At 44.3% G+C, this 144,179-nt stretch overlaps 1 protein-coding gene and 1 long non-coding RNA gene across 3 annotated transcripts; one reads left to right on the plus strand and one right to left on the minus strand.

The window, feature by feature from the left end:
- Positions 1–12,263: 12,263 nt before the first annotated feature.
- On the minus strand, positions 12,264–30,122 carry LOC113898574. 2 transcript variants are annotated; one of them, XR_003512682.1, is made up of 4 exons: positions 29,485–30,122; positions 27,745–27,829; positions 14,750–14,867; positions 12,264–13,282 (listed from the first exon to the last, which is right to left on the minus strand). It is a non-coding gene; the product is annotated as an uncharacterized LOC113898574 (long non-coding RNA). The 2 variants fall into 2 exon arrangements; XR_003512681.1 differs by having other exon boundaries at positions 12,264–14,867.
- PPP1R14C (protein phosphatase 1 regulatory inhibitor subunit 14C) lies at positions 28,051–119,262 on the plus strand. The gene is made up of 4 exons (XM_027551836.1): positions 28,051–28,920; positions 91,693–91,776; positions 93,368–93,400; positions 117,663–119,262. Exons 1-4 carry the CDS (start codon positions 28,606–28,608, stop codon positions 117,735–117,737), a joined length of 507 nt encoding a protein of 168 aa, XP_027407637.1. The 5' UTR covers positions 28,051–28,605; the 3' UTR covers positions 117,738–119,262.
- The last annotated feature ends 24,917 nt before the right edge of the window (positions 119,263–144,179 follow it).

Here is a 144,179-nt window from a genome sequence, read left to right on the forward strand (position 1 = left end):
TCAACTCTTCACATGAGGTGGCCAAAGTACTGGAGTTTCAGCTTGAGCATCATTCCTTCCAAGGAAATCCCAGGGCTGATCTCCTTCAGAATAGACTGGTTGGATCTCCTTGCAGTCCAAGGGACTCTCAAGAGTCTTCTCCAATACCACACTTCAAAAGCATCAATTCTTCAGCGCTTAGCCTTCTTCACAGTCCAACTCTCACATCCATACATGACCACTGGAAAAACCATAGCCTTGACTAGATGAACCTTTGTTGCCAAAGTAATGTCTCTGCTTTTGAATATGCTGTCTAGGTTGGTCATAACTTTCCTTCCAAGGAGTAAGCGTCTTTTAATTTCATGGCTGCTGTCACCATCTGTAGTGATTTTGGAGCCCCCCAAAATAAAGTCTGACACTGTTTCTACTGTTTCCCCATCTATTTCTCATGAAGTGATGGGACCAGTTGCCATGATCTTCATTTTCTGAATGTTGAGCTTTAAGCCAACTTTTTCACTTTCCACTTTCACTTTTATCAAGAGGCTTTTTAGTTTCTCTTCACTTTCTGCCCTAAGGGTGGTGTCATCTGCATATCTGAGGTTATTGATATTTCTCCCGGCAATCTTGATTCCAGCTTGTGTTTCTTCCAGTCCAGGGTTTCTCATGATGTACTCTGCATAGAAGTTAAATAAGCAGGGTGACAATATACAGCCTTGACGGACTCCTTTTCCTATTTGGAACCAGTCTGTTGTTCCATGTCCAGTTCTAACTGTTGCTTCCTGACCTGCACACAAGTTTCTCAAGAGGCAGATCAGGTGGTCTGATATTCCCATCTCTTTCAGAATTTTCCACAGTTTATTGTACAGAGCCCCATTCCTTTGCCACCTCTTCTGGGAAGCCTTCCTTCAGTTATCTTCATTCAGCACTCCCATAATCCCTTGCCCACAGACACTCATGGTTCACTTATTTATGTCTATTTCTCTCTCTAAAGGATAAGTTCCCTGAGTGCTGAGACCATATATATATAGATATAGATATAGATAGTCTTTAGATCTCCTCTGCAAGCAGTGGGCACAGTATACACACACACACAATCTTTGGGTTACACTTCTTGATTGCAATTAAGAGAAAGGAAAGTTTCCTTGAATGCCTTGCACTTAACAAGAGATAACAGTGTTACCCCTCCTCACTTAGGCCACCACAGTTTAGGATTCCCAGTTCCTGTGTGGGAGTGACTTTGTTAACATCAAAACACTTTCCTTCATCCTCTATCCGCATTCATTTCTCTGAGATGGATGCTACCACTTCTCATCTGTGTCATGTTAGCAAATTGTCCCTTTGGTCTTTATATTAGAACCGATTTTCCCTGGGTTTCAATTATTTCTTAGCTTTGATTTGTTGATTAGGAGCAGCCTTTCATCCTGGTGGCACTTTTCAAGCATGCGGTAATATATGTTGCAGGGAGTTGCAAGGCAAGAGAAGAATAGCATTCCTGCTGCTCTCCCTCCCTGCAGGTCTCCACCTTTCAGCGTTTTGTGAAGCTGGTGGTCCTCTTCTCTCGGGGGCGGGCAGCAAGTTGAAAGGAAAGTGGAGTTCAGTCACTTCTGCCACAAGTATTTCTGGGTCAAATGCGGGACAGATTTGAAAGTTGAACACAATTGGATTTTCTGAGGATTTCAGCCAAGAATGTATTTGTGTTTGTCGTCTTCTTACAAATACATGCATTTTCCCAGACATGGCGGTGATTTTCCAACATGGCCTCCAGCAATCCTCACCTTCTGGAGTCACGCTTTTGTCTTGTTTCCTCCCAAACGAACTAGGGGAGCAGTTCTGCAAATAATGGGCTATTGCAAAAGGGGTGGGTGTGATTAGAAGCTAAATCATAACAGTGTGGCTTCTACCACACTCTTGCCAGGCACCAGCACTGGCAGGAGATGTGAGTGAACCATCTTGGAACAGATGCTCCCGCCCCAGCCAAGCCTTTGGACGACTATAGCCCCAACTTCAGCTCATGAGAGACTGGAGCTGGGTCAGCCCAGCCAAGCAGCTCCCCAGATTCTGACCTGCAGAATCCATGTGAGATGATAAACGTTTATGTTTGTGTTAAGCTGCCAAGTCTGGCGCTAACTGCTTGTGCAGCCACAAACAATATACATGGTACACGAAGTTGCATTTTCTAGGCTCTTTGAGAGTCTATTGCCTTTTCAGTTCTAATAATATTTTTGGCACTACAGAGAGTCTGGTTCTGTGATTGAAATTAAAAGTCAGTGTAGAAAGGAAAATGGAAAGATCATCATGGTTTGGTCAAATGCTCAGCATAACGAGATCACCTCAGTTCCCTCCTTCGGTTGTGCCTGGACCCTTGGAACGGTCCCAAGACAAGCTCCGCTCACCTGTCCCTCCCCAAGCTCCTCTGCTCCCTGCTCTTGGCCCCCCCACCCCCACGGTGCACTATCACTGCCATGAGGACACAGAGGCACCCACCAACCCCGCGGGCAACCTGGACGTCCACGTGCCTTCCATCTGCCAGCATCCCAACTGCTCTGATGAGGATGCTGTGACTTTGAACTTCGTGAAATGTTTTCTTCATCGACCCCAGAAGAGGAGACAGCCTGCTGAGACACAGATGCAAGTGCAAAACCAACAGAGGCCAGGTCTTCTTTTGGTGACTGGAAGAAAGAGCCAAAGGCAGTGAAGTCTGCCTTTCACTGGGCAGGAGAACATGAGTCATTCGTGACTTCGACAGAATGAACCAGTCCCAGAGCCAGACGGACCCCTTTACCTGAATGAGCAGGTAAAATCACCAACAGTAACTTGCACAAAATGGGATCTCATCTTCCCATATGACAGTTATCTCTTTGTCAAGGGGACCTGGAGACAGCTGCAGCAGGAGTCCAGTCATGGACTGGTGTGCTCTAGTCTTGAAAAAGATGGACTTGCCCGCTCCTGTTTCAGAAGGGGCCTCTGGCCATCGGGGGCTGTCTGTACCACCAGCCTGAAACACGGAGCACTTCTCTCCTCCTCCCCACCGTCCTCTCTCTGCCCTCCCCTTTCTCTGCCGTCCTCCACCGCAGCACACTTATAAAGTCCACCTTTTCCATTCCAGGTAGTGTGTTTAGGGCGCTTTATTATCTAATGCAATTCTGCAGTGCTTTACAGGCCACGAGTATGGAAAACGTCGTATAAAATTCTGTAGGAATGCATCTTGTTACTTAACAAAGACCATAACCGAAGCAAATATATATATTAAGTGTGTACATGCTTTCCTGTAAAATGTTTAAGAACACAAGTCATCTCCAACTTAAATATCTGTGGTGGATCCATATAATTTAGAGAGAAATGCAAGTTAAAAGCTCCATGGTTAATGTATTCAGTGTTCAAAACCATACCTAGTCATTTAGGCATGAAAATATACTTCATCTACTTTGATTACATCTGCAAGACCCTGTAGCTGCCAAATTTTCAGTTGGCTTCCTGTCTCATGGATAGAGTTTTTGAAAGATATTCTCAATAATTCCTCCTTTAGGGACACACACAGCACCTGCCACTGCCCACCTCAGATCACTTAGGGTTTTGCTCACACTACGAACAGGTCAGACGTGGCTAAGTGCCCACGACAGTGACCTTGGTGGTCCGACACACTCCTGATAATTTAACTGAGCCCCCAGCCTAAGGGAGGACAGGTGATTCTGGTCCTTTGCAGCCTCCTTAGACGTCCAGGCCTTTCCTGAAGATCATGGTCAACTCCAAGCCTGTCTATAGGGGCAGGGTCAGCTGTCTGCCCCTCAAGCTCCTGACTTCTCTTTCCTGCTTGCCCAGGGCTGGTCAGTTCAGACCAGCTCCAGGTGACCGAGCACATTCTGGGACAGAATGGTGTCTGCCTTTTCCTATTCACAGTGTCAACCAGGTGCTCCACACAGTCCCCTTCCCCACCCCCACCCCGCCCAAACCCAACAAGAGCTATCGTGTTACCGAAGCTTCCTGGGAACGTGTAATTCATCAAACAGAAACCCACAGTGAGAAGTATGAACAAATTCTACAAGTGTTTGCTCCCCTGGGGGCAGTCAGGGCAAAAAAGCACTTTGTGCTTCCTGTCTCTGGGAGACTCTGGGGGCCGCCCAGCCAGCTGCCCCTAAATCACAGTCATGAGTCACATGTGCAAAGTCTGGAGAGGAGCACTGTTCTCCAGGAGGACTGTTGGTCCATCAGTGGCCAGGCTGGGCAGCTCTGCAGCAGTGGGCTTGTCACATGGTCTCCCTCCTGTGGTCCTCTCTCCTCTGCCACATCCTCTCCAGTTTCCTCATTCTGTCCTCTCACCAGCCCTGTTCCTATGACCACACCCTTCTTACCACCAGCCCCCCACTACCCAGGCCAGCGGGCTTCATCCAAGGTCAATCTCCCCTAGCCTGTTAAGACCCCAAGCTTCACCTCCTCACTTTCTCCAGGCTGGTACCTTGATAGAGTCTTCACTGCTGATGCCCCAGTTAGAGACCTCAGCACCTTCCAGAGCCTTCTCTGCTCTTGAGGGAGCACACACACATCCTACAGTGCTCTGTGCACATGAATATAACACACAAGCCTTCGGTACCCAGAGGTGACTGTCTGGGGAGAAAGTGCAACCTTAAGGAGGGAACATGGTCATGGGGAGGATGTGGGAACCATCTCTAGGGGCCGGATGGTAACCCTCCAATGAGACGAAGCTAGTATCCTTCAGCCCACAGCTAAACAGGGCTCACAGACAGCTTTTGTTTTGCTTATGCAATTTTCTAAAATTCTTATTTAGTTGTCATGCATGCTAAGTTACTTCAGTCATGTCCAGCTCTTTGTGATGCTATGGACTAGAGCCTGCCAGGCTCCTCTGTCCATGGGATTCTCCAGGCAAGAATACTGGAGTGGGTTGCCATGCCTTCCTCCAGGGGATCTTCCTGACCCAGGGGTGAAACCAGTGTTTCTTAAGTCTCCTGCATTGGCAGCTGGGTTCTTTGCCACTAATAGCACCTGAGAAGCCCATTTAGTTATCAACATTGTACAATTAGGAGAATTCACATGAAAAACTGTATTTCTGGAGTCTTTTGAAAACTTGAAGATGTAGCCATGTGGGATCTACATGGCCACCCATGTAGATTTAGGGGAACTAAAGACTGTACCAGAATTTATTTATTTATTTGGCTGTGCCAGGTCTTAGTGGTCACACATGGGATTTTGATCTCATGCAAGATCTTCAGTTGCCACCTGTGAACTCTCAGTTGTGGCCTGTGGGATCTAGTTCCCTGACCCTGAATCAAACCCAAGCCCCGTGCATTGGGAACTTGGAGTCTTAGCCACTGGACTGCCAGGGAAATTCCTGTGCCTGAATTTAACATGCCACTGGGGCTGCTGTACTCCTTTCCTGGGGCCCTGATGGCTTCAGGCTGGGGAAGGTCTTAGTTCCCCAGGGGAAGGGCGAGGGGCCACCAGCCCGCTGGGTAACCAGTGCCAGGTGGGGATTTGGAGGAATTCAGAGTCAGGATTCTGTGCTCAGTACCTGCACGTCTGGAATCAAAAGCGGGTAAGTGACAAACTTGCACCTGAATAAACATGGTTTCTCAATGACGCTGATGTCAACACTTCTAACTAACTCAGAGGCTGTGTCACTCAGGAAGTTCCTCAGAGGTCAAGGAAAATCAGTTTTGGGGAGGCCCCGGGGAGGGGAAGGGTGGAGGTTGCTGGCTTCAGGGACAAGTGACCTGTAGTCACATAGGGTCTGTGCTTGGTTTAATGCTCTGCTGATGTTATCTTAAATTAATGATGTTTTGAACAAGGGTGCCATAGTTTCATTTGCACTAAGAATCTGCCAGCAGTACAGGAGACCTGTTCAGTCCCTGGATCAGGAAGATCCCATGGAGAAGGGAATGATAACCCATGCCAGTATTCTTGCCTGGAGAATTCAATGGATGGAGGAACCTGGTGGGCTATAGTCCGTGGGATTGCAAAGAGTCAGATATGACTGAGCGACTGACACTTTCACTATCAAGCAATTTCCCCCAGTTATGTAGCCAGTCCTAGCAGAGCTTAACCAACCCAGGACCACCTATCTCACCAAAGAGATATTTTTCACATGAGATGCTTTTTAAAAATTTTTATTATTCTTTGACCACCCTGCTCTGGTATGCAGGATTTTTGTTCCCCAATCAGGGATCGAACCCATGCTTCCTGCAGTGGAACTCAGAGTCTTAACCATTGGACCACCAGGGAATTCCCCAGATAAGAAGCTGTAAAGAGACTTGAAGTGTTGATGGATGCCCCTGGGGCTCTGGTGCTCTGAGCAGAGAGTGATTTCATATGTGAACTGTGCCATCAGTGAAATTAGAGAATCCAGTCAATAGACGATGGTGCTTCCAAGAGAGTGCGGGAACAACTTAACACACTGTTAAGTGACCAGAAGGCTGCTGCTGTCTCAGGGGTCGAAGGTAACATCTTTTCTGCTTTAAGAAATTTTGCAGATCGTTGGATGGGTGGACCTGAGTCAGCTGGGCTACATGTGGAGTTGCGGTGTTGTCACAGCCTTCAAGTAAATGTAAATGTTTTGGAAACCTCTGGAAAGTAATCTGCTCAGGGTTGCTACTTTCCTTCCAAAGGAGTGCACATAAATACCTGGCTGCCACAACATTAACTTAGACAAATGCTTTCAGGATTTAAACCCCCGCAATGGAGTATTTCAGCAAGTGTATTAGAGTCTTTTGCTAAAATCCTAGCTCATACATGGTGCTGTGCTCAGTTAGTTGGGTCTGACTCTTTGTGACCCTGTGGACTGTAGCCCTCCAGGCTCCTCTGTCTGTGGAATATTCCAGGCAAGAATACTGGAGTGGATTGCCATTTCCTCTTCCAGAGAATCTTCCCGACCCAGAGATTGAACCCATACATCTTGAGTTTCCTGCACTGGCAGGCGGATTCTTTACCACTGTGCTACCTGGGAAGCTCATATGTGGACCTTATAGTAATTGAAAGATGAAATGAGGAAATTCTTTGGTAGTCCAATGATTGGGACTCTGTGCTTCCACTGCAGGGAACTTAGGCTTGATCCCTATTTGGGGAACTGAGATCCTGGAAGCTGCATGGTTCAGCAAAAAAAAAAAAAAAAGGGAATTGGTATACTGTTATGGGTTGAATTGTGTCCTCCGCAAAGCAAATGTTGAAGTCCTAAGCCCCAGTACCTCAGAATGTGACATTGTTTAGAAATAGGGTCAATGTTGATGTAATTAGTTAAGATGAGATCACACTGGAGTTGGTGGAAGCTTAATCTAATATGACCAGTGTCCTTGTAAGAAGAGGGAAGGACGCATAGACACCCAGGTGAGACAGCCACATCTCGATGATCAAGGCTGAGGTGAAACACTACAGCTGCTGGATGGTGAGTGTCAAGGTTTGGCGGCCACCGCAGTAGGGCATGGGGCTCTGAAGGCTCCTTCTTTCCAGCTCGTTGAGGGCCCTTGATTTTGGACTTCACCTCTGAAAGTGTGAGAGAACACACTTCTGTTGTTTCAAGACACCCAGGTTGTGGTAGCCAGCCAGCAGCCCTAGGAAACTAACCTGAAATATATAGGTCTTCCTCAAATATATCTTTTTTCTTTTTGGGTAAATCCAATTCTTTGTAGATCTCTAGATTTATGATTTAAAAGAAAAAGGCACTCCATATTTTTTTATATCTAGATCACACTTAAAGCTCCCCAAATGTTGGCCTCATTAGTACACTTCAGTATTTTTAATGTGTGCAGTAGTGCTTAGTGATCTAAATAAAATCCCTTATGATTATACAGTGGAAGTGAGAAATAGATTTAAGGGACTAGATCTGATAGACAGAGTGCCTGATGAACTATGGACTGAGGTTTGTGACATTGTACAGGAGATAGGGATCAAGACCATCCCCATGGAAAAGAAATGCATAAAAGCAAAATGGCTGTCTGGGGAGGCCTTACAAATAGCTGTGAAAAGAAGAGAAGTGAAAAGCAAAGGAGAAAAGGAAAGATATAAGCATCTGAATGCAGAGTTCCGAAGAATAGCAAGAAGAGATAAGAAAACCTTCCTCAGCGATCAATGTAAAGAAATAGAGGAAAACAACAGAATGGGAAAGACTAGAGATCTCTTCAAGAAAATTAGAGATACCAAGGGAACATTTCATGCAAAGATGGGCTCGATAAAGGACACAAATGGTATGGACCTAACAGAAGCAGAAGATAATAAGAAGTGGCAAGAATACACAGAAGAACGGTACAAAGAAGATCTTCATGACTAAGATAATCATGATGGTGTGATCACTCACCTAGAGCCAGACATCCTGGAATGTGAAGTCAAGTGGGCCTTAGAAAGCATCGCTATGAACAAAGCTAGTGGAGGTGATAGAATTCCAGTTGAGCTCTTTCAAATCCTGAAAGATGATGCTGTGAAAGTGTTGCACTCAATATGCCAGCAAATTTGGAAAACTCAGCAGTGGCCACAGGACTGGAAAAGGTCAGTTTTCATTCCAATCCCAAAGAAAGGCAATGCCAAAGAATGCTCAAACTACCACACAATTGCACTCATCTCACACGCTAGTAAAGTAATGCTCAAAATTCTCCAAGCCAGGCTTCAGCAATATGTGAACCGTGAACTTCCAGATGTTCAAGCTGGTTTTAGAAAAGGCAGAGGAACCAGAGATCCAATTGCCAACATCCGCTGGATCATGGAAAATGCAAGAGAGTTCCAGAAAAACATCTATTTCTGCTTTATTGACTATGCCAAAGCCTTTGACTGTGTGGATCACAATAAACTGTGGAAAATTCTTCAAGAGATGGGAATAACAGACCACCTGACCTGCCTCTTGAGAAACCTGTATGCAGGTCAGGAAGCAACAGTTAGAACTGGACATGGAACAACAGACTGCTTCCAAATACGAAAAGGAGTACGTCAAAGCTGTATACTGTCACCCTGCTTATTTAACTTCTATGCAGAGTACATCATGAGAAACACTGGGCTGGAAGAAGCACAAGCTAGAATCAAGATTGCCGGGAGAAATATCAATAACCTCACATATGCAGATGACACCACTCTTAGGGCAGACAGTGAAGAGGAACTAAAAAGCCTCTTGATGAAAGTGAAAGAGGAGAGTGAAAAAGTTGGCTTAAAGCTCAACATTCAGAAAATGAAGATCATGGCATCTGGTCCCATCACTTCATGGGAAATAGATGGGGAAACAGTGTCAGACTTTATTTTTGGGGGCTCCAAAATCACTGCAGATGATGACTGCAGCCATGAAATTAAAAGACACTTACTCCGTGAAAGGAAAGTTATGACCAACCTAGATAGCATATTCACAAGCAGAGACATTACTTTGTCAACAAAGGTCTGTCTACTCAAGGCTATGGTTTTTCCAGTAGTCATGTATGGATGAGAGTTGGACTGTGAAGAAGGCTGAGCGCCGAAGAATTGATGCTTTTGAACTGTGGTGTTGGAGAAGACTCTTGAGAGTCCCTTGGACTGCAAGGAGATCCAACCAGTCCATTCTGAAGGAGATCAGCCCTGAGTGTTCTTTGGAAGGAATGATGCTAAAGCTGAAACTCCAGTACTTTGGCCACCTCATGCGAAGAGTTGACTCATTGGAAAAGACTGATGCTGGGAGGGATTGGGGGCAGGAGGAGAAGGGGAAGACAGAGGATGAGATGGCTGGATGGCATCACCAACTCAATGGACGTGAGTTTGAGTGAACTCCGGGAGTTGGTGACGGACAGGGAGGCCTGGCGTGCTGTGATTCATGGGGTTGCAAAGAGTCGGACACGACTGAGCGACTGAACCGAACTGAACTGAACTGTAGTGCTTAGTACTACAATACTATTAACAAGAGGTGATTCTAGTCTATGAGTATTACATTAGCAAGAGTAGCCTTCATGAATGAGGTGTAACTACTCTAGTGAATATGCAGGAGTCCTCGCATGTGATCACAAGCAGGGGCACTTTTGTCTCTCGTTGTCCTGAAGTTTCTCTCGAGGCTTAGTCCTATCCTTTCAGGCTGAAAGAACTAGATTTTCTGGTTATTTGCAGTTTTCTTCTGGTCACTTTCAGGGCCAACCTAAAAATGAATATGCTTGGGTTGGTATGGTATTAAATCTTGAACCTTCTCTAAAACTTCTTTCCTGTTCATCCATCCAGGATTAATACGTGAGCACAGGGTGAACTTCTGGAGTGATGGAGCCAGTACACTTTTGGAGCGTTTGCAATAACACTTAGCTGTTCTAATGAACACATGCTGTGCTACTCATCCAGAAGCAGGTGCGTAAGCAAAGTGTGCGGCTCATGGGCCAGATGGAAATAAGTGACGCATAAAATCCATGCATGATATTTGTTTCCCAGAAAAGTGATGCATCAACTAAAGTTTTCCTGAATCGCTTTAAGACATCATTTAATGCCAATAAAAGGTCTGCTAACTAGCTACATCCTGGGACATGTCCTGGGGGTGATCTAATGAGTCTGTAAATAGTCTGTAAACAAACATGATCCATGTATAATCTTAGCGTGAATGAGCCACACTAGCAAAACTCCCTCATTCCCGTTCTAATTTCTCACGTGCACTCAGAAAATTTACTAAAACCTCCAGGAGGTTTGGCCAAAGGAAGTTACGAGTCTTGACCCTGCAAACAAAACCATTGCTGCTGTCATCTTGCTTGTTTGCTTAAAATTTAATCTCATTTATGGTCATTCAAACCATAGCCAGGGGAAATGTGGCATCTGGAAAGATAGCTATTTAAGGAAACAAAGAGTTCAGCTTTTAAAATAGGCCATAGGAATGTATGTGCAATCACTAACTTTCCCTCTTAGGAAGGCAAACCAGCACTGTAGGTGTCTCCCAATGAATACACTATGATCGACACCTTGGCCATAGGATGTTAATATCTGAAAGGATTGTCTATGCCTGCCTGACTCTGGGGAGAGAGTTGAGTAAGTGAGAGCTCTTTGGGTCTGAATAGCAGTTTCATGGAGGAGGATGTGCAGTGCTGGAGTCTCAGGTTTGGAGGAACATGAGTGAGCTATGACCCGGAAGAGCTTTCCCAGCAGTGACTCAGCGGTGCTTCTTCATCTCAAAATGATGCCCAGACACAGTACTCACATTCAGTGGCTCCTTCATAAACATTTACTGGAGGAGGAACTCCTAGTGAGAGGCTGCATTGTGTAGATGGGGCTACACTGGCTAGCTCTGCCCCTTATTTCCTGTGTGGTTTTGACAAGTTACTTAGCCTCTCTGTGTTTCCATTGCCTCATCTGCAAAATGATGAGTTGTTGTGAGGATTAAACAGTGGTTCAGCTGATAGAAAATCTACCTGCGATGCAGGATACCTGAGTTCAAATCCCTGGGTAGGATCTATCCCATGGATAAGTGAATGGCTACCCACTCCAGTGTTATTGCCTGGAAAATTCCATGGGTCTAGGAGCCTGGTGGACTGCAGTCCATGGAGTTGCAAAAAGCTGGACACGACTGCGAGACTAACATTTTCACTTTTTTTTCTTGAGATGTAAAAGAAACAATTATGATAGTAATTGGCATTTAGCAGTGTTATATAAGGGTTGCTGTTGTTATTACAGTAGAAGTATTAATATCCTCCTTGAATGCTGACTTTCAGAATGTCGAAGTGGTTCTCCATATTTCATAAGCTCATTAGAAGAGTATAGAAGAGTTATAGCTTATCGAGATGATATTTTCATGTCCAAATAGCATTTGATATTTAAATATCTTGAAGTTTTTTTAAATTAACATATGCAGTCGAGTACTTATTCATTAAATTTACTGCTTGCCAAATTCCATGCTAGGTACTAAAGAAACTAAGCAGATACTGCAAGTTAATATGTTAGTCGCTCAGTTGTGTCTGACTCTTTGTGACCCCATGGACTGTAGCCCGCCAGGCTCCTCCATCCATGGGCTTCTCCAGGCATGAATACTGGAGTGGGTAGCCATTCCAGGGAAACTGAATGGTAAACTAAGTCATTCTTTGTTTTTCTTCTAAGTTTTTATCATCTAAATCCTATTGGTTAAAAAACATTGTTTTTTTTTTTTGTCCAGTCTCACAAATTTTCTGAAACCACTTTGACTTTGTATCTTAAATATTTACACTTTCATAAACTAGTCCTCACAGGACCCTTTTGCAGCCTTCTTTGGCTTACTAACAAAGCTTCCATTAAAGAAGAAATCAACTGACGTTCAGTGTATTTGTATAAGAATAATTTCATTTTTTTAAATAGATTAGATTTATTTGAAACAGACATTTGAAAAAAGTTCTAAGTGCATTATTTTGACTTGTTTATTTTTCCCCCATAGAGTGAAAAACAGAAGGTGTCTCAACATAGCAGGAGAGTGGGTGATTGAGGGTGCCGAGGCTGTGACCCCTGGGAGGTGCCTCCAGCAGGGCTGGCAGTAGCTGACACAAGCTGTCACTCCCTCTTCTGGGTTCATGAATGCCATGTACCTAATGGCATTCTTCTTTGTAGAGTCTGGATGCCACCTCACAGCCCAGCTCCAAGCAGAGCACTAAGTAACTCCCCCAGGACACAAGGAGTCTTCATTTGAGGTGAGACTTGTTTTCACCCCAAGTCTGCAGGAGACTGTGGTTAGCAGTCAGGTACATGCTTACCTTTAAAGGCTCCGTATCAGTACCTAGTGCTGGGGTAACTCAGTATTACAATCTGGGTGGCTTAAACAATAGAAACACATTGTCTCCCATTTCTGGAGGCTCCAAGTCCAACACTGGAGATGAGGCAAGGCTGTGCGCTCTCCAAAGGCTCTGGGTGAAGATCCTTCCTTGCTTCTTCTAGCTTCTGATGGTCCTGGCAATCCTTGGCTTGTAGGGGCAACCCTGTGATTGTCACCTCACATGGCGTTCTCTGGGCGTCTGCACTCTGTCTTCCTCCAGACACGGTGTGTCTGTATGTCTGTGTGGCCGTGTCTCTTTTCCTCTTGGAAGGACAGCAATCATATTAGATTAGGCGCCCACCTACTTCAGTATGACCTCACCCATTACATCTACAGTGATCATATTTGCAAATTCAGCCACACTTGTGGAGCTGCTGCTTCCAGAGTGTGGGGAGGTGTGGGTTTAGCACCCAGGACATTGTGGGTGCCTGTGGGCTCTGTGGCAAGATTGTCAGGTGAGGCAATAGGCTCGTGGTTCTAAGAAGGACTTGAATTTAGTGGGCAGGAGCACTATTCAATCTGGTATGGGCTCTTTGTCTTCTGTCTTCATCACACAGCTGGCTTTTCCCCAGCGGTAGTTGCTGGCTTGGTCTTGGAGGGTAACAAAGAGCGCTGGCATGGGAGAGAGGGCGCACAAGTGATGGGCAAAGGCCATGAGAGGCTCTGTCTGCGGCAAAGGGTAGTGATGGTGGATGAGATGCTTGGAGCATCTGGGAGAGGTGGGGCCTGCACACTAGGAAGAAGGACGCATTTCACCTACTCGCAGCTTGGTTCACAGCTGGATCAACCCACAACTGCCGACTGCCCTGCTTACCATCCCTCCTCCACTGCCCCCTCCCCACCCCGCGTCCCCTGTGTGGGGTCTGGCTTGTTCCTCTCCCAGCCTGACTGATTGTACAGGACCAACTAGGGGATAGGGACTTCCCTGGCAGTCCAGTGGTTGAGACTCTGCCCTTCCACTGCACAGGTTTGATTCCTAGTCGGGGAACTAAGGTCCTGCCTACTGTGGGGTCAAAAAAAAAATGGGGCATACAGCACAGTTGGTAAGTTAGATTCTGACCCTGTTTCCTGAAAAGTCTCCACATTTCTTGGTTTAGCAGAATCTTGAATTTACTAGAAGTTTTATTTTCTAAAATGTCAGCCACACTCACAGTCGCAGTTCTGCAATATCTATGGTGACAGATACAGTCGTACCTGGAGGCTTATCTTCACTCATTACGCTCTGCAGCATTTCTGGGCTTCTCTGTACAGAACCTCTTTCTAAGGGTTCAGACAGCCAAAGGGCATCTGTGGAATTTTTAATAATTCTCTCTCTCTGTGGGTTGAGCAGTTGGGGCAGAGAAGGTTAATGCCACTTATTACTTATTCTACAGCTTATTGCCTTGCAGCGTAAACTAAGGACATTATGCACACTCACTTCTTGCCTCATTTTCTGGGCAGTAGCATTGTTGTGGCACCATGTTATAATTTTGCTTGTTTTTCAAACATAACGCATGCAACATAGTAACATAGATTTTTCTGTTATCTTAAACATAAAAGCTGGAAAGAAATACCATTCTCTGCTTTTTTCAACATATTATGTTTCCTAGGATCATCATAATTCTCTGCACAAGGTTCTGACAGACCATTCTCTTCTGGTTAAAATAAAAAATTTTTTCCAGTTAGGTAATTAGATTTCTTGGTGACATGATCAATTTACATATTTATGTAACTTTACAATTATGTCTGATCCTTTTATTATTCCACAACTGAGATGTTTTTGTCTGTCCATAAAGATCCATTCTTTTTATATTTCAAAACAATTGCCAAGTCACATCACCAGTTTCAAACTGTACCGTGAAACTCATACTGTGACTGAATAGTCATTTCTATAGAAATCGACGTATTTGATTAAGCACTTATGGAGGATTGAGGCTGCGGCTCCTGAGGTCTTTGTGGAGCAAAGCCAGAGAGAGTAAACAAGAGTGAGAAAGAACAGAATAAGGCTGAGAACAGAGGACAGAGTCTGGGGAGTCATGAAGCTTGTCCCCAGGTGGTCCTGGGCCGTGGCCCCCCACCCTTGCTGCACAGTGGACTCACCTGGGAACTTTCAGCACTGATGCCCAGGCCTGACCCCCAGAGACATTGACTTCATTGATATGAGGTGGACCAGCATCAGATTTTCATCCCACGTGTCAGGGAACCGGAAACTGCACACCTGGTGGATGCCATATATAATTGCCAATTGATTTCAGAGCATCTCAGTTCTCGAAGTAGAGAAGGGGAAAGGAAAAACTTCCTTCCTCACTTAAAAATAAAACTTGACTACTCCAAATCTGGAACCAGACTAGAGATCTCTGTGAGGAGTGGGTTTATGGTCCCTTGAACTCTGCTTGTGCTCCAAGGCTCTCTCACAATGACCCTGGCTCCACCAAGCCAAGCTCCAAAGGAAGGAAAGGGGATGCTCCATGCCTATAACTCCCTGGCTCAGTCCTAGGCTCACAGCCTGGCCCTCAAGGGCCTGTGCAGAACTGAGGAGGCTGGGACTTCTGGGTAAGGTCTTACTAATGACCAAACTGGAAGGTAAAAGATAAGATCACAGTTCCACTACCCAAAAAGTGAAAGGTTGTTGTTGAATCACACGAATACACCGGGATTCTTGGCCCCCGGAGGAGAAGAATTCAATCCGGGGCCAGAGACGAGGCTTGATCGCTCAGAGCTTTTGTGTAATAAAGTTTTATTAAAGTATAAAGGAGATAGAGAAAGCTTCTGACATAGGCATCAGAAGGGGGCAGAAAGAGTACCCGCTTGCTAGTGTTAACAATGAAGTTATATACTCTCCAGTGAATCCAAAGAATGTCTGGAGGTTGTAAAGACCTCATCAGACCTACTCCCATAATTTACATTTTAAGATAACAGAATTAGCCAGAAGGTTTAATCCAAAGACTGTCCTTAATCCAGAGTCTGTCCTCAGGCAAGATACATTACTGTTATATAATCCTAAGGAATGTGGAGAAAGAAAAAAAGTTTGTCCTTTCTTCCTCCTTGAGAATTCCAGACCCCTCTCTCTTTGGGGACCCCTAGACTCCCTATCAACCTGCCTAGGAAATGACTCTATCAAAAGCCTCAGGGTGGAAGGCAGGGTCTCTAGCAGCTTGGTTTCTTTCTCTTTCAAATGAGTGGAACTGTCAATCTTGAAGGTAGGTTATCTGCAGGGTTGGGGGCAGGTACTTAATGAGATAGCATTTATAATATAGCATCTGACACATCATTGGGTATCAGTGATGGGGAGCTTTGGGGATTATAAGATTCAAACTATTATAAACCTGTGACACCTGCTTCAGGTAAGACTAGCTTGGGACCTGCTAACCTGGTTGTGGGTTCACTTCCCTCTTCAGTTCAGTTCAGTTCAGCTTAGTCACTTAGTCATGTCCAGCTCTTTGCGACCCCATGGACTATAGCAGGCCACGCTTCCCTGTCCATCACCAATTCCTGGGCCTTGCTCAAACTCAGGTCCATCGACTCAATGATGCCATGCAGCAATCTCACCTTCTGTTGTCCCCTTCTCCTCCTGCCCTCAATCTTTCCCAGCATCAGGGTCTTTTCCAATAAGTCAGTTCTTTGCATCAGGTGGCCAAAGGATTGGAGTTTCATCTTCAGCATCAGTCCTTCCAATGAATATTCAGGGCTGATTTCTTTTAGGATGGACTAGTTTGATCTCCTTGTGGTCCAAAGGACTCTCAAGAGTGTTCTCCAACACCACAGTTCAAAAGCATCAAGTCTTCGGTGCTCAGCTTTATTTATGGTCCAACTCTCACATCCATACATGACTACTTGAAACACCATAGCCTTGACTAGATGGACCTTTGTTGACAAAGTGATGTCTCTGCTTTTTAATATGCTATCTAGTTTGGTCATAATTTTCCTCCCAAGGAGTAAGCATCTTTTAATTTCATGGCTGCAATCACCATCTGCAGTGATTTTGGAGCCCAGAAAAATAAAATCAGCCACTGTTTCCACTGTTTCCCCATCTATTTGCCACAAAGTGATGGAGCCAGATGCCATGATCTTAGTTTTCTGAATGCTGAGCTTTAAGGCAACTTTTTTACTCTCCTCTTTCACTTTCATCAAGAGGCCCTTTAGTTCTTCTTCACTTTCTGCCATAAGGGTGGTGTCATCTGCATATCTGAGGTTATTGATATTTCTCCCAGCAATCTTGATTCCAGCTTGTGCTTCTTCCAGCCCAGGGTTTCTCATAATGTACTCTGCATAGAAGTTAAATAAGCAGGGTGACAATATACAGCCTTGATGGACTCTTTTCCTATTTGGAACCAGTCTGTTTTTCCATGTCCAGTTCTAACTGTTGCTTCCTGACCTGCATACAGGTTTCTCAAGAGGCAGGTCAGGTGGTCTGGTATTCCCATCTCGTTCAGAATTTTCCACAGTTGATTGTGATGCACATAGTCAAAGGCTTTGGCATAGATATACCCAGCCCCTTTGCCTTGTGCTGGAGCCCACTGTAATGCAACGCAACACACAGTACAACACGACACAACGCAGTGAAGCCAACAGTCCTCAGAGACATACAGGAATAAGAGGCGGATTTTTTCTTTTTTCTTTTGTTATTTTTAAAACATAATTTTATGAGTACATTTATTTATTTGTTTTTTACCATGCTGGGCCTTCGTTGTGGCTCAGGCTTTCTCTAGTTGCAGTGAGTGGGGACAACTCTTCTTCGGGGTGTGTGGGCTTTCATTGTGGTGGTTTCTCTTGTTGCAGAGCACAGGCTTTAAGGCACAAAGGCTTTGGAAGTTGTGGGTCCCGGGCTCTAGAACACAGGCTCAGTAGCTGTGGCACACGGGCTTGGTTGCCCAGAGGCATGTGGGATCTTCCTGGATCAAGGATGGAACCCACGTCTCCTGGATTAGCAGGCAGATCCTTTACCACTGAGCCAGCAGGGAAGCCTGGGATGTGGATTTCTAAAGGAAGGAGTCTTGTGCCATCCTCCATAGCACATGGTGGGCAGAGTGCAGAGGCTACACAAGCTTCTCAGAAGGTGAAGCTTCTGGGTCACTAGAATCAGCCCTGTTCTAACAGAGATTTCCAGAGGAGGAAGTGAAGACCAGCACCTCATTCTCCCAAGCTGGAGGGCAATGCCCCATTATTATTGCTATTGATATTATTACAGCTATTAGAGTTGGTAAGTCACTCATCATGACAACATGGGACCTGTGGCACAGGGATTTTCAGAGGGTTGTTCCTGAGCTGGTGCCAGTGGTTGGTCTGGTCTGTTTCTGGGTCATGGAAAGATAAGCACAGAATGTGAGAGTAGACGTTTGAAAAATTTTAGAGACAACCGATGTTGCCAGGGGACCAGTGGTACAGACAGGGGTCAGACAGCAGGGTTTGGAGCAGTCTGAGCGCTGTGACACTTGTTTGGTGAGTCGAAGACGACACTGGCTGCAGATTAGCTGTGCACGTGTATATTGTCACCCTGCTTATTTAACTTCTATGCAGAGTACATCATGAGAAATGCTGGGCTGGAAGAAGCACAAGCTGGAATCAAGATTGCCAGAAGAAATGTCAATAAACTCAGATATGCAGATGACACCACCCTTATGGCAGAAAGTGAAGAGGAACTCAAAAGCCTCTTGATGAAGGTGAAAGAGGAAAGTGAAAAAGTTGGCTTAAAGCTCAACACTCAGAAAACGAAGATCATGGCATCTGGTCCCATCACTTCATGGGAAATAGATGGGGAAACAGTGGAAACAGCGTCAGACTTTATTTTTCTGGGCTCCAAAATCACGGCAGATGGTGACTGCAGCCATGAAATTAAAAGACGCTTACTCCTTGGAAGGAAAGTTATGACCAACCTAGATAGCATATTCAAAAGCAGAGACATTACTTTGCCAACAAAGGTCCATCTAGTCAAGGCTATGGTTTTTCCAGTGATCGTGTATGGATGTGAGAGTTGGACTGTGAAGAAGGCTGAGTGCCAAAGAATTGATGCTTTTGAAGTGTGGTGTTGGAGAAGACTCTTGAGAGTCCCTTGGACTGCAAGGAGATCCAACCAGTCCATTCTGAAGGAGATCAGCCCTGGGTGTTCTTTGGAAGGAATGATGCTGAAGCTGAAACTCCAGTACTTTGGCCACCTCATGCGAAGAGTTGACTCATTGGAAAGGACTCTGATGCTGGGAGGGATTGGGGGCAGGAGGAGAAGGGGACGACAGAGGATGAGATGGCTGGATGACATCACTGACTCAATGGATGTGAGTCTGAGTGAACTCCAGTAGTTGGTGATGGACAGGGAGGCCTGGCGTGCTGCAATTCATGGGGTCGCAAAGAGTCGGACACGACTGAGCGACTGAACTGAACTGTGGAACCATGCCTTGGTCCATGATGACCTGGTCCTTTACCACACACAGATGGCCTGAGGTGGTAGCCTTTGGAATCATTTCTCATTTTGCAGATGGAAAAACAACTGCTCAGCCCACGGCAAAGTCAGGTGAGAGGAGAACTGGAGTCATCATCGGACTTCACACCTGATTCCTCAGCCACTGTCTCATAACAGCCTCAAACCAACATGGTGTTGAAAAGCTGAAACTAAATACTGAAAGGGGGTTAGAGCTCCAGCTGGTGTGTGGGCCCTGGGGAGAACAGAGAGACAGTTATTTCTTTTGTTTACTATGGAAACATAGTAAAAACCCTGGAGCATCTCTGTAGAGGGGAGAAGTGTGATTTCCTGTGATTTTAAAAGAACAACCACCACCAGATTGAGCCTATACTGAGGAGAGATGGGAGAGACCTGTATTTCTGTATATTTGTATTGGAGAGCCAAGGAGGGGGGAAATAGCATATAGCCAGAAGTGGAGATTAGTTTCACTCATTCCCTATTTTGGGGCACCTAACATGTGGTAAGCACACTGTTCTTGGTGCTGAGAATATAAACTCCAATTAGCCACCTCTCCTCTTTCAGAGTTTACAATCTAGTGGGAGGGACAGATGACTTAACAGACACCTTCTGCTGACAGTGAGAAGCCTAGTGCTACTACTGTTTTGAAAAATGAAAGTGAAGTCGCTCAGTCATATCCGACTCTTTGTGACTCCATGGACTGTAGCCTGCCAGGCTCCTCCATCCATGGGATTCTCCAGGCAAGAATGCTGGAGTGGGTTGCCATTTCCTTCCCCAACTACTGTTTCAGGAAGTGGAAAAAGTGAACAGTGGAGTCCCTGCCCTCATGAAATTTACATTTCCAGTGGGAGAGTGAGTCAGTTAACAAGTACAGATGTACTTTTCAAGAAGTCATACAAATAAGAAGGAGAAAAGAAAGTGATTAAGGAGTGAGAGGATGCAAAGAGGAGGCCTGTTGAGGAGGTGACCTTGGAGCAGAGACATGATCACAAAAAGGCTTGATGGGTGATGTGACAGATGGTGGCCAATGAGCAGACATGAGAGCAACACCGAGCTGAGACCAAGGACATCTTGAAGAGCTTAGTCCAGGAAGTGAGACCTGAGATGATCCTGGAGGGGGTGAGGGGTCAGCCTGGCACCACGGGGAGCTCAGTAGGGGTGTATAGGCACAGGTAAAAGTTGCTGGTGAGTGTTCTGTATTTGGGAATCCACGTTCAGTGAGATGTTGGGCAGAGTGAGGTATGTATGTGTATGTGTTGGGATGCGGCATGTTTGAACAGATGCTGGAGCAAAAAGCAAGGGCCAGAGCAAGAAAAGCCTGTGTGCAATGCAAGGTTGTTCATACTTTAGCCTGAAAGAAATGGGGGATATGGAGGGATTTTTTAAGCATAGGATCTTGATCAGATTTGCTTTCATAAATCTCTCTGTGGGAGCAGTATAGAGAACATATGGAAGGCAGGTCATGAAGACAAAGTAGGAGAACACAGGAAACATCCAGGGGAGAGTGTGAGGACCAGAGGAGGAGGCAGATCTTAGATCCAGACAAACACGGGACCATAACGATGCGCTTATTGATTGGACAAGGTGGACAAGAGAATGAGGGAGACGGTTCTCAAGTTTCTAGATTAAACAAAGAAGTGAATGGTGCTAAGTAGTCTTGGCAAAAGGAAACTAGGAAAAGGAAGTAGGTCCTAGGAAGTCGATGATGTTGTTTAGAATTTGTTAATTTGAGGTGACTTCAAGGCATGTAGGTGAAGGCGCCAACTGAGTAAGCAGTGGCTATGTGTATTTGCCTCCACTTATTGGAACTTGTCGATGGGAATGCTGAGTCTGCTGTGTCATGACTGGAGCAGGTTCCCTGTGGAGATGTTTCCCACCGTTCTGTCCACATCCCTGGAGTCAGGACATGCTTACGGCCGTAATTTCTCTGCGACATTATTGGCACTATTGTGAGTTCTCTCTGCGGTGTTCAGGATCCCTTCACACCTAACAGCAGGCACTGTTCTAGGTGCTTTTTCTCCAGGTGCCCATTCTCCCTCAGAACAACCTGGGAAACAAGAGCTGCTGATCCTTTTATGGATGGACAAATGGAGGCACAGCGAGGTTAAGTAACTTGCCAAGGTCACACAGTGCCTAAGCGGCAGAAGTGAGGTGGAGTCGCTCAGTCGTTTCAGACTCTTTGTTACCCCATAGACTGTAGCCTGCCAGGCTTCTCTGTCCATGGGATTTTCCAGGCAAGAGTTCTGGAGTGGGTTGCCATTGCCTTCTCCACAAGCGGCAGAGGTCAGATTCAATCCAGGCACTTGGGATATGGGCTTTGTGCTGGGTTTGTTGTTGTTGTTGTTGTTCGGTCACTAAGTCACGTCCCCCGCGTGGACTGCAGCACGCCAGGCTCCGCTACCTAGTTCTATCCTCCAGTTCTCCACTATCGCCCCGAGTTTGCTCAAATTTGTGTCCACTGAGTGGATGATGCTCTTTAACCATCTCATCCTTTGCCTTCAATCTTTCCCAGCATCCTATTGTTGCCCTGAGGCTGGAGACTCTACCAATCCCTGATGGCCTTCTGTCTTTACCCTCCAGGGACTCCCCCATTTCCTGAGGGAGTGTGGAGGTTCAGCAAAGGCCCATGCTCTTGTTCAGAACATTCCTTTTTAGTTCTTTTGCAGCACTTCCAGGAGGATCACACTCAAGTTCTGTGTCAGTCATTTGGGGTCAAAATTGTTGACCAGAACACTTCATTTAATAGTGACAGAAAGAGAGCACTGGAGAAATGAACCATGCTGGAGTGTGCCAGGATTGACGCTCATAGGTATGGTTCTGGCTGACAGCAGCTCTTTTCCAATTCTGGGTTGCAACCCTTTAGTAGGTTGGGAAATCTGTTTAGGAGATTGTGAGCAGCAGTCTTTAAAAATAATAGAACAGAATAGAATAGGATGTGTCAGAGTGTATTACATGTAATATGGGTAAGTTATGTGTGTAGACGTATATTTAGGTCATGCCAGAAATGTATTTCTTATTGTCGTTTGTGGTAAAAAAATGTTTGAATGAACTGAGTTAGAGTAGCTTTTACTGTGCTAACCATCCATGACCAAAACAACATTCACTGTACTGTTTTGCTCTCAAATGAATTGTGATCAATATATATTTGTGTTGTTGTTACTTAGTTGCTAATTCAAGTCCGACTGTTTGTGACCCCATAGATTGCAGCCCACTGGGGTCCTCTGTCCATGGGATTTCCCAGGTTCTTTACCACCGAACCACCAGGGAAGCCCCCTGTATCTGTGTACTTTAACAGTATACATACTCGCATAGTGCATGGGCACTAAAGCTGATGTACCTGCAGATCTAAAGCTTGGACCAGGATTCTGCTGGAGATTGTTCATCTGGAGAGGCTGTGACAGGTGGATGGTAGGTTGTCAAAGTAGAAGATTCATTAGGGGACAAAGTCACCTTGAGTGAGAGTATGAATGAATAAAGAAGCAGAGGGAAGAACCCTGGAGAACTGCTTACCTTGAAGGTGGAGGTGTAGGAAGAGGAGTTCACCAGAATCACTGTGATGGGCTTCCCCGGGGGCACGAGTGGTAAAGAAAGTGAAAGTGAAAGTCGCTCAGTCGTGTCTGACTCTTTGAGACCCCAAGGACTACACAGTCCATGGAGTTCTCCAGGCCAGAATACTGGAGTGGGTAGCCTTTCCCTTCTCCAGGCGATCTTCGCAACCCAGGGATTGAACCCAGGTCTCCCGAATGGCAGGTGGACTTTTTACCAGCTGAGCCACCAGGGAAGCCCCGTGGTCAAGAACCTACCTGTGATGTAAGAGACAAAGAGACACGGGTTTGATTCCTGGGTCTGGAAGATCCCCTGGAGGAGGGCATGGCAACCCACTCCAGTATTCTTGTCAGGAGAGTCCCAGGAACAGAGGAACCTGGTCACAAAGAGTTGGACATGACTGAAGCAACTTAGCATGCACGGATGCACGGTGATGGAATAGACAGAGGTGGGAGCAAAGCAGGAGGATGTTGGCCAGGAGAGATTCAAGATTGTCAAGTGTGGCAGGAGCTCAAAGTAGAGAAGAACTGAAAAAGCACAGACTGAATTGAGCGACATGGAGACCTTGCTTGGCAACGGTGGCAGTCACACTGCAGAGGGCCGAGTGTGAGCGAAGACAGTGATGCTGGGAAATGGACAACTCTTCCAGAACACTGGACAGGTAAAGAGGGAGGGCAGGAGGCCATTGGCTGGAGAGGGGAGAATCGGCTTCTCTCAAGAGTTTAGTCTCACAGAAAAAGACAAAATATTTGATAAGTGAGGCTTACAGGAAGCCACAGGGATACTTGATCTTTGTTAGAAGGGATGCAATGAAGCTATGGGTTTCTCCCCCTGGTTTTCATCAACTCTGAACTGTCACATAAGAATTTCTGTTAATTGCTAAGACAAAGAACTGTGACAGTGACTGTTGTTGATTCTGGTTATTTATGCAAATAGTGGCTAAGTTCATTTAGGAATTATGATTTCAAATTGTAGTACCTAATACAATCAAATGCCCAGAATTAGGAAAGGAAAAAAAAAGTCAGTAGGGGAAGGGGAGATGAAGTAGTAGCCAAAAGGAAACTACACTTATATAGGTTAACAATATCACTTCCCTTACTCCATAAAGAATAATGAAATAATGGATTATATTCTGAAAACTAAAAATACTGTGAACAGTTGATAGAATCCCAAGGAACAGATGATATTTTCTCTACTTTTATAATGAAAAACAGACTTATTAAGTTACTTTTTGTTTGTCTTTTTGCTTTATCGCATCTTTGAGAGAAATCAGGGGCAGGCATCATATCACAGACCTGTATGAGTCAAGATAAGATTCTCTGTTGAGGTCTGTAGTTTTAGGGGCTGTAATTATCACAGTCTCAAGGTCGATTCCCAAGTATTGCATAATTATTGCGACAATTAGCCTTTAAAAAATAAGGAAATTGGGTCTAAGTATGAACATTTGTATTTCAGTCCTTCTTTCCTCCAAGAATGAAGAAAGCCCTGGGACCCTTGATTTTCACCCTTTTCTAACAATCTTTAGCTAGGATTTTTCCAGTAGTCATGTATGGATGTGAGATTTGGATTATAAAGAAAGCTGAGCGCCAAAGAGTTGGTGCTTTTGAACTGTGGTTTGGAGAAGACTCTTGAGAGTCCCTTGGGCTGAGAGGAGACCCAACCAGTCACTCCTAAAGGAAATCAGTCCTGAATGTTCATTGGAAGGACTGATGCTGAAGCTGAAGCTCCAATACTTTGGCTACCTGATGCAAAGAACTGACTCATTTGAAAAGACCCTGATGCTGGGAAAGATTGAGGGCAGGAGGAGAAGGGGACAGCAGAGGATGAGATGGTTGGATGGCCTCACTGACTTGATGCACATGAGTTTGAGTAAGCTCCCAGGGAGTTGGTGATGAACAAGGAGGCCTGACGTGCTGTGGTCCTTGGGGTCACAAAGAGTCGGACACGACTGAGAGACTGAACTGAACTGATTAATTGTTTTTGATTAACCGCCATTAAAAAATTATTTACATTAGAAAAGAAAGGGTTTGCCCTGAACAAATTTATGCATAAGTCTTGTAGATAATGAATTTAAATATTCATCTGTGTAAATGGTTTCTGGCCTGGAAATGATTCCCTTGCTCCCAAATACTTTGTCTTCAGTATTTGAAATCTGCAAAAAATAGTAATTCTATGATCCATCAAGATTTGAACATTGAGTTTTGATTATTCAAACATGGAGAGTTGTGTGTGTGTGTGTGTATTTGTGGTGGGAATGGGGCTGTGCAGTTCACCTTGAATGTAAATTATATCCTGGGGACTTCTCTGGAAGTCCAATGGTTAAGACTCCCAGCTCTCAATGCAGGGGATACAGATTCGATCCCTAGGCAGGGAATTAAGATCCCGCATGGCCCACAGTGTGGAAAAACAACAACAAAAAGATGTCCATGGTATATTCTTAAGTTAAAAAAAAAAAAAGGTAAATTATGTTCTGGGTAGAGCTATAGGATTTATAGAAAGAGGAGACTATTGTTTAGTTCAACTTATAATTCCAAGTCAAGGTGACTCATTTGGGCATCTGAAGGTCAGTGTACCTCTGGAAGGAGGCTGACTCCTCCCTGGCTATTTTTCTACAAGTTAGGATGAGAAAACTCTAAATTTCTTCTTAAATGTCTCTTAGTACTTGTCACTTTTGAAGTCATGAAAGTGAAAGCTGAATTTTAAGCATAAAGGAAAAAGCATCTTATACAGTGAGAAAAAACTGGCACAAGAAATTCTCAGAAAGAACTTAGCGAATTTTTATAAATCCTTTGAAGTTATTCTCGAATGACTGAATTCATTGTCCAAAGACTCAAAATAAGGAGTTGGAATTTCCCACTCTTTGCCACACTCCTGATCCCAGGCATAGTTTTCAAAATAAATGGGAATAGCCAGGCCCCAGTGCCAGAATGAGGCTGAGGTTTTATATAGTTTCTCCGTCATGAAGTACAATTTTAGCTGTTTTTGTTTTGAACGAAATTCTCTTGGTTAGTCCAGTTGGTTAAAGCTGGTGCTCGCTAACTTGAATAAGTGCCAGATGTCTAGCGGGAGACAAGCTTAGTCTCTCTCTGGGTTGGGGGGAGAGTCTTGTTGATCACTGCCTACCCTCCTCTGCCTCCTCAGCCTGGCTGACAAAGCTCCTTTTTGTTGATGTGCTTGCCCTCTTGGTTATGAGCACAGGGTTTAAAATGATCTACCCCCTAAGGCAGGTGGGGGTGGAGGTCATGGGGAGAATTCTCAACAGTCTCTAGGAGCAAGTCAGGGTAGCTTTGTCTCCCTTCTCCATGAGTAGCTGGGTAGGAAACCTACCACCTTAAGGACAGTTGGCCTCTTCCAGGGGGCAGGGATTTTAGCCTCAACCCCTTCTAATTATGAGAAGGGTCCAAGACCTAGGGACTTTCCAGGTGGCACAGTGGTAAAGAATCCCCCTGCCAATGCAGGAGAAGCAGGAGATGTAGTTTCAATCCTTGGGTTGGAAAGATCCCCTGGAAGGGGAAATAGCAACCCACTCTAATATTCTTGACCAGATAATCCCATGGACAGAGGAGCCTGGCAGACTAGTCCATGAGGTCACAGAGTTGGACAGAACTGAAGCGACTGAGCATGCATGCATCAAGACCTATACCAGTCACCTTTTTTTCCCACACAATCCCCACTAGATCTTTCTTTTCATTCTGCAAGGCCAGACATGTCCCAGTGTTGAACATCAGGCATGGAATGCTTTAGGAAAATCCCTTCACAGTCATGTTCCGGCTGGAAAACCCCAAACGAAAGAATAAAGCAGACACAAACCTGGGTAGAGGAAACCACGGAACCAGAGGCAAAGCCAGAAGAGTCAGTACAAAGCTCTGGCCACTTTTATTTCCAGTGTCTTTAAGTCTTTATAGCTGTGAGTCTAAGGGCCTAGCTAGAATCCTCTCCATTGAAGAAAGGGTTCAGAGGAAATTGACTTGATTCTTTATCTCTGAGAAACTCGGGTAGTTGCTAGTAACCTTTGCTGCTGTGCTGTCCAACTCTTTGTGGCCCAATGGACTGTCCACCAGGCTCCTCTATCCATGAGATTTTTCAGGCAAGAATACTTGAGTGGGTTGCCATTTCCTTCTCCAGAGGATCTCCCCAGCCCAGGGATTGAACCCAAGTTTCCTTTGTCTCCTGCATTGGCAGCCAGATTCTTTACCACTGAGCCACCTTGAGAAGTGCCCAGTAGCATTTAAAAGAATTTTGTACAAGCAACTTACTTGTGTTTGAGTATCTTTATGATTTTTTTCAATGGTCTGAACAGAAATGTATTGTTATGTACCAATACCACATAAATATACGTCTCCCAATAATTTTATACACATACACACGCAGTTTTCTGCTTATAACTTCTGCTCCATCTCCTTGCCCTAAACCTTATAAGAAACTCATTCATTTATAACTTTTCCTGGATGTATAGGTTGGTCATAAGTTTCCTTCCTGACCAACCTAGACAGCATATTAAAAAGCAGAGACATTACTTTGTTAACAAAGGTCCGTCTAGTCAAGGCTATGGTTTTTTCCTGTGGTCATGCATGGATGTGAGAGTTGGACTTAAAGAATGCTGAGCGCAGAAGAATTGATGCTTTTGAACTGTGATGTTGGAGAAGACTCTTGAGAGTCCCTTGGACTGCAAGGAGATCCAACCAGTCCATCCTAAAGGAGATCAGTCCTGGGTGTTCATTGGAAGGACTGATGTTGAAGCTGAAACTCCAGTACTTTGGCCACCTGATGTGAAGATCTGACTCTTTTGAAAAGACACTGATGCTGGGAAAGATTGAGGGCAGGAGGAGAAGGGGATGACAGAGGATGAGATGGTTGGATGGTATCACCGGCTCAATGGACATGGGTTTGGGTGGACTCCGGGAGCTGGTGATGGACAGGGAGGCCTGGTGTGTTGCGGTTCATGGGGTCGCAAAGAGTCGGACATGACTGAGCGACTGAACTGAACTGGCTGTGTAAAGTTTTAAAAGTAGTCTCTGCCGTTATTTTCCTAGCTAAAAGGAGGTTGTCTGGCAATGGTATTGAGAGAGGAAAGGCGGGCCATGCAGGGAATACTACAATACCAGAAATGGAAGACCGGGAACCAGCAGGAACTCACAGAGAAAGATTTGCGTTCCCAGTCTCTTGCCCAAGAGACAGCGAGTCTTCCGACCTTTAGATATAAAGATACCTTCATGCTCTGCCTATGAAGAAACAAGACACGGTGTAAGAGGAGAAAAACTGGTCTGGAGAGTATTTTTCAAGCGCGGGATTGCCTCATGGCACAAACATCGCCTAGTCAATTTTCTCACAAACCGAGGGAGAAAGCTGCATGAATAGGGATGGGTGTTTGGAGCGGTGGGGTGGGGCCAGGAAGGGAGGAGACATGTCCCCGCCCTCCCAGGAGGCGGGAGGGAGAGGAAAAACCTTTGCCAGGGACCTGCGGCTCCGTCCCTTCCCGCGTCGCCTGCCCCCCCGGCGGTCGCCAGTCCCCCGGTAGCGCTGGCCAAGGCCGCGGGCGACGGTGGGTTTCCTGCGCTTCGGGACGGCGGGAGAAGAGCAATCCTTGTGTCCCGGAAGACAGAGCACGGTCATCCGCGCAGAGGACCATCCCTGGCAGCAGACCCTCGCCAGTCCTCCCGGTGTCCACACCCCGGCGCCCGCGTCGTCTGCGCGCCCACATTCGCTCCGCCGCGCGCAGCTCCCACGCCCCTGGCTGCTGCCTACCAGGCGAGGGATCCGCCTCCCCGGTTGGACCGAGAGGGTCCTCGGCGGCGTCTTTAAGGCTGCGTCCCCGCCCCTGCCTCCTCCCCACCCTCCCCCGCCCGCGCTCCTCCAGACCTCCCCGGAGCTGGCGGCTGCGAGGAGCAGGTGCCGGCGAAGCCCTCGCATGCCGCTGCCCGGCCCGAGGTGGTAGCGGCGCCCGGCGCTCCGCCTGCCCTCCTCCGGGCCGCACTTCGGCTCCTACGCGCGCGGGGACATGTCGGTGGCGACGGGCAGCAGCGAGGCGGCCGGCGGGGCCGCGGGCAGCGGTGCGCGGGTTTTCTTCCAGAGTCCCCGGGGCGGTGCCAGCGGCAGCCCGGGCTCGAGCAGCGGCTCGGGCTCCTCCCGGGAGGACTCGGCGCCCGTGGCCACCGCGGCTCCCGCCGGGCACGTTCAGCAGCAGCAGCAGCAGCAACAGCGGCGCCACCAGCAGGGAAAAGTGACGGTAAAATACGATCGCAAGGAGCTTCGGAAACGGCTCGTGCTGGAGGAGTGGATCGTGGAGCAGCTGGGACAGCTGTATGGCTGCGAGGTACCTGGGCGCGGGGTCGGGAGGGTCGCGGGGCGGGGGGCAGGCTCGCGCACCTGGTTGTGCTAACACAGGAATTCTCCAGGGCTCCGGCTCCCAGCTGCGCGCCGCCCTGGTTCCTGGGGACCGAGGGCTGGGAGCGAGACGCGGCGCGTTCTCTCCCCAGGGTGCCCTCAGGTGCCAGGGCTTACCCTGCTTAGATTCAGCTGCCTGGTGCCCAGAGAGCTGGGGGCCCCGTGATGATTGTGCGTAGGTCGGGTCTTGCTCAGCGCACTGCCTTTCTCCCAACCCCGGGCTCTCCTCGGCTTCAGGGGCAGCTTCCCAAAGTGGGGCTCGGAGGGGCTCACCCAGCTGCGCCCAAGAACAGGACTCCTTGCTAGGATCCTGGCAACACCGAGTTTTGTGGAAAGGGAGCAGGGAAGAGACTGAAAGCCGCTTCACCGAGAGGAGAGGTTCTGGGGATCCCAGAGGCCCCCTGCGTTCTTGAAATAATATCACAAAACCATAAGCTGAATGCTTTCCCTGTTCCAGCCAGCCCCGACGCGTGTCCCCACGATTTGTCCTTACCTTACCAAAGCTGCACGCGTTGAGCTTTGTTGAAGCAGGTTTCTTTCTTCCTACCCAGTTTCAGTTACTCCCGTTGATGGGCGCAGAATGAGAGCCTTGGGCAACCTGGAAGGGTGCGGGGTGGAGGAAGGGAGCCTGCGGGTGTGCTGGGAATTCCCCAGCTCCCCCTCCGCCGCTTCATTTACTTCCCACAGTTCAGGGGCAAAGCCTGTACGCAAGTCTGCCGCGTAAGGAGAAATGGTTGATGTATTTTTGGAGAAATATTAAGAACAAACTGTAACAAAACTGTGCTTACCGAAAAATGACCTAAGCTAAAATGCTCCCCCAGGAGTCTTCTTAATGGCAGTAATTATAAATGAAGTATTCTACTTCTCTTAAGGGAGTGGAGTTTGGAAAGGGTGGAAGGATGAAGAGGGTTAATAATTAAGGATATGGCTTCTGAGTTAAAGCTGGGTTTGCGTTTATCCGGCTGTTACCCTCTTCAACAAAAATGAAAGCCAGATGAACCCACTGGCTTTTCCTCTGGTTTGGATTTCACACATTTTATGGCCTATTGTGAATACCTATTTTCCTTAATATTCTCATCGAGCGAGGAAACAGCGTTCTCATTACGGACTCCTGATGAATGATTATGATATAATGAGGCTTGACTATATGACTAATGGGCTTGTAAAAATATATTGTTCCTCCAGCCCAGCTCTTATAAAAGCATTTTAATTGCGTAAATAAAAACTGGCCCAAATCCAAAGTGTTTATGGTGTTTTTTAAATAGAAAGTTGGCAAAACTCTTTAAAGAAACAATATATTTTATTTCGACAGGATTGCTGTGGGGGTGGATGGAAGACTCAGTCTTGCCTCTGTAGAATCCAATTAGTTTTCATTTATTTCATAGTAGTCTTTATGCTCCCTTTTGGGTTTAGAGAAGATTTGGGTTAATAGAGAAACTACTGTTGAAATTAACCATGCTTTAGTAATGCTCCTTTTATGGCAGACCAATTACATATAGCTTGGGTAAGAGTTCCAGCCTCTTAGCAAGGTTGGTAAATCATGTATTTTCAAAATTCTTCTGAGTAACTGGTAAAAAAAAAATGGAAGATTGAATGCTCATTGTATTAAACATGTAGATTAGGTACCTGTTTTAAAGGGTAAATATGACCTTGAATCTTTCCCTTGTGCTTCTCACATTTCAGACCTCCACATATAGCGAACAGCTAAAGATCTGAGAGGTTTTGTGGTAAAATGACACAAGGTGCTCCATGCTGCCGGCTTGTTATTAAAGTGTGGCAGGCATTTCTATTCATTTGCTTGTTCTGTCTTGTTAGGTTGAAGAGCTATAAGTCATGTTGGCAATTTATAAATACTATGCTGATGCTACACCTTCACTGAATAATAAAAAGCCTGTGGACTAATAAGTAGCCATATAAAGGACTGTCTTCTTCCATCTCTTTCTCCACTAGTAGGGCTCTATTTTTAGCTTCAGCTCTCTGGTCTGATAGCCTCTCCTCACTGATAGTTTCAAGTATTTCAGCCTCTGGTGTGTAAATTGAGAAGGACCTAGCTGGTTTGTAGCTCTGAATCTCCTGAATATGAAGGTTAGTAAATGTTCAAATGGTGTGTGTGTGAAATTGACATGGAAAGCCAACTTGCCAGACTTCAGCTCGGCCAGAGGCTTGAGCTGTCTGCCAGGTTGGGTGCCTTCTAGATGAACACATAAGTAATTTCAGAAAAACTTGTATCAGTCAGGTCAGCAGTTAGATGATCTGTCCTTTTCAGAATAGGAAATAGTGGTCTTTTAGAGTGCCATAAAGTGTGATATTTTAAATTAGAAAGGAGTGAGGATAAAGAAATACACAGAATAACTTCCCGGCTATGGTTTTATCTAGAAGTTTGCAGTGGCCACTCAGTTTTGTATAGAGAATAACACAAAGAGAATTTATGGAGGACTTGTATTAGGTCCCAGGTGTTTTTCTAGGCCCTCTGTGTGCACTGATTCATTAGTCTTTACAACAACACATATGAACAGGGTGCTGTTATCCTCTCATCTTATAGATGAGGAAACTGGGAGACACAGCAAAATTAAAAGGCTTTCCCAAGCTCCGTAGCTGGTGGATGGCACTGGGTGGATGGCATGGACTCTGAGTCCGTGTTCTAACCACCAAACCTGCTTCTAACTCTGCAGTGTCCTGTGTAAGAAAACAGACAGAGGCCTCACAGCATGTGTCTGAATATTTAAAAGTCATGAATCAAGCTATTGAGTGTCTCTTTAAAATGTGTTCTACCCTCTTACCTTGACAACTGTTACATTCATAATGACCCAGAAAGGGAGGTTTGAACCGTGAATTCCCAGATCTCCCAGAGCTCAGAACTGATCAAAAGAACCTTGCCCTGGCCCAGGGCCTGCTTCCTTTGGCTGTTTACCTGTGATACCATCCTACCTGGTGAAGGGCATTGTGTCCACTTGCACGTCCAGTCTGTCCACACCCTCCGCCACCCCCTAACCGTGCCTCTGGCTCCAACCAAGGAAGCCAGACCTGGAAAGAGCTGGTTCATGCCTTGGAAGTGTCTGCGTATTTGATCAGGGGATGCTGGGGACTTGAAGTGTAGCCTAAAACCAGATGGAGACTTACCGGTCCTGGATGGGTAAGTCCACCTGGTACTCTGCAGGAAAATGCCTGTGGCAGGAGTAGCCCAGGGCTGTGACCCCTCTTACACAGTCTAAGCATAGTATCATTGAACAGCACAGCCTTTTGGATATAAACATAAATGTCTTTATAGATTCTAAAATGATTATGTTTATAGTTGTTTTCCATTTCATCTACTTGTACAGGTAGTTACATTTTCACCTAGGAATTTGATTATCCTGGAACTGCAAGGTTAACTCTGCATCAACATGTAAGGATTTCTGTTTTAAGACATTTTCATATCTCTCCCAAACCCTGATGGTTTTAAAGAGCATTTGATATCTGGCATAATGTCTACTTTGATAAGTATTGCAAGAGGACTTACTTGGTAAGTCATGTCAATTTTTCTCATCTTGCCCAGCATCAAGATAACATCAGTACTTCTAGTACAATTTGATTTACTTTGGAAATAAAAGCCCGTCGTTAATCTCGGATTACTGAAACCCCCACAGCAGCCTAGGCATAAACAGACTTGTACACGGGGGGCATCCCCTGGTGATCCTGACTGTCCATTCAGAAGGACTTTTCTTTTCCAGCATCAGTCTGCATTTTTTAAAAACTTATTTTTTTTTTTTTAATTGAAGGATAAAGGCTTTACAGAATTTTGTTGTTTTCTGTCAAACCTCAACATGTCTGTGTTTTAAAAAGTGGTTTCTGGCACATTACACTTTTTCATCTTCCCTTATTCCCTACCATCTTCATTCTGTAAATCAGTGGTTCTCAAAAATATTTTGATTGTGGCCCTAGAAAGAAATTCCCTTGCTTCCTGATACCTACACTGACACATGGATGGATGCAGAGATTCACAAAGACCAGTTAATGTTACCATGTACGCAAAAGAAAAATTACCAAGTCAATATAAAATGCATGCATGCGTGCCAAGTTGCTTCAGTCGTGTCTGACTCTTTGCGGCCCCATGGACTATAGCCTGCCAGGCTCCTCTGTCCATGGGACTCTCCAAGCAAGAGTACTAGACTGGGTTGCCATGCCCTCTTCCAGGGGATCTACCTGACCTAGGAATCGAACCCACATCTCTTAAGTCTCCTGCATTGGCAGGTAGGTTCTTTACCACTAGCACCATCTGGGAAGCCCCTAATACAAAATATGACTTTATTAATATTTAAATACAATATTCTATTTAATTTACCAGAATTTCTGGCTGTGACTCTCTAAATTAATTTCATCACACATTTGGGGGTTGTGACCTGCCATTAAAAATGTACTACTCCAGAAAGGGAAACATTTAAACATATTTAACAGACAAAGCTAAAATTTATTAAGTACTTTCTGTAACAGGTATGGTTCATGTAATCCTAGTAACAACCTCTGATAGTCCCATTTCGTAATCTTAGTAACAACCTCTGATATTCCCATTTAATGGATGTGGAAACTGAGGCTCAGAGAAGTCTAGAAGATGCCTGAGGCCCCTCAGCTGGGACACAGCAGAGCACGGCTGTGTCCAGAAAGCCAGACGTACCCTAACCACTGCTTCCTGAGATGGGACAGTACCTGACACTCTCTGTGAACCCCTGTAGGTTGCCTGCTCTCGGATGCAGCTGTGGTAATTTTTGGGTTGACTGATGTTGCATGTAGAGGGACACAGGTGTCGGTGGGTTTGTTCCTGGATCAGGCCTCTTCTTTTCAGTTCAGGTCCTTACTTTGTTCTCAACTCCCACTCTACAACATCAAATTAGCCTGCTTTGCTGGAAGGTAGAAACTGCTGTCTAGAAGATGGTTTGCGGATAATGTTCAGTTCAGTTCAGTTCAGTTCTCAGTCGTGTCCGACTCTTTGTGACCCCATGAATCGCAGCACGCCAGGCAGATAATGTGGTGAATCCCTATTTATGTAGCTATTTGAGAATGAATTGGATTTTCAACAAAACTGCTTAAAACAGATACCAAGGAGGAAGAGGGGATGGGATGAATTGGGAGATTGGGATTGACAAATATACCCTACTATGAAGTGGGTTGCCATTCCCTTCTCCAGGGGATCTTCCTGACCCAGGGGTCAAACCCGGGTCTCCCGTGTTGCAGGCAGATTCTTTACTGTCTGAGCCACCAGGGGAGCCCCTAACGTATAAAATAGACAACTAATGAGAACCTACTGTATAGCACGGGGAACTCTACTCAGTGCTCTGTGATCACCTAAATGGGAAGGAAATCCAAGGACAGGGGATATATGTATCCATGTAACTGGTTTCACTTTGCTGTGTAGCAGAAACTAACACAGCACTATAACACAACTATACTCCAACTAAAAAAAAAAAAGAGCTGCTTAAAGAAAACACCATAAACTCAGTCTGTAAAATATTATGGAATAAATTAAACACGTTTAAAATTCTATGAATAAAAGAATTCGAAATTGCCAAAGGCTGAAAAGAAAACTGTGCTTAACAAGTTCCCTTTGGAATAATGGTTAGGGAAATCTGACGTGGAGGCAGTGGGTAAAAGAATAAATGCTTTGAAGTGAGGTGAGCCTGAAAGCTACATTGGTCCCTGCACTGAGTAGTGCTGAGATGGGGCAACTTCCTTATTAATTTCTGAGCCCCACTTTCCCCTGTGTTTAAGGGAATCATCCTGGCCACTTGGCGGGGTCGTTTGGAGATCTGAATGGGTCAGACCATGGAGCTGGAACTTAGTTGGTGTAGTTTGAACCACGCATGCGTGCGTGCTCGGTCAGTCAGTTGTGTCTGACTCTCTGTGACCCCATGGACTGTAGCTCACCAGGCTCCTCTGTCCATGGGATTTTCCAGGCAAGAATACTGGGGTGAGTTGCCATTTCCTCTTCCAGGGGATCTTCCTGCTGCGTCTCCTCCATTGGAAGATGGACTCTTTACTACTGAGCCTCCTGGGAAGCCCCAGTTGGAACCATAACTAGCCATTAACTGTTGGTCATTCTCTATGATACAGGAGGGCAGAAGCGAGGAAGAAAATGAAGTCTTCACATCTAGTTGGTGGTAGAGTTTGGAGATGGATATGGGGTCAGAGGTGTTGGTGTGTCTTTGAACTTGAACATGAGCAAATATCATCCCCTTCCCTGTTTTTTCTAGCACCTTCCTTATTCTGGAAGTCCTTGTGAATTTTCATTTATGGGGAGAGAAGTTGCTGTTGTTCAGTCACTCAGTTGTGTTCGACTCTTTGCGACCCTATGGACTGCAGCATGCCAGGATCCTCTGTCCTCCACTGTCTCTCTGAGTTTGCTAAATTCATGTCCATTAAGTCGGTGATGCTACCTAGCCACCTCATCCTCTGCTGCCCCTGTCTCCCTTTGTCTTCAGTCTTTCCCATCTTCAGGGTCTTTGGCATCAACAGTTTGAAGGCATGGTTGATTTTAATTTTCTTCGTCTGTGTCCCTAGTAGGGCTCAAACATGAAGCACTAATGTGAATGAATGAAAAAGAATCGACCTTCAGAAAACTTTTGAAAAGTCATTGTTGTTTTAGTCCTGGATTATTTAGCGATGCTCCTTTATCATACTTCTGGCTATGGAAAAATACTAATCTAGGGTTTTGTTAAACAGTCATCCATATCAAACTCTTGCATCTTTACTGTTTGATTTCAACATTTTTGGATATACACCTACCTTCATTGACTTATTTGCTTGAAATAGGAACTTAAAGACTGCAAATAGCTGCAGCTAATTGATTTTTAAGCTTAGATTGAGAGAATTCTTTTGAAAATTGAACTTCTTCCTCCAGGGTCCTGTTCACTCTTTTCCTTTGCTTCTACTGTGTCCCTCACCACACTAACCTACCTGCTCTTCTCATCTCTGGCAACTGTTTGCTTCCAGTATCTTCTGTTTTTCTCCCACCATTGAAACAAGCTGGCTTCCTAGGGTACCCTTGCTCACCTCACAGCCGTCCTCTTTCTAGATGGAGAGCACAGTGGAGTCTGTTTCATTTTCCATGTGGTCTGCACACCATGTGCATGATTGCGTTTTGTAGTCCACTCTCCTGTCTCTTGTCTCCTGCACTTGGCTATTTCACACATTCACCTGGCTTTGCAAGGTACATTTCTTGTTACCTGAACTGCCCCTCGCAGCCTCCCGTGTTCAAGCCAGGCTAACTGCCCTCCCAAGCAGGCTCTTAACTACTCTCCTCTCTGGGCTGCTTTTTCAGCCTCCCCTTTTCACTCCAGCACACACACAAGTTGCAGTGTTTCTTTTTGTTACCAACAACCCCTACCACAAAAATGCTTTCCTTTTTCAATCCTGTACTTCCTTTGATGGTGGCCCTATCTTCTCCTTCCCTTACTGTTTTTCCAGATCTTTCTCCTCCATGACACCACTGTTTATCCATCACCATCTGATGTCAGCTTCTGCCACAGTTTCCCTGAGGATCTCTTTGCTTCTCAATCCAGTGGGTTTGTTTGGGTCTCTATTTCCTTGACCTTCTGAGGCCTTCGGTGCCCTTCTGCATTTCCTTGGGAACCCCTTTGCTCTAAGCAGATCTCTCCTGCGTTTCATCCTAATCACTAGTGACGCTTCCAGCCTCCTCTCTGCATTTTCTTCCTCTGCCTTCCTCTTCAGTGATGTCACACCAGGTCTGTCTTTGGGTCCCTACTCTATTCTCTCTATTTTTCTTCCCACTGCTACATCCTCTTTCTGGGTGATATGAATATTCCTGTGGTTTCAGTCACTGTTCACATACTGACAACTCTTCAATCTCCATTGTTAGCCCTGATCTGTTTTCGGAGTACCAGACATATTCAGATGCCTGGTGGGAGCCTCACCTTCAGCTGCTCTGAAGCTGAGTTTGTTGTCATCCTCTGCAAACCCGCCCTCTTCCTCAGTTGCCTCTGGATGGTGGGCACACTGTCGGCAGGTGTCCCAGCCAAAATCATACTGGCTCCCTTCTCTGACCTCTCCCTGTGGGTCACACCCAGCAGTCAGGAGACCTTGTTGATGCCTGCTCCTTCGAGCCCTGGAGTCTGACTGCGTGGCTTCTCACTGCCACCACTTTAGTCCAGCACCTTACAATGTCTCACCTGTATTATAGCACGAGACACTTTGGTCTCTTGTCACTCAAATTCCTGCTACTACGAGTATTAGTACTACTATGATCCCTCTACTAGTGCTGCTGGTATTACTACTTCTGCTACTCAAATAGCTCTCAGTCAAGGGCCAGGTGACGTATGCATTTTATCTCCAACAGCTGATCCTGGCAGTAACTTTATGGGGTGGGATGTATTATCTTCATTGCTTCGCATTATAGAGGAAGAAACTGAGGTCAGAGAAGTTGCTCCTTGTCCCAGTCCAAGGTCACGGTGACTCCCAAAGTCATATGGCCTCCATGCTGCCGTTGCTCCCATCAGCTGCTTGTCTCAAGTTCTTACTGCACACCGGATCCTTGCTGAGCTGGAGTTCAGTCCTTGCAGTAACTCGGGAAGGGAGGTCGAGAGACTGCAGTACAGAGATCTTGAGCCACAGGTCTCAGTCAGAGGCAATATCGTCTCAGGTAGGGAGGCTGGAGCAAAGCCCTGTCTCCAGTTCCTGGGATGGGGTCTTCTCCTCTGATCCCTCACCTCCAGCTCTCCCTCCCCACGGGAGTTTCAGAGCCCCATCCATGTGGCTAGAGTGTTTCCAAAATCCCAACCTGATCTAGTCACCCCCACAGCCTTTGGGGTACAGCTTAAGATAAAGCTCAGGGGTCCCCTCTCTGGTCCCATCTCTTGTCCCCACCCCACCCCTGCTTCTTCAACCAAGATCCCAGTGCAGGTGAGGTGGGAACCCCATCCCACTTGCTTTCTCCCTCTGCCAGGGTCACCTGTCTCTTCCTCCTCTTCCTCACCTGTCTACCTCTTACCTGTTCTCTTCCAGGAAGCCTCTGTGACAGGTGCTGTCCCTGGCAAGCTGGCCAACAGGCCTTTGCTGGCTTGTGCCTACCCGTATCTCAGCACCTTTCTGTAATCCTGTCCCCTGGCCTTGCTGCCAGCTTCGTAAGGGTGGACTCTTGTGGTCCCTGCAGCCTGGGTGGCCTCTTCATCCTGTCTGCACTCAGGGGTCCAGGACCTGGCTGTCAGGAGAGTGATGCACAAACTGGCCCTGTAGACCAGTTGGCAGCATCTTCTGGTGCCGTGCATTTCAAAAGTACATAGCCCAAATTAAGTGCATTAATGTAGTATGACTCTGCCTGTATTAAAAACCTGCTCTTCTTGGGACTTCCCTGGTGGTCCAGTTATTAAGACTCCTCGCTTCCACTGCAGGGGGCTCGGGTTCAATCCCTGGTCAGAGAACTCAGATCCCACATACAGCATGCAGCATGGCCAAAAAAAGAAAAAAAAAAACTTCTCTTCTATCATTGATGAAATTTTGATTCTTTTTCATGGTTATGAATTATATTCATGTAGGTTTTTGTTTTTTTTTTTCCTGGAAAATTCCCTGGGCAGAGGAGCCTGGCAGGCTACAGTCCATGGGGCCACAAAGAGTTGGACATGACTGAGCAACCCAGCACACAGTTTTTTGAAACTGTGAATTAAAAGAGTATCATGATGGAAAAAGGCATTAATGCCCGGGTCATAAAAGTCTTCAAAGGGAGTAATCACACATTACTGCCATTCTTCTCTGTAATTTTAATTTTTTATTATGTACAATAATATTACTTTGTTTGCACAGTAATTGTTCACTTCTTTGGGAGTGGAGATGCTTGCTGTACTGGGAAGAAGTGAGGGCTTTTCCAGCGGCAGATAACATTCAGAGCGACAGGCTCACACATGTCTTGATGGAACAAGGAATGAAAGCCAGGATTCCTGCCTCTGCTTAAAAGTTCAGGCCAATAAATTTTCACCAGGTTTTTCTTAGTCAGCACTGGCATTTTGGAAATCTGTTCCACTGCGTAAAAGCTGAGAAAAAAGGAGACCAGAGTGTGATTTGGTCTCTAAAGCATCACTTTATGGTTGAGGATAAAATGATCACAGAAGGATTTTTCCTTTTTGAAAGAATCCTTGGGGCAAACTGTGGAAAGACTTGTGGAGGGCAAGAATATTCATTTATTCATTCATTCCAACAGATATTTGCATAGGTGGGGAAAGAGGAATAGGACGCCATCATCCATTTAAATTAGGTAAGAGAGAAAGAGAAGGTAAAGGAACCCTATGCATTATAGGAGGAGAATGGAGGCATCCACATAATTGGAAGTCCTTTGATGGCAACAACTGTCTCCTGTTTGCAGTTGAATACGTGTTTTCAATACATTTCTTTACTGTCTTTTCATACTGCTTATGGGGTTCTTGAGGCAAGAACACTGAAATGGTTGCCATTCCCTTTTCCAGGGGACCACATTTTGTCAGAAGTCTCCACCCATCCATCTTGGGTGGCCCTGCACAGCATGGCTCATAGCTTCCTTGTTACACAAGGCTGTGATCCATGTGATAATTTTGATTAGTTTCTGTGATTGTGGTTTTCATTCTGGAGGCTGTAGAATTATAGTTCTTGCTTCTTCTGTCTGTCATAAGGGTGGTGTCATCTGCATATCTGAGATTATTGATATTTCTCCTGGCAGTCTTGATTCCAGCTTGTGCTTCATCCAGCCTGGCATTTCCCATGATGTACTCTGCATATAAGTTAAATAAGCAGGGTGACAATATACAGCCTTGACATACTCCTTTCCCAATTTTGAACCAGTTTTCTGCCACCCTTATGGCAGAAAGTGAAGAGAAACTAAAGAGCTTCTTGATGAAGGTAAAAGAGGAGAGTGAAAAAGCTGGCTTAAAACACAACATTTAAAAAGCCAAGATCATGGCACCAGGTCCCATCACTTCATGGCAAATAGATGGGGAAACAATGTAAACAGTGGCAGACTATTTTCTTGGGCTCCAAAATCACTGCACATGGTGACTGCAGCCATGAAATTAAAAGCCACTTGCCCTTTGGAAGGAAAGCTATGACAAACCTAGACAGCATATTAAAAAGCAGAGACACTACTTTGCTGACAAAGGTCTGTCTAGTCAAAGCTATGGTTTTTCCAGTAATCATGTATAGATGTTAGAGCTGGACCATAAAGAAGGCTGAGGCCTGAAGAATTGATGCTTTTGAACTGAGGGGTTGGAGAAGACTCTCGAGAGTCCCTTGGACTGAAAGAAGATCCAACCAGTCAATCCTGAATACTCATTGGAAGGACTGATGCTGAAGCTAAAGCTCTAATACTTTGACCACCTGATACAAAGAGCCGACTCATTGGAAAAGACCCTGATGATGGGAAAGATTCAGGGCAGGAGGAGAAGGGGACAACAGAGGATGAGATGGTTGGATGGCATCACTGCCTTAATGGACATGAGAGCAAACTCTGGGAGATAGTGAAAGACAGGGAAGCCTGACGTGATGCAGTTCATGGGATCACAGAGTCAGACACGACTTAACAACTGAACAACAGCAACAAATTTACTGCCTAGTGGTTGTGTCCTTCTTCCTTTACTGTAAGACTGTTTTCAGGAAGATTATCTTAAATTCATTGACATTACAATGTAAATGATTAAAAACATGTTATCTTTCATTTTAATAGGAAGTAAAGTCGTAAGTAAGAGAAAGTCATCATTTAATAACTGAACTTCAGGAATGAATAAACAGGGCAGGCTCTATCATTTACGGGCTGTGGGACCTTGTTGCAGTCTATGAAATCTATGACTCAAAATATGTTTCTAATATGATGTTGTGGGAATGACCTGGCCTCTATTCTAGTGGGTGGCCCGCTTACCAGCCAGACGACCTTGGCGACCTATCATATTCATGATAGGCTTTTGTTTTCAGGTTTTCTTTCCTCATCTTAAAAAAAGGGGGAGGAAGCCTAGGGCTTCCTTGACTGATCTTTCAGTTCAGTTCAGTTCAGTTCAGTTCAGTTGCTCAGTCATGTCCGACTCTTTGCGACCCCATGAATTGCAGCACACCAGGCCTCCCCGTCCATCACAAACTCCCGGATTTCACTCAGACTCACGTCCATCGAGTCGGTGATGCTATCCAGCCATCTCATCCTCTGTTGTCCCCTTCTCCTCCTGCCCCCAATCCCTCCCAGCATCAGAGTATTTTCCAATGAGTCAACTCTTCACATGAGGTGGCCAAAGAACTGGAGTTTCAGCTTTAGCATCATTCCTTCCAAAGAACACCCAAGACTGATCTCCTTTAGAATGGACTGGTTGGATCTCCTTGCAGTCCAAGGGACTCTCAAGAGTCTTCTCCAACACCACAGTTCAAAAGCATCAATTCTTCGGTGCTCAGCTTTCTTCACAGTCCAACTCTCACATCCATACATGACCACTGGAAAAACCATAGCCTTGACTAGATGGACCTTTGTTGGCAAAGTAATGTCTCTGCTTTTTAATATGCTATCTAGGTTGGTCATAATCTTTAGAGGTTCTATAATAAATCCAGATGTGCACTGGAGAAAAGGAGATTTATTAAAGGGAGGGTGATGCTGGAAGCAGTAATAGAGGGGCTTTCCTTTCAAGGCAAACCTGAGACAATTAGACTAGTTCACCCAAAGATCATCTGATTTCCATAGTCATTTCAGTAGCTAAAGTGAGTGTCTCCACCCTTCCCTTGCATAATCTCTTGTGTGATGTCACTTGGATGGAAAGATCAAATTGAGAAGGCTTTAAAAAAAAGAAAAACCCTCTTTCCCCCTCCAGTACTTTCCCCCTACCATTGACTTCCATGTTGAATTTGAAATCTAACGGTGCAGATACTCAGAGCTACTCTTATCTGCCTATTTTTTTTTTTGCATTTAATTGGGCTAACCTTTAAGAAGAGCTGGCATATCTGACTTAAGGCTTTTAGGCATATACTTTTTAATATTGGCTGTTAGGGACTTTTCCAGTTCTAATTATTTGTCCTTTATCTTGGCAGCTCATAATTAACTAATGGTGGTATTTATTTTAACTTGAGGATTTGTGTTGAGATATAAAATGAGCATTCGAGAGAGGAAAGTGTGGCAGATTTAGGAAATAAATTTTTAAAAAGGCGAGGAGCATAAATTAGCCTAAATAAGAGGCTGAAGAAATCTGTACTCAACAAATTAATTTTCACTGGGGAATTTATTCCTGGAATGTCACTTTATAGTTAGATTTAGAACTAACATGACAGGATAGAAAAATGAAATTAAGGTTTTTCATAGACAGTTCTGGTAGAAAGTGGAGAGCAGAACTGATTGCTCCTTATAATATTGGTTTATTTTGTTTTATGATAGAATCCATAAAGCCCCATCAGATAATCCCATTCAATCCATGCAAAAGCTCTGTGATGTAAGTAGTCATCTTATTTCTAAATGTGAAAATTGAGTCTCAGAGGGGCTTAGTAACATGCCCAAGTTTAAATTGCCAGTAAGAAGAACAAGACTCAGAAGCAGTTCTTGGAAACCGTGAACATTACTTTCACCTTCACCCCGTGGTCATTTCCATGTACTCTAGCATTTTTGACCAATACATCAGGCAAAACTTTTCTGCCAAATTTATTTTATATATTTTCAAATATTCTGCATCTTAGCTGAACAATTTATAGCATTCTGTTATTTTTCAGATGAATCATTTACCGGATTCAGCTGTTTCTTTTGAAAAATTCAAATCCATTAGTTTTCAAGTATATATCACAGTTAAGTGTATTACTTCTTTCGTTTTGCCAGGTTTGCACGAGTAGTTAGTATTGGGGTTCTTATGTTCTCCATTTATCCACTCAAATGGAGTTTTGAAGTAAAAAGTTGGAAACTCACTTTAAATAAACCATAGGATACAGAGTAGGTATTTTACCCTTCATATTTGAAAATTCCAAATATTATCTTTGATGTGAAGTAAAGAAATAATGCTTCTTCCAAACAAAATGTGAAAAATCCTAAATAATATCTTTTGCTTCTGCTAAGGAATATTTTTGTCCTGAGCTGCTGTGGTCAACCATCTGTTAATATCTTTTATGTTTTCTTTGTCAGTAGTATTACTTACAGAGCTGCTTTATTCATTTCTGCAAATATTAATTGAATCGAGTCTGTTTCAAGGCAAGCAGGTAAGGTGTTGCATTTTCAGACTGGTAAAGATGGCTTTCCTGTTCTCATGAGCTAATATTGCACATAACAGTTCTAATTAGTCAACTGGTTTTTCTCCTGTTTGTGATGGGGTGTGGCAGCTCTTTACCAAGTCAAAAGAAAATGAGTCATTGATTGGGTGTTAAAACATGATTATGCTTGCTATAATGATAACACTATAAATATTACAACTAAAAAAAATAACATGTACTATCTCTGGTAGACAAGTGTCTTTTGTTAAGCTAAAATATTCCATTTCTTCATCAAACCCAGATGGTTCCATATTTAGTAATCTTATGCCAGAAGCAGTTTTTATATGGATGGATGTTTAGATAATGAAAGTGTGTGTGTGTGTGTGTGTGTGTGTGCAGGTGTGTGTGTGTGTGTGTATCTAGGTAAACAGACCATCACCCAAACTAGCCTGAGACTTTAAAAGTATTTAGTTGACAGTCACGTCTCAAACTTCTAGACTATTCTCACGTTAAACTTCAGAGAGGGATAGTAGGATGCCTTTAATACGTGGAAGAGCTGTCAGTTGAGTTTACTCATTATTCTAAAGAGGAACTAGTTTATTTATCCTTGACACTGTACTATAAATTGCCTTGCTTAAAGCAATTTAGAGTAGTCAAGGAGGGCAAAGAATGAGATACGGAGAACATACAAAGCATGCAAAGTGCAATACAAATTCTCAAGCCAACCGTTATGAGTAAGACTCTATCGTACTCAGCTGCCTCTACGGTACCAGCTTGAGTTCTGAGCAGCCCTGGTGGGCGTGAGTGTGAGTAAGCAATACTCTTACCTCCTTTCAGGAGCCTCCATCCTGCTGCTCAAGGAGGGACTTACTTCTTCATTTTCAGCCTTTCCTTCAAAAGTGACAGAGCTGGACACTGAAAATCTGCGCATTTCATGGTATGGAAATGAAGCCTCAGTTAAGTGCCAGACACGCATACACAGAAGACTCTCCCTGTTGCTTCCTCTCTTTGCCCAGATCTAAGGTCCCCTGGACTGTGAAGAAGGCTGAGCGCCAAAGAATTGATGCCTTTGAACTGTGGTGTTGGAGAAGACTCTTGAGAATCCCTTGGACTGCAAGGAGATTAAACCTAAACTCAATCCTAAAGGAAATCAACCCTGAATATTCACTGGAAGGACTGATGCTAAAGCTCCAATATGTCGGCCACCTGATGTGAAGAGTCAAGTCTTTGGAAAAGACCCTGATGCTGGGAAAGCTTGAAGGCAGGAGGAGAAGGGGATGACAGAGGATGAGATGGTTGAATGGCATCACTGACTCGATGGACATGAGTCTGAGCATACTCTGGGAGATGGTGAAGGACAGGGAAGCCTGGCGTGCTGCAGTCCATGGGGTCGCAAAGAGTCAGATATGACAATGACTGAACTGGGCTGAACTCCATATACTCTGCAACCAGTTTTACCTATTAGCAACATCGTAAATTAGTATGGTACATTTGTTACAATTAATGAACCAATATCAATACATTATTTTAACTAGAATTCATACTTTATTCAGTTTCCTTAGTCTTTATACAGAGCCTTCTTTTCTGTTCCAGAATTCACCCAAGATACCACGTGACATCTAGTTGTCATGTCTCCTTAGATTCCTCTTGGCTATGGTAGTTTCTCAGGTGCTTCTCGTTTTTCATAACTTTGACAGTTGTGTGAGGTTCTGTTAGGTATTTTGTAGAACGCCCCTCAAATGGGACTTGTGTGATGTTTTTCTTATAATTAGACTGGGATTGTGAGTTTGGGGGAGGAAAATCGCAGAGGTGAAGGGTAGTTCTCATCACATCCTGTCAAGGGACTTCTTATCAACGGGACTTATCACTGTTGATGTTGATCTTGATCACCTGGCTGGCATAGTGTCTGCCAGGTTCTGTCACACCTAAGGAGGGGGGACTTGTGCTCCAACTCCTTGTATTTCTACATAAGTTAAATGGAATTCTTCTGTGTGGGACATTCATCTCCTTTCTCCCACTTGTTTATTTAGCCAATAATTTATTTAAATATATGTGGCCAGTACTTTGGCCACGTCATGCGAAGAGTTGACTCATTGGAAAAGACTCTGATGCTGGGAGGGATTGGGGGCAGGAGGAGAAGGGGACAACAGAGGATGAGATGGCTGGATGGCATCACCGACTCGATGGACGTGAGTCTGAGTGAACTCTGGGAGTTGGTGATGGACAGGGAGGCCTGGCGTGCTGCGATTCATGGGGTCGCAAAGAGTCGGACATGACTAAGCGACTGATCTGATCTGATCTGATGTGGGCTGTGCGTATTTATTATGTACTTTGGGTTAAAATTCATTTCTTCTGTATTTATTTTATTGCCTGAATTGTTCCAACTTTGGAAGCTGTTTCAATTGGCTCCTTTGTTTGTATGTTTGACATACTCCCATAATTGTATGTGTGCACGTGTGTTTGTGTGTGTTTAATACTTCTTTACTCTCTGGTTCTACAAGATATTCCAAGTTCATCTTGCGTATTTTTTGCCCTAGACATAGAATCAGCCATTTCTACAAGGAGATTTAGTTCTTTTTGTAGAAGAATGTTATTAGAAACCAAGACATGGATGTTAGGTGTGGCTACTGGGGTCATTGTTTCTAGGGTCTGTCAGCTGTCAGAGTGAAGAAAGGGATGTGTGCCTAACTATGGTATATACATATATCTGTAAATATTTCTACAGGTAACCAACCATCACTCTCTATATTAAGCCAAACATGAGTTCAAGGTGATGTCTCCCACTCTAATCCATTACCATGTGCCTTATTCTAGCCTCTTTCTCTTGCTCATCTGTAAATTTTTATTCCATCGATGAGAAACTTGAGGTTCCCACAACTTGCCATCCATTCACTTAATTGTGCCATTGTGGGGTACATATACAGCAGTTATCAGAATTGTAACCCATACCCCTGTGGGAAATAGCTTTATCAACTGGAGTGCAGTGTTTGTGCACAGTTCACTTTGCATTTAGTGTTATAGACTCTGCTCGTTTCCAGGTACTTAGGTCAGCACCTCCTCCCCATACCTCTTCCAGTGAGGTTGTTTCATACATTTGCAATATAGTTAGATTGATTTTGCCATATTCTGCATTCCATTTTGGGATTGCCCTAACTCTTAAGTGATTATATATTTTATTATTATTATTTTGGCCACAGCATGCAACTTGCGGGATCTTAGTTCCCTGACCAGGGATTGAACTTGTGCTTCCTGCAGTGGAAGCATGGAGTTCTAACCACTGGACAATCAAAGAATTCCCTTAAAAATTTTTCTTGAAACCTGCACATACTAAATTGTCCTTTGTGCTGTAAAGTACTTTGTGTTTTGACAAATACATGATGTCATGTATTCACCCTTACAGTATCCTATAGAATGGCTTCATAGTGCTGAAAAATCTCCTGTAATTTAGTCATTCAACCTTTCCTACTTCCCCCGGAGCTCCTGACAACCACTGATGTTTTCACCATTGCCACAGTTTTGTCTTTACTAGATATCACATAATTGGAACCATGTAGTATGTAGCCCTTTCAATCTGGCTTGTTTCACTTCAGTTCAGTCGCTCAGTTGTGTCTGACTCTTTGAGACCCCATGGACTGCAGCACAACAGGCTTCCCTGTCCTTCACCAACTCCTGGAGCTTACCCAAACTCATGTCCATCAAGTTGGTGATGCCATCCAATTATCTCATCTTCTGTCGTCCCCTCCTCCTACCTTCAATCTTTCCCAATGGCCAACAGATTAAAGCTTCAGCTTCAGTCCTTCCAATGAATATTTAGGATTGATTTCCTTTAGGATTGACTGATTTGATCTCCTTGCTGTCCAAGGGACTCTCAAGAGTCTTCTCTAATGCCACAGTTCAAAAGCATCAACTCTTCGGCACTCAGTGTCCGACTCTTTGTGACCCCATGGACTGTAGCCCACCAGGCTCCTCCGTTCATGGGATTCTCCAGGCAAGAATACTGGAGTGGGTTGCCATTTCCTTCTCCAGGGGATCTTCCTGACCCAGGGATCGAACCCAGGTCTCCCGCATTGCAGGCAGACACTTTAACCTCTGAGCCACCAGGGAAGCCCTCTTTATGGTTAGCAACATGTATTTAAGATTCATTTACATCTTTTCATGACTTGATAGCTCATTTCTTTTTATAGCTAAATAATATTCCTTGGGTACCACAATTTGTCCATTCAACTATTGAAGGGTATCTTGGTTGCTTCAAGTTATAAATAAATCTGGCATAGACATTTGCTCACAGGCTCTTGAGTGGATATAAACTTAAATTTGGATAAATAAGCCAGATGTAGTTTGAATGCTATGAGATAAGGATAGTAGGGACACAGCAATGAACCAGAAAGACGAAGTCCTTGTGCTCCAGAACCAAATACCCGAGAGTAAAACAAAATGGTTTCAGCTCGTGAGAAGTGCTGTGGAAGAAATAAAACAGACTAATGGAATAAAGAATGAATGAGTGTGCCTAGTTTGCTGGTACCAGGGGCGGCCTCTCTGACGAAGTTCATTGCATTTGAACCAGGACCTACGCAATGAGAGTTGACATCAGCTACGCAAAGACAAGAGAGGATGAGTTTTTCTGCAGTAGGATTCAGTTAATGCTGAGACCCCGAGGCAGGATGGACCTTGACATAATCAAGGGACTAGAGACAGAAAAAACTGTGAGATGAGATCATGAGTGAGAGCATTAAAAAAAAAAACTTTCTCTTGTAGTATAACAGAGAGGGCACACAAATCCTAAGTGTATGGGTTGATGAATTGTCTCAAATTGAGTCTACCACGATTCATCCAGATCAAGAAACGAAACATTGATAGTACCACACGAGTCCCTGTTGTACCCTCTTTCCATTGTTAGTATACTCCACACCCTCTCCTGCAAGGGTGATTGCCTTATTAAATAACTGATTGCCTTTTTAAATAACTTTTTTGTCTTTTGTTCAGCATTGTGTTAAACACATCCAAGTCATTGCACACCATTGAGGTTTATCCATTTGAATTGCTGTACAGTGTTCAGTCTATGAATACATCACAGTTGTTTTTTAATGTGTTCTGCTTTTGATGGGCATTGGGGAGGTTTCCAGTTTGGAACTATTCTGAAGTGAACTGCTGTGAACATTATTGCATGTGTCTTTTGGTGAACATATGTCTGCATTTTTGTTGGGTGGTATACACGGCAGTGAAATTGCTGGCTTACAGGGCATACCTATGCTCAGCTTTGCTAGATATTCTCAGACAATTTTCCAAAGTAATGACAGTGACTTACATTCCCACTAGAGTATCTGAGAGTTCCAGTTGTTTCACATCCTTGCCATCACTTGGTATTTCTTCTCTTTCATTTTAACTATCTGTTAGGTATACAGTGTTTTCACATTGTGGTTTTATCTGCATTTATCATGAAGTTCAGTCCTTTTTTATGTTTATTGACCCTCAGGGTATTCTCTTTGTGAAGTACCTGTTCAACTCTTTTGCCTGTTAAAAAATAAACTTTTGATTGAGTTGTCTTACTGATTTTTATACATCCTGGATACTAATCTTTTATGCATCCTAGATGTCACTCATTTGTCAGAAATATGTAGTGTATGTATTTTCTCCCCTTTGTAAGTTGCCTTTTCCACTCTTGTAATGTCTAAGTGTTTTTTGATGAACAGAAGTTCTTAATGTTGATATTGTCCCGTTTACCAGTTTTTTCATTTATACTTAGTGTATTTTGCATCCTGTTTAAGAAATCTTTGTCTGCCCCAAAGTCATGAAGATGTTCTCCAATGTTATCTTTTGGATCCTTCATTGTTTTAGTTTTTAGAATTAGATCTATAATCTACCTGAAATTGATGGTATACTATAGACCTCAAGATTCATTTTTTTTCCCTTGGGGACATCCAGTTGACCCAGCACCATTCATTGAAAAGCTCATCCTCTTCTCTACCATGCTATAGTCGAGAAACAAGGACCTTGTGTGTGGGGGGTGCTATTTTAGATTCTGATAGTGTGTTTTCTTCCTGGGTGGGATCTTCCCATTGTGCTTACTATACTCTGTCTTCCATTCCTGGCACAATGGCCTACACACCAGAAATGATCAGTAGGTATCAGCTGATTGATGGTCAGGTCTGAACTTGCCTTTTCAGCAAGAGTATGTGAAATCCCTAGGTTCAGACTCAAAGAGAAGGTTCCCAGATTTGATTTTAGAGAAGACTTGCCTTGACAACTTGATTGTATTTCTTCAACAGGTCCAAATATGGTTTTAGACAAGTCCTATTGGCCACAGTCCTAAGAAAGGCCAGTGAGCTTCAGACTAGTCAATAGGACTTGGAGAAGGCAATGGCACCCCACTCCAGTACTCTTGCCTGGCAAATCCCATGGACAGAGGACCCTGGTAGGCTGCGGTCCATGGGGTCACGAAGAGTCAGACACAACTGAGCGACTTCACTTTCACTTTTCACTTTTATGCGTTGGAGAAGGAAATGGAAACCCACTCCAGTGTTCTTGCCTGGAGAATCCCAGGGACGGGGGAGCCTGGTGGGCTGCCATCTATGGGGTCACACAGAGTCGGACATGACTGAAGTGACTTAGCAGCAGCAGCAGCAGCAGTAAATAGGACTTTGTCTATTCAACCATCCAGTCATCCACCCAATTAATATTTGTTATGAGCCTACTGTGTGTCAGGCCTGAAGTAGAACTATGAAATTATGGGATTCTTTCCAGAGTTTCTGTTTTTTATTTTAGAGCATTTGTTGTTTCTTTCTTTATAAGTTAAATGTTCCAGTGTGAGGAGGGTAATTTTTGGAATTTTCTATTTCTGGGGTAGCTTTGTTGTTCTATTATAGTTATTTAAAATTTTTTTGTGTGTGTGACAGTTTGGGTAAACAGGCCACAAGCCTATGAATTAGAGCTTTTATGTTGCTATCAGAATATTTTAAAACAAAACCCTACAGAAGAAAAGAGAGTAAACAAAAATGTTTTAGAGCCCATTATTTCATCCAGTCAATTTAGTGAGCGGTGAAATATATTTCTTATTTTCAGAATTCAGTGCCAGTGCAAAGACCACATTCAGAGGAGTAGAGACGTGCCTTTTCAGGAGGTTGGCAGTGTGCCTAGGAGGGGGAGTTGGTGTTGCACAGCAGGTGGGTCTCATGCTAGTGCCCCTCCCTGTCCGCTGGCGATCTGTCAGCTGATGGCTTCTCTGTGGCCACCATCTTGCTCCATTATGCTGGGGCTGCGGTTCATGTCCCAGGGCCTCTTTGCCCCTTGCCTCCCTCCTCCAGGGATGTGAATGAGGTGGAGTGTGTTCAACAGATGCTGGAAGCTAGAGCCAGTTCACTCCCTCCACCCCGCCCCGCCCCGCAGTAGCTGCTGGAAGGTGGGGCCGCCTCTGCCAGTGTTTTCTTGGCCACTGCTCCTGTTTCTGGTGGTTTCCAGTTCCAGCTGCTCAGAGCCCTTTGTGGACACTGGGACAGGCAGCCCTGGGGCTGGGCCAGGGCTGGCTCTGTCCTCTGCTTCAGGAAAGAGACAGAAACTGGCCAGAGAACTGGGTGTCCATGCTCTCGACTATCACTTACATACAGGGCTTTGATTCCCTCTGTTATGTAGTGACCGCTGGCTTTTTATTTTTTTTTGGTTTGTCTCCATTGAATGTTTTTACCTACTGAGTGAAACCTTACCTCTCTGGAGGTCACTCATTTGGAATACAGAGATGGACCAGAAGAAAGCAGAGTAGATTTGGGAAGCAAAGGAGCTGCCCTGGAGAGTCTGTTCTTTCTTCTTTGGAGGAGCTTGTTTCCTCTTCCTTTAGCCACCGTTCTAACAAGCTTGATTTCTTAGTTCATTCTGATTTAGAAGCCACAAAGTAGGCTGCTAGATGTAAGTACTGGGAGATCATCTCGAAGTGACAGCTGACAGCCTGACAGTAGGGGGCTGACAGGGAAGCTATAAAAAGCTCAGGAGATTGTTGCCATCTTCCCAGAAGACAAAGGACTGTGTGCGTGTCGGTGGCCTGGAGGGTGGCCACGCAACGCATAGGACGTCTGACCTGAGTTATCAAGAAAATGTTCAATGCCATCCGTAGCCTCTGCCTCAGAAGGCAGGTGCATTTAGAGCGAATTTTAGAAAAAGAGTGTCAGTATTGGTTATCTGAAATAATTTGCTTACACATGTAGAGCCACTGTTTTCCTCAGGACAGTAAATAGATAAAATACTCCTCTTTCTCTCTCTGTCTTCGGGTCTCTCCCCCTCCATCCTCCCCTCTTCCTTAGCCCCCTTCTTGCCTTCTTCCCGCCCTTTCTCTGCCCCCTTCCTCTCCCCTTGTCTTCCTCCTCCCGTCTCCTCTTTCTGCTTCCTCTTCCCTTCCACACTCTCTCTCCCCATCACCTTACCCTACCCCCCAACACAGTTTGGATGGACAGAACTGCAAAGATAGCATTAATTTTTCTCATATCCACATTCACTCAGCTTCCTCTGATGCTAACATCTTGTAATCTAGTACATATAGCCAAACTAAGAAATCAACCTCAGTGTAATATTAATACTGTTAGCTAAACTACAGTCTTTATTCAGATTTCCTTGTTCTTCTTGTTGTTTTCCCCCTAGATTAGGTTCTTTTTCTCTTCCAAGACCTAATCTAGACTATTTCACTGTATTTAGTGGAATTTGTTTTTGACTTCTCTTCCACCAGGAGGAGCCACCAGGGAAGCCCATAGAGGATGAGGTGGTTGGATGGCATCACCAACTCAATGGACATGAGTTTGAGCAAACTCTGGGAGATAGTAAAGGACAGGGGAACCTGGTGTGCTTCAGTTCATGGGGTCGCAAAGAGTCGGACACAACTGAGCGAGTAACACACACACACACACTCTACCCAACTCATCTTAGTATTTATAAGCCAGTCAAAAATAAATGTGATAGCATTGCTCAGCTGGCACTTCCCATCTGCTGCCTGTGGTGTGGTTTCTTATGTATATGTATCTTATCTTCCTAATTTGTCTCTAAGCTCCTAGAGGGTAGGAACTTTGGTTCATAAGATACTGTGTCCTCCAAAACGTCCAGCAAATGTTCTCTGTGGAATAGATGTGTTTTAATAAGTAAGTGTGATTTCCTGGAATGTCACGTGATGATAAATAATGAAGGATTTGTCTTTTTGGTCTCATGCTACTTGAAACATACCATGAATGGTTTGAATGTTGCTAATGGTGCTACTATGGCATTTAATCCCTATTGAGCAAATAATAAAACCCAAACAACATTGAGCCTTCTTCATATTAACTCTTTATCCTCTTAACAAACCTATGAGGTGTGAGAGCATGCTAAGTCACTTCAGTCGTGTCCGACTCTGCGACCCCATGGATTGTAGCCCACCAGGCTCCTTTGTCCTAGGGATTCTCCAAACGAGAATACTGGAGTGGGTTGCCATGCCCTCCTACATGGGACCTTCCCAGCCCAGGGATGGCACTTGTGTCTCTTATGCCTCCTGCATCGGCAGGCAGGTTTTTACCACTAGTACCACTTGGGAAGCCCCTGGATACTGTCACTGGTCCCATTTTTAAAGAGGTGGAAACCAGGCACAGAGAGACTCCGTAACTTACCTAGGGCTGCAGAACAGCTGGTGGGGTGGGAAGGATTGTCCCCTGTGGATTTCTTGGATCTGATTCACTGGGGTCCTTGCCAGCAGGCGTCACAGAACCCACCTCCTCTTTTCGTGAGATCAGAGTGATCTTGTACTAAGGATACAGAACTTGATATGTTGAGCATATTTTGGAGAAAGTGAGTTTGTTTATATTGTGGGTCTTTATAAACATTTAACTCCTCTCTCTTCATGACTGCACAGTAATTTCCGTGTAAAACATTACTTCAACCATAAAAAGCACAAATAAAGGTGAGCTCCCTAGCTTGGCATTTGTGGGCATTTCTCACTGCAAGGAAGTCACTGACATTTCTGGGTGGCGGTTTGGTCCCCCGACAGGAATGCAGGCAGTTACCAGAGCTCTCACTTCGTGCAGTTTGTTTGTTCTAACGCTTAATCATTTTACAGCATCCAAACCCTGCGTTACTGGGTAACCATAACACACAGCTTTTGACTCTACGAGGTTGCAGGCTGATTGTTTATTTCAGCAGAAATGGTTAAAGTAAAACTCAGAGGTCTTACCACTGGTGTGTTTGGGAAGAGCCGTTTGTACCACAGGTTCAAAAAAAAGAAAAATACTTGTGGTATTTTAATCACCATTTGGTTTACTCCAGTGGGTCCTGAGCTTTCTGAAGTTCTCCCTTTGATAACAGGATTTCTAAACCATCCACATGTAAGTCACTAGTTACTCTAAGAAAGAATTTAAAACCCCTCTGGAAATGTGTGGAGCTCTAGCCTGTCACAGCCTGTGGGGGTCCCGCCCTTTCTTGTGGGTTTATCCTTTGATTGGGTTACCTGGTTTGAGGGTGGCGGGGAGAAGAGTTCTCGTGACTGGGATGAAACCTTGCTGGACACCGCTAGGTGGTGGAATGTGGGGCTGGGGTATGACGCTGACAGTCACTTGCTGACTGGTCTGGATAAGCCACCCTGGAGGCTGTCTTCATCTCTAAGGGGCACCCATGCTAAGGCGCTTCAGTTGTGTCTGACTCTTTGTGACCCCAAGGTCTGTAACCTGCTAGGCTCCTCTGTCCCTGGAATTCTCCAGGTAAGAATATAGGAGTAGGTTGCCATTTCCTTCTCTAGGGTATCTTCCTGACCCAGGGATCAAACTGGGGTCTCCTGCATTGCAGGCAGATTCTTTACCATCTGAGCCACCTTGGGAAGTCCCAAGGGGCACCCATGGCCTCCTTGAGTTACAAAACCAGGAATGGTTCCTAAAAATCAAGCTTGGGAAATTCCCTGGAAGCCTTGTAGTTAGGACTCTGTGCTTCCTCTATTGCAGGGGCCCCAGGTTTGATCCCTGGTCAAAGAACTAAGATCTCATGTGCCACTTGGGGTGGCTCCCCCCTCCCCCCAAAAAAAATCAAGGATAAAGAAGGATAATTATGGTACAGTTTGTATCTGACTCCCTTGGAAAAGGAACCTCTTGTCTTGTTTCCTGTTTCGAGACAGTATCTTTGGTTTAAACTGAACTTTCCCCTTGATTATCAGTCTTAGTGCCAAAGGGATGACAGAAAAGTAGCATCCTGTTTCCGTCGGTGCAGACACTTAAAGTACCAAGTTCAGGCTGCATAAATGCAAGAACTTCCTTAGCTCTTGTGAAGGAGTTGTTCCTTGTCTAATTTGTGCTCTGCTTTCTATGGCTATTTCAGAGGATTAGTGGGTTGGTGCCGTGGGAGCCAGTAGAGCTCTTATGATCATCTTCAGCTAGTCCACATTTAAACAAAAGTTTTTTGGGTCAGGGAAGTGAGATTTTTCTTTCAAGCCATTCTTGGTGGTGAGGCGCATGTCAGGCAGGTCCCTGCCACTGTGCAGGTGTCTGGGTTCAGCAGAGGACTTGGAGGGGAGTCTGAATCGTGAGAATCGTGTTCGCTGTGTGGGGGACCCTGGGGGTGAGGCAGTGGGTTTTACACTGACTAATGAGGCCCCTCAAAGAAGTGAGATGAAAGAGCTGCAGGAATTTTTTAAGGTGAGTGCCACCCCAGGCAAGTGACCCAGCCGCACCATGTGTCAGCTGCCCCGTCTCTCTACTGTCTGGCTTCCCAAGTCCCTGACTCCACGTCCTGTTTGCTGCCTTCCTTTTTACCAGGAATTCTAATATCCGTGTTCCCAGCCTGCAAACGTGACCCTAGTTCCTGACAGATGACTTGCTGGGTTTTCTTGCAGATGTTTTGGGCCCTCTGGTGCCCTCTGAACACAGTTAAGCACCGTCTTGCTGGTCAGCAGAGAGAACTCAGGCCGTGTCCTTGCACTGTGGACTGGCCGAGGGGGAAGTGCTTTCAGGAGAAGCATCTGGACAGTCTAGAGAGACTAAGATGCACCGCTGTGTACCCGTTGTTTCTGCAAAGGGATCTGGGGAGAAGAGAAGGAAACCAAAGTGGTAGTTTGGGTCCACATGTGGGTCTTAGTGGCACTTTAAGGTCAAGTCTATATTGGGAAGGGAACTATCTTGGTAGATAAGAGGTAAAAATCCTTGCCGTGTGACCGAGGCCTGGACCCTGTCTGCTGACAGCAAAGAAGGGAAACCGGGTCATGTGAGGTGTGTCCGAGGGCCTATCAGGAGATGCAGTGATTCCACTGTAGGGATGGGGTAGCCCCCGTGATGCCTTCTTCTTTCCATCCTGCTGCGTATCTTCTTCTATAGATGAAGGCAGAGGCTGGGTGAGGCAGTTACTGTAATTGGACCAATTGGACCTACATCCAAACACCAGCAGCCAGGGTGGCCCAGTGACCCTCCCAGCAGGTAGATGGGACAGACCTCATCGTCAAGGCCCTGTCTTGGATGAGGAAGGTGGGCTTCTCTTGGCTGTCTGTGTCCTTCCTCTTTGCTCCTGGCCTCGGCTGTGGGATGAACTTTGTTCAGTTGCTCATTGGTTTAAGGTTTTATCTCGGTCATAACACACTTTCCCCACAAGGCTGTGGGTTGTGACACCATCTCCCAGCAGGGTTCCTGTGTGTGCCCTGGTACTTGGGGCTCCACGCCGCCACCCACTATGGGAATTATTTAAGGTAGGTGCCACCCCAGGCCAGTGATCGGGCCACACCCTGCGTGTCATTTGTCCTGTCCCTCTACCTTCTGGTTTCCCAAGTTCCTGACTCCACGTCCTGTTTGCTGCCTTCCTGTCACCAGAAATTCTGGTATCTGTGTTCCCAGCCTGTAAACTTCACCCTCGTTCCTGACAGATGACTTGCTGGGTTTGTTGTAGATGTTTTGGGCCCTCTAGTGCCCTTTGAACACAGGTACCCTGAGGAGGCTCTTGCATCCCCCTGGGAAGGCTCGTGGGGACCTGTCTTGGGCACACCTAGGAACAGCGATGGGAGGTCGGGATGAAGGGTCTGGTCTGTCTGATAATGTGGCCCGTGTGGAAGACTGGAGGAAAACCCAAGTGTGGGCAGAGGAGTGTGTTGGGGGCCATGAGGACAGTGAAGCCCTTAAGGGGGCTGACAGAGAGGGGCAAGGCCAGCTGGAGAAATCTCAGGAGACTCGGGCTCTGATTGGAGGGGGAAGCGGGTGCAGCAGCTGGAGATTTGTCGTTCTCCTTTTATGCCCGACCATCCCTTGAAGTTCAGTTCTTCAGTGTTAGCACGGTCAGCATGACAGATGGATAGACCTGGTGGAAGAGTGCCCAAGAGATGACTGCGTGTCTAAGGAAAGCCTAGTCATAGACTCGTTACCATGGTGGCTTGGTTTCTGCTTTCATTTTTTGGAATTGAAGTTACACCTGGCTGTCGGAACAGTCACGACGCTACAAAATCCTGGGTCAGGAACACTGAAGAGGATCTTTATGCTTTTGGTTGTTGTGTTACTATGCGTGGAAGCGATAATCTGAGATGAAGCGCCCATTAACTCTGACCCAGCCTGAGGAGATCCGGAGGCTTCTGGGATCCCTGATATGCAAGTTTTCAGCTCTCACAGCTGACTTGTCTCTCCATCCACAGAGAAGGATTGAAGAGCAGATCTGTGTACCCGTTGGGTGCTGCAGGCACAGCACGTTCTCCAGGGAAAGCCCGCCAACTCTGCTTATTGACTTCCGAGACTGTCTCCATCACTGAGTGGAAAAGTCCCCTTCAAAACCCTGTTCTGCTTCCCCAGTTCCTCTCCCAGCCCACTTCCTCTGAGGAGGAAGCGAGGCCTGTGGTGTTTGCTGTCTTCAGAGTGGGGAGGCCTGGGGAGGGGCCCAGGGAGGGAAGAGACTTCCAGCCTTGGGACCTTCATCCTCAGTGAGGGAAATGGCCCCCAGGGGGCTGAAGAGCCCAGTAAAGAGGCTTAAGCACTGGCCTGTCTTCTTAAATGGAAACTAACCCAGCAGATTTGCCCTTAATTAGAGTCTTAATACTCAAATATGCATCTCGTGTTAAAACTCAGTTGTTGGTTCATGAGCTATTAAAATAATTGCCATTATTCATGGTGATGATTTTATATTTGGGTGAAGAAACATCATCTGATTATTTTTAGTGTGTTTGTGGTGAAACTGAAGGGTAAAATCATGCATAGTGAGTGAGGAAGAGGAAAGTTTGAGTCCCAACTGGGCCACATAGTGACTGTACAGTCTTGGGGAAATTAGCCTCCCTGCTCCTTGGTTTCCTCATCTGTAAAATTGGGAGTCATGAAAAGGATGTTGTGAGAATGAATTAAGATGATTTAGGCAATAAAGCGCCCAGGTGGCTCAGTGGTAAAGAAATCTACCTGCCAATGCAGGAGATGCAAGAGACACAGGTTCAACCCCTGGGTCGGGAAGATTCCCTGGAGGAGAAAATGGCAACCCACTCCAATATTCTAGCCTGGAAAACGCCATGGACAGAGGAGCTTGGCAGGCTACAGTCCATAGGGTTGCACAGAGTCAGATCTGACTCTGAGCACTCATGGTGTCTAGTAGATGCTAAGCTCTCAGGAAATGGCAACTATTATTATATTTGAGGTTGAATAGCATAAACTTCGGAGAAGGCTTGGAGGAGGCAATGGCACCCCACTCCAGTACTCTTGCCTGGAAAATCCCATGAACAGAGGAGCTTGGTAGGCTGCAGTCCATGGACGGGGGAGCCTCGTGGGCTGCTGTCTATGGGGTCGCACAGAGTCGGACACAACTGAAGCGACTTAGCAGCAGCAGCAGCATAAAACTAATACAAGGTTCTGGTTGTGTGACTGTGAGCAAATAACCTCTTTCTCTGAGCCTCAGTTTCTTCATCATGAAATGGGGAAATTAGTTCCCACTTATATGAAAGAGCTGTCACTAGAGCAATGCGTAATAGCATCTGGGGAAAGTGCTTTAACGACATGTAAGTACTTGGGACTGTCAGGCGTGGTAGTTTAATATTTCATCCAGAATTGCAGAAAGGAATCCGCACATTCAGGAAAATCTCAAGAGCTCCTCATTTCACCTTTGGTTTTCTCTGATGTAAACCTTGCCGCAGCCATACAAACCCTTCTCGGAAGTGATGCTTTGAGTGCGTGTTTGGAGGACTTCCCTGGAGTCACTTCAGTGGGAGATGCAGGAGGAAGCGTCAGTATGAGCTCCTAAAGCACGTGTGACATGGCGATCAGAGTGCCATTGGGTGATTTTGCAGAGATTTGGGACTATCCCTGAACAGTGTGACTGGCGGGAGGGGTGGATGAGTATAAAAACCACAGGCTTAACTTGAAGGAAGCCTGTGTGCGGTTTGAAGGGCTGAGTGCTGATACTGAACTGTATCATCCGGTCTCAGAGGGGCTCTGCTTGAAATAACAAATGACTCTGCCAATCTGCATCATCACTAGAAAAATTAATGTCCACATTCTTATCACAGTGCCTCCAAAGTAAGGACGGACTGTCAAAGTTTAGGTTTATTTGGGGGAGAGGAAGGTCGACCAACTATATCTTCTCCCTTAGGAACTCATGGTCAGATTTAAATTTAGTAGTAAGTGATAATGTATCTTTTTAAAAGTTAAATCGATGAGGCCTGTCCTCAGAAGCGCAGTTTTTCTTCTCTCTGCTTTCCTCTGTTTATCACTGAGTCCGGTGAGGCTGGCCGTTGAGATTGTTTTGATAAGGATCGCTCAGCCTGATGGGCAATCGGCTCCTCTCCCGAACATTCGAGGGTACTTTTCAGTGAGGGGAGGCACTGGTGGGCATTTTCCCTTCCTTTCTGCTGTAGGATGTAGACTGTCCTTAGAGGAGAAATATTAATAGTATGGTTGAACCTTTAAACAATCTTGACTTGAATGTGTAACTGTTAGTTATTCATGTTCTTCTCTGTTACCCTGGCTCATCACTTTTGCGGTTTCCTGTTTCCCCAGATGTGGCACTTCTAAAATTAAAAAAAAAAAAAAAAAAAAAAGGTTTCTTGCACATAATGGTTTCCTGGGTTATGCCTTAATTAGGAAAAAATGTCACATAGGAGCCTAGCCCTCTTCTTTCTAAACATAATAAGATGCTTTGTCCTTCGCCTTAACTGGAGCTCTCTGGAGAGAGAGGTTGCTCTGAGTCTGTGTGAGCCATCTACCTAACAAACACGCACACTTTGTGAGTATCTTTGTTAAGATCTTTCTTTAATGTGATGATTTATTTTTGAGTTGGGGCTCTGACAGGTTTTCTTTTTCATTGCTCCTCTAATTTGAGCCGCGAAATAAAATTACCTTGTGCAGTAAATCGTTTGCAGTATGTTTACCCCTTTCTTCTTTTTCTTCTGTAGCAGCTGCTAGAAGCAGTGGGAAGTTGGATGCAAGAGGTAGAATAAGCATCCATTTTTTAGAAATGCTCGGCTTGACATGGACCATGCAGCTAACTAGCTTGGGTATAAACGTTATTAAAGAAAAATAAAACTTAGTCTTGTCATTTGACTAAACTGAGCCATTTTTATCAAATTGGTTAGGATCAGTAACAGAGCACTTTTAGTTTGGTATGGCCAACGGCGCATACTCAACATTCAGACCTCCTGGGTTTGAATCTGGCTCTGTCATTTTCAAGCTGTGTGCCTTGGGGCCAGTTACTCAGCCTCTTTGTTTGCTTAACTATAAAGTGAGGATAATAAAGGTGTATACCTACTTTATAGGATCAGTGTGAGGATTAAATGAGATGATACATATATGTAAGGTACACTGTACAGTACCTGTCACCAAGGAAGCATGCTATCACTGTAGAAACTCATAAATGACCATTTAAGGTGCAAATATTCTGCTGGTCTATGGATTATCCTTTTCAAAACTGCTGTATAGTTGAGACTTTTCACATTTCAGTGGGAGTGATTTTTTTTTTAAATGAGTTATCTTGGATTATTAGCAAGCAAGTCTAGCTAATGTTAGTCATAAATTTCACTTGAATTTTCTATAGTACACCTAGCTCTAGAATTAGAAAAAGGAAAACAAGTTGGTGAAAATGGGTTTATAAATTCTGTCTTTCTCCACAGAATGGAAATGGAATGAAAAATAAAATATATTTTGTCTTAGGACTTCAGGGAAGTTCAGTGTTCAGAAAAATCCTTCCTTATGGATTTTTTCTTATCCTTTCTTATCCATGAAATGACAGCTGTGGTTTCCTTCCAAATGTCATAGGACATGGAGAGTTCTTACAAACCTATGACGAGCATCTGAGTGTTGGTTTCTACCTGTGTCACTAAACTGGGAAATTTCTTGAGATGAGTGAGTAAAAGGTAGACAAGTTTCAGTGATTTATATAAACTCTCACACTGATTGCAGACATTACTAAGTGTTTACTTAGAACATCTGAGAAAAGCAGAAGAGATGTGCTCTGGTGTGAGGCTCTCCTTTTGACTGTTCACAGGTTTCTCAAGTTCTGAGTAGTCCCTTTGAGTGTCAGGTCAGTGATTCATCCAGCTTTTGAAGAAGGATTGGTTGTCAAAACTTGATGCACCACTAAATCGGGCAGATTGAAGATCATTGTCTTCTTTGTCATAGACGGATCAGCAGTTAGTGTCTGGGCTCTCCATGAGCTAATCTGCAGGTGTCGTCTTGTGTCTGAGTACAGTAAATGCCCCTGGTGGACATCTTTCCCAGGTAGAATGTGATGTTCTTTCTTGCAGGAGGGGCTTTGCACTCGGCCCGTCACGTCTTTGAGCTGCGGTGACTCTCGTGTGGAGCACAGAGGGACTCTAGCACTCACTGACACCTCCTCCTGTTAGAGGGCAAGCTGCCTTCTCCTGGCTGGGCAGATCCAACCTCCTCCAGGGAAACGTGGATGCCCGACTCTGTCTCCATCCCCACTGCATTCCCTTTACGGCCATGTGTGTGATCTGCCATCGCTTGCAATTTGGGGGATGTTACTTTTTGGCACGTTTAGAGCTTCTCTTTGCCAAAGATCTGGATAAGTGACCTCTGTTTTACCCAGGGGAGTCCTCACTCCCAGTTTGTCTTCTTCATTGGAGGAAAGGCTCTTGGAGTGCAGCCACTACACGCGTCACTCATGATTGTGCATTTGAATGTCCAACAGTTCCTTGCACGTGGCAGGCACCCCAAAAGATTTGTGAATGAGTCAGTGAATGAATGAACTATGTCTTTGAGCAGACCGCAGCTGGCCCACATGGCCTGGCTGAGATACAATCAAGAGAGGCTTTGGTCGTGACTCATCCTTTGGGGGAGAGGATGACTAATTCTCCCTTCTTTCCTTTGATTCCTGGGTGAACAGCCAGGGCCTTCTCTTGGCTAACTATACCGTCTGTGGTTGGATCTTAGCTGTCACATTCTGTTACAGATCTCTTCCCCTTTTAATTTCAGATTATTATTAAGATAGCTAATTTCTCATGTCTGCATTCCCACATCCCTACCTCTCAGCCTCACTGGATTGCCTCGGGTGAGTTGTTGAACTTCTTTCCTTATCACTTTTCTTATCCATGAAATGACAGCTGTGGTTTCTGCCTATCTGATAGGCTGGCTGTGAGGCTGAGAGGAGTTAATGGTGTGAAGTACTTGGAAAGTACCTGGCCATAGTCAGCTCTGATCACCCAGTTACTCTCATCGTCATGGACACATGCTGAGCTGCTCTGACTGAGGCCCCAGGCTTCTTGTCCTTTGCTCTTGGCCCTGCCAACTACCTCGCTGTTTTCCCAACTTTGTCCAACTTGCCACAGGGACCCTCCTCACAGCCACCAGAACAGTTTTCCAGCAATAGTCAACGGTACCCCTCGCATTTAGCCCAGGGTCTGACAATGTGTATCAGCAAGTAATTGTTGATTGAAGGAAGCTGAGGTTCCCTGCCTAGTCCCCTGCTGGGTGTGGGACTCAGGGCTTCCCAGTCTGAAGGCTGCTACTGCATAACAGTTCTGCAGACTCCTAGTCTGTAATAGGAAACTGATGACGATTTTAAATTCCAACAATCAGTGACAAATCAGCGTTATCCATCATGATAGGTTAGGTTATGTTGCAATCAGCTTGCTTGTGCTGCTGTGCTCAGTCATGTCTGACTCTTTGAGAACCCATGGACTGTAGCCCGCCCGGCTCCTCTGTCCATGAGGTTCTCCAGGCAAGAATACTGGAGTGGTTTGCCATGCCCTCCTCCAGGGAAATCTACCTGGCTCAGGGATGGAACCCATGTTTCTTATGTCCCCTGTGTTGGCAGGCTGGGCTTTTTATCATGAGTGCCACCCAAGAAGCAATCAGATGTGACCCCAAATTTCAGTGGTCTGAAACAACAAATCATAGCTCTCACTTGTGCGGTGTATCCAGTTTGGCTGATGTGGGGGTTCTGCTCCTCATTGTCACGCGGGCCCAGGCCGATGGGGCTCCCCCTTGGACACAATTAACAAAGCAGATCCAGTGGCATGTGAGTCATCCATGGCTCTTAGAGCTTCTAGCAGACAGGGTGCACAGCACTTCCCCACCCAGTTTATCGGCCCTAACTTCAGAGGGAGCAGCAAAGTGCAGACCCGCCCTATACCAGGAAGGAGCTACCAGAATATTTGCAGAGAGATTTTGCTAATACATGGAGTGTTACTGTCACTCCTCAAAGGGATTGCTCCTGCTACATCTTTACCCTCATATTAAATCATTATTTAATGTAGTCAAGGAGAAAAATTAATCCCAGGAAGCTTCACACATGGGGTTTTCCTTTGTGAGGGACTTCCAGGGCTCTCGGGACAGCCTTCCCATCCTTGTTGAAGGAAATCACTCTGCAGTGTGAAGAGCATGTGTCCTGTGTAATCTAGAACCAAGCTTCAAGGGGAGTGTTTTACAGCAAAAACCCCTTATGGGGTCACAAAAGAGTCCATGTGACTGAGTGACGAACTGAATTAATTCAGATATTTCATCAGGCTTTTGCCAGGGATTGTTTATATGGCCTTTCATCATGACAACTAGGTGGGCTTGTCATTGTATGGATAAACGCCACATCAGGTAAGCCTGCATTAATAATCTCATAGTATTCTATGGTTATGTGATTCATGGTTGAGAGAAGCAGCAGAGGGAAGCCCTGGGCTGATGAATAAAGGTGGGGTTGGGCCCCAGAGGCAGTGGGCAGATCAGGCCTCTCCCAGGCGCTGATTGGGAGGCTGTGAAGCCAGCTGGCCTGTGGTGAAAGGGGGACTGGCACTTCAGAAAGTGCTCACAGGCCTGCACGACCGCTTCAGGCATAAAATGAAGCTGGTGGAGTCAGACCAGGAGAGCATTGTAGGCAAGTCAAGGAGTCAGAATTTTGAGTTTAGTCAGATATTGAAGCAAGGGAGTGAAATGGTCAGGTTGGATACTTTTAAAAGTTGTTCTGGATTTATTCATGATTTTTTGTTTCACATGCTTTCCTTCTTGGTATGATTTATATTTCCACAACTAATGACTCTGCACAGTATTGCTGTCTTAAACCTAAAGTTTTATTTTACACCGAATGTGTGTGTGTGTGTGTGTGTGTGAAGTCGCTTCAGTAGTGTCTGATGCTTTGAGGCCCTATGGACTGTAGCGTGCCAGGCTTCTCTGTCCATGGGATTTCCCAAGCAAGTATACTAGAATAGGTTGCCATTCTCTTCTTCAGGGGATCTTCCTGACCCAGGGATCGAACCCGTGTCTCTTGTGTCTCCTGCATTGGCCAGTGCGTTCTTTACCACTAGAGCCACCTGGGAAGCCCTTTACGCCAAATAACCACATTTAAATCTCATCTTTTCCAGTATTTTTCACTCACACAGAAAATTCAACTATGTTAAAAGACTGAGGGAGAATATTATATTCTCAGATTCAATTACAGTGGAGAGAGATCTGTTTATTATCAAGATTTATTTATCTTATTAGGTGATGGCTACCATTTGTTGTCTTGTGAAAATTTAACTTTGTTCTTAAAGCATTAAGTGTTTCTAATTTAGAACAGATTAATCTACTTCTGCTTTTATCGTGGGATAATCTACTTAAATCTGTCTTCTTTTGGTTAAGGGTTTAATTAGATGGTCAGACAAATATTTATCCAATGCACTCTTAAATGGTAAGTTCTGTTTCTAAATGTTTGAAGGTAGATTGGAATTTGGAGAAAACTGGTGTGGTTGCTGTGGGTAGAACAGGCCGAGTACACAGGGCTGAAGGCCGGAGAGAGTTAGGAGGCTGGAGGGGATGTGTGGCCTGGACCAAGGGGATGGAGGTGGGGTAGCGGAGAATGGGGTGGGTACAGATGCTCCCCGGAGCTGAGATTGACAGGACTCGCCCGTGGATGGCTGGTGTGTAGCAGGAAGGTGACAGTGGTCATTTGCTCAGGGCAGCTCTCCGGGAGGGCAGGGGCACCTGGGAACTGAGGAGGGACATTAGGAGATTGGTGTTGACCAGAACAAAGGGACTACCTTCACAGCAGGTGTTTTCTTTACCCCTGTTCATTCTCTAAGTTCTCCCTCCTCTGAGTTAGTTTTTGTGGATGTAACTGAAGTCAGTCCTTGAGAGTCAGTGCCGTCCCTCTCCCTCCAGAATGCAAGATGAAGAATGATACAGTTAGCGTGTTTGTGTCCCCATTCACACCCCTGTGCTTCTTAATGTACTTCCTTCTGTTGACACAGTGCCAGCTCAGATGGAGGTCAGAATGCAATAGCGCAGAACACAGTGTTCTTTGATGACTTAATTGACATCCTTGTCCCATTTTTCATGGTCACTGTTATTGGATTTGAGGGAGACTCTGGTCTCTTGATTGGATAAGGAAGATACCTGCGTGTCCCTGATCGAATTTGGCAGTTCCGGTAGCCTTGTGGAGGACTGAGGAAATACCTGAGTCTCATCTGCAATGTATCATCTGAAGGAAAGCTACACAGCTCGAAATAGCCTGGAGTTAAAACTCCCCTCCAGGAGTGGTCCTCCTCACCACTCTATACAGAATAAAGAACTTTCCCCCCGAAGAAAGAAATGGACTTTAAGACTGATTACGTTCAGCTCCCAACGGATCCCAGTCTCCAGCTGGTCTCAGGAATTTCTTACCCCAGTTGTTGAAAGCTAACTAATCAAAAATAATCATGAGGAAAAACAGACCCCCTCAAAATGATGTATCTCCACATATATATGTTTTCTATATATACCTACTCTCTTCTTGACTTAGCGCAGCAGCCCACTGATCTGACTGCTGCCCCTTCTCACCTCATTAAAGGTGATCTGTTCCTGTAAAGTGCTGGTCTCATTTTTTTTTTTTCCTGAGCCTCGCCTTCTCTAACTCCCTTACCCTACATCATCAAGCTGTCTTTTACCTGGGAGGGATTTCTGGGGATGGCCAAGCTCATCACGTGGATGTTGATTTGTTGTAGCTTTTTTTTTCTTTTTTCAGAGGGAACGTTTTCTCACCTTACTTTCTAGGGCTGCTCCCATTGGAAGCTTTAAAACTGATGTTTACATATTTGTTGTTCAGTCACTCAGTTGTGTGCAACTCGTTGTGACCCCATGGACTGCAGCATGCCAGGCTTCCCTGTTTTCACCATCTCCTGGAGCTTGCTCAAACTCATGTCCATCGAGTCAGTGATGCCATCCAACCATCTCATCCTCAGTCGTCCCCTTCTCCTCCTGCTTTCAATCTTCCCCAGCATCAGAGTCTTTTCCAATGAGGCAGTTCTTTGCATCAGGTGGCCAACATATTGGAGTTTCAGCTTCAGCATCAGTCCTTCCAATGAATATCCAGGATTGATTTCCTTGAGGATTGACTGGTTTGATCTCCTCGCAGTCTAAGGGACTCTTAAGATGTTTACATAAGGAATGCTTTGTCATCAAGCATACCTCTACCTCTGGGTAGAGTTTAAAAGTTGTAGACATCTTCACACCAACAACCATGGTTTGGAATCTTAATCCTGGCTGATTCTGTACTGAATTTAACCCCCTTCCTGTTCATCTTTGGAATCTGTGGAGTCACACAGATCTGTTCTGGCTTGTAACCTCCCACTGCCCCCAAACCGACCATCTCCAGGAAGGTGAAGGCCAAGTGGGTGACCGCCCAGCAGGCCTTCTCACCTCTGGCTCTGAGTCCCCATCCCACTTGCAGATTACGAGGGGTAAAAGATATTTTTGGTCCAATCACCTTTGGGTCAAGCTGCCTGACCCAGGACAAATCATGTAACCCCTGGTAGTCTTCATTTCCTCACTTGTCATATGAGTACCTACAATTAGGTTGAGATGAGAAGTATTTAAACTCTGGATTGTAAAAGTTATAGGCACAGTGCCTGGCACAAAGGTGTTGGTAAATACCAGCTATTATTCTTTTGAAGAAAAGGAAAAAAAAAAAAAGAGGACTACCTTATTTAGTTTTGCAGTATTCCGCCAAAACTAGGACTATACTTTGTGATGGTTTGTGCTTTACCCAAATTTCTTGAAGAAAATAAACACATAGGCTCTAAGTCACTGATTCATAGCTGATCTGTGGTTCAGGACTTTGCCTTTTTATTATTAATCAGTAGATATAACAGTCTGGGATTCTCAGGGGCTATAGATGCAGTGTTTGCTAAGCAGTCTTCTGGACAGAGGCCAGTCGCCCTGTAAAGCTGCATAATAAAATGTTCTGAACTCTGTAAACAAAGGCATCACTCAGATATGATAAAGAATTTGAATTGAGACTAATCTTTTCTCTGGCCTGGGTCCACAGTTGACTTCCTCAGACTCACAGAAGCTCTTATTGGACAAGTGCCTGCTATATAGCAGGCACTGTGTTAAGCAAAGGACATGCCATTGAATCCTTGAAACGGCCCAGTGAGGTAGACTCTCTCGTCCTTATTCCCATTTTACGGATGAGGAGACTAAGGAGCAGAGAGGTTAAGTTGCACAGCCTGTAACTGGCAGTGCCAGGACCTAGACCCTGGTCTGCTTGGCTCTACTGTCTGTTCTGAAATGCCGTTATGGCTTGAAGGTGCAGGTGATGTCAACATTTGCGAGTATTCTCTTTGAGAGGGTGCAGATATTGAATGGAGTGTCAACAGTGTGCCAAGTGACGTGTGAGGTCCACTGAAAAGGAGTCTGCTCTACTTGTGTTCAGCTGGGGCTTCTGCCTCCAGCATTGCACCAAGGCCATTCTTGTCAGGAAGCTGTCACATCCATGGCGCTCAGTGCAGTGGCCCAGTCTCACTTGCGGGGTCTGATGCAGCTGATCAGCCCTTCTCCTTAAAACTTGTTCCCCTCCGCTGGTTTTCCAGACACTGTACTCTTCCCACTCCCTTTGCTGGTCCTCTGACATCTTTCTAATTTCTACACATTCAAGGCCTCGGGGATTAGCCCTCAGACCTCTTCTCTTTCTACATCCCATCTCTTGGGGTTCTTATTTGGTCTCATGGCTTAAAATACCATCTATATACTTGTGAATCCCAAATTTATGTCTCTAGCCTGGACCTCTCCATCAGAGTTTATCCTTCCATATCCAACAGCATCCTCTACATCAACACTTAGATGCCTAGAAGGTGGCTCAGCCTCAGTATATCCAAAACCAAGCTCCATCTGCAGCTCCATCGCCCCCACCCCCACCTGCCCTTCCAGCCCATCTTGCTCAGCTAAGACATGGCAGCCCATCCAAATGGTTCCTCAAGTCAGAAAGCTTGGAGCCATTCTCTCTTTGCATCCTGTATTCCGTCGGTCAACAGACCCCATTGGCTCTGCCTTCCAAGTATCCCAGAGCTGACCTCCTCCTCTGTGATCTGTGTCACCCACCTCACTTGCCTGGATTACTTTAGCTCTAGTGCTCTCCTTTCTTCCTCCTTTGCCTCCTCCCCCTTCATCCTCAACTTAGGGGCTAGAGTGATCTCATTACCGTAATTCAGATTATGTGTATGTCCTTATACTGATCTATGAGATCTGTGGCCTTACCTCTCTGATCTTCCCCTTCTTTTCCCTGAACTGACTCTGCTCTCCCACACTGATGTCCTCATTTCCAAGCCATTTGTGTTTCCTCTTCAGGGTTTTGCAACTTGCTCTTCCTCTGCTTGCAACATTCTTCCCCTGGACATCTTCACGGTTCAATCCCTCACCTTCAGAGCTTTATTCACAATGAACCCTCAACATTTGGGGAATTGCAATACCTCAATCCTTCCTGCCTCTCTTGCCTGCTCTAATTTTCCTTATGGCACTTGCTTCCATTCAACTTTATTTTGCATACTTATGTCCCAGGAGGGTAGGATTTTGTATATTTTGTTTCCTGCTCTCTTCCCAGTACCTAGAACAAGGCCTTGCCTATAGTAGGCGCTCAATAAATATCTGGGGAATGAATTTATCTGCCAAATGTTTGGTTATTATCACAATGTGCAAAGAGCAGTGCTTAGAATTGGGAGGGACACGAAAATAAATTATGTGTGTATAATACTCTCAGAGTGTTCCCGATAGCATGACAGAAAAGACATGTGCCTCACATCTACTTTATAATCATTATTTAAGTGCCATTCTGATTGTTGTTGTTCAGTTGCTAAGTCATGTCCAAGTCTTTGCAACCCCATGGCCTGTAGCATGCCAGGCTCCTCTGTCCTCCACTAGCTCCCAGAGTTTGCTCAAATTCATGTCCATTGAGTTGGTGATGCTACCTAACTGTCTTACTGCCTTATCCTCCATTGTCCCCTTCTCCTTTTCCCTTCAGCCTTTCCCACCATCAGGGTCTTTTTCAATGACTTGGCTCTTCGCATGAGGTGGCCTAAGTATTGGGGCTTCAGATTCAGCATCAGTCCTTCCAAAGAATATTCAGGGTTGATTTCCTTTAGGATTGGTTTGATCTCTTTGCAGATCAAAGGACTCTCAAGAGTCTTCTCCAGCACCATAATTCGAAAGCATCAGTTCTTCAACACTCAGTGTTCTTTATGGTCCAACTCTCACATCTATACATGATTACTGGAAAAACCATAGCCTTGACTAGACGGACCTTTGCCAGCAAGGTGGTGTCTCTGCTTTTTAATACACTGTCTAGATTTGTCACAGCTTTCTTTCTGAGGAGTGAACATCTTTTAAAATTTCATGGCTGCAGTCACCTTCCAAAGTGATTTTAGAGCCCAAGAAAATAAAATTTGTCACTGTTTCCACTTTTCCTTCTTCTATTTATGAAGTGATGGGGCTGGATGCCATGACCTTTGCTTTTTGAATGCTGAGTTTTAAGCCAGCTTTTTCACTCTCTTCTTTCACCCTCATTAAGAGGCTCTTTAGTTCCTCTTCACTTCTAGCCATCCTGATATGAGACTTTAAAAGAGACCTTACCCTGCCAGCTGTTCTAGAAGGAAGTGGTTTCAGGCACTACAGTGATCTTAAGCTGGGAGTGGGGTTTAGATGGGGACAGAGGAGCATTCTAGGTGTGGACACCCACATGCACAGAGGTGGGAGCTTTCAGACTCGGTGTACAGAATGAGTCACTTGGTTTGCGGTATCACTTTGTCTGTTTCTAAGCTTCCTGTTTGTGAGGTGCTGTGTCTCCTTGGAGAGGTCCTGAATACTTTGCCTCAGGTCCACCCAAAGCATAGAAACTCAGTGCTTGAGATCTGATTGACTGTTTGCACTTGTCCATTTTGACTCTGCCCATCCATTCTGTGGACTTGACCTGGATGCCAGCCTCTCTGTGTAGTAATTTACATGTCTCTTAAGTCCTGGCCTGAATTGTTCGTGTTGTACTTGAGTGTTACTTGAGTGTCCCGCAGGATGCCATGGGCACAGTTATAAACCTAGTCAGCCTTTTAGTGGGAAGGAAAGAGATTCTGAAATATTCTGAGTGCTCACTGCTGTTTTCTGCATGTCTCCTTTCTTAATCCCCTATTTTACTGCAAAGTAAAAATCATTTGTGTAGGCTGCCACTGGACCACAGGTAAGGGCCAGGCTTTGGTTCACGGAGAGAAGAGCTTAGAGGTTACCGAGTCCTGTGTTTCCCAAGCTTGATGCTTATCAGAGTCATCAGGGGAGCTTTCTTTTCAAAATACTTTACTTATTTTTTTATTGGAATATTTGCTTTCTATGTTAGTCTCTGCTGTACAGCAAAGTGAACGAACTATGCATATACATATATCCCCTCTTCTTTTGGATTTCCTTCACATTTAGGTCACCACAGAGCACTGAGTAGAGTTCACTGTCTATTTTGTACATAGTAATCTCCCGATCCATCCCACCCATCCCAGGGGAGCTTTCTAAAGCCGCTTCAGTCACATTGCCAGAGAAAGGGTGTAAGAATCAACACTGATAAACACAAGGTGACTATAATCTGGAGAAGGAATGGCACCCTCCATCAGCCTCTGCTGATTCAGATCTGGAATATCTTCCAACACATCTCATTCTGGTTTTGAACAGTTCTTCTTGATAACTCAATCCTCTTTTCCTTGAACTGTTGTTCCAGTGATGGAGCCCCTGAACCCACTGTCCTAAGCCTCCTTACCCTGCCTCTCACCCTGGCAGACGTTTACTGAATGCCTGATGTGGGCATGGTTCCCTTATCTCTTTTCCCTCAAAATCCCTCTTCCATTTTGATTGCCCTTCTCTTATCCCAAGAAACAGTTATTCAATTGATCCATAGGCCTACTGAGGATTTGGACACAGCCTGAGCCAAGATTTGCCTTTGTAGTGCACACCTCTGTTTGTTTTCCCTTTAAAGAATGTGTGCAAAAGGATACAATCGACTGGATCTTTAACTTAGTGACGAGAACCACATAATGTCCCACTACAATTTGCATGTCAATTACATATCATTCCTTTTCCATTAATGAAAGGCAGAACCCTCCAACTGTCTACCAAGTAATACTTTATTATCCTAGAATGGTTTTTGGAATGTTACTTTGAAGTGATGAAAAAAAAAAAAAAAACTTTTCATTTAAAGTATTTTGGGGCTTCCGTGATGGTCCAGTGGTTAAGAATCCACCTTGCAGTACAGGGGATGTGAGTTCGATCCCTGGTCCGAGAAGATCCCACATGCTGCAGAGCAACTAAGCCTGTGCACCGCAGCTTCTGCAGCCCACCTGCCCTAGAGCCCATGCTCTGCAACAGAAACCACCACAGTGAGAAGACCATGGACCGCAACTAGAGAGGAGGCCCTGTTCGACACGACTAGAGAAAAGCCCCTGCAGCAGTGAAGACCCAGCACAGCAAAAAATAAATATTTTACATTTGATTAAGTTGCATTAGCCTCTCCTCACTCCGAAATGACTAACCCCTTTACTTAGTAGGAGGCTGGCTACTCTTGCTTTATTTCAGACAGCAAGAGTTGCCAGACATTTCAGACAGTTCTGGCATTTGTTAACCTGATAAAATATCTGCCTTGGCGAATTGCAAGATGTAAAAGATGCTCTTATATAATTTGTTCCATAATTGAAAACCCTGTTTCATTTAATTAAGCTCCTTGGCAGTAAATATTTTCTGTTCTTTAACATCTCAGTGAGTCAAGGGAAAATCCTCTTGTTTAAGCTCTGATGCTCGTTGAATTTAATTATTGACATGGAATTTAAAGGTGAAATAGAGCCAGTTCATAAATATAACAATTGATCCAAGAGGTTCTCTGTCTGGGTTGAATCATTCAACAAAGGCAAGAGTTATAAAAAGAATATATGCCCACTTTCCCTTTGGACTAGCTTTACTTACATACCTAGAGCAGTTACTATTTATAGCCTCTCTTATATAACCTGCCTGATTATCTTATCTCCAATTCTGGGTCAATTTCAAGAGGAAATTAAGTACCCATGCAATTATATGGGTTCCTCGTTAACTTGAATCGTTTAGAAAATGTGTTTAATGGTAAAGTTTTAGGCCTGAGCATTTTATTTGGGAGAGGGCTTCAATTTATTCACTGGCAATAAAAAGGTCACTGTGTGTGTATGTGAGTTGGATACCATGCTCTGTATGGGCAGGGGAGGAAGTTACAAGAATAAGGCAAGCATTGTCCCGCCTTCCTGGAGCTCTGAGTCTGCTGGTGGAAACAGCAGGTATACATCTTGGTGGGTTTGAACATGCTAGTGACTATGGGGAGATGGAATCTGCCAAGGACCACAGAGCGTGGGCAACCAGAGAATGGGAGACTCCGGATGCTAACACAGTGTCCGGTCATGGGCAGTGATTGGCCTGAATGAGTTGCACCCATCTCCTCATGTGCACTGGGTACCAAGGGGAGAAGACTCTGGCCTGGTCACTGTCTGGGCAGAAGAACCTGTCTCAGGGAGTGGAGAAACGGGATTCTCCCGTCCTGTGTCATAGGCCCTGAGAACTGTCATCCTCGTAGACCCTCCCTTTCTAAGTAGGAGTAACAACGGGACCTTCAGAAGGGAATCATCACAGTATACTGTAGTTATGCCTGCTGAATACTAGCTGGATTGCTTCAAGCAGCCTAGAGGCTGGCAAAGACTTACGGTCCTGGGGGCAACTGGGCCGTCATAAATCTTCATCCCTGCTTGCCTTTATAACACTGGAGTTAGCTTGCTAGAGCAAAGACCAACTGGGACTCAGAATAAATCATTCAGGCAGTCACTCAACAGATAATTATGGAGTGGCCACTAGGTGTGAGGCCTTCTGGTCCCTTTTTCATTTATGTCAATATTTAGCAGAGTAGGAGCAAGGCATTGGATTCTTGAATCTCATTTCTGTTCTAAGGACTTAAAAAAAAATTGATAAGGTGCACTGAGGGGAGAGGCTTCCAGAATTGGTCTCTGCACATGCAGGTATCTTCCATGGCCAGGGCAAATGCCAGGGCGTGGGTGCTGAGATGCACAGCATGGGTCAGGCTTAATGATGTATGGCATTTGTTAGTATTTATGCAGAAAAGAGGGGGCTTCCTTGGTGGTGCAGTGGTAAAGAATCCACCTGCCACTGCAGGAGATGTGGGTTCCACCCCTGGGTTGGGAAGAGAACCCCTGGAGGAGGAAATGGCAACCCACTCCAGTATCCTTACCTGGAAAATCGCATGGACAGAGGATCCCAGCAGGCTACAGTCCTTGGGGTCACAAAGAGTTGAACATGACTGAGTGACTGAGCACACCAGGTAGCTTTGAATATATCATCCTCAGTCAAAATTGTTCCCTGCTCACGACAAAATAAATGAAGCTCTGGGGAAAGATTTGAGCATTCAGTAGCTTTCTGGGAATAAAATCAGAGTAAGTGTGAGAAATTTGTCCCCCTTGTTATTTATCACCATTTTTTCTCCTTCAAAAAATAAATCTGTCGTTCAGTCAATTCTTTTGTTAAAATTAAAGTATGGAGCCCCTACTCCTTTTCCATCTGCCACTATTTGTGATCTCCAATGAGTGTCTGTCCTAGGAGCAGAAGTCACAGATGGACGTGAGGCAGCAACCTACTGCCTCAATAGTGGACGTTTGCTTTGTGGCTGAATCAGAATAACAGAATCAGAATTTTGAGAATTACTGGAATTGTGTGTGACTCACCTAGGGTCTAAGTCCCAGAGCTGTTACTATAAAGGGGAAACTCTACATAATCAGGGCTGGCAGCATTTATGGAAGACAGATGAGAATTCCCAGGTTTCAGGAAGGCCTGGGTGCCCTCCCCTCCCCTCCCAACGGCATCATGTAAGCCCAGTAACCCTCCACTCGCCACCCACTAGCCTTGAACTTCTCTGCTTGCTTCACCCCTTTAGTTCCCTGACAGGTAACCTGGGGGAATTACTCAGCTGCAGAGGGTTACAGGGATCATCAGCTGGACTTGCCTTCCTCCAGCCATGCACAAGTGGAGGGTGGGGAGGTATCTTTGTGGGAGAAAGTCAGGAGTGCAGCCCAGGCTGAGACCTCAGCCCCACCTGAGAATTTAATCTGGACCCGCTGCAGGTTCAACTCAGGTGAAGACCGCTTTCTGCTTCCTGTTGTTTGTCTAGGAAGTTCCACTCTGGACCTCTTCTCACCAGCACTCGCTTCTAGAGGCTGTTCCAGCAGTGGCTCAGGAGGGCACTTGGCTTGCACGTAAAAGGCACCAAGTGTTTGAGTTGCATTTGATGTTTACCGTGTCCCCAGAATCTGTGAAATTATGGAGAAGGGGGCCCCAAAGTTTAAGAGCTGGTTTGTAGGTTGGCAAATTGCTGAATTCCAGGCTGTTATGAGATGACTCTCCAATGTGGTGGCAATCTGCCTGTGACATCTGTCCCCTGACAGATTGCTGTTGTCACTGAAGGGGAGGATGTGGGTTGGATCCTGCTCTGGCTGCACTGTTGCCAGATGACCTCTGACCCCTGGGGGAGGAGGGCTGCTCCTCGGGTACGGGCTGTGTGATGGCTCGGGTCCCCTGCCACAGCTTCCTTCATCCTGGGCATTTGACTGAGCGTGCATCAGTGTGTGTGCAAGACCTGCAAAATTACAAAAGCTAAGGAAGATTTTGTTTTTTATGGGAGGGGAGATTCATTTTCAATATAGGGTTACCAGCGGGAGGTGAGGAACACTCAGATGATGTCTTCACTGAGGGTCCCCCGGGAAGCAAAGTTGAGCAACAGCAGAGGGATGGTGGCCTTGGACCTGGAGACAACCTCCTGGGCCAGATTTGGTGGGGACAGTGTGGCTGCACTCACTCAGCTGAACCTCAATGCCCTGCCAAGCAGCAGTATGCCTTGGGTCATGACCATCAGCCTCCATCAGCATCATCTCTGCATGGGTGTGGGTCTCCTGTCTTATTGATGGTTGTTTTCAGTACCCAGCCCCTGGTCAGCCCGTGGTAGGCAGCCAGTGCAGAGTGAAGTTTCTATGAGGGCTGTGGAAATCAGTGATCATGCACAAGGAATGGCTTTTCCCTTTTTTGTTGTCACTGTCTTAGGAGACACTCAGAACCTCCTGAGGCAGGGTTTGCAAGCTTTTGTTGTTGTTGTCGTTAGTTGCTCCGTCGTGTCCGCCTCTTTACCACCCCATAGACTGTAACCTGCCAGACTCCTCTGTCCATGGGATTCTCCAGGCAAGAATACTGACTGGAGTGGGTGCCATTTCCTTCTCCAGGTGATCTTCCTGACCCAGGAATTGAACCCAAGTCTTCTACACTTCAGGCAGATCTTTACCATTGAGCCCCTGGGGAAGGGAAGCCCTGTAAGCTTTCAGTTCAGTTCAGTCGCTCAGCCGTGTCTGACTCTTTGCGACCCCATGAATCACAGCACGCCAGGCCTCCCTGTCCATCACCAACTCCCGGAGTTCACTCAGACTCACCTCCATCAAGTCAATGATGCCATCCAGCCATCTCATCCTCTATTGTCCCCTTCTCCTCCTGTCCCCAATCCCTCCCAGCATCAGAGTCTTTTCCAATGAGTCAACTCTTCGCATGAGGTGGCCAAAGTACTGGAGTTTCAGCTTTAGCATCATTCCTTCCAAAGAAATCCCAGGGCTGATCTCCTTCAGAATGGACTGGTTGGATCTCCTTGCAGTCCAAGGGACTCTCAAGAATCTTCTCCAACACCACAGTTCAAAAGCATCAATTCTTCGGCGCTCAGCTTTCTTCACAGTCCAACTCTCACATCCATACATGACCATAGGAAAAACCATAGCCTTGACTAGATGGACCTTTTTTTGGCAAAGTAATGTCTCTGCTTTTCAATATGCTATATAGGTTGGTCATAACTTTTCTTCCAAGGAGTAAGTGTCTTTTAATTTCATGGCTGCAATCACCATCTGCAGTGATTTTGGAGCCCAAAAAATAAAGTCTGGCACTGTTTCCACTGTTTCCCCATCTATTTCCCATGAAGTGATGGGACCAGATGGCATGATCTTCGTTTTCTGAATGTTGAGCTTTAAGCCAACTTTTTCACTCTCCACTTTCACTTTCATCAAGAGGCTTTTGAGTTCCTCTTCACTTTCTGCCATAAGGGTGGTATCATCTGCATATCTGAGGTTATTGATGTTTCTCCCAGCAATCTTGATTCCAGCTTGTGCTTCTTCCAGCCCAGCTTTTCTCATGATGTATTCTGCATATAAGTTAAATAAGCAGGGTGACAATATACAGCCTTGATGGACTCCTTTTCCTATTTGAAACCAGTCTGTTGTTCCATGTCCAGTTCTAACTGTTGCTTCCTGACCTGCCTATAGGTTTCTCAAGAGGCAGGTCAGGTGGTCTGGTATTCCCATCTCTTTTAGAATTTTCCACAGTTGATTGTGATCCACACAGTCAAAGGCTTTGGCATAGTCAATAAAACAGAAATAGATGTTTTTCTGGAACTCTCTTGCTTTTTCCATGATCCAGCGGATGTTGGCAATTGGATCTCTGGTTCGTCTGCCTTTTCTAAAACCAGCTTGAACATCTGGAAGTTCACGATTCACATATTGCTGAAGCCTGGCTTGTAGAATTTTGAGCATTACTTTACTAGCATGTGAGATGAATGCAATTGTGTGGTAGTTTGAGCATTCTTTGGCATTGCTGCAAGCTTTAACTGACTTTAAATCCCCTGGGCTCCGGTTCCCTGTGGGGGTCCTGAGTTCCTCCCTATGTGTCAGGGTCCAGTGACCCTGAGGGGGTTGCCCAGGAATCTGCATCTTCACAAGGGGTTTCTCAGGCAGGTATTCAGTGACTCCTCACTTGAGAAAGAGCCCTTCAAGCTTCTAGCTGGGAAGTGCCCTGGAAAAATCTCTCGGGACTTCCCTGGCAGTCCAGTGGTGGACTGGACTCTGAACTTCCACTGTAGGGGGCATGAGTTCGATCCCTGGTGGGAGAACTAAGATTCCATATGCTGTGCGGTGTAGCCAAAAAAGTATTAAATTTTTTAAAAAGTGAAAAATCTCTCCAAGTGGGGAATCAAGAGTTGGAGAAGGGAGTTCTGGCCTTGGCCTGCTTTCATCTTGCGCCTGTGGTTTCCCAAACTTTGTTATCTTGTGCTGCCCTGCATTGAGCCCCTGAGGCATACTTTAAAATTCTCTCCAAGTGCACTTGAAATTTTCAATGACAATGTTGAAAGCAGTTGACATTTTAAAAATTGAGTGCTTTTATAGGAGAACAATAGTAAAAAATTACTGGACATAGATTTAAAAAAAAAAAAAAAACAGTTAAGTGTCCAAACATCAGATCTTAAAGAAACTCGATATTAGCCCTGGGAGACTAGGCAATACCTGACAGCCACCCCTTATGGCATCAAGGTTGTAATTACTTGTTTCTATGAAACAGATGCTTTTTTTTTTTTTCTCTGTAACCTTGAACCCTTCTCTACCCAAGTCTCCAGACTTAAGCTTATCTTTTGCACTGTAAGGAAATCCATCCTGTACCAGCTTCCAGCCTGGGGGAGATGATTAGCTTAGACTTGGAAAGTGGTTAAAGTGCAGCTTCAGGAGACATTTAAGCCCTAGAATTGATAGACTTGGTGATGATTTGATGGTGGGGACAGAGCGGGAGGAGGCTTCAGGGGCAAGGCCTTTCTGAAGCCTCCTTCAGGGGCAAGGCAGTCACATTGCCTGCACAGAGAAAGCCCTCATTAAATGCAAATTATTACGGTAATTGTTTACAATGCAGCTCTCTCTCCCTTTGGTCTGCTCAGTCCTCAGAGAAGCTCTGGTTAAATGACTTGAGGGGTGAAGCGGAGGCTGGCCTCTTCCTTCAGCCTGGCAGCTGACCATGGCAGTGGGGACCTTTTGTTGTTGTTCACTCGCTCAGTCGTGTCCAACTCTTTGCGACCCCGTGGACTGCAGCACGCCAGGCTTCCCTGTCCTTCACTGTCTCCTGGAGCTTGCTCAAACTCAGGTCCATTGAGTCGGTGATGCCATCTAACCATCTCATCTTCTGTTGCCCCCTTTTCCTCCTGCCTTCAATCTTTCCCTGCATCAGGATGTTTTACACTTCCATAGGTTATAATAAGGAGGCTCAAGGCTGTTAGCGAGAGGGTCAGCCTGTCACATTGCTATGTGTTGTCACAGCAGCAACAGTAGTCATCTTTTAAAATTATAAGCACATTTTAAAATTGAAGTTTAGTTGACATCCCTTACATTTCAGGTGTACAACATAATGATTTGATATATATACTGAAAAATGATCACCAAAATAAGCCTAACATCCATCACCAAATATAGTTAACAGAATTTTCTTCTTGTGATGAGAATTTCTAAACTTAGCAGCTTTCAAATATGCAATACAGTTTGCTAACTGCAGTCGCTATGCTGTGACATTAAATCCCCATGACTTATTTATTCCATTATTGGAAGTTTCCAAGTTTTGACCCCCTCCCCCCATTTTATCCCCCTCACCCCACCCCAGCCAATCACCCATCTATTCTCTGTATCTGATAGTCATTTTTTAAAAAATCAGTAGGCTTTACTTTTAGAACAGCTTTATATTAGTTGAAAAACTGACCAGAAATTACAGAGGTCCCCTACACCCCCCCACCAATTCCACCCCACCCGGTTTTCCTTATTATTAATGCAGTTGTGCTTATTGCAGTTGATGAGTCACTATTGACACGTTATTATTAACTGAAGTCCATGGTTTCCATTAGGGTTCAATGTGTATACATTCTATGGGATTTGACAGTAATGGTATGGATCCACCATGACAGTTTCAGAATGATTTCTCTGCTCCCAAAATGCCTGTGCTCAGACACTCATCCCTCCTTTCCTGTGAGCCTTTGATACCCACTGGTCTTTTTACTGTCTCCATAGTTTTGGCTTTTCCAGCATGTCCTATAGTTGGAGTCTTTTCAGATGGGCTTCTTTCACTTAGCATGAAGGTTCCTCCATGTCTTCTCATGACTTGGTAGCTCATTTCACCAAGTCTTTCAAATTCCATCTGCACCGTGCCTACCCGTCTGCACCTGGAGGTGTCCATATGGGAATCACAGTTTCTTTTCGGTGCCTGGCCTCTCTTCCAAGTGGCATTTCCACATCGTTTTCTTCTCCATCTTGCTCTTTTGTGCACCTTCAGTCCTGGAGACATTTGGCCATAGCTGATTTAGGAACCTTCCCAAGATAGGAACTGGAAAATGATTGGATTCAGTGTTTGTGTTCAGGAAATAAGACACCACAGTGACTCCATATTCAGTGAAAGTTTTGGTAGCATAGGAGAACTGCCTTTTCTCTAAGAATGGGGTTGTACCAGACTTAGAGTTATTAATGCCTTTGTAACACCCTGGGGGTAAATTGAGCATTTCTAGCCAAAATAGTTCAGCTTGGCACCTAAGTAGTTTTGTTGCAAGGGGGAGTGTATGCCATCTTGCATCAGAAGACAGCTCTGGCCAAATCACTGAAAATGAGAAATGGGACACAGAGAAGTATGACTTCCTAGAGACAGGCTGTGCGGCTGTGGCCTCTTGCTCTCTTTGGACACCACCACCTCTGTTCTCAGAGAAGGCAATGGCACCCCGCTCAAGTACTTTTGCTTAGAAAATCCCATGGACGGCGGAGTCTGGTAGGCTGCAGTCCATGGGATTACTAGAGTTGGACACGACTGAGCGACTTCACTTTCACTTTTCACTTTCATGCGTTGGAGAAGGAAATGGCAACCCACTCCAGTGTTCTTGCCTGAAGAATCCCGGGGATGGGGAAGCCTGGAGGGCTGCCGTCTATGGGGTTGCACAGAGTCGGACATGACTGAAGCGACTTAGCAGTAGCAGCAGCAGCAGCTCTGTTCTAGAACACTCCTTGATTCTTCCCAGCGTCCTCAGTCATTGCCTGCAGTCCAGGACCAATTTGAGGTCATTGATGAGTGGCCTTGTTCGCAGTTTGCAGCTGCCCGGTCCCTCGTGTCTTTTTATGGTGTCCTAATGTCTGGGTCTTCCACCTCCCTCGGGACCCGCTTACGTATGGTCTTCCTCGTGATGTAGGTGCTGCCGTGGAGAGTGAGGTCAGAGGTGAGGCATTGCTGTCGATCAGCACAGGGGCATGAGGATGGTGGCCGTCCACCTGCTGTATCTGGAGCCTTTAGGACGTCCTGTCCTCACCATCCTCAGGTGTGGCACAGCTGAGAAGGTTGTCCCTGCCATCTCTGCCATCTGCCTCAGCCATCGCTGGTTTCAAATCCCTTATTAGGAGCCACCTCCCCCTCCCTCTTCTTGTCACTTTGATACTGTTAGCAGCCAGCCATGCATCTTTAATGTTCACGTGCAGAAATGCGGATCCAAGTGTTATTGTTTTGAGAAAGCTTTGCATCTGGAGATTTTTGCTTATATTTCCTTTCTTTTTTCTTCCTTTGAGTCCTTGTGCTTTTGAACAAGTTGGTAATGTGTTAGGTCTTCACTTGCCCTTTCCAGGCATCAGGAATGAAGGATTCCTTGGAAGACACTTTTACATTGAACTTTATTTTTTAAAGAGAAATCCAGCTATCAGAAGCACCAGGTCAACTGAGCATTTTCTGAGGTCATGTTATCATCTGTTAGTTTGCGCTACCCAGCCAGGCACCTTCAGGCCAGCGTCTTATTCAACCCTGAGGATTATGGATGTGGGGGACCTGGGTCGGGAGATGAATTATCTTGCCTGATTTGCAGATTGTCCTTACAGTCTGCAAGGACAGGGACAGAATTTAAACCTAGGCCTGTCTCTCTCCAAACTCAGTGCCCTGTGCCACTTCCTGCCGCCTGCTGGAGGGGTCTCATCTGTGCTGAGAAGCAGGGCCAGCTGGGCCTGTGTGGAAAGAGGCAGCTTTTGAGCCCTGGTCACCCAGATCCCCCTGGTGTCCTTTCATCCCCACTGAGACCGAGGATGGGACACATAGTGTCATTTCTGCCCTGACTCTGAGCCCTTTTTTAAAACCGTGTTTGGAGAGCTGCATTATCTCTCCAAGGACAATCTTCTGTTAAAATGAATTGCTAAATGTTTTAGGGAGGGCAGAGATTTGGGGGTGGGGAAGACCAGCTCCTAAGAGGGGAGGGAAGGGAACTGGGGTGCAAGCCCTCGGCTGACTCCACACTGACTTGCTACTTTCCCGGGCAGCTCCTGGTATCTAGGTCGCCTCTGGCCTGGGCACCAGGCGTCCTGCATTGCCAGTGGCTCACACCCACCATCACACCCACCCAAGCTCAGGAGGGTGCCTTTATGCATGCACCTAGAAAAGCACTCAGCTCAGCCCACCTTGTTAACCCATGCAGCTGCTCGTAAAGAAGTTCGCCCCTTGAGATTTGGATTAAAAGTGAAAGTGTTAAGTCACTCAGTCATATCCGACGCTTTGCGACCCCATGGACTCTAGCCCGCCAGGCTCCTCTGTCCTTGGGTTTCTCCAGGCAAGAATACTGGAGTGGGTTGCCATTTTCTGCTCCAGGGGATCTTCCCTATCCAGGGAACGAACCCAGGTCTCCTGCATTGCAGGCATATTCTTTGCTGTCTGAGCCACCAGGGAAACCCCTTTATCGCCATTTGCATATATTGTACTTAGGTGTTTATTGTCTGTCTTCCCCATCAGGGTTCAGTCTCCTTGAGAGCAAGTATTTCTGTCCATAATTCATTCTCTAACCCCGGCATCTAGAAAGTTTTGGCAAATAGCAGGTCCTCAGTAAATACTATGGCTGTCACATGGATTTGCCTGGGGTGTTTAGATCCCAGTGTAAATGTGCCCAGATCTGGAGTATCCTCATGTGACCAGTAGTGTGAGTCTTTATATCTCTGGGCTGGCATTTGTTTTGTATTAGTTTTTAATTATTACTATTATTTTTTGGCCACCTTGTGCAGCATGTGGGATCTTAGTTCCCTGATCAAGAATGGAACCTGTGCCCCTCTCGGTGGAACTTGTTGTTGTTCAGTCGCTCAGTCATATCCGACTTTTCCCAACCCCCTGGACTGCAGCACACTAGGCTTCCCTATCCCTCACTGTCCCTATCCCTGGAGTTGGCCCAAGTTCATGTCCATTGAATTGGGGATGCCATCCAACTGTCTCTGCCCTCTTCTCCTTCTGCCTTCAATCTTTCCAGCATCAGGGTCTTTTCCAAGGAGTCAGCTGTCAGGTGGCTAAAATATTGGAACTTCAGCTTTAGCATCAGTCCTTCCAAAGAGTATTCAGGGTTGATTTCCTTTAGGATTGACTGGTTTTATCTCCTTGCTTTCCAGGGGACTCTCAAAAGTCTTCTCCAGCACCACAATTTGAAAGTATCATTTCTTCAGTGCTCAGCCTTTTTTATGGTCCAGCTGTCACATTCATACATGACTACTGGAAAGACCGGAAGTGCAGAGACTTAACCACTGGACCACCAGGGAAGCCCCTGTTTTGTATTGTTGATTGGGCTTCCCTGGTGGCTCAGATGGTAAAGGATCCGCCTGCAATGCAGGAGACCTAGGTTCGATCCCTAGATGGGGAAAATCCCCTGGAGGAGGGCATGGCAACCCATGCCAGTATTCTTGCCTGGAGAATCCCCATGGACAGAGGAACCTGGTGGGCTACAGTCCACAGGGTCACAAAGAGTCAGACATGACTGAGTGACTATGAACAGAACAGGGTGACAATTCTCAACTGGGTTGCTGGGACATAAAGATGTATCTCAAATAATTTATTCAATGATAATAGTGAAAGTACCAAATAAAGTTGGTGAACTGTAAGAAAGTTAAAATATATTCTAGGTGTTGTGAAGTAATGTCAGTCTTGCTCACTGGTATCACAGTGTTTCCTTGAGCAGGACGAGAGGGAGACACGCTGCGTATGGCACTGGGGATGGGGTATGCCCTGTGGCTTTCCTGCTCTCTCCTGCAACCGCTGTGTGTATGCGCTGACACCCCAGAAATGAACCTTAGCTGTGGGGAGTGCGGGATAGAGGGACGTCTGACCTGGGAGGCAAGGAGGGCAGCCTCTCTGCTTATTATTTAAATCATCCCTTCGCTTTATCACAGGGTGAAGCCCAGTCAGGCTGTTCTAATCTTTTTAAAGGAGGAGTTTGACGGATTTTGCTGTTTGGCTTGGAGCAAGCTTCAACCTTTGAAGGTTATTTAACTTTCAAAACAAGAATTGGGAGATTGGGACTGACATATGTACACTCTCGATACTATGTATAAAATAGATGACTAATGAGAATCCACTGTATAGAACAGGGAACTGGATTCAGTGCTCAGTGGTGACCTAATGGGAAGGCAATCCAAGAAAAGGAGGGGATGTAAACAAAGAAACTCAAAAAAGCAAAAACCAAGCGTGTATTAGATACGTGCTAGTGACATGGGATCGTACCATTTGTTGGTATTGAATCTGGAATGGTGTATGCTCATTTAACCCTTTGAGTTCTATTACAGGACTCTCCTACCCCAGCTCCGCTAAAGTGCCTGGCGGATGTGGGCCCATCAGGGACTGGATCTGGTGTCCATACTAAAAAGAGGCTCATCTCTCCTTTCACTCAGCTTTCCAGCTCTTTACGCCTCCCCACTCAGTCTTGATTCCTTCCCAGTTCTTCACGCCCCCTCCTCAGTCCTGATCCTTGTACGCCCTCTGGCCTCCATGGTTCACAGCGACAGATGACTCTGTTAGTTCATTTGTTTCACTGGAGCACTTCTTCCTGGAATGGGAGGTAAACATATTAAGATATAAAACCTGATGTGTCGTAAAATGTCTGTGATTTTTCCCTCTCTCTCAGTTGACAGTCCAGGGGGATGTAGGCGTCCAGGTTAGAAGTCATTTCCCCTTAGGACCTTGGCATGTTTGTTCTCTTGGCTTCCGGCTCACAGTGCTGCTGCTGGGAAGCCTGATGACATTGATTTTCTGTCCTTGTGTGTGTGACCTGTTTTCCTTCTGAAAGCTTCCCAGATCTCCGCTTCATCTCCAGTCTTCTGATATTTCACAGTGATGTGCCTTAGGGTATGCTGGGCTCCTTTTTAAGTAGAAAAATTTCTTACAAATTCCAGGGCTTTAAAGGTTTACTATGATGTGATTTAAAGGTTTAATATGATAATATTTAGATATAAGCTGCTTAAAACCAAGCATAAACTTTTTATGCTTATGGTTTCCTCTGACTACAAAATCAAAATTGCAAATTAAACATAAAGTACCCAACCAACTCAAATGTACAATGTGAATTGACTGAGATGGCTGATGTCATTCTTTCTGTAAGAGGAATTAGGCACAGTTGGCTTCCCTGGTGGCTCAAATGGTAAAGAACCTGCCTGCAATGCAGGAGACATGGGTTTGATACCTGGGTCAGGAAGATTCCCTGGAGAAGGGAATGGCTACCCACTCCAGTATTCTTGCCTGGAGAATTCCATGGACAGAGGAGCCTGGTGGGCTACAGTCCACTGGGTCACAAAGAGTCTGACACAGCTGAGCCACTAACACAACAGCAAGGCACAGTGTGGGCAGCAGGCTTTTGAGCCGTGGCTTGGGGCTTCACTTGGTGTGAATGAGTCAGTATTAAATCTACCTGTTGGCTTTTTTCTCATTAGGCCATTAACATAATTCTACCTGATGATAAACACAGAGCCAGATCTAGTTATGGGATGGTCATCCAGACAATTCTTAGAATAAATGTGCTTGCTTACAGAAATGGTTTAGGGTTCTCATTAATGAAAACATGAAATGTAAATATTTTCAGAGAAAATAATAACACTCACATAGTCCCCGGGAGTGGGGATCTTCTTTGGTTTTTCCTCCTCCAGTTTCCCTGTAAGCCTGCGGAGGGGAGCTCTGGGGAGTGCGGGTATCAGAATAGGCGAGTGCCCACCCGGCCCCCCTGCCCGTGTTTCTCCTTCGCTGGCACCGTACTCACAACACTCTACTCTCATGGTCCTTATTTTGGGATGGAGACTGTGGAGAACAATGAGCCGCTGTCACTTTCGGGAAGCCCTTCAGCTGTGTGGTGGAGCTTAAAAACCATCCTCCGTTTTCAAACTGCTTAAGGGTTTTCAAGCTGCTTTAGCATCTTCGTTCCTGCAGCCTTCCCTGTTGTGGAGGGAGGCGAGCATTTGTACTTTTTAACGGCTGACACCACACTTGTTGGGGTTCATGGTGTAAAATTTCTGGTTAGCAGTGTATGAGTGTGTGTGTTTTCCCCACAGGCTGTCTGCGTTTCAGGAACACAATGCGAGGTTGCATCACTGTGTCCTGGTGCATGAGCCAGGGGTGGTCATAGGCTCCACGGAGTCCTGCCTGCATGGGGAAGTGGCAGCGTGGGGGTCCCCCTTTTGCTTAGGGATGGGGCTGCTGGAGATAGCTGCCCTCTGAACTGCCTTTTGGTTTGTAAGGTGTCTTCAGGGTCCGAGGCATGCTCTCTTTGCGTGTTTCTTCAAAACCGCGCAGGCTTGGGACTTCCCTGGTGGTCCAGTGGCTGAGATCCTGAGCTACCAATCCAGGGACCTCAGGTTTGATCCCTGATTAGGGAACTAGATCCCACATGCTGCAACTAAAGATCCTGCATGCTACAACAAAGACCTGGCCCAGCACCAAATAATAAAATAAATTAAAAAAAAAAAGAAATTGTAAGCAAAACAAAACAAAAAACTTCTCAGGCAGGAAACCTGCATCTTCTCTTTCCCTCTTCCAACTTCCAGTCCATCTCCAAATTCCATCTCTTTTCCCTTCCTATTTATCACTGTTGAAATCTTTCCGTTCTTGCCTCAACTGGCACCCAGGCCCTGTTACCTCCCACGGGTGAGTGCAGCAGCCTCTCAGCAGCACCCCCACCCCCTACCCTGGGCCCCCGGGCCAGAACTGTGCAGCTGGGCCAGTTCTCCCAGCATTATTCCCCACCCTTGCTCTGGAGCCCTCCGTTGCTACAGTCTGCAGGGAAAGGCTGGCAACATGAAGGGGATGGATTTTGTTTGTCTTTCACAATATTTTGAGGACTTGTAAGCCAACTGGAAAAAAAAAATCGGGATATTTTAACATTAAAAAATCCATCTTTTCAACTTTTCTGAAAACTTGGGAAATCTGGCAGCACTGAGCATTTGTGCCTAAAAGGTTACAGTAGTCGGAAATGGAGGATTTGGTTTTTTTTTTTTTTCACTGCTTTTCCATGGGGCATGTTTTCTCTTGTTTGTTGCACTCATACTCCGTACTCCCACCTGCCTCAGCACTCATTTCTGGCTTCCACAGGCATTAGTATTAATATTTGCAGCCCAGGGCCGTCTGACTCCCAGGCCAAGGGCTTTCTGTACCCTGTATTTAGAACAATTCTTGTATTTTGCCTCCTGTGTACCATCCTGTCTCTTTTGGGTGCTCTCTGTCCCCTTCTCAGTTCGCTTCAGTTCAGTCACTCAGTCATGTCCGACTCTTTGCGACCCCATGAATCACAGCACGCCAGGCCTCCCTGTCCATCACCAACTCCCGGAGTTTACCCAAGCTCATGTCCATCGAGTTGGTGATGCCATCCAGCCATCTCACCCTCTGTCGTCCCCTTCTTCTCCTGCCCCCAATCCCTCCCAGCATCAGGATCTTTTCCAATGAGTCAACTCTTCACATGAGGTGGCCAAAGTACTGGAGTTTCAGCTTCAGCATCAGTCCTTCCAGTGAACACCCAGAACTGATCTCCTTTAGGATAGACTGGTTGGATCTCCTTGCAGTCCAAGGGACTCTCAAGAGTCTTCTCCAACACCACACTTCAAAAGCATCAATTCTTCTGCGCTAAGGTTCCTTCACAGTCCAACTGTCACATCCATACATGACCACTGGAAAAACCATAGCCTTGACTAGACGGAACTTGTTGGCAAAGTAACGTCTCTGCTTTTTAATATGCTATCTAGGTTGGTCATAACTTTGTTCCAAGGAGTAAGCGTCTTTTAATTTCATGGCTGCAATCACCATCTGCAGTGATTTTGGAGCCCCCAAAAATAAAGTCTGACACTGTTTTCACTGTTTCCCCATCTATTTGCCATGAAGATATGGGGCCGGATGCCATGATGTTAGTTTTCTGAATGTTGAGCTTTAAGCCAACTTTTTCACTCTCTAAGCCTGGCTAAATCCTGCCATTCTACAAGGCCAGCTTCTCCTCTGTGAAACCCTCCCTCCCTGCCCTAGGTGGAAATGTTCCCATTCCTTCATCATAAAGCATTTTGGTTTGTCTGTCCTTTAGTGCCTCTGGATATCATTTTGTTTTTGTGCGTCGGCTGCCTCTCCAGGGCAGGGCCTCACAGAGTTGACACACAGAGCCTCACGCATGGTGAACGCTCAGTGGATACTTTCTTAACCAGAAGGATGAACACACGTGATCAAGGGCCTCATTCTGTGGGTACCAACAGAAAGATCTCTGACTCAGTGGGGGATGATGTTAGCTGGTGATTTACCCAGCCACTCTGAAGAGGTTGTTTCATATCTTGTCACCTGAGCCCCTGCTGGCAGATCTATTTTTAGTGTAGGGAAATCCCTGAATGCAACTAAATTCTGGCAAACCAGAGTATGTCATGGGTGGAGTTTCTTCCTTGTAGGTGACTTGATCTGTCCCCAAGGTTATTCACTGATACTGCTTTATACAGAAGATAGAGCTCAAGAGAACATCCATTGAGAGCTCTATGACCACACTCATTTTAATGAAATGATTAAACACCAAATATACGCAGGATTCTACGCTTGATGCTAGATCTGTTTTTCCTTCCCACGTGCACCTCCATGGCCCCATCTCTCTGTCCTCCCCGGGGCTTTGGTTTTAGTATCACCAGCCTTCAGAATCCACCCTGCTCTGTGCTCCACACTCTGCGCTGGTCCACACATTCAGCCTGACCTCCTCCTGGCTTCTGAGAGAAGTGGGTGGAGGTCCTGAGAAGCTCATCAGTTGGTACAAAATGCTGATACCTAGTGATTCGGTATAATTACTCAACGAGTAAATACTTGGTTTGCATAAACCTTCCCACTTAGAAAGCCAGACCCAGGACTTCTCAGCTGTATGCCCTTGGGGCATGGCGGTGACCTCAGGATGCTGGCTGTTTTCTTTATTGCTGTCAAGCTCCTTTAAGAGGGGAAGGGGCTTTGCTTTGTCTGGGCCAGAGGGTGAGTGGACCCTAGGGCTGTGGTGTCCAGTGAAACGAAAGACCCCAGGTCACTTGCCATGTGTGGTAGCTGAGCCCTGAAATGTGGCTAAGGTGACCAGGGAGCCAGATTTTGAATTCTATTTCATCTTAGTGAGTTTAAACATAAATACCACATGTGGTGGCCATGTTGGATGGCCCAGACCTCAAGGGGGGGGGAAATGGGTCATACGAGGTCAAAACCTTTGGGGAGCCCAGTACAGTCGTGGTGAGAGGACACCTAATTGCAGACGCTGCCGTGTAGGCGAGACTCTGCCGCTGTGCAAGTAAAAGCTTGTTTGACCAAATTTGGCCTCAAAGCTGAACGATGTTTGCGGGGAAACCTGTGCTACGCTGTGCTGTGCTGACAAGGGCATTGTTCATTTATTATTTTATTTCCTTTCAGAAGAGCAGACACAAAGCTCCCCTCAGCTGTAATTACTTGAACGAGTTTCTATATCCTGTTTCCTCTACTTGATTTCATTAAACCGTGACATAAATGCATACTTTGCACCCAAAGCGTGTCTAATCACTGAACCCAAATGACTGCTTTGAGAGAGGAGTCAGGGAACTTCGGGCGAGGCTGTATAGACTGTTACACAGATCGAAACTTGTGAGGTTATCGCTTTTTCTTGGTTTTTCTTGAATAGCATCAGCTGACATGGGCTCTGGGTGTTTTGCCCTTACATGGTGGTTATTAAAGCCGTGCTGAGCTGCAGGCATAGGTGAATTAATCTTGCGCCACATTTGCTAGAATATCTGCACCGTGTGTGCCATGGCTTCAGTATTCATTGGCCCCAGGGAGGGTCCGTGTGTTCAGGCGTCATTTATTCCACACTGCGGCTTCCCAGCTGCAATCTGTGTTCATGGGCTGCCAGTTGTTCCGTCATCTAGTGAGTTTCTTTGTTGGTGTGTCAGTTCCCACCAGTCCTTTCACTGTGGAAAGTCTAGCAGCCCTTTGAGAGCCACACTGCTCTTTGTGGCTCCCCAAATGGCTCCCCTATCCACCCACAGTCTTCCTTTCAACCCCAATTTCAAATATACACAATATAAGAAGTCACCACAGGCAGCACTGGACCAAGAAAATACCAGTGTGAAAGGTAGATGATGAGCAGGGAGACTGGCACCCCCACAGGGAAGCGTCAATGTGGTCTTCCCCAGCATCCTGACTGAGTGGAGTGCAGCCTTGGGGTCCTCCGGCATCATCCCCCGGTGGAGGCCACATCTGTCCCCATGTCTGCTCTGCCCTTTGTTCAGTTGCTCAGTCATGTCCGAATCTTTGCGACCCCATGAACTGCAGCACGCCGGGCTTCCCTGTCCTTCACCATCTTCTAGAGTTTACTCAAACTCATGTCCATTGAGTCAGTGATGCCATCCAACCATCTCATCCTCTGTTGCCCCCTTCTCTTCTTGCCTTCCATCTTTCCCAGCATCAGGGTCTTTTCCAAGCAGTCTGTTCTCTTCACATCAGGTAGCCAAAGTAGTGGTCTTTCAGCTTCAGCATCAGTCCTTCCGATGAATATTTAGGACTGATTTCCTTTAGGATGGACTGGTTTGATCTCTGTGCAATCCAAGGGACTCTCAAGAGTCTTCTCCAGCACCACAGTTCTAAAGCCCTGGGGAGGGCTTAAAAATGGTATCTCATTTGAAAGAGTGGCTCTGTACCAGTCTGAGAGACAGACTGGCTGGATAAAAGTGTGGGCTGGATGGCTTCCAGGAGGGAAAAGGCACAGCAGCCCAGCCAGCTCTAAGTGGAGCACAGTGCTGCTGTGTTCACTGCCTCATGTAGACTGAGTCTTAGGGCCTGTAAGGTACTGTCAAATATTCCTATAGGCAGATACACACCTCCAACCCTGTACTGCTTTTCTGATGTCCTGGAAGGCCAGGTGATTATGTTTTAATTTTATTCCTATCCCTACTCTCCAGCAAGAATCATTCTTCTCCAGTTCTGAGGTCATTTGACTTCTCTAAGGAGACTTGCTTTTTCCTTCCCATTTTTGTTTAGTATTATTAAAAAATATAAAAGAGATTTTAACTTTAATAAGACTAACATCTTAGACTTGCCCCTCTATATTGGGTTCAGTTTTCCTTCTGCTTTATCTGAACTTTTCAATATCGACTTCATATCTTATAGTAAAAAAAACACAATAGTCAGCACCCCTATTTACAAGGAATTACAAGGATTTCCCTGGTGGTTCAGACGGTAAAGCATCTGCCTACAGTGTGGGAGTCCTGGGTTCAATCCCTGAGTTGGGAAGATCCCCTGGAGAAGTCAATGTCACCCCACTCCAGTACTCTTGCCTGGAGAATCCCATGGATGGAGGAGCCTGGTGGGCTACAGTCCATGGGGTTGCAAAGAGTAGGAGACGACTGAGCGACTTCACTTTCACTTTCACTATTTACAAGGGTTTGAAGAGTTCTGTGTCAGGAACTGGGATACAGGCAGCAATAAACATTTTCTTATTATTTCACAGTGGTATATCATCTGCCTCAGTTTCCTCAAAACACTTGGGTCCTCACTTTTGTGTAGGAGCAGGAAAAAGAATGGTTGAGGACCATTACCTAGTAAACACGCTTTGCTAGAAAGGAAATTCTCAGAAAGTCAGCCTTGCCTCTGAGGACCAGACAATGCAGCTGGCACAGAGCAGCGAAGCCCAGGTGGACACACAGGTGTCCATGCACAGGTTTCTCTCTGACTTCTGTAAATACTCCTCGCCATCCCTGAGGCTGGGACGAGTTGGCATGCAGGTGACTCCTCATGGGAAGGGGAAGTGCAAAATTAAAGCACTCTTCTAAATGCGCTCTTTCTCTCCGCTGTCTCAGACCGAGACGTGGGGAATATCAGGTAACAGAGAGGAGAGTAGCCGGGATCGACCGGGCGCTGGAGGTCAGATTCCAGATCAGGCGGTCTATCACTGCACTGCCGCTGGACTTCCTCGCCCTCTGTTATGGACGGGATGTCTTTGGCTGCAGGAATATTAAACTTGATTCACAATAATAGGGCTCTACTGGAATGTCGGTGGGCTTCAGAGGCGACATTTTCTAGAACCCTCTTTTCTTACTTCTCCCCAGTCTGCCCACCATGAGTCAGACTCTCCCTTCACGGTTGCACAATGGTTGCAGCAGTTTCTAGGTAACGGGCTGCCTCAGCCCACTCTCCAGCCAGGATGCTGCTGTTGAAAGACCATCTTTTCCCAGAGCCCCCACTAGTCTGAGTTGAGTCTGTAACTGGGGCTGGGGTAACACTGACCCAAGAGCCCTGGCTCAGAAACCCCTGGTGGACTCAGGTTTTTCCAGACCCAGAGCTAGGAAGGGAGATGCAGATCCATGTCCCCCCAGTACCCCCCACCCTCTGAAAACAGATGAAGTAGTCACCAAGGGAAGTATAGATGTTGGGTGGGAAACTGCAAGTCACACTACTCTTCCTATAATTGATCAACCCCCCCATTAAAAACTCAGAAAGGCAATTTCCTCTCAGAAAGTGGAAAATCACTGTTGAGGTAGCATTAGTATCTATGCTTTGTGACACTAATGTCTCCTTTGCTCCCACTCTTCCCTCTGTTCCTTTTCCCTCCTTCCCCTTCCCACCTCTTCTTTTTCTTCTCTTTCCTCCTTTCTGTCCCCTACTTCCCCTTCTTCTTTCCCTCCTCTTCCTCTTAGTCTCTTCCCTGTGCCCCCACCCCCGTTAATTGTCAGCACATCTATATGACTCAACAACATTGGTTTGATACACTGCAATATCTTACTAAATAGAATGTTTCCATATTTGTCCCCCAGGAAGAAGAAATGCCAGATGTGGAAATTGACATTGATGATCTTCTTGATGCAGACAGTGAAGAAGAGAGGGCTTTAAAATTACGAGTAAGTAGTATTCAAAATCTAGATCCTTTGATGAATGCTTGAATCCACTTGGGTCTCCAGAGCATGGCTCTCACTGATCCTGCCCTGAGGTGGTATTGGTACCAGCACTTGGGGAATGGCAGTTTGCAGAGGGAATTGATAAGATGCTGAGTATTCACCCACATAAACTGCATAGGGCTTCCCTGGTGGCTCAGAGGTTAAAGCATCTGCCTCCAATATGGGAGACCCGGGTTCAATCCCTGGGTCGGGAAGATCCCCTGGAGAAGGAAATGGAAACCCACTCTAGTATTCTTGCCTGGAGAATCCCATGGACAGAGGAGCCTGGCAGGCTACAGTCCACAGGGTCACAAAGAGATGGACACGACTGAGCGACTTTACTTCACCTCAAACTGCATATCTGGAGATAAAACAGCCCAAAGGACCTGACTATAGTCAGATTTTACAACACCTTAGGGATATGAGTTTCTTCAGCTCCAACTTCTTGGGAGAAGGATGGTTCTGCCTCCAGAAATCCATTTGCCAGAGAAGGAAGGCATGTCCCACAATTGTATGAAAAGGAGAGGAGCTGAGCTAGAACTGGAATACCTAAGCCCAGGATTCTGGTCTTGCAGTTGTGGATTATACCATTCATGAAATTCATTTCTAAATAAGATTGTTTACAACATAATTCTAATAAAATATCTTTTATCGGTTCATGCTCACCTAATACAATGGATATTGAGATTCCCCCATTTCCTTTGTCCAGAGCAAAAAATTACTCATTTCCCTTTCCATGGGAAGTCAAATCTATCATTTTAAAATCTGCATTTGGGAGTTTCTAAAACCAATTAACCTTTGACCTGCCATGGTTCTCACTGTTCATTGATAATTACTGTTGATGGCTGTTAGTTACCACAGAAGACAAATGATCACTAGGGGCAAGTAAAGGACACATTTGAATGTTAATGTGTTTAGTGTGTTAATAATTACTGGTGTCCCTTGAGTGGTGAACAGTCTCAGTTTAATGTGGTAGAGCCAGGCTCTCATTTCTTGTTGGTAAATTAGTTGGGAGATGATAGCATCCCAGTTATGAAAGTTACAAAAAGCAAAACAAAAGCAAACAAAAAACCCCAGGCAGCAGTTCTATAGAAAATGTAATGACATAAAATTTTTTTATCAAAAATGTAATTACTTGAAAGAAGCTTTAACTGCCATCAGGTCACCCTGTCTGGTTCCCAGGGAAGGATAACCAAAGCCTGCAGAGGTGAGACAAGCTACTTTGTGGTTGAATCACAGCCAGACTCTCATTCTCCACATCCAGTGTGATTGTCACCATCTCTCACAGGCTGTCTCAACTTAAGTGTATCCAGCTTATTATGAACCACATAGGCAGCCCAGAGGACAGATGTGTATGTGTGTGTTCTGAAGAGTGCAAATGAAAGGTACAACTTTGTGTCTTCAGAGGGCTAACAGATACTGAAAGACAGTGTGATTCTTGGTAGTCAGTATGAAATATTGATTTCCCCTGTTAAGAATAATGTTATAAAAATGAAATGATTTCACTTAAATGATGTTGAATTTTAAAATAAAACTTCTGTGTATTTTCTTCTAGGAAGCTCTTGTAGACTGCTACAAACCAACAGAGGTAAGCAAATCACTTTCCCTAAATGTCAATTTGAGCTGTTTTTTTTTTTTTTTAATTAAATCAATTTCTCTATTTTAAAAGCAGAACCACAATAAGTGGTTTTGATTATGTATATGCTAAGTAGCCATTATATCCATAAGTGAAGTGCATTTGTTTGAATAACATTGACTTCCTTATTTGTAAGCCTAAACGTGTCTGATTCTGGAAGACTTAAAGCTAATAGAATTGGGTGTGTTGCATGCTTTTATATCATATAAAAGCCAAACTTCAAAGGAAATTACAATAAGGTTTGGAATCATTTTAGTAAAAATTTTAGATTTATGACTGGAGAATACATTCTATTAGTGTAGAGGTATGTATTTTTAAAAAGTTTAACGCTGATTCTGTTATTCATAATTGAATGGTTGGGCCTTTATTGGAAGGATACATTTTATGCTTTGTATAGATATTTGTCGAGAGCATAAGTATTAGTGTAAAACACAAGGATATCAAACTAATTTAGTGAATTTCATGAATACTCTAATGACCAGTGTACAAATTAAGGATTTCATCATTTATGAAAATATATGCAAAAGAGGTATTTTCACTTTGCTCATATGATAAGTAAGAGAAATTAGAAGATCTATCAGATATTTTGAAGTTAATTTACAATATCAAAGCAATAATGAGAGGACTTCTATTTTGAAGTGGTATAACTACAAAGTGGGAAGAAAGCATGCTTCTAAGTGTGTAAAATTTTAATGAATGGGAGGTTTTAGGGTCATTTGCCTTTAGGTCAGTTACTTATTTGAGCTTTATTCTTACAATCTCCAGTTTTCTTTTCTATTGATTACATACTGTATTCATAGAGATTTTAAAATTTTAGTTATCAAAACATATATATATATTTTAATCAATGTGATATATATATTCATAATTTTGAAAACCAAAAACAGGCTTATGATGAAAAAGTAGCAATGTCTTTCCCATTCCTTAGTTCTCCTCCCTAGAGTATATATTTTATATTTATGTATCTTTATATAACAAAAATTTTGGCTGTTTCCCTGCTGTTTACTCTTATATTGCTAAGTATGAATTTACTACTTTTTTTCACTCCTTGACTTAAGAGAAATGTGATAGATCTCTTACTCTCCACACATTTCCTTCCATCCCCTCAATAAAATTATATAACAGTATTGTTTTAAACGAGTAGTCAAGATTAATAATATGATTTAAACAAATGTTTTTCACTGATAAGTCAAATAGTGAAATATTACCAATGCTTCTTTCTTGCACAGCCATTTGTTTTTCCTGGCGCTGATAAGTGCCTTGTCATTTATTTTTGTCTAGTGCCTATTGGTATTTTTTGTTGAACTCTCCAGAATCTTTGTCTATGTAGTTATGCTCAAATGCATCATTACTGACTCCACACCAGGCTTTCCTCCTGGATCCCCTTTGCAACTATATGGAGAAGTTATTCTCTGGGTCTGCTGAGTAGCTATTGTGTTGAGACTTCTGTTCACTGCTGTCCCATGTCAGATGCTGCGTTTCTTAAATCTCAGTCTTCCTCATTTAAGTTGGAGTACATCATCCTACAATAGCTTTCTGGGAAAGGATGTATAAAAGGTAAATTTTTTGAATCCTTGCCTATATGAAAGTGTATCTTGATTGATAGTTTGGATGGTACAGAATTCTAGATAAAATTCATTTCTAAAACTTAATTTTAAGGGCATTATTCTATTGTTGTATTACTTCGGTTATTAAGAATTCTGAAGTCTTTTCAATTCTCAGAATCTAGGTGACCTATTCTTTTCCCTTCAGTTACCTTGGATTATCTCCATATTTTGGAATTTTACAATGATACGCTCTAGTGTGGGTTCTTTTCTGTTCATATGCTGGGTAATTTGTAAACTTTTTAGTCTGAAGATTTATGCCTTTCAGCTCTTCAAAACTAACTTTTTATTATTTATTATTTTTATAAATTTCCCCTCAATATTCTATATTTTTGGTTCTCTTATTATTTAGATGTTACATCTTCTGGATGAAGCCTCTAACTTTTTATCTTTTTCCTTTTGTTTTTCATCTCTTTGATCTTTTGTTCTACTTTCTGAAAGATTTCCCTGACTTTATCTTCTACACTTTTTATTGATATTTTAAATTTTCAGCTATCTTATTTTTAATATTCAAGAACTGTTTCTTGATCACTGTTCACTATTTTGTTTGAGTATTTCTTCTCATATTATGGATGCATTGATTTCTTTTTTCTCTTTGAGGATATCAGTCAATGTTTTGTTTCCTTTTGAAGATTATTCTGCTCTCTGCATTTTCTATTTTTTCTCTGAATCACCTTTTTCTCTATCTGTTTTTGTCCATCCTTGCTAATTCTGGGCAGTGTATTCATGTTTGAATGTTAGGACTCAGTAAGCTGATTGGAATCTGTGTGTATGAGCAAAACCTGTCCATTGGTGGGTCTCACCATGGAGTGACCAGGTTGAAAATCAGATTTTTTCTTTTTTTTTTCATTGTTTGTGGGTATGGAGAAGGGGGTGCATTCCAGGTGGTTCAGTGGTAAAGAATATGCCTGCCAATGCAAGAGATACAGAAGATGCAGGTTCTATCCCTGGCTCAGGAAGATCCCCTGGAGCAGGAAATGGCAACCCAATCCAGTATTCTTGCCTGGAGAATCCCATGGACATAGGAGCCTGGTTGACTACAGTCCATAATGTTGCAGAGAGTCAGACACGACTGAGTGCACATACACACACATACACCCATATGGAACAGGGGGCTTCTCAAACTGTTGCTGTTGGGACATCTCTTTTCTGGAGAGGTTTTTCTGTTTGTCTGTTTTTTTGTTTGTTTGTTTTTTTTAAGATTTGACCCGGTAAACTCCTGTCTGAGGGTTGACAATCTGACTTTAGGCTTTGTCGAAGTAAGGACAGAAAGGCAGCAGGTGGCCTCACCCTTTAGCTCTTCAGGGACTAGAACTCCTTTATTTATACATAGTTGGGAAATTAAGAGTTAAAACAATTAGATATTTGGAGAGCAGTATCAAATTGTTGCGAAGGGTTGGACAAGCTTAGTGGAATCTTAGTCAGGAAAAGTGATGAATTATGCCGATGAATTAACACGTGATGTGGGGGTGGGGGTGGCTGCTGAGAGTAGATGCAGACTGGTGGGTGTAGACATGCCCCTTACTCACTTATCATTCCCTTTTTTCCTTCAGTTCTTCTGGGTGGGGAAGTGCATCTTTTGGTGTTTAGGTGAGAAAGGTTGGATATGCATGAGAGCCCTCCTCCTCTTTTCCCCAGGTTTTGCAATATTCAGGGAGAAAAGTGTTTACACTCCTTATAATTAAATGAGATGGAGGGTCTTTCTTCCTGCAATAATAGTATTCCTTAAAGCAGAAACATTACTTTACCGATAGAGGTCCATATAGTCAAAGCTATGGGTTTTCCGGTAGTCATGTATGGATGTGAGAATTGGACCATAAAGATAGCTGAGTGCTGAAGAATTGATGCTTTTGAACTGTGGTGTTGGAGAAGACTCTTGAGAGTCCCTTGGATTGCAAGGAGATCAAACCGGTCAATCCTAAAGGAAATAAGTCCTGAACATTCACTGGAAGGACTGATGCTGAAGCTGAAAATCCAATACTTTGGAGATCTGATGTGAAGAACTGACTCATTGGAAAAGACCCTGACGCTGGGAAAGGTTATAGGCAAGAGGAGAAGAGAATGACAAAGGATGAGATGGTTGGATGGCATCACCAGCTTGCAATGGACATGAGTTTGAGTAAGTTCCGGGATTTGGTGATGGACAGGGAAGCCTGGTGTGCTGCAGTCCATGGGGTCACCAAAGAGTCAGACACACTAAGCAGCTGAACTGACCTGGTCTCTTTGAGGAGGCTTATGAGATGAGAGGATGTGGTATTTGAATGTTCCTCGGAGTCCCAAAGGAAGAAGGAAGGAAAAGGTGCTGGAGTTTATGAGGGAGCCTATCTTGCCCCCTTTTTTAGCTCATGGTTCCTAGGAATGGAAAAGGTGTAAAATGCTGGGGGATTTCACTCAAGGTCATTGATGTATTAAAGGATCATTTCAGAAAAGTTTGGATAGTTTTGTCTTTAAGCTTATGTGCACAAGAAACAGTGTTTACTGGCACCTGGATTGTGATGATAAAAATAATAGCTTGTGTTTCCCCCGAGCTCCAGAGTTCACACTGAGGGAACAAGTATTATCTTATTTAATCCTCACAACCGTCACTTGAAGCAGAGAATTTGGGTGACTTGTCTAAGATCTCACAGCAGTGAGCAGAGAGACTGTGACTTATCCTTGAGTTTCCGACACCTGATCTTCTGCTCTTTCTTTCCATCCTGCCAGTCCCCCTAAGCTGCTTGACACAGCAAGACATGCAGGACATTAAAGGACTTTGACTTATCTCAGCTAAATGCCTGCAATTAATGATATTCCTTTTCAAGTCGCCTTCTCTGGAAGTACTATTTTTTGATCAAAAGAATTTTACATACAATTATTATGCCTCTTTGAAGTTAGAAATGTGAGGAAGCCGTCTTTGCTGAATCAGACAGATCTATTTATAGTCTCATTGCAGAGGATGAGTTGGCGGTTGGGGTGGGGACCGGGGAGTGGAAAGAAGGCTGGACTTTGAATCTAGAGTCTTATACCAGCACCAGATTTGTGTGACTTATAGCAATTTTCTCAACCTCTCTGAGTCTCCTTTTCTTCCCTTATGAAAATGGAGGTACTTAATAACCACCTCCTTAGGTTTTAGTAAGGGCTATTTGCAATGAAAATATTATTAGTGATAGCAACAATAATAACAGCTTAATCATCTCTAGGCACATGCCAGGCACTGATCTAATACATGCATTAATCATTTCATCCTCACAGCAGAGTTATGAGGTTGGCACTATGATCATCAGTTGAGACCCAGAACAGCCTGTGAAGATTGCCTCAGGTGTCACAGTTAATCAGTGGAGAAGTCAGGGTACTTAGGAAAGCATAACATGAAGCTTGCCACATGCTGGTTGAATCTGGCTCCATATAAGGCAGTACTTCTCCATTACATATTAATCACATAAAATGCCCAAATTCACTGATAATGATATTCTTGCATTATTTAACTTGAAGAGCAGGTTTGAAAGAATCTGCTGATTTCACAGAAGTGATATTATTCTGTCACAGACTTTGGGTCCATGGTTTCATTCTGTGTGGGTCCCTGGTTAGGAAGAAAGAGACTTGTACTTCCCCATTTTGATTCATGTGCCAAACTGTGGACTCTTGACATTTAAATCTTTCTTGACTTGGGCCCTTTAGAAAACACAGCAGTATAATTGAAGTCTCCACACTAATGGATTAGTGGTTGACTAGTCAGAATGGTGCTTTCATTTTTTCCACTTCAAAAGATGCCATTTCTGATGTAGTTGATACTAACATAGAGCTGATAGGTAGAAAATAGGATAGAAAATAGGTAGAAAAGGGATATTTCTATGTGAAACATGAAGAAAATAAGTAATTTTGCTTTGGTTATTACTTGGATTTGAAGGATGCAAGTGGACTTTGTAGGGCTTCCCAGGTGGCTCAGTGGTAAAGAATCCACATGCCAACGCAGGAGATGCAGGAGACACATGTTCAATCTCTGGATTAGGAAGATCCCCTGGAGTAGGAAATAGCAATCTACTCCAGTACTCTTGCCTGAAAAATCCTATAGACAGAGGAGCCTGGTGGGCTACAGTCCATGGGGTTGCAAAGAGTTGATGGAACATGACTGAGCCACTGAACATGCACACAGTGGGCTTTGTAGAAATCAAGGATGGGGATGTCAAGGCTAACTAGCCAGGCTAGGGGGGAGCACTGACTTTAGCGACTCTTAGCGATCAGTGTCTGTCCATTGATATGCATGAGAGGTTCATGCAGGATGACTCAGTCTGTGAGTAGGCGGTGAGAGGCATCTTTGATCCCCGTAGTCGGCTGGGTCATGGAAATGTCATGCCGCATGTTACGGTACAGAAGAAGGATGTCTAATTACTGTTTGCAAATGGGAATTGAGTAGTGTTTTCAGAAGGACAGGCCTGCTCTGTTGTTCATCGTGTGTTGGTGGGTAACAAGGCAGATTCTCTTTCCTTGCTTTGATGTCACAGTGACTGCATCTTACATTTCTGATAGGCTTTGGTGCTGGCCATTGTCACCTTCCTACTCACACCTACCATTTAGTATCTTAATCTGTCATTTAAATATTGTTCAGTTTATGCGTACATGGAAGTACTCCCAGCCCTGATTACTGAGCTGACTGCAACAGAAAGAAAGTGTAAACTAGGAGAGTCGGTGTGAGTGACTAGAGGAGGCTTGGCTTGGTGTTTCGCTATGTTCTCTTTGTTCATCCGTTCAACAAATATTTATAGAAGATTTCTATAATCTAGGGACTTAGAGAGGGGTGGCAAACATGTGCGTCCAGTTTAAAAACAATCTCTTAGGGACTTCCCTGGTGGTCCAGTGGCTAAGACTCCACGCTCCCAATGCAGGGGACCTGGGTTCCATCCCTGGTCAAGGAACTAGATCCCACATGCCAAAACTAAGACCCAGTGCAGCCAAAATAAATAAACATTAAATAATAAATAGAAAATAAGAACAATCTTTTATTTTTTTTTTGTTTTTTTTTTTTTAATTTTATTTTATTTTTAAACTTTACATAATTGTATTAGTTTTGCCAAATATCAAAATGAATCCATCACAGGTATACATGTGCTCCCCATCCTGAACCCTCCTCCCTCCTCCCTCCCCATACCATCCCTCTGGGTCGTCCCAGTGCACTAGCCCCAAGCATCCAGTATCGTGCATTGAACCTGGACTGGCATCTCGTTTCATACATGATATTTTACATGTTTCAATGCCATTCTCCCAAATCTTCCCACCCTCTCCCTCTCCCACAGATTCCATAAGACTGTTCCATACATCAGCGTCATTTTTGCTGTCTCGTACACAGGGTTATTGTTATCATCTTTCTAAATTCCATATATATGCGTTAGTATACTGTATTGGTGTTTTTCCTTCTGGCTTACTTCAGTCTGTATAATAGGCTCCAGTTTCATCCACCTCATTAGAACTGATTCAAATGTATTCTTTTTAATGGCTGAGTAATACTCCATTGTGTATATGTACCACAGCTTTCTTATCCATTCATCTGCTGATGGACATCTAGCTTGCTTCCATGTCCTGGCTATTATAAACAGTGCTGCGATGAACACTGCGGTACACGTGTCTCTTTCCCTTCTGCTTTCCTCAGTGTGTATGCCCAGCAGTGGGATTGCTGGATCATAAGGCAGTTCTATTTCCAGTTTTTTAAGGAATCTCCACACTGTTCTCCATAGTGGCTGTACTAGTTTGCATTCCCACCAACAGTGTAAGAGGGTTCCCTTTCCTCCACACCCTCTCCAACATTTATTATTTGTAGACTTTTGGATCGCAGCCATTCTGACTGGTGTGAAATGGTACCTCATAGTGGTCTTGATTTGCATTTCTCTGATAATGAGTGATGTTGAGCATCTTTTCATGTGTTTGTTAGCCATCTGTATGTCTTCTTTGGAGAAATGTCTATTTAGTTCTTTGGCCCATTTTTTGATTGGGTCATTTATTTTTCTGGAATTGAGCTGGAGGAGTTGCTTGTATATTTTTGAGATTAGTTGTTTGTCAGTTGCTTCATTTGCTGTTATTTTCTCCCATTCTGAAGGCTGTCTTTTCACCTTGCTGATAGTTTCCTTTGATGTGCAGAAGCTTTTAAGGTTAATTAGGTCCCATTTGTTTATTTTTGCTTTTATTTCCGATATTCTGGGAGGTGGATCATAGAGGATCCTGCTGTGATGTATGTCAGAGAGTGTTTTGCCTATGTTCTCCTCTAGGAGTTTTATAGTTTCTGGTCTTATGTTTAGATCTTTAATCCACTTTGAGTTTATTTTTGTGTATGGTGTTAGAAAGTGTTCTAGTTTCATTCTTTTACAAGTGGTTGACCAGTTTTCCCAGCACCACTTGTTAAAGAGATTGTCTTTAATCCATTGTATATTCTTGCCTCCTTTGTCAAAGATAAGGTGTCCATATGTGCGTAGATTTATCTCTGGGCTTTCTATTTTGTTCCATTGATCTATATTTCTGTCTTTGTGCCAGTACCATACTGTCTTGATAACTGTGGCTTTGTAGTAGAGCCTGAAGTCAGGTAGGTTGATTCCTCCAGTTCCATTCTTCTTTCTCAAGATCGCTTTGGCTATTCGAGGTTTTTTGTATTTCCATACAAATTGTGAAATTATTTGTTCTAGCTCTGTGAAGAATACCGTTGGTAGCTTGATAGGGATTGCATTGAATCTATAGATTGCTTTGGGTAGTGTACTCATTTTCACTATATTGATTCTTCCAATCCATGAACATGGTATATTTCTCCATCTATTAGTGTCCTATTTGATTTCTTTCATCAATGTTTTATAGTTTTCTATATATAGGTCTTTAGTTTCTTTAGGTAGATATATTCCTAAGTATTTTATTCTTTCCGTTGCAATGGTGAATGGAATTGTTTCCTTAATTTCTCTTTCTGTTTTCTCATTATTAGTGTATAGGAATGCAAGGGATTTCTGTGTGTTGATTTTATATCCTGCAACTTTACTATAGTCATTGATTAGTTCTAGTAATTTTCTGGTGGAGTCTTTAGGGTTTTCTATGTAGGGGATCATGTCATCTGCAAATAGTGAGAGTTTTACTTCTTCTTTTCCAATTTGGATTCCTTTTATTTCTTTTTCTGCTCTGATTGCTGTGGCCAAAACTTCCAAAACTATGTTGAATAGTAATGGTGAAAGTGGGCACCCTTGTCTTGTTCCTGACTTTAGAGGAAATGCTTTCAATTTTTCACCATTGAGGATAATGTTTGCTGTGGGTTTGTCATATATAGCTTTTATTATGTTGAGGTATGTTCCTTCTATTCCTGCTTTCTGGAGAGTTTTTATCATAAATGGGTGTTGAATTTTGTCAAAGGCTTTCTCTGCATCTATTGAGATAATCATATGGTTTTTATTTTTCAATTTGTTAATGTGGTGTATTACATTGATTGATTTGCGGATATTGAAGAATCCTTGCATCCCTGGGATAAAGCCCACTTGGTCATGGTGTATGATCTTTTTAATGTGTTGTTGGATTCTGGTTGCTAGAATTTTGTTAAGGATTTTTGCATCTATGTTCATCAGTGATATTGGCCTGTAGTTTTCTTTTTTTGTGGGATCTTTTTCAGGTTTTGGTATTAGGGTGATGGTGGCCTCATAGAATGAGTTTGGAAGTTTACCTTCCTCTGCAATTTTCTGGAAGAGTTTGAGCAGGATAGGTGTTAGCTCTTCTCTAAATTTTTGATAGAATTCAGCTGTGAAGCCATCTAGACCTGGGCTTTTGTTTGCTGGAAGATTTTTGATTACAGTTTCAATTTCCGTGCTTGTGATGGGTCTGTTAAGATTTTCTATTTCTTCCTGGTCGAGTTTTGGAAAGTTGTACTTTTCTAAGAATTTGTCCATTTCTTCCACGTTGTCCATTTTATTGGCATATAATTGTTGATAGTAGTCTCTTATGATCCTTTGTATTTCTGTGTTGTCTGTTGTGATCTCTCCATTTTCAGTTCTCATACTTATCAGTAATTACCTTAAACGTAAATGGGTTGAATGCCCCAACCAAAAGACAAAGACTGGCTGAATGGATACAAAAACAAGACCCCTACATATGTTGTCTACAGGAGACCCACCTCAAAACAGGGGACACATACAGACTGAAAGTGAAGGGCTGGAAAAAGATTTTCCATGCAAATAGGGACCAAAAGAAAGCAGGAGTAGCAATACTCATATCCGATAAAATAGACTTTAAAACAAAGGCTGTGAAGAGAGACAAAGAAGGTCACTACATAATGATCAAAGGATCAATCCAAGAAGAAGATATAACAGTTATAAATATATATGCACCCAACACAGGAGCACCGCAGTATGTAAGACAAATGCTAACAAGTATGAAAGGAGAAATTAACAATAACACAATAATAGTGGGAGACTTTAATACCCCACTCATACCTATGGATAGATCAACTAAACAGAAAATTAACAAGGAAACACAAACTTTAAATGATACAATAGACCAGTTAGACCTAATTGATATCTATAGGACATTTCATCCCAAAACAATGAATTTCACCTTTTTCTCAAGCGCACATGGAACCTTCTCCAGGATAGATCACATCCTGGGCCATAAAGCTAGCCTTGGTAAATTCAAAAAAATAGAAATCATTCCAAGCATCTTTTCTGACCACAATGCAGTAAGATTAGATCTCAATTACAGGAGAAAAACGATTAAAAATTCCAACATATGGAGGCTGAACAACACGCTGCTGAATAACCAACAAATCACAGAAGAAATCAAAAAAGAAATAAAAATTTGCATAGAAACAAATGAAAATGAAAACACAACAACCCAAAACCTGTGGGACACGGTAAAAGCAGTCCTAAGGGGAAAGTTCATAGCAATACAGGCACACCTCAAGAAACAAGAAAAAAGTCAAATAAATAACCTAACTCTACACCTAAAGCAACTAGAAAAGGAAGAAATGAAGAACCCCAGGGTTAGTAGAAGGAAAGAAATCTTAAAAATTAGAGCAGAAATAAATGCAAAAGAAACAAAAGAGATCATAGCAAAAATCAACAAAACCAAAAGCTGGTTCTTTGAAAGGATAAATAAAATTGACAAACCATTAGCCAGACTCATCAAGAAACAAAGGGAGAAAAATCAAATCAATAAAAAAATAAGAACAATCTTTTAAAAGACCACAGCCACCTATGGTGATAACTTCAGTACTCAAAAAATTTTAAAATAGGGATAAAAAGACAGAAATGCCAGGGTGTCAGCTTATTCCATGGTTCTCTAAGTTAGAAATCAAATTGCTGAATTGAGAGTGATTTTAGGGGATCTGTACTTTGCTGGAAAAAGCCGAGGAGGCCACCATTTTGCTTGTTTAATGGATCTGAGAACCTGCATGCAGGGAAAACTTTTCATCTGGCTTCTCATGGGATTTCCTCAAAAAAGACTGCTGTTTGGGACTGGGAAGAGGAGTAGAACTTGAATGTAAGATTAATAAGTTGAAATCTACCCTTCGAAAACTGTCACCTTCAGAATGATGTTACTGAAAAGTGAGAATTGGGAAATTACAAAGCAAGACCGGAGTCAGATAGGAACGACATTCTAGCGGTTGGAGCCATTGGCTACGAGAGCCTAATTATGTGTTAGAGTAATTAGGCAGGTAGATCATAAAGAGTTCAGATTTATTAGCCAGAAACATGGGAAGCTTTATCTAGTGGCCAAAAGGATTTTAGTCCCAGTATGTCAGTTGTTCACACACTTTCATTAGGGCTCTTTAGGCTCCAGGCCTCTTCTGCCCAGGGAGAAAGAGCCAGGATGTGTTGGAGCTGACTTTTGGACCCATTTTAAAAGAAGATTCATTTATTTATTTTATTTCTTGGCTTTGCTGGAAGAACCACATGCATCTTGCCATTGGATGGTCCCCCTCCCCCAAGACATTAATGATTATTATTTTATAAAAGACTCAGTGGAGGAGGTAGAGGCTTTAAAGGGCAGTGACTTTAAACAGTTGGCATTTTCCAGGGATTGATTGTGCTTTTATGGCCTTTTCTTTTTCTATTAAATTCAAAATGAATCATCATGTGACACCATGATCATGTTTTAAAAGCTGATCAGCCCTATATTAAAATCAGCTTTATGTTCTCTTCTTTTTTTTAGATTTATCTGGGCAGGAGAAAAACTATGTTAAAGGCAATTTGACACATGATTTTTGATTTCTATATCTTTAGTAAAGGGAGTCACAATCACACAAGTCTCAAACAATTTAGAAATGGATTTCTTTCCTTTAGATAAGATTCAGGTGTTTGTACTAAATAATATTGTCCTTCATTGATAATGGGACCCTTTATGAAATTAGTTTTCTTAGGGATTATGAAGTGGGAAATTATAATTCTGCTGAGTTTAGTCCACTGATTATTTATTGGAGTTGGGTTACTTATGTGGACTTTATGTGGTATGAATTTCAGGTGTACGGTGTGTGAGAAACCCATTAATAAGTGAAGGAAGAATTAAATGCCAGTTAGGTTGGATCTGGTGAGGGCAAATGAACTGTTCTGCTGCATATACAAAAAGGTTAGAATTTGGGTACAAAATAAATTAATCTAAGAGCAGTGGTCTGTGTCTCTAAAATAGATTCATGAGACTGCTCTCATCAGCAGAGCAAATTAATCTTTAATGGTGGATAGTCAAGGAAATAAATGGACAAAATAGTGTCAGTGGTTTTTAAGTTAAAGGAGGGGGAACCAGGATGCAGTTAAGACCTTCAGGAATTTACATTGGCAGAAGTCATTATAAGCACAGCAGGCACAAACCCTCACCCAAAACAGATTCATAAGCCTCTCTTCAGATCATGAAAAATAGGATCAGTTCTGGTGTGGCCCTGTCTGCAAATGAACTTCTCTGAAGATAAACCCTCTCCCCTCCTCCTCCCCTCCAAAAGACGGAGAAGTGAATGAAGTATTTCAGTGATGAGTGATGAAGGCACTGGTGCTGCTGAATAATGCCAGTGACTGAGGAGAGCAAAGCCCAGGGTCACACAGGGATGGGCTCGGATTCACTGCCTGCCCCTTTGGCATCCTGTGTGACCCGGGTAGTCAAGCCAATGAAAGTTTGCAGTGTGATTTTTAAATGCTTAGCTGTTTTGTTGAGGGGGGACATTTTGCCATTTGGAATAGTTTTCAGGTGTTACCATCATGTTTAAGAAGAGGTATGTACTGCCTACCCTTCCATTGTTCTCACATATCTAATCTTTGCTGGATCTTGAAATTCTTCTCATACAGCCTGGTAACTATGGTTCACAGTGCTGTTTTGTATATTTGAAAGTTGCTAAGAGAAAAAATTGTAACTGTGGTGATGGATGTTAACTAGACTTACTGTCATGATTATTTTGCAATATATTCATGTATTATGTTGTATGGTGGTTTAGTTGCTAAGTCGTGTCCAACTCTTGCAATCCCATGGACTGTAGCCTGCCAGGCTCCTCTGTCCATGGGATTCTCTAGGCAAGAATACTGGAGTGGGTTGCCATTTCCTTCTGCAGAGGATTTTCCCAACCCAGGAATCAAACCCAGGTCTCCTGCATTGCAGGCAGATTCTTTACCGACTGTGCTATGAGGGAAGCCCATTATGTCGTATACCTGAAACTAATATATTATATGTCAATTACATGTCGATTAAAAAAATGAAATTCTTCCATCTCTACCAATCACAACTTGCCTGATTCCCATGTCATCTGTTGAATGCCAGGCTTTTTGGAAGAAGTGTCAGGTAGCTACATAATACAGGTGCAAGTTGACTTGATTTGCCGTCATTTGGCAGCGAGGCTCAGGGACAGATGGTCCCTGAATGTGCCTTTTTAGGAAATGCTTGGTGTAGTGATTGGGGTGACAAAGAGGAGGCACACAGGAAGTTGCTGATCCTTATGGGTTCCAGCCTTCAGAATCCTCCCCTGCTGTTTCTCTTCATGCCACCTAAGGGGTGGGTGGTATTTTTTGGACAAGCAGGTAAAGCCTCCAGAGTTCTGCTGGGCGCCCTTTGTCAGAACTTGCATGTTGTACACAATCGTTCTCATTGGTGACATCATTCACCAAGCGGCAGTTTTAAGCATTTCTTTGGAAAAATCTGTTTGTCGGGAAATATTTCTCATCAAGGGGCTGCGTCATAATATCCATTTATCTTGTTTATCTTTTCCAATGACTTGAAACGCTTGAAAGAGCGACATGAGTGAGTGCAGCTTAGTCATGCACACAGTAGCAGTCTGTAGTGACACCCAGATTTCTCTTTCTCCCGCTTTCCGATGGACCCACCCAGAGCAGCACAGTGTCATCACTAACAGATGAATCACTTTGAGCGACTAGGGAAGGGCTGCAGACACCTGGCTCTGGTGATAATTGCAAAACGCACATCCATCTGCCGCCTCTGGCACAGACCCCAGCAGGCAAGAGGGGGTGGCAGCTGAAAGCCACGGGGCCCAGGAGGGATTAGGAACGAGAGCTCAGAGTGTGGCCACTGTGAGGCCATGCTCCATGCCAGCCCACACCGCCCGAACTCCAGAGCGAGGAGGGACCTTCTGTTTTCATGAAGCTGCCAGGTCCCCTCAGAAACCTGCTTTGCCTTTTCTTTCCTAGGAGTCTCTCCGTAAATCCGGTGGCCGCTTGTCATTGAGTCAGGTTTCCAGGGTCACTGGAGATGTTTCTTTTCTTTCTTTTGTTCTTTGATCTCTTCTGTGTGTGTGCTTGTGCATACCTCTCCTCCATTCGCTGCCCTCCCCACCTCCAGCATCCTAGGCTCCACTCTCCCCCAAGTGTTCCTCCTCTTCCCTAACTCTCCCAGGAGGCCTAGTGTTCCAGTACTGAAAGGAGAACTCTGGAACCTTCCTCCGGAGTAGCTGGGGCCCATTGATACTTTGTACCGTTCCAGCCTCCTCCACTGATATACAAAGATTCTCATGTTTTCTCTCCCTGCTGCTTCACTTTAATGCCTCGCTATGTGGATTAATTGCCTCATGTACATACTTCTTGGCTTTACAAACCTTTGCTGAGCACCTCCTGTATTATGCACCATGCTAGGAAAACAAGAAGGAGTTGGATTCTTGCAGCCAAGTAGGAGTGACAGGTGTGTGCAGGGATTATCTTGAATCCTTTATACAAATGATACTTTGTAATTTTTCTTCTTCAGCCTGCTTATTGTGCCCAACATGAGACTTCTGAGATTTGTCCATGCTCATACAGAAGGCTCTAGTTTATTCATTTTTATTGCATTCCTGTGCAATAACATTGTTTAAATGTAGATAATCCTCTTCACTATAATTCATGACTACATTAGAAACGGACATGGATCTGTTTGTTAAGACACTAGATTCTTATGGGCATCTGCTTTCCACTCGTTAGAAAATCTACTATTTATTTGAGAATGGTAAAAAAAGAAAGAAAGAAAGAAAGAAAAGGCTAGTATCTTAGTTATTATGTCTTCACCTCATAGGAAACCTAGAAAGGTCTCTGGGTCTCCCAGGTCATGAGACTATATTGCTTTATAGTCTCGTGTGTCTCTCTACCCCCACTCAAGTGTCTTCTGGAATTCCTTGTGAATTTCAGTGGGCACCTTGGCAACAGAACTTTCTATCAGACTCTGCTGACTTTTAGTTCAGTTCAGTTCCGTCGCTCAGTCGTGTCCAACTCTTTGCGACCCCATGAATCACAGCACGCCAGGCCTCCTTGTCCATCACCAACTCCCGGAGTTCACTCAGACTCACGTCCATCGAGTCAGTGATGCCATCCAGCCATCTCATCCTCAGTCATCCCCTTCTCCTCCTGTCCCCAATCCCTCCCAGCATCAGAGTCTTTTCCAATGAGTCAGCTCTTCGCATGAGGTGGCCAAAGTACTGGAGTTTCAGCTTTAGCATCATTCCCTCCAAAGAAATCCCAGGGCTGATCTCCTTCAGAATGGGCTGACTTTTAAGAGTTAAATAATTCCAAAATTTAACATTTTTGAACTGTCCAGGCTTATCTTCCTAAAATAGTGTGTTACTCACTTACCAACTCTGCTTGCCAAATAAAGGCCCCTCAAATACTAAGTGTTAACATCACCAGATGGTCAACACCGAAATCAGATTGATTATATTCTTTGCAGCCAAAGATGGAGAAACTCTATACAGTCAGCAAAAACAAGACCGGGAGCTGACTGTGGCTCAGATCATGAACTCCTTATTGCCAAATTCAGACTTAAATTGAAGAAAGTGGGGAAAACCACTAGACCATTCAGGTATGACCTAAATCAAATCCCTTATGATTATACAGTGGAAGTGAGATTTAAGGGCCTAGATCTGATAGATAGAGTGCCTGATGAACTATGGACGGAGGTTCATGACATTGTACAGGAGACAGGGATCAAGACCATCCCCATGGAAAAGAAATTCAAAAAAGCAAAATGGCTGTCTGGGGAGGCCTTACAAATAGCTGTGAAAAGAAGAGAAGTGAAAAGCAAAGGAGCAAAGGAAAGATATAAGCATCTGAATGCAGAGTTTCAAAGAATAACAAGAAGAGATAAGAAAGCCTTCTTCAGCGATCAATGCAAAGAAATAGAGGAAAACAACAGAATGGGAAAGACTAGAGATCTCTTCAAGAAAATTAGAGATACCAAGGGAACATTTCATGCAAAGATGGGCTCAATAAAGGACAGAAATGGTATGGACCTAACAGAAGCAGAAGATATTAAGAAGAGATGGCAAGAATACATAGAAGAACTGTACAAAAAGGATCTTCACGACCCAGATAATCACGATGGTGTGATCACTGACCTAGAGCCAGACATCCTGGATTGTGAAGTCAAGTGGGCCTTAGAAAGCATCACTACCCACAAAGCTAGTGGAGGTGATGGAATTCCAGTGGAGCTCTTTCAAATACTGCAAGATGATGCTGTGAAAGTGGTGCACTCAATATGCCAGCAAATTTGGAAAACTCAGCAGTGGCCACAGTACTGGAAAAGGTCAGTTTTCATTCCAATCCCAAAGAAAGGCAATGCCAAAGAATGCTCAAACTACCGCACAATTGCACTCATGTCACACACTAGTAAAGTAATGCTCAAAATTCTCCAAGCCAGGCTTCAGCAATATGTGAACCGTGAACTTCCTGATATTCAAGCTGGTTTTAGAAAAGGCAGAGGAACCAGAGATCAAATTGCCAACATCCACTGGATCATGGAAAAAGCAAGAGAGTTCCAGAAAAACATCTATTTCTGCTTTATTGACTATGCCAAAGCCTTTGACTGTGTGGATCACAATCAACTGTGGAAAATTCTGAAAGAGGTGGGAATACCAGACCACCTGATCTGCCTCTTGAGAAATTTGTATGCCGGTCAGGAAGCAACAGTTAGAACTGGACATGGAACAACAGACTGGTTCCAAACAGGAAAAGGAGTACGTCAAGGCTGTATATTGTCACCCTACTTATTTAACTTCTATGCAGAGTACATCATGAGAAATTCTGGGCTGGAAGAAACACAAGCTGGAATCAAGATTGCTGGGAGAAATATCAATAACCTCAGATATGCAGATGACAGCACCCTTATGGCAGAAAGTGAAGAGGAACTAAAAAACCTCTTGATGAAAGTGAAAGTGGAGAGTGAAAAAGTTGGCTTAAAGCTCAACATTCAGAAAATGAAGATCATGGCATCTGGTCCCATCACTTCATGGGAAATAGATGGGGAAACAGTGTCAGCCTTTATTTTTTGGGGCTCCAAAATCACTGCAGATGGTGACTGCAGCCATGAAATTAAAAGAGGCTTACTCCTTGAAAGGAAAGTTATGACCAACCTAGACAGCATATTCAAAAGCAGAGACATTACTTTGCCAACAAAGGTTCATCTAGTCAAGGCTATGGTTTTTCCTGTGGTCATGTATGGATGTGAGAGTTGGACTGTGAAGAAGGCTGAGCGCCGAAGAATTGATGCTTTTGAAGTGTGGTGTTGGAGAAGACTCTTGAGAGTCCCTTGGACTGCAAGGAGATCCAACCAGACCATTCTGAAGGAGATCAGCCCTGGGATTTCTTTGGAAGGAATGATGCTCAAGCTGAAACTCCAGTACTTTGGCCACCTGATGCGAAGAGTTGACTCATTGGAAAAGACTCTGATGCTGGGAGGGATTGGGGGCAAGAGGAGAATGGGATGACAGAGGATGTGATGGCTGGATGGCATCACTGACTCAATGGACGTGAGTCTGAGTGAACTCCGGGAGTTGGTGATGGACAGGGAGGCTTAGCGTGCTGTGATTCATGGGGTTGCAAAGAGTCGGACACGACTGAGCGACTGAGCGACTGAACTGAACTGAACTGAACTGCAAAGAAATTAGGTGAAGCTCCTCTTCTCCCCCAAATCAAGTTATTTGGAGTCTCAAGTGAATGTAAGCACTGCAAACATAGGTCTTTCTCAAAGAAGACAATAACGTTATTATATTACAATATACTGTAACATATTTATTCCCTCTTCTGCTATTCACTTAGGCTGTCTTTATTAACAGACAGCATGATTGTCCATGTAGAAAATCCAATAGTGTACCCAAAAGTTACCAGAAATAATGAGTTCAGCAAATTTGCAGGTTACAAGATAAATATATAAAAATCTATTGTATTTCTATATACTAGCAACAATCAAAATTGAAATAAACCACACCACTCACAATAACATCAACAATATTAAATACTTAGAAATAAATCTGACAGAAGATGTGTAATATTTGTACACTGAAAACCAAAAATGTTGCTTAAACAAGACTTGAATGGGTACAGAGATATACCATTTTCATGGGTGAGAAGATTTATTATTGTTAAGATGTCAGTTATCTCCAAATTGATCTATAGATTTAATGCAGTCTCAATGAAAACCCAGCCAGTTTTCATTGATAGGCATTTACAAGCAAAACAATTCTAAAATTATTAAGGAAATTTAAAGGACCTAGAATAGTTTTGAAAAAGATTAATAAATGTGGCTGATTAACATTACCTAATTTTCAGACTTATTATAAAAATCTACACTTTCCTTATTGGTGTAAGGATAGACACATAAATAGATCGATGCCTCAGCTGTTATACTCCTAGGCATTAACCCAAAATAAGAGGAAGCATATTTCATACAAAGACTTGTACATGATGTTTTTAGCAACTTTTTTTTATGATTTGTGTAGTTTTCTATTTTTTTAATTGCTTTACAATATTGTGTTAATTTCTGCCATACAGCAACATGAATCAGCCATAGGTATACGTATGTCCCCTCCCTCTTGAAGCTCCCCTTCCACCTCCCACCCCCTCCTACCCCTCCAGGCTGTTGCAGAGCATGGATTTGAACTCCCAGTATCACACAGCAAATCCTCACCGGCTGTCTATTTTACATATGATGGTGCATACGTTCAGTGTCCAGTTCAGTTCAGTCGCTTAATCGTGTCCAGCTCTTTGCAACCCCATGGACTGCAGCACTCCAGGCTTCCCTGTCCATCACCAACTCCTGGAGCTTGCTCAAACTCATGTCCATCAAGTCGGTGATGCCATCCAACCATCTCATCCTCTGTCATCCCCTTCTCCTTCTGCCCTCAATCTTTCCCAGCATCAGGATCTTTTCCTATGAGTCAGTTCTTCGCATCAGATGGCCAAAGTATTGGAGCTTCAGCTTCAGCATCAGTCTTTCCAATGAATATTCAGGACTGATCTCCTTTAAGATGGACTGGTTGAATCTCCTTGCCGTTCAAGGGACTGCAGTGTTTCAATGTTACTCTCTCAATTCATCCCTCCCTCTCCTTCCCCCACCATGTCCATAAGTCTGATCTCTATGTCTGCATCACCACTGCTGCTCTGCAAATACATTCATCAGTACCATCTTTCCAGAGTCCATATGTATTTGTTAATGTACAGTATTTGTTTTTCTCTTTCTGACTTACTTCACTCTATATAATAGGCTCTAGGTTCATCCACTCCATCAGAGCTGACTCAAATGCGTTCCTTTTTATGACTGGGTAATATTTCATTGTATATATGTACCAAAACTTCTTTATCCATTCATCTATTGATGAACATCTAGGTTGCCTCCATGGCCTAGCTATAGTAAAGAGTGCTGCAGCGAACACTGGGGGTACATGTGTCTGTTTTTCAGTTATGGCTTCCTCAGGGTATATGCCTAGTAGTGGTATTGTTGGATAACATGGTGGTTTTACTCCTAGTTTTTGAAGAAATCTCCATACTGTTCTCCACACTGGCTGTATCAGTTTACACTCCCACCAACAGTACAAGGGGATTCCTTTTTCTCCATACTCTCTCTAACATTTATGTTTTTAAGCAACTTTATCCGTAATAGCCCCAAAGTGGGAATAACTCAAATTTCCGTCAACAGGTGACTAGGTAAACAAACTGTGATACTTCTCTAAAGTGATATGCCAATTGGCAACAAAGTAGGAATAAACTATTAATACATGCAGCAGTATGACTGAACCTCAAAATAGTTTTGCTGAGCTACAGAAGCCAGACTAAAAAGTATAGAGTGTTATAATTGTATTTATAGAAAACTCTAGAAAATGCAAATGAATCTAGAATGACAGAAAACAGATCAGTGTTTCCCTGGGGCAGGAGGAATAGGGGTAGGAAGGGAGGATTACAAGGAAAATGAAAAATCAGCTGGAGGTATTAGATATGTCTATTATATTCATTGTGCGGATAGTATGCTCATAGTAGTTGTATACTTCAACTATGTGTATTTTGTGGCATATCAATTATATTTTAGTGAAGCTGTTTACAAAAAAAGGCCCTGGGGTCCTTTCAGTGTTAAGAGCTTCCATCCCATCCATTCTATTAAAATTTCTCTCCTCCAGGACACAATGGCCCCTTTCTTGCCTAATTCAATAGCTTTGTCTTTGACTTAATCTCTTATCTGTAATTCCTTCCTTTGGCTTCTTAACCATGCACTTTCTTTGCAATATTGTAAATCAATTAAACTTCAAATTTTTTTTAATTAAAAAAAAAACAGAACATTTTCTTGAGTTTCCCCTAATTTCATTGGTCCTTCTTTTTCAGTCTCCTTTGCTGGCTCCAAGCCTTTGCCAGATCTCACTTGTTAGAGGGCCTCTGCCCTTGGTCTTTGGCCTTTTTTTCCTCTCTATTTGCACTTTTCTTCAAGGTTTTTGCATCTAGTTTTGTGATTCCAAGTATTGTCATCTTGAGCAGTTCAATAGAATTTTCTGAGATGATGGAAAAATCCTGCTGTTCAATATGAAAACCATTAGCTAGTTTAACATATTATATATGGCAACTGAGTATTTGAAACGTGGCTTGTGTGACCAAGGAAGTGAATTTTAATTTTTGTTTTAATTAGTTTAAATTGAAATAGCCACATGTGGTTAGGGGTTAATGTATTGAATAACCTTGGTCTAGCTGCCTGTGTTTACAGATTATGCGTGGTAACCATTAAGTGATCTTGATCTGTATTTTTTTCCGAATAGAATAGAATAGAAAATATCTTACGCATAGTCAGAGTTGTATTTTTACGTGAAGCTTTTGTTTCAGTCTTGCATCTCTGTGTACTAAGTTGCTATAACTATGTGTAGATCACAAGAGTTTTAGGGTTTTTCGTTTGTTTTTGTTTTTAGTTGAAAGCCATTTAGATAAGTGCTAGTCATACCCATATTTATGTTTTCTGTCCAAGTTCAGAAATGGTGGTGATTAAAATGTTTATGTCCTTTGACCTACTACAGAATAGCTCTCCAAAGGGAATAATCCAAATTGTATACAGAGATTTATACACAAAGATGTTAATTGTGGCATTGTTTATACTTTTGAAAAGTCAGAAACCAACCAAATATCCAGTGATGGAGGAATGAAACAGATTGTAGAACATCCATATAATAAAGGACTGTATAACCATTAAGATAAATTTTTAAAAAGACTATTTAATGTTGTGGGGGAAAGACTTGACATGCTGCTAAGTGTGGGCTTTCCTGGTGGCTCAGATAATAAAGAATCTGCCTGCAATGCAGGAGACCTGGGTTCGATCCCTGGGTTGGGAAGATCCCCTGGAGAAGGGAATGGCTACCCACTCCAGTATTCTTACCTGGAGAATTCCATGGACAAAGGAGCGGGCTGGAGTCAGAGTCCGTGGGGTCACAAAGAGTTGACATGACTGAGTGACTAACACACACATACAATGCTAAGTGCAAATACAGGATATATTTATATAGTATAATCTTAATTGGGTAAAAATAATTTCCATAGAAGAAAATATGTTAATAGTGGTTCGTTCTGAGGAGTAATTGTGGTTGGTTTATATTTTCTAAGTTTTCTAGAAAAAGCATATGTAACTTTCATATTAGCAAAAAGATTATTAAAAAAGAAATCATGGCAGCTCATCATATATTGAGTGTTTAAGCATATTATGTTTTAGAGCTGGATAGAAGCACAGGGACCATTTAGTCTGGGAGCTATGGCTGGAGGTTGTAATTGATGCGTGATTGTCTGAGAGCTGTTTTTCAGAGGTCTTAAAGGAAAGGAAGTCTCCTTCACGTTTTTGCTCCGGGATGTCCCTACTGTGCACAGTTCTGTCACTCACTGGCTGTCCCTTGCTGATCAGAAAGTCTGATTGGCTGTCAGCTTTGTTTCAACAAATCTAAAAAAGGAAGACAAAGTAATTATTATCTAATAAATGCAACTTATTTAGTAGGTTGCTGCTGCTGCTGCTAAGTCGCTTCAGTCGTATCCGACTCTGTGCGACACCATAGACGGCAGCCCACCAGGCTCCCCATCCCTGGGATTCTCCAGGCAAGAACACTGGAGTGGGTTGCCATTTTCTTCTCTAATGCATGAAAGTGAAAAGTGAAAGTGAAGTCGCTCAGTCGTATCCAACTCCTAGCAACCCCATGGACTGCAGCCTACCAGGCCCCTCTATCCATGGGATTTTCCAGGCAAGAGTACTGGAGTGGGTTGCCATTGCCTTCTCCAATTTAGTAGGCAGAAACTTTAATACATGAGGCAACAACAAAAGATTGCTAATGGCTTAAAGTGAGAACTATTTGGTTCTGATCCATGAATAGTCACAACATCATTTTAGTGGGTCTTCCCCAGTATTATGTTTTGAATGAAATTAGAGTGAAATAAAAAAGAGCGTGTGGAATACAGTAAGTGTTCATTCTTTAAGTTTTTATTTCAGATGTATTTTTGTATGTCAGATCAGATCAGTCACTCAGTCATGTCTGACTCTGCGACCCCGTGAATCACAGCACACCAGGCCTCCCTGTCCATCACCAACTCCTGGAGTTCACTCAGACTCATGTCCATCGAGTCAGTGATGACATCCAGCCATCACATCCTCTGTCATCCCATTCTCCTCTTGCCCCCAATCCCTCCCAGTATCAGAGTCTTTTCCAATGAGTCAACTCTTCGCATCAGGTGGCCAAAGTACTGGAGTTTCAGCTTTAGCATCATTCCTTTCAAAGAAATCCCAGGGCTGATCTCCTTTAGAATGGACTGGTTGGATCTCCTTGCAGTCCAAGGGACTCTCAAGACTCTTCTCCAACACCACAGTTCTAAAGCATCAATTCTTCGGCGCTCAGCCTTCTTCACAGTCCAACTCTCACACCCATACATGACCACAGGAAAAACCATAGCCTTGACTAGATGAACCTTTGTTGGCAAAGTAATATCTCTGCTTTTGAATATGCTGTCTAGGTTGGTCATAACTTTCCTTCCAAGGAGTAAGCGTCTTTTAATTTCATGGCTGCAGTCACCATCTGCAGTGATTTTGGAGCCCAAAAATATAAAGTCTGACACTGTTTCCACTGTTTCCCCATCTATTTCCCATGAAGTGATGGGACCAGATGCCATGATCTTCGGTTTCTGAATGTTGAATTTTTGTATGTACTGGATTGTAAATATCAGTGTGTCTTGTTTTTCTTTTCAAACTGTGATTTGCAGTCCAAAAAAGTCAAGAGACTTCTATTACGATCTAGACCCATGGTTCTCAGTAAGATCCTGAGACCAGAAGCATAGGTGTCACCTGGAAGCTTGTCAGAAATGCAAGTTCTCAGGCCACAGCCTATATCTACTGAATCAGAAACGCTGGGGCAGTGGGCCCAGCACTCTGGAATGTATTTAATAAGCCCTCCTTCCCACCTGTGATTTGATGTGCACTCAAGTTTGAAAACCACGGGTCTAGTTTAGCTATTTCAAGTAAGGTTCAGAGACTAACGCGGGCATCATTGGTAGCCAGTTGGAAATGCAAAATATTCAGCCCCAACCAGACTTATTCCTTCAGAATCCACACATTTCCCTGGTGAGTTTAAGCAAGTGTTAAAGATTTCGTGAAGTTTGCGAAGCATTGATCTAAACCACATAGGCCTTCAGGGGCCAAGTAGATAATGTCAATGAGTGAAGGCAGCTTGGTTTTCTCTTTAAAGAGAGTACAGCAGTGAGAAGGCAGGATGGTGAGAAGCTTAAGTATCTTCATTTGTTTAAAAATGTCCTATACTGTGCCAGTTGGGTTAACACACCCAACCAAGCTCATCAATTAAGGTTAGCTGCAGTTGACCTCAGTGACTTCAAGCAGATTTTAAACCCTTATTTGAATAGTGTGACTCTCTCATAATAACTTCTTCTGATCTCTTTTAGGAGTTCATTAAGGAGCTGCTCTCTCGGATAAGAGGCATGCGGAAGTTGAGCCCCCCACAGAAGAAGGCTGTATAATTCCAGCCCAGGTGGAACTCTGCTGGAGACCCAGGAAGGAATTTGGACTTCACGAAGACTTTTCATAAAGAACTGTTGTCCTTATGAGCAACTTTTTTGGGGGTGGGGAGGGGTGGTATCTATTAGACATTTATTCAAGAGTGTTCCTTTTTTGGTTTTTAAAGGTTTGGTTGGTGTAATATTTTAATAGCAAAGATATCACAGACTCTGGCTTCAGCCCAACCAGAGAGCATCAAATCAGGCAGACACGCAAGGAGGGGCTGGACCAGGCAGCATCTTCTTGGAGAAACCAGATGTTAAGGACCTAATGATACAGGGATGATGGTTTTCTTACAGCTAGTTTGGTAATACTTTTTTCTTGAGTTGTACATTTGACACAAAGGTCGAATTTCTTGTACTTGTATATATCTACAGGCAACTAAGTTAAAATGTGGATGTGAGTTTTATTTCACACGGATGGAATAAACGTGTGGTCATCCTTTAATTGGAGGTCATGGCATGTGTGTTTTCAAGAGGCCACTAGGTCTTCTTCATGTGAGTGCTGGAGACCGCCAATGTTCACTTTCTACACCAAAGTGAAAAGAACTCAGCGTATCCGTTATTTTAATGAGCTACACTATGACAATGTGGAGTTGGTCAAGGGCTTAATTTATGGACTTTGTATTATTCTGTTAATTGGGATGCTTTGCCAGGTCATGTACTTATTGCCTCATTTGTGGTATTTTAAAGTTTTCTGAACCGTTTCTTTGAATGACTATTCAAATTTCTCTAGAAATGTTCATACTGTCTGAGGGGTGTTTGGCCGTGGAACCAGAAAGCGCCGTGTAGCAATTCATTCTGTGCTTCCTACCAAATACCATATATTATTCTCTCTCCATGAAAGCAGGTCATAAGGAAGTGAGCAGATTATATCTTCCTCCTTAGAAGTAGATCGGGGCATTTCTGTGCCTGGAGGGCATCAGACCAGATTGGGTGAGCTGAGCGATGAGCGGGTGTACAACTGAGAAAACCTCAGCTCCTCTGGAGAAAGTCGATGCAGGAGCATTGGCTGGTTTGGAAGTGTGGTAGAGATTTCCTTTCTGGCTTCTCTCAGTGGCTTATGGTGAGGACTCTGGCCCTAATTGTGCACCCTGATCCGATCCCTTTGCTTGGAGCTGAGCCTGGGGCACCTGCTGAGCCCCTCTCAGTTCTATACCGGCTCCTTGGAGAAGGATCAAAATGCAGTTGGATGTGGGTGGGGTCAAAGGTCAGAGTAGAAACTCTTGGTGTCCTCCAGGAAGCCCCCACTGCCTCCCATAGAAACCCCCCTCCCTACTGTAAGGTGTCTCTAGGTGGCCCTGTCAGAGGACAGGGGTCAGGCATTTTATATCAAGGGTGCTCTGAACATATTTTATTTTTTAAAAGAACTATGTTTGTGAATTTTATGTACACTGGCAAGCTTTTGAAAATGTATTTAATTTTGTAATGTTTACCAATGATTTATTTACAAGCTATTTACTCGAATAAACGAAGCTGCTTACAACTCTGCTTACACGTTTGCCTTGCGAAACAGCATGGGTGTGATGATTTTACTTTGTCAGATGCTCTGAAGACAAGGGTGTGTGCACATATGCTCAGTTGTGTCCGACTCTGCGACCCCATAGACTGAAGCCCGCCAGGCTTCTCCGTCCATGGGATTTTCCAGGCAAGAGTACTGGAGTGGGTTGCCTTGCCCTCCTCCAGGGGATCCTCCTGACCCAGGGATCAGACCCAGGGATCTTACCCACGCCTCCTGCATTGGCAGGTGGGTTCTTTACAACTGAGCCACCTGAGAAGCCACAGACAACGGTACCAAGCACCAGCTAGCTTTTCATTTTCAGGTCTTTTGTTCATTTGATCCTGGACCTCACCTGAGGCATCTTCAGATCAGGTGGTGAAAGGAGGGGAGCTGGGACAGACTCCCCGCTTGAGCAGGAAACAGAAAATAACTCTGTGCCCTTGGCCCTGCCTGCCTTCTACTCCAGCACTCCCCCAGGCCATGCGTCTTTCATTTAATTCAAACTCCCTTTTGCCCATCTGGTGTATATTCTCAAGATTTCAGATTAATCAGATATTCCAATTATTGTTAGAATGCCTTACACTCTATGAGTACACAAAAATCAGAACTTGCAGGAATTCTGGCAGGTTTGACCAGCCCAGGTTATAATCTTTTCCTTTGAACTTTTCCTTTGAAGGCCTCTGAGGCCTGTCACATCACATACTTCCTGCCCCCTCCCCACCCCCCGCCACCTTGCTCTTGGCCTGGCATCACCTGACTCCCTGGAGCACTCAAGCCACAAGCTGGGACCTCCTCCTTGCCTCCCCATCCGGGTCCCAATGCATCCATAGTCACCATGCTTTTCCTCTGCTAACACTGCTTAAATCTGTCCCAGTGAAATCTTGCAGTGATTGCTACAACTATCTTGGAATTGACTTCCCTGTGTTCTGTCTTAATGTCCCTCTGATCTGTTTTCTACCCAGTAATCAGAATAATCTTTCCCCAAAACAGCTCTGATCACTCCACTCCCCTACCTAAAACCCAAACCCCTCTGACTTCTCTACAAGGAATTGGTCCCTACCTCTCCGGCCTTCTCTTTTGGCCTTTCGGACTGATGTCTGGTCCTACTGAATTCCTTGGGGTGTCTGAAATGTTCTCTGTATTTTTTTTCCTCAGAAGTTTTGCAAAAACTATTGCCTGGGTCTGGTACACCCTCTCCACCAACAGGCTGTATCTGGAGAGCTGGGTTGGACCCTTCCTAAGGGTGTGTACAGCCTAGTGACATGTTTCCACTATTACTACTGACTATTCACCTGTTGTCTCATCTGTTAGACTCTAGGATTCTTGAGGTTGGAACTGGGTCTTATAAATCAGGCCCCTGGTTCTGTGCTTGACCAATCAGAGGGATCAATATGTGTTTGCCAATTGAATAAATATGATAAATGATTCTTTGGGAAAACTGACTCCTTCCCACCTTGGAGAGTGCATATTAGACCCGAGTGTATGTTTGAATCACCCCCGAAGCTTTAAAGCAGCTGATGCCTAGACCCTAGTCCTGACCAACTTAATCGGAATCTGTAGGTAGGAGCAGAGGTTAGGCATTTTTAAGGTCCCCAAGTTGAGTACCCCGGGCCACTGGCCATTCTTGTGTAGCCCAATGCCCACGTTTGACAGTAGGGTATCAGCTTGTGCTGTTATGACAGGTGGCAGCCATGATGTGAGCACGCTAACTATTTCTCATTTTATTTTCTGCTGGAGAGCAATTAAGGGTCAGCACTTAGGGAATGACTTCAAAGGAACCAATTTCTGGCTCAGTGATTGCTTGAACACCTGGAAATCCACGTTTAAACGGAGTGGTGTCCATTTACAGCAATCATAATAGTGGCTCCCACTTCTTGATCACTGTGTTAAGTGTTTATCTGCCTTATCTCATTTTGTCTGACATTAATATAATGGGGTGGATTGCTATTCTCATTTTACAAGTGAGAAAAAATCAACTCAGAAAAGGTAAGCAGCTTACCCGAGATCACACAGTTATAGAGCTGAGATTCAAGCCCTTTAGGCTTACCTGTCTCTTACAGGGGGATATTCAGTCCCAAACACAGGAGTAGGGCCCCTGCATCTGCATCTATCAGAGTATCTCACTGCATCTACAGTGAGCTGGGCCCCTGAGCTGGTGGGTGGGGTGGGGAGGCTCTGTGGTTGGAGGGGTCCTTGGCCTCCTGATGGTCCTCTCCATCTGTAGGTAGAAGCAGAGCTTAGGCATTTTTTAAGGTCCTCAGATTGAGTGCCTGGGCCACTGGCCATTCTTATATAACCCAATGCCCACGTCTGACGGCAGGTCATCAGCTTGTGCTGTTGTGATAGGTGGCAGCCATGATGTGAGCACACTATTTCTCATTTTATTTTCTACTGGAGAACCTGGGGCCCAACCTGCTCTGGAGCTGTGGCATTTTATTTTCTACTGGAGAACCCGGGGCCCTGCCTGCTCTGGAGCTGTGGCACAGCCTATTCTGGGCTCTTCTTGTTTTCTACCCTAACAAAAAGCTCCTGGGTTTGGCCTTGGCAGCAAAGTACAGAGCACCCTTTCTTCAGTTTCCTGAGAAAGCAAATTTAGGAGAAAGAGCAGCCCAGGGTGATATGGTTTCCAGCTCTTGTTACACACAGATGTTTGATTTTCATTTACAAAATGAAAGTCTCTATGAAAGGCTGTGTGCTGTGCAGAAATCAGTTGATCAACAGTAGATGAATAAGTCGTTATTTCTGGTTCTTTCTAAGAAGACGAAGTGGCTGGGAACATGAGCTCTGTGCGAGCCACACCAAGGGGTACAGGCTGAAGGGGTCAACGCCAAGAGATTGCCAGGCAGGCACGAGGCCCCCACCTGGAGACACAGGTGGGACAGCGTCTGGGAGGTGATCTCATCCCTTTCCATGATCAGAGTGGGAGCCATGTGTTTTCCTTGGTGCCTAGTATTGCTCTGGGTGCTGCTCCACGCCCGGCCTGCAAGCACGGGACTTGTTCTTATTCCTGTCCCTCCAGTGTTGCTCAGCGAGATGCCCGGGCTCAGAGCCAGCCCTTCGTGTGACTGCTGAGTGACACTCCTGCACTTGCATCACGCTTTTGCTTCTGAGTTAAAGCTTCTGTGGATTCCCTCTGCTTCTCAGGGATCTTCCTTGAGTGCCAACACTTTGGGGAGCTTCCTACCACCCCCTCACCCACATCCTTTCACCCCTGCTTTGGGCACTAACCTGAGGACACTTTGATGGCAGAAATGGCCTAAGATGTCTTGGGTGGGGAGAAGTACTGTGGGTGGGCGGGCCCCTTGTCTCTGGTCTAAAAACACACAAAGAACTCAGTGTATTTATTTGGTATTGGAACTTTGGGAAAGCTGATTTCAGATTGAACAGAGATAGGTGTTCTGGTGATTCTCCCCACTGCTGTTTTCTTCTTCTTTGAATTTATTTCAACCCAAAGGATCCTGGAGTTATTACTGAGAGCTGGTGACATTCTCTATGAAGTTTGGGATGTAACCAGCCGGGTGTATGTAATTTGCTTGTGAAAATCAGGTGGATTCTCCCAGTCTTCTGTGAGCAAGAAAGATCCAGACTTCCTGGAGATCCCCTCCTCCCGGACTCAGACACCAGGGCTGGAAATGCTTCACTTCTTCGGTGTTCTGATGCCACCATGGCATCGTGTACCTGGGAATGAATGGCTTGTATAAGACTGAATTGTTCTCTACTCCTCTGGGCTGTGTGGGTGTTCCCACCACAGAACACTGGATGAGCATCTCAGTGGAGTACTGTTACAACAACAACTGCAAACTAGGCCTTGGAGATCTGGTCTTCTGATGCTTTGTTGGGTCCATTGGATAAATAAGACCAGCTTTATCTCTGGTACATATTTCCTTCAGCCTCAGGCTCTTCAAAGTAAGGTGTATTAAATGACCTTGCTGGGTTTGGGTTCACCTTGTTCTGGTGGATTCTAGAGATAGAAAGTCCTATCAAGTATATGGGGGTTTAAAAAAGTGTTTGTGCTATGTTGACTTGGTCACATTTTACAGACACACACATGCACACAAATTTAGTGTTATCCTTGTTGGGAGACAATTATATACGGGTCTCCAGTGTTTCTGCGTGTTTGTGGCCAGACATTGCCTTAGGGGTGGACACGTGTTTTCAAGTATGATTGTGTGTGCAGCAAACTGTGTTGGAGGATAGAGATTGCTTCTTCCTCTGGAGCAAAAAAATAAGTGAGCTTCAGATCAGATCAGATCAGATCAGTCGCTCAGTCGTGTCCGACTCTTTGCGACTCCATGAATCGCAGCACACCAGGCCTCCCTGTCCATGACCAACTCCCGGAGTTCACTGAGACTCACGACCATCGAGTCAGTGATGCCATCCAGCCATCTCATCCTCTGTTGTCCCCTTCTCCTCTTGCCCCCAATCCCTCCCAGCATCAGAATCTTTTCCAATGAGTCAAGTCTTCACATGAGGTGGCCAAAGTACTGGAGTTTCAGCTTTAGCATCATTCCTTCCAAAGAAATCCCAGGGCTGATCTCCTTCAGAATGGACTGGTTGGATCTCCTTTACTGCCTATTATAAAAGATACGGGTTCCCTAAGTTCAGAGTTCTTTCTCTTATAGTGCAACCCTTTGCAAGGCAGTTGTCACTCAGCCTTCTTTGCAACCCCCTGTGTGAATTGGGACTTTCAAAATCATCATTCCAAAATGCTGCTGCTCTAGCTACTGTTCTTGTGAATAATAAGCTGTCCTCTCTCTCTGACCTGGGAGTATTGGGTCTTTGATGTATTCCTGGCTCTCAGGCAGGCTAACTTTTCAACTTGGAAATAGGGTCAAATCTCATACCCCGCCCAAGTCTTGGCAATGATCAGTCTTCCTGGTCTCTTTGAGTATGATTTGCATCATTTGTGTAACTAGTAGATACTTTCTTTTGTTTAGACCCTAATTTGATCCATCGTTTTCAATTATAGAGAGTCAGAAATTTTCTTTAGAGAGATGTCATGTCTGGAAATGATTCTTTGCTGGCAGAATTTACTTTTACTTTCACAAAAGCTATTTTTTCTCTCTCTCCTTGTTAGCAACAGAAGGAGGATGCGGTGTGGTAGAGATAAGGGAAAATGGGCCGATGGAAGAGAGACATAGCAAATTTACGGAAAAACGACACTCTAGAGTGAAGCTGAGAAGACAGGCAGATGGCAGTTCTTGTCTTGAGTCTTTCTCTTTAAAATAGGTACTTAAATAATATGGGTGGTAGTTTATCACATGCTACCTTGACATCCTCAAATTAAACTCCAAAAGCAGTTTAGTGACTGTAAACTTTATTTGCAGTATCACAGTCAATCCAGTTGTCCCTGAACAACAAAATAGGAAAGCAAGCTCATGGAATGAATTTCTGGTGCTCCCAGATCGCAAAGTGATCCATATAAAGCGTTAATACATCATACGCCTTGGGGTCACAAGTTGCTTGAGGGTAAGTGATTTTGCAGGTTGGTTTTCATCCTATTAGTAGTAGGAAATTACTCCTGGTATGGATTAGATTTGTAAAGGAGGCCGTTAGTGACTCAACCCCCCTTTCTGATAGCTATGGATTAGGAGACAAATAAGGCAAAGTATCTTAATTAAAAAAAATATTTTTATAGCATTTAGCACCTCACTCTTTTTGGCTGTAACCCCAACATGGAGCACCAAAATGCATAATCTATAGTGTAGGCTTAGAGAGTCATGTCTTTCTGAAATTAATGATAGGTGAGGAGTTGAACAAAACCTCCCAAATTGCTTAAAAAAAAAAAAAAAAAAAAAAATATATATATATATATATATATATATATATAGTTTTTTAATCTTTTATTGTGTTTCAAACATGTGCTCCTTTTTTCATTTAAAAAAATTTTTACTTTTTGGCTATGCCGCATGGCATGTGGAAATTTAGTTCCCTGACCAGGGACCAAATCAGCAGCCCCTGCACTGGAAGTGTGGAGGCTTAACCACCAGACCACCAGGGAAGTCCCACATGCTCCTTTCAGAGCTGAGAGCGCCCTGCCTATCTCTTTAAGCTTGTGCTTGTGCTAAGTCACTTCAGTCATGTCGGGATTCTTTGTGGCCCCATGCACCGTAGCCCGCCAGGCTCCTCTGTCCATGGGGTTCTTTAGGCAAGGATACTGGAGTGGGTTGCCATGCCCTCCTCCAGGGGATCTTCCTGACCCAGGGATCAAACCCATGCGTCTTATGTCTCCTGCATTGGCAGGCAGGTTCTTTACCTTTGAGCCACCAGGAAAGTCGCATCTTTAAGCTAGGAGTTCTTAAAGGTACAGCTCATATGGCCTTAAGGGGAGTCTTCAAAACCTCTGAAACTTTGTAAGAGAGAAAGCAAGAGATCAGACAGAGATAGAGACACACACAGAGCAACAGAGAGAGAGTGCTCTAAAGGAGGGACATAAATTGCTTCAGAGAGAGAAGAGCAGAGAGGTGGGAACATTTCGGGCAGGAGAGGGTCTAGGCTCTCTTCAGGTTCCCACAGAGTCCATCCCTAGAACAGGTGAAGAAACAGTCTCTGGAGGCCATAGTCCCATTGGAAGCCAGGGTTGCTGGGTGTTCCAGAAGAGCTGGGCAAGCCCAGCCTCCCCTCCTGGGCCCCAGCCCTCCCTGATTCCCTGGTTTCCGTCTCTCCCACCTCATCCTCAGAGGTTCCGCTTGCTGAATTGCTTCTGTGAATATTAGCTTCTCCCTGAGATGCTGCTCCCAGAGCAAACAGCAACCTGCCCAGCAGGGAAGCCGCTGGGGATGGTCCTGCGCCCCGCCACGCACATACACTGACTCATTCAGGAGGTGAGCTCCATGTCCCTTTCCTCTTCTGCTTTTTTGGGATGAATTCCACCCATAGGTTCTGAGGATCACACGTTTTTGACGTAGATTCACCTCCAACAGGCTCAGCTTCACAGGTCTGCTTCAGTAGCCAATGCCCCTTGCCTCAGCAGTACATGCCCTGGGAATTTAAATGCCATAAAATATTTTATAATTTCTAGGAGAAAGTCAACCCTTAATTGTTCTTCCTCATGTTTTATCATGAGTCTCATTTAATCCAAAGTGTTGCTTCCTAATTTACAATCTTTCTGTGGAGTAAACACGAAAGATGCTTCGTAAAGCCACTCTGCAAGCAGGATGCACATTTCAGAACAGAACGTGCCCCCTGTTTAAGTAGTTGCTCACCCTTCCACCTCCTGAGATCAAGAATGACTCATTCGTGTACAGGATGAACCAGACAAAGCAACATTTCTAATGCGCTCCAGACCCTGAAGGCAGAAACCCTTTAAGAATTGAAATTCCCATTTTATTGCCAACAACAAATATCAGACAGAACGTCCATTCAGCAATGATCGCCCAGAGGAAAACAAGCAGAAGCTAAGAGCTCTTAAGATTATAACCAATCATCAATCCAGTCAACTCCCTCAGATACTAACCTCATTACTAAAGAGTCATTATATTTGTGTTGTCAGGGTTTTCTTGAAAAGTCCTTGGTGGCTATTTATGGGTCACTGGGAAAGTGTTAATGTCTGCCTTGGATGCTTTAGGACTGACCCTTCAAATGCTTATATGGGATTGGCTGAGTCTGGAAGTTGTGTTGGTTTTCCACCCAAGGCTTCACAAGAGCTTTTAAATTGCCTGTAGCTGTCAGAGGGGATCATCTCCTTAGGCAATTGGGTGGAGCTTGCCCATCACACCACGGTTCAGGTTTTTACAATAATGCTGCTGTGGCCTCTGGTCTCCCCTTTCACTTTAAATGGTGGTTCTGAAGTCAAGCTATAGTGCCGCTGATGTGGGGCTTCCCTGGTGGCTCAGATAATAAAGAATCTGCCTGCAGTGCAGGAGACCTGGGTTTGATCCCTGAGTGGGGAAGATTCCCTGGAGAAGGGAATGGCAACCCACTCAGTTATTCTTGCCTGGAGAATTCCATGGACAAAAGAGCCTGGGGGGGTTATAGTTTATGGGGTTGCAAAGAGTTGGGCATGACTGAGCAACCAAGCACACACACATAGTTGATTTACAATGTTGAGTTAATTTCTGCTATACAGCAAAGTGATTCAGTCATATATATATATTCTTTTAAAAATTCTTTTCTATTATGGTTATTCACAAGATATTGAATATAGCTCCCTTAGTGCTGTGCTGTTGATTTTATAAGAATCTTATAGGAAACAAGCTTGGGTTACTAACAGGGGTGGCGTTAGCACACACCCTCTAGAAGAGGCTTCAGCAGCCATAGCGAGGCCCCTGGGCCCCTGTCCTCCTCCACACAGCGACCCCCCTACCAATTTATCAGAGGCCCCACAGTCAGGCATTCATTCTCCTTCAAGTTAACCAGCACATACTCCTGGGATCTTAAGCTTTAATCATCTTTGTTTTGGTCAAGTATGGACCATCATGTCTTTTGGCCCCTACTGTGATATAGGGCTCCTCAAACAAAGTACTTCCCTGGTGGCTCAATCAGTAGAGAATCTGCCTGCATTGCAGAAGCCCTGGGTTCAATCCCTGGGTCGAGAAGATCCCTTGGAGGAGGAAATGTCAACCCACTGCAATATTCTTGCCTGGGAAATCCCATGGACAGAGGAGCCTGGCATGCTATAGTCCATGGGTTGCAAAGAGTTGGACACCACTGAGTGACTAAATCATCACCAAAGTAAGGGCATCTCTTGTAATTAAAAATGCTAAAATAGCAAAACTAAATATGTATCGAGGCAGGCCCTGCCTTGGCACTAGGTGAAGCAGTCTGTGATTCTGGCACGTGGATCTGAATATTTTGTCCACAGAATGTTTAATGTGGTGCAAATATTGCAGAGAAAGGTAAAGCTCAGAAAATTACCAGAGGGGCCTTGGATAAGTTTGCAAAGGGGTGGATGGGGCAGGTATGGCCTTCACTGTGATAAAGTCCAGCGAGGTCCCCACGTGGGCCTTAGGAGGTTGGTAGAGTGAAAAAGCACTTGGATCTGTCAGAACCCAGCCTGGTGTCTTTGGGCAAGTGATTCTGTCTGGGCTTCCATCTCTTCCTCTTAAAATTAAGAATATTTGCCCTAACTATCTTGCAGAGTAGAAATGAGCAATAAACGTTAAAGGTCGGCCACAGCATTAACGTCTACTGGAAGCTTGATTGGTTTGATCTCCTTGCTGTCCAGGGGACCCTTAAGAGTCTTCTCCAGGACCACAGCTTAGAAGCATCAATTTTTCAGTGCACAGCCTTTTTTATGGTCCAACTCTCACATCTTAATCTCACCCAGCACCTTATTACTATTACATGCATGTCATTACTTAGAATATCTGTCTTGCTCATTCTCAGTTTCAAAAATGATGATCACTACCCTTAGGGCCCTTGCTTTTTCTCCTCTCTCTTCCTTCTCCATCTGTTACCAACCACAAGGTTCAACAACAAGGATGAAGCCGGGGGAAGTCAGTGGAGTTGACAGCACAGCTTAAGTCTGTGAGGCCACCATCAAGAGTCTTCAGGGGCAAGGCTGGAGCACCTACCTGTGGGGGACAAGGATCTGAACCCCAGGGTTCCCCAGGTTTTCCAATTCCGTAGTTAGAAGCTTGGAGGAACTGAGAGAACTTTGGGTTGATCCTTGATGTCTGTGTATTACATTTTGTCCTCATTAGTACTGAAATGTGTTTGTATCACTTCTTCTTGGGGTCATACCTGACTGGGGGTGGAGATAGCCTTTGGGTCAGTACCCTATATCCAGCAGTCATCCCAGTGGGGCAAAATTATGTATGGGAAAATGGCCCTCCATAGCTAAGGCTCAAAGAAGGTGAAATCCATCTAACAAGGCACACATTTTCTTTTTTTTTCCCCAGTGTTTCTAGGGGCCAGTGTTTTTTAAATCAAGGACAAGGTTATGGAAAATCATCTTTAATTAAACCTGCATCAGTCCCTCTAGGGCTTTGTGCTGTGTTCACCTCTTAAATTATCCACTCCAATTAGCAGAATTCTTCCTCCCAGCCTCCAGGTTTTGTTTGCAGGTCTCACGGTGCTCTGACAGCTCCAATCTGTTTCATTGTGTCTGGAAGCAGCATCTGTAGGATTTCTTCCCTGGCTGCCTCAGGCTGCATTCTTTTTCTCTCCCAGCGTGTCTTTGTTCTGAGCCCAGCTAAGGCCACAGCCAGCTTTGTCTCTTAAACCACCACCCCCTGCCTATTGCTATCCTACTGACTTTTATTCCCTGCTTTTCCCAGAATTAGCCTCCACCTATCCATGTATTTAATCAAGATATTGACTAGTATTCCTTGTTACTTTCAGAAAGAAACTTATGGAAGCAGTGCTCCCTCCTTCAGCCAGAAAAACCAAAGTGGAGGAGCCTTCTTAATCGAGCATCCACCCAGCTGACATTGCACCCTAAAATGATTAGAAAAACTCAGTTGATATTTTAAATCATCATTCAATTAATTAATCTAAAAAGAAAAGGGAACAGAAAATGTGCACTTTCTTTCATGTGATCCACATATTGACCCTTAAATACTTCAGCTTCCTGGAATATCTATTGTTGTTGCTGTTGTTCCGTCACTAAATCGTGTCTGACTGACACTTTGTGACCCGCAGCACGCCAGGCTGCAGCATGCCAGGCTTCCCTGTCCCTCACTGTCTCCCGGAGTTTGCTCAGGTTCATGTCCATTGAGTCAGTGATGCTATCTAACCCTCTCATCCTCTGCCGCCCTCTTCTTTTGCCTTCAATCTTTCCCAGCATCAGGGTCTTTTCCAATGAGCTGGCTCTTGGCATCAGGTGGCCAGTGGATTGGAGCTTCAGTTTCAGCATCCATCCTTCCAATGAATATTCAGGGTTGATTTCCTTTAGGATTGACAGGTTGGATCTCTTTGCAGTCCAAATGGCTCTCAAGAGTCTTCTTCTGCACTGTATTGAATATCTATTAAGAGCTATAAATTACTGAGCAGTAATTTTAAAAAGAAATCATTATAACAAAATATTTATAATGTACAAAAAAATCCAAGGAAGAATATTGAAATGTTTTATACTTGTATTTATCTATGTCTGTGTAAATATCTGTATATATTTATCACCTGTGATATCTACAAACCATTAAGCTTAAGATGTGAAACATAGATAAATCGAAGCCCTCTTATGCCCCTCTGCTGATCCCTCTCTCTACAGTGGTAACTATGAACCTGACTTTGGCGTGTATCCTTGCCATGTATGTCTTCGTACATTCACTACTTATGAAGGATCCATAAATAATACTACATTAAAAACTTCATGTAAATAGCATCATATTCTATGTATCTGTCTTCAACGTGTTTTTCACGTGTGAGAATTTCCTGTGTAAATATTAATAATTTGGCCACTTCATTTACTCTAAAGGAGGTGTGCCCATTCTCTCCCGGGTGGATGTTTAGGCTCTGACTTGCAGCAATTATGAACAATGCTGTGATGGACTCATCATTCCAGGGGATCTGTGTGCGTGACAGTCTTCACAAGTGAATCAAGGTGATCAGGCAAGTCTGGGAAACTCCAGAGCAAACTTTTCCTGTAAAAGGCCAGATCATAAATAGTTTCAGCTTTGTGGTGACAAAGCTCTTGACAGGCCCTGTCAATTCCCTCCAGCCCACCGTCTTCACAATCCTCTAAAAAATATAAAAACCATTCTTAATTTGAGGGCTGTCTACAGTATGCTGGCAGATTTGGTCCACTATCCTGTGCCTGACCCTATTCTGAGTACCACTGAGATGAGGCTACCTATGTCCGTAAACCTGTTGCTGCTGCTGCTGCTGCTAAGTCGCTTCAGTTGTGTCCAACTCTGTTCGACCCCATAGATGGCAGCCCACCAGGCTCCTCTGTCCATGGGATTCTCCAGGCAAGAACACTGGAGTGGGTTGCCATTTCTTCCTCCAATGCATGAAAGTGAAAAGTCAAAGTGAAGTTGTTCAGTTGTGTCCGACTCTTAGTGACCCCATGAACTGCAGCCTACCAGGGTCCTCCGTCCATGGGATTTTCCAGGCAAGAGTACTGGAGTGGGGTGCCATTGCCTTCTCCACCATAAACCTATTAGATACTGTTAAATGCTCTGAGATGACTTTGGAATGTCATAAAATCTGTCACCTCCCCTGTCTCTCTGATAGTCTATGACTTTCTTCCTCCTTCCTTCCCTCCAGTATGGTTATGTGTTGCATGATTTATCATTTCTATGGGAACTTCTTGCTTGAACTCAGAGGTTTACTTTGGAGGAGCAGAGTGCCAGAGTCGCTCTTCCTCTATAAAGTTCTTACAAACTGAGCTTTATCCCACTTCTGAAAACCGGTGTGTGGCTGGGGCAGGTGGTAAACTGTGGGAACAGTGGAAATGCTTTCCACCTCTAGAACTACAGCCTCAGAACAGGTGCAGCTTGGGGACAAGGGGAGAAAACAGTGTTCACTGGACGCAAAGCCATAAACGTGCTTAGAAAACTTGGCATCGTCATGGTGCGTGCTAATGAAGGCTTTTAATTTTTATGATTATCTAGGGGAGAAAACATATGGGGAATGGTGATAATGTTCTGGAAGACAAAGAAAACACTAACAGAGAACAGTCTTGACAATACAAAAGAAAAATATGACACATCCTGAGGGCTGAATACAAAAATCAATATTTGTCATGAAAAGTGTATGGTAAGGAGCTTTGAGAAAATGGAGAAATTCCAGACCACAGGCTGCAGGGCATCAAACAAGTTCACACCAGTCACACTTGACACCATTTTAAGTTAGAGCTACAATATTAGCAGAATGGGTTGGTTCTGTTGGATTTGAGATGAAAACATTTCATTCTCAGAAATAATTTGTTGGCCTGCATAAAACCCCAAAGACCAGGGAAATAGTGGCCCTGTGGCCCTACAGGTGTGGTGTCATTTGGCTTTTGGGATCATTGGCTTAAAGAGGTGTAGAGAGAAGTGGTGGATGGAGACTGCCCCCCAAACACCAGAGAGGGTTACTGCTGAGCACTCTGTAATATATGAGGCTGAAGCAGGTGGAGTCACCGGGGGCTTCCAGGGAAACTCAGCCAAACCAGCAGCATGGCATCCTTGTTGTGTAGACAGAGAAGTAACTTCAGGGCGTCCTGGACACCGTGAGGAGGGTGCTGTTGGGTGGCTAGCTTGTCTACACCTTTCTGAATACAGCAAATAGTGTGCTCCTCTCTTGATACCCTTGCTGGGTTCCCTGGCACCTTGCACCCCATCTCTCATGCCTTTCCCCATGTCTAACCCACCAGAAGGCTCCCCTTCCAAGGGATATCACTCCTAACCCAGCCAAAGGCTCAATGCTTCTGAAGGCTTATTCCAGACCCTGTATAGGGTCAGGGGGGCTCCCTCTCCACCTCTCATATCACAGGGGCCTGCTCAGCTAGGACTCAGGGACCTCTGGACCCCAGATGCTGAAGCTTCAGAGGGCAGTTTCACTGCACAACTCTGAGCAGTCACTCTGCCTGCTGATTTTCCTGGTCATGTGTCTCCTAAGAAGATTGCAGGGCTGATGGAAAATACCTCCTTCCTCTGTCTCCATGCCAACAGTACGTGCAGGCCCTGCCTGCCTCTGTCCTCCCTGCACCCCCAGCAAGGATGCCCCACGGTGTGTATTGATCACCTTCTGGCACCGACTCACCGTGACCTCCAGTCAGCTCTGTCTCCATTCATTCCCTCTGATTCCCAGCATGTCTTTTTACTGTCCCACTTTGAGGCCAGTTGTGCAAAGTCAGAAAGAAAAAGAAATAGTCACCTATACATGTAAGAATTATGCCCTTGGAATGTAATAACTGACACTGGTTTGGCATTTTGTTTCAAAACAGTTTTTAATCTGTGTCATTCGACACATTTCTAGGAAGCAGGTGAAGCAAAGTTTATTCAAACATTAAAAATTTTTTTCATTTTATAAATAAGGAATTTAAAGCTTGAAGAGAATTTCTGAAGATAATTTTTAGCCCTTCCAGAAATTTCTGAAGTTTCCAGAGCTGGTATGTGATGGATCTGGGACTCAGACCCAAATCTTCAACCTTTAATCTCGTGATTTTTAATGAGACTATTATTCCCTCACGGTTCTTCAGAGAAACAGAACCAATAGAATACACACATACATACACACATTTGCATATACCCATACAAACGCGTATGTGTGTATTTATGTGTGTACACTATTTTAATATAATTGTATATTTTAAAAATATTAGGTTGCAGAATTATATATTATGATATTATTATTTATTAATATTATCATTTTATTATCTTAAGGATTGTCTTATATGATTACAGGAACTGATACCTTCAAAAATCTGTTGAGCAGACTGGAAGTTCAGAACTCAGATAAGAGTTGATGGTGCAGTTTTGAGGCAGAATTTCTCTTCTCTGGGAAACTTGAGTTTTTGTTCTTGAAGCCTTGAGCTGAGTGAATGAGGCCCACCTACATTATCAAGCTTAATCTCCTTTTTTACTATCAACCGCTTGAAAAAAATATGCACATCTACAAAATACCTTCTCAGCAGCATCTAGATTACTGTTTGATGAAATGACTGAGTACCATAGTCTGGGGCTTCCCTGATAGCTCAGTTGGTAAAGCATCTGCCTGCAATGTGGGAGACCTGGGTTTGATCCCTGGGTTGGGAAAATTCCCTGGAGAAGGGAAAGGCTACCCACTCCAATATTCTGGCCTGGAGAATTCCATGGACTGTATAGTCCATGGGGTCGCAAAGAGTCAGACACGACTGAGCGAGTTTCACTTCGCTTCACTTCACACCATAGTCCAGCCAAGCTGAAACATAAAATTAAACATCACAGCTTTATGATAAAAATCTTTCCTAGGATAAGTCTCAATTCTGTGGTGGGCAGAACCAAGAGTTAGCAGAGAAATGAAAATAAGACTGAAGATATGTGCCCTAACCTGTGTCCTATGGCCTGCACCCCCTGCAGGCAGGGTCTGCATCAGTTCAGCTTTGCTTTCCCAGTGCCTGGAATGACGGGTAGCCATGAGAGGCCATCAGTGAATATGGACTCGAGGGATATATGTGAAACTTCCTCATTATCTCAGAGATGCCGATGATGGAATTAACCATATCTTTTTTTTTTTGGCTGCACTGCAGGGCGTGTGGTATCTTACTTCCCAGACTAGGGATAAAACCCATGCCCCCTGCAGTGGAAGCACAGATTCTTAACCATGTGACCACCAGGAGGGCCCTGGGTTAACCATATCTTATAAAACTGGTGGCTTCCACGTCTTTCTAGCCATTAGAGTGTGCTCTGGAGCCTGACTGTCAAGGATTGAAATTCACAGAATTCCCACCTACTAGCTGTGCAGCCTTAGGCAAATAACTAAACCTTTCTGACTGACTTCCTCATTTGAACAATGGGGGTGATGACTGTGTCTACTACATAAGGTTGTTGTGCAAATTAAATGAGTTAATGCACAAATTAAATGAGTTAATGCATGTGAAGGGCTGAATTCAGTGCCTGGCACGTAGAAATAGCCAGTAAATGTTAGCTATAATTTCCTTTATTATTTGTGCATCTTCCTAAGACTCTTGCTTTGAGCTCCACATTCTTATATGAAGGTCAGAGTTCTACAAGTTCTTCTTTCTCAAACATTTCCTAGGTTACCACTTCTAACTGCACACTGGAAGTTGTGTGCTATTTAAATAACTGAGAAGATATTACCTTATGGAAGAGAGTCCCTCTAAATTAAAAAAACCAAGGGTAGCTTAGTATATTAGTTTGCTAATATACTAGCAATATACCTGCTAAGACAAAGAGCCACAAACCTGGTGGCTTAAACAGAAATTCATATTTTCATTGTTCATTAGATGAGAAGTTTAAGTTCAGGTGTTGGCAGGATCGGTTTCTTATGAGGGCTGGGGAAAAAATCTGTTCCATGCTTCTTTCCTAGTTTCGGAAGCTTAGACTCCACTCTTCCTTGGCTTGTAGAAGGCTGGGTCCTCCCTGTGTCTTTACATGGCTATTGTCTTCCTTCTATGCATGTCTGTCTCTGCGTCCATTTCTACTTCTTGTAAGGACACAAGCTATGTAGGGTTAGGGCCTACATTAATGACTTAATCTTAACTTGATTATCTGTGAAGACTTTGTAAGACCATATTCACAGGTATTGGGGTTAGGATTTTAATATCTTTTGGGGGGACACAAACTCATGACACTCAGCTTTCATGTTGGGTCTAGTGAATTATAATCAGCTTATGCTCTGGTCTGGGCAGTGCCCTCTAGCTGATGAGTAAATACCCAATTTCAAGCCACACAGTGGTATGTGCTGAGGAACCTCAGCCAGAATGAAGTTGGGGGCCATCATGCTGTTGTTTAACACTCCCTGTCATTTCAACATCTTTTTTGTATCTCATAAGCACTCAGTTAGTTGGTGGTGTTCATGCTGAAAGACGGGTTGGAACGATTTAGAAATAAAAAGCTATGACGAAGTCCAAACACCTTGACACACTGTGTTACCTGATTCAAATGACAGAGAGCTCACTGACATATTAGAGAAAAAGCTATATTATTTTTAAAAAGCATGACTCCATGGTTTTTGACTTACATGCTGTGAGAAAATATTTCTCCCATTTTACATTTATTCCAGTGTTGAGAGTCCCTTGGACTGCAAGGAAATCAAACCAGTCAATCCTAAAGGAAATCAGCTCTGAATATTCATTGGAAGGACTGATGCTGAAGCTGAAGCTCCAATGCTTTGGCCACCTGATGCGAAGAACTGACTCATTGGAAAAGACCCTGATGCTGGGAAGGATTGAAGGTAGGAGGAAAAGAGGACCACAGAGGATGAAATGGTTGGATGGCATCACCAACTTGATGGACATGAGTTTGAGCAAGCTCCAGGAGTTGGTGATAGATAAGGAGGCCTGGCATGCTGCAGTCCATGGGGTCACAAAGAGTCAGACCTGACCGAGCGACTGAACTAAAATGAAAAATTAGTTTGGGTTATGGAAGGCCTTCAGGCTGAGTTCCTCCCATGTAAGCTCCTGCCCTGTATGTGCATAACACTGCAAACTCTCCCACGCTTTTTCACATGTACTGGCCAGCTGATATAGATATTCTATCTGTCCTATCTCAGATGTCACTCTGAGGTCTTTGGGGAAGGTGATGCTCCCTACTTTACAGGTGTGGTCAATGAGATGCACAGAGAGTAAGAGGCAGGGCCAGGATAGAGGTACCATTGCAGGGCTGATTCCATGACTGCAGATGTAAGACCTCGGTAGAAGGACAGCAAAATCCTTCCATGTCAATAGACAGCCAATGGGAGTTTGCTGTATGGCTCAGGAAACTCAAACAGGGGCTCTGTATCTACCTAGAGGGGTGGGGTGGGGAGGGAGATGAGAGGGAGGTTCAAAAGGGAGGGGATATATCCCCTCTCTTTTGTATACCTATGGCTGATTTATGTTGAGGTTTGACAGAAAACAGCAAAATTCTGCAAAGCAATTATCTTTCAATTAAAAATAAATTAATTAAAAAAAATCCTTTCGTGTCTGTATACCACTGAGTTCACACTACACAAAGGACTGGTTCAGACCAAACTCTAATCCCAAAAGAGACATGCACCCTGTGTTCATAGCAGCAGTATACACAATAGCCAAGACATGGAAACAAGCTAAATGTTCATCAACAGAGGAGCGGATAAAGAAGATATGACACATATATACTTTGGAATATTACTCAGCCATTAAAAAAGAATGAAATAATTCCATTTGCAGCCACATGGATGCCACTAGACATTACCGTACTAAGTGAGGTAAGTCAGAAAGAGAAAGCACCGTATGATATCATTTATCTGTGGAATCTAAAATAGGACACAAATGAACCTATCTACGAGACAGAAATAGACTCAGGGACGTGGAGAACAGGTTTATGGCTTCCACGGGGAAGGGAGTTGAAGGAGGGTTGGAGTGGGTGACGGAGGTTAGCAGATGTAAGCTATTATATATGGAATAAACAACAAGGTCCTACTCTGTAGCACAGTATTGTGTATACTATGGAAAACTATAAAGGGAAAGAATGTATAAAAAGAATGCATATGTATGTATAACTGAATCACTTTGCTGTACAGCAGAAACTAACACAATATTGTAAATCAACTATACTTCAATTAAAAAAAATTAACTAAGGACTTGTTAAAAGCTTCCAGAAAGACAGGAGAGGCCTTAATGGTGGGAAAAATGAAACTACACAATGTCAATTCATTCCCCTGGGTCCTGTTTCTCCTCCAAGTGGAAATCAAATACTGGATAATGAGTTGTCCCGAGGTCTCCATCTTTTGAAGGTGATTGGCCAAAAATCAATTTCCCTACTGAAGTCATTCTTACTATTAACTGAAGGTCAGGCCGGTCACTAAAGACAGCCGTTTGTCACCTGTTGGGAATAGTTCTCAGGGCAGCTGCTCCAGGCACTTACAGCCTTTCACGGACATCTATCCTGTCATCACCTTCTTTCCGGCAAGACAAGACACTTCCCTTCCCACCACTGCTGTCTGGGGGCATGCTAGCAGCCTTCTGCAAGAACAAGGCCCTGAGACGCTCGTGGGCACAGATGCAGCTGCTGGCAGGATAGGAGAGGGAGTCAGGTGGCAATGTGCCAGTCTCCACAAGAACCTGTCATGTGCCGGAAGCCTGCTGGGTGCTGGGGAACACAGAGAATGACTGTTAGAGCTACTGTTTTCTGGAGACCTACCATGTGCCAGCAGACCCTCAGCACATTCTGTGTATTGCTTCATTTAATTCTCTCAATATTCCTGAGAGGCTGGTAGGCACTAATGCTATCCCATTTTACAGATAAGAAAACTGAGGCCCAGGTGGTTAGAAAGCTTGCCCAGCTATACAGCTAAAAGTGGAAGAGTTGGGACTTTAGCCTAGTAGGTCTGACTTCAGAGCAAGGTCTCAGTAGCATTTTAACAACGTCAGGGACTTTACGGTCAGGAGAGAGAAAATACTAACCCACAAGAATTATGGTAAGGAGTGTAGTGAGGGCTGTTGGAACAGAGAGAAAGGACCCTGGATAGGGTCTTAGGGGGTGGTCACGAAAGCACTTCCAGAGTCGAGGGCCTGGCTACGTGTCCCCGCAGGACCTTGTGCTGGTTACTTCTGTGTGTCAGGTTGGCTGGGTTACAGGATAATTAGGTCAGGCATCATCCTGGGTGTTTCTCTGAAGGTGTTTTGGATGAGATTAACATTTAAATGTGTAGACCAAATAAAGCCGCCTGCCCTGCCTAGTGTGGGTGGACCTCACACAATCAGATGAAGGCTGGGATAGAACAAAGAGCTGACCCTGCCCTGAGTGAGACAGGGTTCCTCCTGCCTGCCTGCCTGTGAGCTGGAACATGGAATCTTTTTCTGCTTTGGGACTAGAATTGAAACATCGGTTTTTCCCGGATCTTTAGCCAGCTGGCCTTTGGACTGGAACTCCACCACTGGCTGTCCTGGTTCTCAAGCTTTCAGAGATGGACTAGAACTAGAGCCAATGGGCTCTTATGGGTCTCAGTTTGATGACTCCCGCCTGCAGGACTGGAGACTTGCCTACCTCTGTGATCACATGAGCCAAGTGTTTATAATACATCTCTTTATCTTTATTTCGATCTACACACACACACATCCCTTCTAGTGTCTGTTGGCTCTGTTTCTCTGGACAACCCTGAATACACACCCTGTTCTTATTCTTTCACACCACCTACCCCAGCATCTTATCACTGCCTGTTTACTTATGCCTCTTCAATTGGGCTGTGAACTCGGTGGCAGGGACCAGTTCCCCTTATTTCTTGTCATATCCTCAGAGTCCAATGACACCACATAGGGAAAGGACTAGCAGAATGCCTGTGGATTGATTGAATGAGAGGGTGAATTGGATTCTGGGACCCTAAGGATGGTCAGGATGAGTAGGAGGAGGCATCGGAGGTGGTGGGTTGGCAGCTGGAGAAGGAAGTTCTAGCAGCGGTAATGGCACGGTTCAAGTGTCTGGACATGAATGATTTGAGCAGGGCTGGAGGCCGCAGCTTGAGGCCAGGAGGGGTGGAGCTGATAGCCAGGTCAAAAGGGGCTTCACACATGTGTTAAGCAGCTTGTATTTTATCCACACAGGGATCCATTGTAGCGCCTGAGGATTGAGAATCCATCTTGCAGTGTGACCTTGGCTAAAGAATTAACTCCACCTGGGCCTGGGTTTTGTTGTTACTTGTTTTGTCTGTTCCTTTGCATGATTGGGCTTCCCTGATGGCTCAGACGGTAAAGCGTCAGCCTGCAATATGGGAGACCTGGGTTCAATCCCTGGATCGGGAAGATCCCCTAGAGAAGGAAATGGCAACCCACTCCAGTACTCTTGCCTGGAAAGTCCCATGGATGGAGGAGCCAGGTAGGCCACAGTCCGTGGGGTCGCAAAGAATCAGACACGACTGAGCGACTTCACTTTCCTTTTCCTTTTGCATGATTAGACAGATAAAAGGAAACTCTGCCTAGAGAGGTTGTGAGCCTGCTATGGGAAATACCAGTGTTGGGTGGGGGGAGGCCTGCTGGGGGTCTGAAGGGGGCAGGGCCAGCGCTCCTGTGCACATGGCTCCCATCTCACCCTTGGTGCCTGGATGCACCTGCATGACATCCCTCGGCTCTGGGAAGCGGACGATCAGCAGCCTGTGATGAACGAGTCTCCCGGGGCAGCAGAGAGCTACCATGCCTGCCCTCAGGGCCTGACACGAAGGGAGTAATTTCTGTCTTGGGAGCATCTAGGTGAAAAAATGGTGTCTAGAAAGAGTCCTTAGGAAGAGCCTCAGTAGCATGAGTGAGAGTCTCCGTGTTAATAGCAAAGGCCATTGAGTTCTAAGTTTAAAAAAACAAAAACAAAAACAAAAAACTTTGGATCCGTTTAAGGGCCATGCATCTTCACATGCTGGTTTGGTATTTATCTGTGCTCATAGCATATTCAGCTCAGCTGCTGACCAGCCTTTTCATTGGTCAAATGTACTGCTCTATATGGGGAGATGTGGAGGGTGGAGAGATTAAATAAACACTGTAAAGCCTTCCAAACCTGGTTTGCTCCCAGGTAAATTCTTGCTATAGCACTAGCTGGTTGTAATTTTTTGTTTGCTTATTTACTCAAATGTAATTATCAATAAGGTCTTGAAGGGAAAGGCTGTCAGAGTGTGATCTGTGTCTGATGTCAGATGTCAGATCTGTGGCATATAGGAGGTACTCAATACAGATGAATGAATGCGTCTACTCTCATGTGGAAGATAAATAGGTCGAAACAAGCACTGAGAAAACTTCCAAATCCTAGTTTACTCTCAGGAGAAGCATTTTGCTTTTTTTTCTAGTTCATTAGAAGAGAGGCAGATTGGTTTCCCCAGCAGTATGGTAGACAGGAAAGAATGGAGAGGATTTTGTGTTTGGTACCTGGATGATGGAAATAAAGCAAATGCTTGGTTTGCACCATTGCAACTGATGGGGATTGTGAATGGCAGACTGGGGTCATGATCAGGAACTTCACCTCTGTTGTCACACTCGCGTGAGCATCAGAAGACTGGAACATGGTTCATATCATCTGAACGGGCACTTAGAAAGTCAAACAGTGTCATCAAGAATGGAGATGATACCCGGTAGAAGATAGAAATGTGTTGTCTAGCCTTAGGACAAAGTATTTTTTCCCTTCCCTTTTTCATTTGATTTCTGGTGTATTACCTTCCCCATTTTCTGCCTTTCTTGTCCTCTTTTCATTCTTAAACTGAGTACTCCTCTTCCTCCTCTCCCTTGAATTCCTATTTGTGTTGACCTCATTTAGGACAGCAAGGGTGAGGGCTATGTGGATAAACAAGTGAATCAGGCAGCAGAGATTGTTAAAAAATCAAATGTATCCAGTGCCTTATCCAGCGACTGCCATGTGCTTAGTGTAAGGTTCCTGGTTTCCAAGGGCTGGTGAAGCAGGATAAGCAGATGGCTGATAATGACAAACTACACAGACCTCACATCAGGAAGACTGAACACAAAACAGTGAGTGTGGAACCATAAATGGTGTAGGAATTCAGAGAAAGTAGAGGTGAATAAGGAGTCAGATTGGATGGGCAAAGAGGAACACTCAAAGTATGAAGGATAAAATAAACAGAGGTGGTGAGGTGAGAAATCATGAGAAGACCAACCTCACAGGACTGAAATGTATTAAGCCTCTGTAGGCAGACAGCCAGCCAGAAAAAGAAGAGGGCTTTAGGAGCAGTCCATGGGGTCACTAAGAGTTGGACACGACTGAGTGACTTCACTTTCACTTTTCACTTTCATGCATTGGAGAAGGAAATGGCAACCCACTCCAGTGTTCTTACCTGGAGAATCCTAGGGATGGGGGAGCCTGGTGGGCTGCTGTCTATGGGGTTGCACAGAGTCAGACACGACTGAAGCGACTTAGCAGCAGCAGCAGCAGTGGCACATAAGAGATACTCAGTACAGATGAATTAATATCCATGCTGCGATTCATGGGGTTGTAAAGAGCTGGACATGACTGAGCGACTGAACTGAACTGAACTGAACTGTCCATGTGTTCATCAAGTAGCACAGGGTTCATCTTATGGGGCAGTGAGCACATCTTTGGTGAAAGTCAGGGTTCAGTTCCAGATAACAATGTTCATTAAAGTTTAAGCACAAAGGGATTTAACACAGAGCATTAGCTGCTTACAAAATTGTTGGGAGGTCTAAAGATGTGGGATTTTAGGCTGGATCCCCAGAAAAGATTTTCAGGAGAACATGATTAAAGTATTGACCCATCAAAGGTTTGGAAAATTCTACTTTTAAGCTTTCAAAGTGATTGCAACATCTGATAGCCCTTGGGTTGGAATAGATAAAGAGCTACCAAGCTACCATCTCCACCTCACTGAGAAAGTATCTGAATATTCCTTTGTCCAGCGCGTGCTATTAAAGAGCAATGCTGGGAGCTACTGTATAGCACAGGGTACTCTATTCAATACTCAGTAATGACCAGTAAGGGAATAGAATCTAAAAGAGAATGGATATATGTCCATGTATAACTGATTCAGTTTGCTGTATGGCAAAAGCTAACACAACATTGTTAATCAACTATACTCCCCCCCCAAAAAAAAAAAATACCATTAAAAAGAAGATCAATGCTTGGAGCTGGCAAGAGGGGAGAAATTCTCATTTGCTTCCTATTTTTAATATATTTACCTAGAAAAGTCCAAACACTTACCCTCTTCCTTGCCCCCAGTTTGTGTTCAAGCTAATCGAAGTCTGGAGACATGATTTGCTAAACCAGGCCAGGGCAAGCTCCAAGAGAACTGCTGACAATGGTCACTTTTATGGGCCAAAGACACAGAGTCAGATGGATCGGAAGCAGTGCATTCGTTTCTTTCTCTTCCCATTGCTCCTGGACCGCTCAGCCCAGCCTGGATGACTGATGACAGCTCTCATAGTTGTGGCTCTCAGATTTATAAGGAGGTTTCTGGAAGCCTGCAGTTAACTGGTTTTATAAATGTTGCTGGGCTTCCTAGGTGGTGTTATTGGTGAAGAACCCGCCTGCCAATGTTGGAGACATAAGAGCCTTGGCTTTGATCCCTGGGTTGGGAAGATCCCCTGGAGGAGGGCATGGAACCCACTCCAGTATTCTTGGAGAATTCCATGGACAGAGGAGCCTGGCGGGCTGCAGTCCATAGGGTTGCAAAGAGTTGGACATGACTGAAGTGACTTAGCACACAAGCATGCATAAAGGTGCCTGGGAAATACCTCAACCATCTCTGCTTCCAAATCTAACCCCAGGCCCAGGTGGATTTGGGCATCTTCCTGAGAGAGGACAGCTCTGCCCACGTGGAAGACTTGACTCTGGATTCCAGCTGCATGACTCATGGAAATGGTGCCACTGTGTTAGCCCTTCCCCATCCCTCACGAAACATCTGCCACTAAGTTAATTATTTGCACAGTATGACCTATGACTGTCCCAGCCCCAGGACAGTGTCTCCCCTTCTTTCTGATGATAAAGGTAATATATACGCTTGTTCTAGAACATTGCAAAATACATCCAATAAGAAGAAAGGGAAAACGAATCTATAATTGTACCACACACTGTTTGCCACACATTTTGGCACTTTACTTTTTTCTTTTTTTCCATAGGTCACAGGATTTAAAAGGAATCCAAGAAAATAAGTTAGTCTGCATATCTGCAAATAGTGGAGTGAGGGCTTCATCACATAGCTGGAGCTCTCTCCTCTTAAAGGCATATAATCAAGGAGACACCACCACTTTTCATTTCAATATTCACCAGTCTCTCAGAAAACTCTTAAAAAAAACCTTTTTATTTATTTTGTACTATGGTATAGCCAATTAACAGTGTTGTGTTGGTTTCAGATGAACAGCAAAGGGACTCAGCCATACATACACATGTATCCATTCTCCTTCAAACTCCCCTCCCATCCAGGCTGCCACAAAACAGTGAGTAGAGTTCCATGTGCTATACAGTAGGTCCTTGTTGGTTATCCATCTTAAATATAGCAGTATGTACAAAATTCTTTTTCTTTTTTTAAATTTAATTTAAAAAACTGGTGTGGTTATAGCCCATTTTCTCAGGTCCACAGTGATAGGTTAACATTTGGCCCCCACTCTCTGGAAGATATGAAGAAAGGCCCACCGACTCCTTCGGAAGACAGAAAACCTGCTTGGTAGAATCGTCAGGAGTCCGACAGATGTCCGGGGAGTGGGAAGAAGATATGAAGGATGCATGAACTAATGAGGGCTTTTGTTCTAGAAAGTGTGTGGACCAAAGTCTCACTAAATGGGCAGCATCTTCGCAAGTCCCTAGATGTGTGTTCTGACTCTGCTGTGCTACTTAAGCCCATGAGAAGTTAGCAGATGGCTTTCCTTCCCTGTCTGCTGTGAAGCAGGACAGGCTGGGGTGTGTCTGTCTAGCCCA

The sequence above is a fragment of the Bos indicus x Bos taurus genome, chromosome 9 (assembly GCF_003369695.1).
Source record: "Bos indicus x Bos taurus breed Angus x Brahman F1 hybrid chromosome 9, Bos_hybrid_MaternalHap_v2.0, whole genome shotgun sequence".
NCBI classification, from domain to species: Eukaryota; Metazoa; Chordata; class Mammalia; order Artiodactyla; family Bovidae; genus Bos; species Bos indicus x Bos taurus.

Excerpts from the sequence above, each read along its gene's own strand:
- PPP1R14C (XM_027551836.1), top strand. The coding sequence starts at position 28,606 with ATGTCGGTGGCGACGGGCAGCAGCGAGGCGGCCGGCGGGGCCGCGGGC. Across the intron at positions 28,921-91,692 it reads GACAGCTGTATGGCTGCGAG|GAAGAAGAAATGCCAGATGT; the intron begins GTACCTGGGCGC and ends TTTGTCCCCCAG. Across the intron at positions 91,777-93,367 it reads AGAGGGCTTTAAAATTACGA|GAAGCTCTTGTAGACTGCTA; the intron begins GTAAGTAGTATT and ends ATTTTCTTCTAG.